This window comes from Periplaneta americana, chromosome 15 (genome assembly GCF_040183065.1).
Source record: "Periplaneta americana isolate PAMFEO1 chromosome 15, P.americana_PAMFEO1_priV1, whole genome shotgun sequence".
Lineage (NCBI taxonomy): Eukaryota > Metazoa > Arthropoda > Insecta > Blattodea > Blattidae > Periplaneta > Periplaneta americana.
The window spans coordinates 71232757-71376935 of NC_091131.1; the positions used below are offsets into that span (position 1 = coordinate 71232757).

At 34.3% G+C, this 144179-nt stretch overlaps 3 protein-coding genes and 1 long non-coding RNA gene across 5 annotated transcripts in view; 1 reads left to right on the forward strand and 3 right to left on the reverse strand.

The window, feature by feature from the left end:
- Nucleotides 1-15072, forward strand: part of LOC138715119 (UDP-glycosyltransferase UGT5-like) — a 167918-nt gene extending 152846 nt beyond the window's left edge. For both annotated transcript variants that reach the window (XM_069847649.1, XM_069847648.1), the window contains exons 5-7: nt 3133-3355; nt 9946-10165; nt 14721-15072. In XM_069847649.1, coding sequence (XP_069703750.1) covers nt 3133-3355; nt 9946-10165; nt 14721-15027 — 750 coding nt within the window. In that variant the 3' untranslated portion in view covers nt 15028-15072. The remainder of the gene's footprint in view (nt 1-3132; nt 3356-9945; nt 10166-14720) is intronic.
- Nucleotides 15073-22895: 7823 nt separating this feature from the next.
- Nucleotides 22896-45114, reverse strand: LOC138715721 (venom protease-like). The gene is made up of 8 exons (XM_069848777.1): nt 45035-45114; nt 43627-43681; nt 38406-38571; nt 36263-36456; nt 33297-33502; nt 30158-30215; nt 28948-29070; nt 22896-22930 (listed from the first exon to the last, which is right to left on the reverse strand). The coding sequence occupies exons 1-8, from the start codon at nt 45110-45112 to the stop codon at nt 22896-22898; spliced, it is 915 nt and encodes a 304-aa protein (XP_069704878.1). The 5' UTR covers nt 45113-45114.
- An 18087-nt stretch (nt 45115-63201) lies between these two features.
- On the reverse strand, nt 63202-100461 carry LOC138715643 (chymotrypsin-1-like). Its single transcript, XM_069848718.1, has 8 exons — nt 100383-100461; nt 96784-96861; nt 92413-92434; nt 87418-87568; nt 83463-83662; nt 77955-78166; nt 70121-70181; nt 63202-63901 (listed from the first exon to the last, which is right to left on the reverse strand). Exons 2-8 carry the CDS (start codon nt 96850-96852, stop codon nt 63744-63746), a joined length of 873 nt encoding a protein of 290 aa, XP_069704819.1. The 5' UTR covers nt 96853-96861; nt 100383-100461; the 3' UTR covers nt 63202-63743.
- Nucleotides 100462-107559: 7098 nt separating this feature from the next.
- Nucleotides 107560-115157, reverse strand: LOC138715644 (uncharacterized). The gene is made up of 3 exons (XR_011336525.1): nt 114958-115157; nt 114173-114227; nt 107560-108261 (listed from the first exon to the last, which is right to left on the reverse strand). It is a non-coding gene; the product is annotated as an uncharacterized lncRNA (long non-coding RNA).
- Nucleotides 115158-144179: the final 29022 nt, after the last annotated feature.

Consider the following 144179-nt stretch of genomic DNA (forward strand, 5'->3'; position numbering starts at 1 on the left):
ATCTTGTTTTGTGTGAAATTCGGTGAAAATGCCATACAACGTATGGAAAGTTTCAGAAAGCTTTTGGAAATGAAGTGATGTCAAGAGCACAAGATTTCCGATGGTATAAAATGCTGATTTATCTCAACACTGCCGCAGCCTCCATATTCACCATATTCCACAGCCTTGCTCCATGCGAATTTTCCTATTTCCAAAAGGGAAATTAATTGTGAAAGGAGAGATAGCAACGTTGGAAAAAATGTGTGCAGTCTCAAGGGAACTCTTTGAAGGCGATCACATTGTAGTTAGTTACAAATATAAGTAAAAGTGTTTTGTTTTAACCAGTCTCATTACTTTATTATCCGACCTCGTATGTACACTTATAATGCATAAAATATTATCTAACGCCCATAAAAAGAGAATATAATCTTTCGGATTGCCGAAAGATAAGAAATAATAGGCCTAAATAATGTGATAAAATCTACTGTAAGGGATAGGGAACGACGGCAGGTCTATGTGAGGGCGGCAATGAATCTCCGGGTTCTTTAAAAGCCATAAGAAAAAATGTACTGTAAAAATGTTACGTTTGACTTGAATTGTATCAATGGACAACATTTTAAGAATGAAAACTAGAGACTTAAAAAGTCTTCAAAACGTAACCTAAAAGTATAAAAATATACAATTTAAAACAAGTTAAAATTAAGTGTGAGTTCGTTTCCTAAGTATATCCGCGTTCAGAAATATATTTTTAATTACAGTGAAACCTCTCATTTACTGACATCGAAGGGACGTAAAAATCTGTCCGCATCTGGTAGACCTGTGTTCTTTATTGGGAGGGAGGCTCCCCAGTCTAACAGTACATTTATAACATATATTATATATCCCTTCACGCTTTAAATGAAATTTTATGACTTTGTTTGTCCACATTGTTTATTCACATTGTCACTCAATTGTACCTACAGAGATTTCACATTTCTGATAATCCTACTTCTCTGTGGTGTAATAATCATGATGAAGATCTGGAACACATTCTTATATACTGTCCATCCATAAACCACAAAAGAAGTAAATTAAAATCATCAGTACCAGTTGCAGAAGAAACAGCCCTGCAGTATATATCTTAGCAACAGGCATCTATAATGAACACCGATCAAAATGACCCTCATTTCTCATGAAAAACAACAAATGAATAGACTACAGTGGACTATAGTGGACATTATGTTGTCAGCAAACAGCTGGATACATTAAGAAGATTGATTGTTTATCCACTCGCTTCCAGCTAACAAGGGGTAGCCGGCTGGGCTAGCGATAGCCTACGAGACCCTTATTGTCTTCTTTCATGTTAAGGAATTTCACCCGCTTCAAGCTAACGGTATTATCTTCTTTCATGTTAAGGAATTTCACCCGCTTCCAGTTAACGGTATTATCTTCTTTCATGTTAAGGGATTTCTGTACAGCCCTTAAATTCCATTTTCGTTAACACAGTGGGTCTTGAAATTCAAGTTCTGTCCGAAGTCAGGAGGTAAAGCAAGCTTTAGGACTGTCAAACAGCTGTTCTTGTCCGTGTCCGTAAATGAGAGTTCATTTTATCATTATTTCTATATTATTTCAGTTGGGACATAAAAATCTGTCCGTATAAGCTTATGTGGAGGGTTCGTATCTTGGGGGTGCCCGTATTATTAAGAATTCCAGCGAATGCACTGTGAAGTTTCACTCAATACTCCATAAAGCATCTTAATATTTGCAACACATTATTGAGAACCTCGAATCCTCTTGTCGTTTCTACAAGGAACATAGCAGCAGAAAAGAAAGTCTGTTCAAGGAAGTTAAAGATTCCACCTGAAGATCTGGATATGTCCATAAACTACGACAAAATCTTAGGAAACAAGAGTACGACAAATGGTGTGCTCTTCCACATAAAGGAAAAGGTGTTATTTTATTTCAAGAATATACTCCCGGAAATAAATGGATTTTTTCTAAGGAGGGTCTGTCTTCCTCTGAATGGCGGGACGCAATTAAGATGAATGCTAACGTAGCACCAGTGAGAAGTCTTCATGGGAGATCCTTGGACGGATATTGCAACGAGATTGAAACCTTAGCACACGTCCTAGGATCCTGTCAGCATGGAGAACTCCTGAGAAATTCACGCCATCATAACATCCGAAAACAAATAGCACAAGCCCTTAGAAAAAGATCCTTCGAGGTCCATGAAGAGGTGCACTGCGTTGCGTCTGAAGGCGGCGGAATTAGAAGAGCGGACATCGCGGCTCTAGACAAGACTAATAATAAAGGTTTTATACTGGACGCAACTGTTAGATTTGAAATGAGCCAGACCCAACCATCTGAGGTCAACAAAGAGAAACAACAAATTTATGAGCCTACTATTCCGTATTTTCGAGAAAAATATCATATGGAAGGCACCGGGAAGTACATGGTTTAATGATCGGAGCGAAGGGCACCATCCCACGATCAACTGTAAACACTATCAAAACATTTGGAATCCATGACATCATTCCAAAAATAATTACTTCTAGCATTAAAGGGTCTGTGGCGATTCTAAAAATCATTTACACGGAATACCATAATCCCCCCCCCCCTTTTCTATCCGTTAGTGTGTGATTGTTACAATATATGTACAAATTTATTACTTCTTAAATTTAAGCTCCTAGTTCACATTTCAATTTGACTCATCTATTTTACTGTAATCGTTATTATTCTTATATGTGTGTTATTCTGTGTTTTTGGCAACCCAGGATGCCTGGGCAGACTATTTCTTGGAAATAAATTATATACTCACCATGCGTCTGTAATAAATTTAGAACTTTGAAGAATAGGCCTATTGTAAAAAAAAATACACTTCGCTAAGGACGGCAAATAGATGACGGATGTTGTATACAAATGGTTGAGCATTAGAAAAAAAACGCCTTCTGTAAAAATGTAGGTAAATTATGTGACTGTATAAACGCACATGGATATTTCTCCCAGTATAAAACTTCTTGCGTTTGTATCGATAGGTAAGGCATTACCAGCCTGTTGGATATTTTTGTTACAAACTACATATAAATGAAAGCACGAATAGGTTTCATTTTGTCACGACTTGCATAATGTAAAATGTCACTTCATGGTGATAAACTAAAGACTTGTATTTTTTAGGATCTGAAGAAATTTCTGGATGGTGCTACGGAAGGTGCAATTTACTTCAGCTTGGGGACTAACGTCAGAAGCGAGACCATGTCACCGGGAAAAAAGATAATATTCTTGTCTGCATTTTCTCTTTTGTCACAACGAGTTCTCTGGAAATGGGAAACCGATGATATGCCAGGATTGTCAGATAACGTGAAATTAGCAAAATGGCTTCCCCAACAAGATGTTTTGGGTAAGAATAAGTTAACATAATGATGATTTACGGGTCATTGTTAGATTTAGGCCAATTATCATTCACAGTTGTATATGTTGTATTATTTTTTCTTTTGCTTCTGCTGTACTTAAAACTGAGCCGAGAAAATATAAGTATTTCTCTTTGAGAAAAAAACGATGAGCCAATCCGCGTGCTTAGACTCGAACCCAATAAAGGTACCGTCACACGTCGCTACTTTTGCAGCGCTGCAGTACAAAAAACTGCGCAACTCTCGTGCTGCGACGTGTGAACAACGGTGCAACCCGAAAAGTAGCGGCCCGCTACTTTTTCATGCTGCGCGCAGCTTAGAAGTAACGACGTGTGAACAGGGTTCTCAGGGTTGCAGCCGCAGCATTTTTGATATCGGTTTTGTTGAAACTTTTGCTGCGGTTGCGACCAGTGTTGCCACCCAAATGTGCCAATTGTTTATTGCTTGGATATATTTTAATGTTAGATGTGATGAAAATAAATTATTTGTAACAGTTATTAAATGCACAACACAGTCTGAGCATATTTGCTGACGATATAATTCATTTTTTTAATTTTCCGTAGCGTAGTTTCAAACAGGAGGGTTGCCAACATTGATTACGTGAATATGCTGTTGGTTATCACTTAAGTATATAGGCATTTTTAAAAGCTTTATAGTAAAAAATAATGCCAATTACTGAATACTAGTTAGGACAGAAAAGCAAATAATAGATAAGTAAGCTTTCGCATGAGTTTCTTAATAATGCGAACATAACCACAAAATGTATATTGAGAAGTCAACACGGAGATGGAAACCTGCAGCATGACTGCGGCTGCAAAAGTAGCGCCTTGTGTGTGAACAGACTCGCAACCTCCAGTTGCAACTTTTGCTACACTCGGGTTGCGCAGCACGAAAAGTAGCGTGCAGCGCGCTACTTTTGGCTTATGTGTGAACACGATACGAAACTTTTGCAGCTGCAGTACAAAAGTTGCGCAGCAAAAGTTGCGACGTGTGACCGTACCTTAAAGCCTTGGTTTTTCTGAACCGACGCATGCGACGTGCGATGTGCGAGGCCCGCCTCGCACAAATCTGGACTACATGAGAGATAGTGAGTGGTTTCTATGGCTGCGAGGTGCGCAATCTGCGGAGGTTCGAAGAGAGGCCTCGCTGCGTCGTCTCGGACCGAATCGCGCAGCCGGATTTGTGCGACGCGTGAACTGCGAGGCTTCAGCAAATGGCTTTGGATCTAGAGGGAAGAAACAATGGTGGGTGGTAAAGAAAAGTTGTAAATTCACATTTTTTCACTCCTTAAATTTAAAGGAATTCACAACTTTTCGATGATTGGTTCTATCTCCCTATTCAGGTGAGAAAAGGAGGTGAGAAGGGTAGCCTACATGTCGGAGTCGTTACAAACACCTGTTCTACTTGACTAACCAACAATATATTGCAAAGAGCGGAATATAAAATACGTAAGAAATGAAAAACATTGTAAGATGGGTTCACAAGAACGGATATATGAAGAAAATACTAACGTATCTAGAAAAAAATTGAAATTAGATAGCCTAGGTAGAGTGGAAAAAGACAGTCTGCTGATCGCAAATACTGTGCATGTAGCAGTAAAACCGTATTCATTCACTGACAGTGTTCTTCCCAACGGCAGATCTTTCACTGCAAATCTAGCATTATTCAATCTTCCATATTTTCTGCCTTCCTCTTAGTCTCCACATAGGTTTCAAATATCTTATGTTGTGTATCATCTGGTAATTACTTCTGCTCCGAACTTCTTTTCCCGTTCACAATTTCTTCCAGTGCATCTTTCAGTAGGTAGCTTCTTCTCAGCCTGACCCAACCAATCTGTTATCTGTTTACAGCAGGGATGTTAAATCGCCTGTATTACGTGCTCATACTACAAGCAATACAAATCCAACAAGATTCACTTTTCAGCTAGATAAAATGCAATCATCGCTCTTAAGGAAATGTTGTGCGGGTTCTTGAGAAGACGCAGTGCAGGCGCTTGACATCCCTCGTTTACAGCTTTTTAAATGAGTCCAGTACTCATTATTATTTTCAGGTGTGGATTCTAATTTAGTGGCTTTCTCTTGAAAACATGCTTCAAATTTTTTTTCTTTCTCTTCGTTCTTCTGTTTATCTATATCCAATTTCGTCACAAGAAAAATATTGGAGTTAGATATATATAGCGTTGACAAATAGTCTAATGAAGATATCACTGCCTTCTCCACTAATAATGCAGGATAATTTTGGCTTATTTTTTCAAAAGTAGCAAGACGGTAAAATCCATTGGACATAACAAGCGCTCAGCAACTGATTCACGCGAACTCGCAGGATGAGAAACCACACGCTTCTCAGCGTCATTGCGAAAATGGTACGCAGCCGGGGTTGGTTTTTCTGAACCGACGCATGCGAGGTGCGAGATGCGAGGCCCGCCTCGCACAAATCCGGAATACAGTAGAGATAGTGAGTGGTTTCTATAGCTGCGAGATGCGCGGTCTGCGCAGCGTCGCAGAGAGGTCTCGCTGCGTCGCCTCGGACAGATTCGTCCGGCCGAATTTGTGCGAGGCTTCAGCAAATAGCTTTGCATCTAGAGGGAAGAAACAATGGTGGGTTGTATAGGGGAGATGTAGATTGGATTATTTTTACATTGCTTAATAGTAAATGAATTCACAACGTTTCGGAGAATGGTTTTATCTTCGTCATAGGTGAAAAAAGGAGAGTGAGAAGTTGAAGGTCAATATGAGAGTTCACATAAACAGATAAATGAAGAAAATAATGAATTATATAGGAAAATAAAATTATTATAATTTAGAAATGTTGAATAGAGAAAACCTCCATTCACGTCCACGTCGTGGTCGGTTACACTGAACAACAAATTTTTATTTTTTGTCTTGCTCCGAAACAAAAATAGATGAATATTACTAATATGTGTACCCTAAATCTGAATTTAAAATCGAAATTGCCCCATCACGTACTATTTTCCGCGGAAAATTAATTAAATTTTGTATGAAAAACTTCTTGTTTTTAATTTTTCACTGCTTCTGGTAAAATTACAACACACTTGGGATTCAAAACGCCTCACAATACTTGAAAAATGTGTACTGGATACAAACATGATGTTATATAGTTTAAAACAGAACAACAATAAAATTTTTTAATGCATATAATGAGAAAAAATTCTGAATTTGAACTTACATTAAACGAATTTTCTGGATTACATCTGTTTATAACTACATCCGATACTGTCTTTTACAACGAACCAACAATAGTTTCCAAGCATCCTGGATGATGATCTTCCTTTATATCGTCTTTCCATTTCAAATATTTCTTGATGAACTCTTCTCCCCTTCTCGTCGCTTACCGCTCCAAGGTTAGGAGAAAAGAAATTCAAATGAGAAAAAGTGTATTTTGAGAGACATATTACACCCCATTTTCTCATATGCACCTGACATGGTTTCCACAACAAGTTGTATGTAGTTGTCTGCCATAGAATTTGCAAGGAAATTTCAGCATACGTCTTTGATAGCGCATCATGCCATTTTTTCTGTAATGGAAAGTTTTTCCTCAAACAAAGAACCAGCCATAACTTTGTGAATTTGTGGACGATGAAAATGCCCTCTTTTAATTTGCTTTCACTCAAACTGGTAAACTTTTCTTTTAAATACTGAAAACCACATCCTTGTTTATTCATTGCGTATACCTCACGTTGAACTGTTCTGAAATTTAAAGAATAGAAGGGACCAATATCTGTTTATTTATTAGGAGTACAAAATAAAATGCCAACAACCATAAGAAATCGGAAATAAGTTATAAACTCATAAAAAGCATTAGCTTTAGTTTTGGTTTACAACCTCCAACCCGCGCCAGATGTTTTCTAGGACAACGCTTATCGAAAACTGAAATCATAGTATGTCTTAAAACCCTTATGTGATACGAAGGAAAGAGATGCATTTTAAGATTCAGCGCACACAAAACCATAAGGAACACATTGTTTTAAGTCGGAGCAAAATTTTTATTGTTCAGTGTTATAGCAAACGGGAGAGAATGAGAGCGTGGGTCCGTTCCTTACAAACCGGAATACTCTGGCTATGGGGTCATAACTAGATAGAAAAGCAGGCAGGTTTAAAGGTCTTAATGTAACAGTCCCACCACGAAACTCACTCATTAAGGGACTAATGCCCCAGTCTGAGGATTTTTTCAAATACTCGAAATTTTCAGGCAAAAAGTCGGAAGCGGTGGAGAGACCAGCTTTTAATCAGCGTTCAGTCTGAAGCGGAACAGACGAGAAGGCCTAATCCAAGATAATTAATGATGAGGTTAGTGATGATGATAACGACGACAATGATGATTATGATGATGATGAAGTAGGGAGATAGTGTCTACTGGATGCAAATAACCGTGAATCTAGTAGTAGAATAGCACAGGGAAGCATAAATCTGTAAAAAATGTGTAAAAAAACCGGCAATCATACCTCAGGAAGATTTAAACTCGGTCGAAGTTTTCAGATGTCCCCATCAAGCAACCGAGTTCAAACCTCCCTGACGTGTGCTTAGCTATCATACAGCAATATTAAAGCTAAATAGAAAATATTACGACGCCCTTTCACTTGATTCGTTTCGCAGCCGGAAGATATAGGTTAGTTTATTTTACGGTTCTTTATCAATATCTTAGGTTATTTAGCGTCTGAATGAAGGTGATAATGCCGGTGAAATCAGTCCGGGGTCCAGTACCGACAGTTACCCAGCATTTGCTCATATTTGGTTGAGGGAAAACCCCGGAAAAATCTTAACCAGGTAACTTGCCCCGACCGGGAATCGAATCTGGGCCACCTGGTTTCGCTGCCAGACGCGCTAACCTTTACTCCACAGGTGTGGACCACAGATCATAGAGAACTAAAGTAAGTACATGGGTTGATTGGAGCATGATAACTAGTTAGCAGGCAAATATGCCACTTCAATCCGTGGAAAAGAGTGGTCAGAAAGTTGGTTATGTATATAGTAAGTGGCTGGATTATCTACAGAGAAATACATGGACGAGACTCCCTGGACCTACAGTACTTAGAATCCGATGATACTTGGCTGTTCAATATCTCAAGATTTTCGAACTGCAAGAGAATGGGGCGCCCTATTTCATCATCTCGAGGAATGAAATTTGACATGAGATTTGATAATAGAGGTCATTTCATGGCAAATCGACCCTCTCAGAAACACTGCCGGATGGAATGGTGTAAATGCAGACCAGTAACATTTCGCAAGAAGTGTGATGTAACTCTGTGTCAAAGATGCTTTGAGCCTTACCACACTCGGTAAAGACAGATATTACTAAAATAAGTGTTTCATTATTGCTGCAGCATTGTATTGTTGCATTAAATACTAAAACCGTCATAAATAAATTTATTTATATAGGTGTAAATATTTCTGGTTATAAAACATTAAATATACAAAAAATATATTTACTTTATTGCATGAATACGCAGATATCGTAAGTGCCCAGCGGTCTATTTATAGACAGGGTGCTATTCAACTACTTGGTGCACGGCAGAAGAAACAAAACATATTCTTGACATCTTATGGATTAAATTTATGAAATAGATACATTCTTTTAGTTTTTTAAATAAAAATAATTTGGGCTTTAATGGGTTAATTAAATACAAAATTCTATAGAAGAGGTCCCTTGAGACTCCAAAATAACTTTTGAATTTTGTTTCACTATCAATTAGATGGCGGTTTACAAGAATATTGTAAGCACCCTCGCTTTTCCTATTCTTGAAGATATCACTGTCTTCACCAAAAAGAATGCAGGATCATTTCCTCTTCATCATTATCTTCATCTTTCACTCAGCATTAGCAAACAGATGACGAGATCCACCATGCGCTCAGCGACTGATTCACGCGATCTCGCAGCCTGAGAAACCACAGGCCACGCAGCGTCATTGCGAAGATGTTTCGCAGCGGCGGCCTCGCATCTCGCACGTCGCATGCGTCGGTTCAGAGAAACCAAGGCTTTAGGGAACTCAGTAAATCTCGAACCTAGCTACATAACATGAAGCCCGCTACCTTGCAGCAATGTAAGGTAACAGTAAAGAACATGCCAAACTCTGGCGTAAAGAAATTAAACTACATGGTAACGTAAGAGAGACAAATAAGAAAGAGCAAATAATTTAAGAAAAAGGAAAAGGGGAAAATCAAGTAAAGGAGGTAGGACAATGGATCAAGCATGGTAGCGTAAGTCTACGCCAAAATCATCACCATAATCATCATCATCATTCATGGGACAAACGCTAAGTCCCGTGGACTGGAGGTAAATATTCCCCCACGTCGGGAATTGAACCACGGACTGTATGGTTGGGGTGCACGCTCGCTATCTACTAAGTCAGAGTGACGATCATATGTAGCCTATAACTTTTACATAAGTTTTATATTTCGATTTTCAGAATGGGACAATAGTACTAGAAGTGAATACAATAAGTAATTAGCTGTTTTATGCATGTGTCAAATGTATATATATAGGCCTAAAGATAGGGCCCTATATGATAGTGATGACTGACAGTTGGCATTCGTATTATAATATTTTCGTTTTGTATTTACAGCCCATCCTAACATGAAGCTGTTCATAACACAGGGCGGGCTGCAGAGTTTTCACGAGGCCACGCATTATGCTGTCCCCATGATTGGAATACCTTTCATATGTGATCAGCAGCATAACGTTCGTAAAATGGTGGATGCTGGCGTTGGACTCAAAGTGGATTACTCTACAATCACAAATGACAGTCTCGTACAAGCTATAAACAAAATTCTTCATGATCCCAGGTCAGTCATATTCTTTAGATTATTATTGTTTTACTTTGTTAGGCCGGTTTATGAATAACTAACACTTATGAGAAAATAAAGGACCGAGGATCTATAGTGGGTAGGTCTGACTGTCTCTTAACATAGAATTATCATTCCTTATTTATTTACTAACTAGCTGTACCCGTGCGCTCCGCTGCACTTGTTAGAAATAAATATAAAGTAATTACATAATTAAAATAGGACATCTGGTCCAGGGAACATTCGTTTTGATAGAAGGATAAATCGTTTAATATGTCACTTAATTTAAAATGTATTTAAATAATTAAAATTCGATCATTTTGGTCCAGAGACCACTCATTTAGTGCAATGATAATTCCTTTAACATATTTCTTAATTGTTATTACATGCAAATAATTAAAATATGATCATTTGGTTCAGAGAACATCCGTTTTTGGTGCAATTTGGTCCCATCAAAATTTTGCTTGGAATGAAACGTATCGGAAATCATTTTTAAAGAAACTTTTGTTATATAATATTTTTCATGAAAATTAATAATAAGGGAGATATTTCGATTTTTTTAATTCAAGCCCCCCTTATAACCCCCCTTTTAAATAAAGTATTTTGAATGCCATATAGCCTAAAATCTAAGTTACAACGAACTTAATTTATATTTCAATTTTCATATAAATCGGTTCAGCCATTATCGCGTGAAAAGGTAACAAACATACAGACAGACAGACAGACAGACATACAAAACAAAAATTAAAAAAAAAAGGGATTTTCGGTTTCAGGATGGTTAATTACACATGTTAACACTAATAATTTTTGGAAAATCGAAAATTACCAGAAAAATTTTGGCTACAGGTTTATTATTAGTATAGATAACAAGAACACAAGAAAAGAAGCAATGAATGTATACATAAAGTAATGTTAACAAATAAATCTGTGAATAAACAGTAACTATATATATATATATATATATATATATATATATATATATATATATATAAATCCCCAATATTAACTCTTGCTAGAAATCCCAAGTAATACATAGCAAACAGAGTCCTTTAGAGATTTGCACTAAAAACGGTTCACCCAATGACATCCCAAACTGGAACAAACCAGAAGAAAACCCATCCTTAAGATAACTACACACACAAGCTGTCGCCCAAAGCGCAAAATTCCCGCCATAATCACGTCTGATCTAACATTATTTGAAATACATATGTTAACAATCAATGTACAGTATATAGTACATATTACTTTAATTTTCTACACAGTTTGTATTTCATTGCTTGATTAAGAATTCACTGTATTTTACAGTTTAATTCATAACTAACTTATGGATACACGTACGTTTTATCTAGCTGAATTTGTTGTAATCTTCGCAACTTCTAACTTTATTCATAATACTTTTTGCTGGTTGAGTGAAAGAGAAGGTCTTAGGACCTTAATTTTGTTAGCTAAAATAAATAAATAAATAAATAAATAAATAAATAAATAAATAAATAAATAAATAAATAAATAAATAAATAAATAAATAAATAAGTAAGTAAGTAAGTAAGTAAGTAAGTAAGTAAGTAAGTAAATGAATAAGTAAGTAAGTAAATGAATAAGTAAGTAAGTAAATGAATAAGTAAGTAAGTAAATGAATAAGTAAGTAAGTAAATGAATAAGTAAGTAAATAAATGAATAAGTAAATAAATGAATAAGTAAATAAATGAATAAGTAAATAAATGAATAAGTAAATAAATGAATAAGTAAATAAATAAATAAGTAAATAATAATAATTACATAATGCAAAACTGCATGCATTTTATTCTTCATATGAAATAATTAGGAACATTAAATCCAGACGTTTGAGATGGGTAGGGCATGTAGCACGTATGGGCGAATCCAGAAATGCATATAAAGTGTTAGTTGGGAGGCCGGAGGGAATAAGACCTTTGGGGAGGCCGAGACGTAGATGGAAGGATAATATTAAAATGAATTTGAGAGAGATAGGATATTATGGTACAGACTGGATTAATCTTGCTCAGGATAGGAACCGATGGTGGGCTTATGTGAAGGAGGCAATGAACCTCCGAGTTCCTTAAAAGCCGTAAGTAATAATAATAATAATAATAATAATAATAATAATAATAATAATAATAATAATAATCATTATTATTATTATTATTATTATTATTATTACTATTATGAAAGGGGAATTGTGAGAATGTTAGTGAAATGAAGAGGGGAAAAAGCTGGAAAACCTCGAGGAAAACCTTCGCAACCTTGGCTTTGCCCACCACAAATACAACTCCGCCATCACTGGTATTTGAACTGGAAACCGCAGTTGTTATAAACTAGCGGAATCCAACCGAAATACCAAGGTGGCTTTGTATGGGTATAAAAATAGGTGAGACGGCCTGAGTAGCGTAGTCGGTATAGCGCTGGCCTTCTGTGCTCGAGGTTGCGGGTTCAATCCCGGCTCAGGTCGATGACATTTAAGTGTGCTTAAGGGGAGAGGATGGTATTTTTTGGTGAAAAATGTGTAAATTTTCAAAAAAAATTCTTTAAAATACTCTGTGATATGTGTGGAATGCATAGCATAACATTTTGTGGGTATTTGTGCCCTTATCGGATGTTGAGACGTCATTTTTAAACTTCCTGCGCTATGGATTTTTAAATCATACGCCCGCTTTTATCGGTTTCCAGTAACTTCATTTTTTTGCTACATTGCCAGACAAAAATGGATATAATTTATGAAATATTAAAGATACATGCATGAAATTTAGAACACACATTCTTTAGACTATTAGGAAACTTTTCTCTGTAACAGAATTTTGTTAATTGATTTCATTTTAAAAATACATCCGTTTGTTTGCAAGAAAGGAAATCAGAAAATTGTTATTAAATTTTAATTGTTTATTTTACAAACGTAGGGGCTAATATCAAAATTCTGTTACAGACAGTTTGTAGAACATGCGTTTGCAAATACATTGCAAAAAACTGTTTGAATCTATCATTTAAAACGGCTTAGATATATCGGTTTTAATACAATCCTGCATCGGATATATTTTTTTCAAATTTGGGCCCCCAAATATTTTTTTTCGAAATATTTTTACTTGGTTGAGTTGACACACCTAAGAGCTCTCTACATACAAAAATTGAATATTTTACAGCAAATAGGAAAAAAGTTAAAAAAAATACATCCTCTCACCTTAAATGCTACAGTCTCATGTCACTAGATTTAGTGGCATGTAAAAGGACTCCTACGGGACAAAATTCCGGCACACCGGCGATGTTGATATAACCTCGGCAGTTGCGAGCGTCGTTAAATAAACCATAATTTAAAGTTTTAGAACTAGGTGATTATTTGAACTTCTGTGAAACCTGAAGGATACTTATCATTCCACAGCCCCAAGTCACTTGTACAAAAGAATTTTGAAAACAGTACAAAACAAAAACCGAAAACCATATCAATAAATAAACCATGGAGACAAATACTCACTAGCAGCCTAAATCATATATATCCCACATAGATTATAGGCTTTGAAATTAACAACTTTTGTCAGGTTTACTACGCTGCCATCTAGTTGTTACATAAGGAGTCACGTCATAATTCCCATTTGAATAGCATTAGCGAGACTGTACTGCCATCTCGTGTTCGTTTACGGCGGACAGATGGCGATCCTGGCGGTTGTTCTCTTCAAAGTGCTGCCGCTTTTAACATAGCGATGACCTATCTGTTACATATATGATCTAGGCTAGCAGCAAGAAAGTATACAGTAGCAATGTTTAGACTCAACGCACCATGATTGTTTAGCAGACCATCTGCACAAAATTAACATCAAGGACCCACCATCGTGCACTAGTTGTATAAATCCAACCTCCTCAATGAACATAGACCATCTACTAGAACAGGACTGGGCAGCAAGAGCGGATTCTACTCTCTCACGGGGAGCCATATGATTTCTCTTCATTCCCTTTCTTCCCCGCCGAACACCGCGCAGCGTTGATACAGTGACTGATGAATATTAAGCGTTCCCGTTTAGAGCCTGGTTCCGCTCCCGATGCCCAGTCCTGTACTAGAATGTAGTGTAGTAGAATGACACAAGACGATAAATTCCAGTTTACCAGTAATCTACTGGGATATAAGAAAAAAATAACTTCTTATGAACACCATTGGAATAAAAAAAAACTATAAAATAGTTTGAAATACTCTATCATTTATTGACTTAACTGCGGTATAGCCTATGTTTGGTAGGATTCAATTCTTGAAACTGTGCTTCCAATTTGAAGTTCTTTTCATATAAACCTCCGACCGCGAGCGTTTAATCATACGGGTCATTTCTTTAATTGGTATTTCTGTTTTATGTATATGATTTTTTTAAATGTGTGTAATAAAATAAAACAAAAAATATATCTGCTTAATTTCTTCTCTTACATTGTATTCTGTCCTGATGCTTGTCAGTTCTTTTGCATGTTATTATAGGATCCGATAATGGGAGGTTATTCCTGAAAAATTTGTTGCTCTTGTATGAAGATCTTCAAGATTAGTTACATAAGATAAACGATTATATATTAGTTTCAGAGAAAATATGAAGACATTTTCTGCAATATCAAAGGATGTACCCAATAAGCCATTAGACAGAGCAATATGGTGGACAGAATATGTTATTCGACACAATGGAGCAAAGCACCTTCGGTCATCTTCATTGGATTTGGCATGGTACCAATATTTTCTGCTAGATGTCTTAGCAGTGTTATTAATAATTGTACTCTCAATTTTTTATTTACTTTACAAAATGTTTCGCTTAATGAGATACTTGTTTTTGTATTTTAATGTAACTTCCACATATAAGAAATCTGTAGATATTAAGAAATATAAATAACCGAAATTATTTTATTTTTCTGTAAGAATAATTGATACCAATGGGTCCCTTTGTTATAACGTAATAAACATTATATTTATTTATAAACATATTAACATGTGTTTTAATATATTTTGCTGTGATTGAACGGAACTTTGTCCTGCAAGAACATCTGCAATCTGAAATACGCATCGTAGGACCGCGAAGATATCTGGCCACCAGACTGATAACTTAATAGGCCTAAAGTATGGAACATCTGGTATGTAAATTTCTCCTGAAGTTATATCAGTGATGTCAAAGCAAGCGCATTTTTCTGACCTTGACGTCGTGCGCGAGCAGCAAGCGCTAAGTATGGAAAGAGGAAGGGTTGTGTATGTGAATAAGCAGCCTGTTTGATTAAGAAAACAGTGGTGCACAAACTTGAAACGGAACATGAAATTTTATGTCGTTATTTTTATATGGCTCCTTTCTGTTTAATATTATCTATATTGTCTGTAAAACAAAAGTACTAACATTGATTTCTTAATATTGCACTTGTGTTTTAAATCTTTATAACATAATAGAGAGTTAAGAAGGAATATTCACTTAAATTCCATAGTAGTATAATATTATACTGTATTAAGTGGATGAAACATATCATTCATAGAGAAAGTGATATTCCAAAGAATGAGATTGAGTATGACATGATAAGTTGGAATTTATATTGATGGTATCTTTAGCCTTACAAAAGTAATCAATAAACTAATGAAAACAATATTACAGTACAAAGCAAAGTTACCTAGGTACTGTATCTGTTTTAAGTGTAACTAATATTACATAACAAAAGTCTTATCGCATTATACTTTTAAGGTGATATTTGTGAGCAACTTCCTATCATCAGAACATTAAATTATTTTCTCGAAATCTGCTGAAGCTATAGAGCTGACATTTTTACAACACATGGGCACGTATCTTTTGCTTATGATATAGCAGTAGTTGCTTTGTTAATTCATTTCCTTACAAACAATTTCCATGCGAATATTTTCAAAATTTTCAATACACTATCTTCAGTAATACGTATATACGGTATATTAGATTTACGAAAACATCCTGTAAGGATACTAAATAAATAGGCCTATACCTGAAAATTTCACTTTTTTATACGAAAAGTTGAGAAAATATTTCTTTTGAATAAAAAAATCAAACTTGTGAAAAATGAGCATTAAAATTAAAACTTACATTCTTATAATGCACTTATACTTCTCAGGCAAATCTAAAAATTAAAATGGATACAGTTTTAATAAGTTCTCTTCCCTTTATCTATTGAATCAGTGCTGGCCATCCTTGAATATAGCTCGACCAAGCGGCATACCACCTCTTTCGTCTGTCTCTTTCCTTTCCGCTGTAAAGCGCTCAGGCTCTCATGGGCTCTAAAGCGCGCGCTTGCTCCTGTGGGCATCAATTGACATGCCTGATGTAGAGTATACAGCATGCGCTTCCTTGCAAGTATATGAAAAGGTATCAAACACTGTCCCTATTTCTGTTATTTCATTCATGGTTTCCTATTTTCGCACGAATAATAATTTAAGGCAGTGGTCGGTATTTTATAACTTCAGCCGTTCTATAGCGATCGCAGCAAACCTACCTAGCCCATTCACTTCGTAAGCTAAACCTGTCTGTGCAGAGGAACTAGATGGTCGGGGTTGATAATTCGCGTTCTGAAAGTACTAAATATACTACATTTTCCGACCGTTGATTTAAGTGCATAAGCCTATAGTTTTTCTGGATTTAAAGTATGATTACATCAATACATCAATTGAAACTATTCATTTCTTTTTACATAATATTTACTGGACCAAGGAGTGTGCAGCCATTTGTTCTGAGTAGTATATAACACTGTACAAAAATGTAAATTAATATTATTTTTTGTCACTAGGTTTGGTTGTTAGTTGGGGGGCCGGAGGGAAAAAGACCTTTGGGAAGGCCGAGAAGTAGATGAGAGGAAAATATTAAAATGGATTTGAGGGAGGTGGAATATGATGATAGAGAATGGATTAATCTTGTACAGGATAGGGACCGATGGCGGGCTTATGTAAAGTCGGCAATGAACCTTCGGGTTCCTTAAAAGCCGTAAGTAAGGTTTGGTTGTAATTTCTAATTTAGATTTGAGTTCCGATGTATAGGTAGTGTGCATGAGGAATATATTGTATATAATAATTTTCCCGACATTGCTGCTACAGTATTTTAGCCAGGTAATCTATATACTCGCTTCTCATGTTTGTGTCGGTGTATCCAGGCTACTGTAATAATGTGAGCCCAGATTTTAATGTTTTTGAATTTCATTTTTGCTATATTGAACATAGCTGAAACTTCATGCAAATCTAGCTTTCAGGTAAAGCTCCTTGTTAAGCAGACTTGAATAATTTCAAGAAAAAAATTATTCCGGGGGCCGGGTATCGATCCCGAAACCTCTGGCTGAACGCATCAGCGCTCTACCGACTGAGCTACCCAGAAACTTTACCCGACACCGTCTCAATTTTTCCCCATGCATAACAAATTTCACGTGTCTATGGACCTAATTCCGAAGTTCTATTTCGCGTAGAAATGCATATTTAGGGCGTTGGAACATAAAACCATGTATTTTTACAAAAATATATAACATGAAAATATTTCGGAGTTTATTTGTAATATTAAATCGCACTTTAAAATGAAAATGTACGGTATTTAAATTATAATTTATTTTTAAAAATTGATTCTCTCTTGCTGTACTTTTCGTCTAAAAGGCTCTTCAAATTAATTTCCAATTTCGCCTTCCTCATTGATTCTATAAACACTCTGGGAAGAGCGCATTCACTCTCGCTGACGCGGGTCGAGAGATGAAAACCCTTATCACCAAAATAGTTGGTCTGCCTGGTAGAAAGGTAGATAAACTGAAACAAAAAGTCACAACCACAGTCTAGGCTAGTATATACAGTCGCGAAGCTCAATATGTATTAAATTTGCATCCATAGATAGTTGCTAACCACTAGGATCGCTACTATCGCCTCATTACAGACAATACGAAATAGTGCCGGCACAGTCTATTGTTCCTAGTACCCTCAACTCAAGCTTTGCGACTGTATATACTAGACTGTGCCACAACTCTGTTTAATGGAAATACTATATCTGAAATTGCCAGTGCTATGGTTGGTGAAGACTGTACGTTACTTCGTGAAAATCTGAATGCGAAATATTTTACTTCATTCAAGTATGCGAAACTTACAACTTGTGATGTGGAATGAACATTTTCGCGCTATGAGACTTTATTTCGTGATAATAATCAATCATACACTACAGAAAACTAGAGAATCGTCTTTGTAACGCATTGAAACGCTCAGATATAAAGCTAACGTAATATGCAAACTGACATTGTTGAATTATTTTCCTCATAATTATTAATGTTTTAGCACATATTTTCGGATTTATAGCGCATAAATGCATAAACATTTTCAACATTTTTGGGACATAAAATCCCTTGCCTTAGTCATAATATCTAAATGTTGTAACTATGATTTCCATATGAGGGATAATAATATAATGTTATTTAGGTATCAATTATTTTTCCGTTCATATGTGTATAATTCCATAGTTAACGAACCAAATTGGTAAATATAATGAGTCTGCTATTTCTTCTTTGTTCGCTACCACACCAGTTAATAAGAAATATTGCATACAGTTTAGTATTCATTCATATTCGATCTCAGATGTTGTAAGTTTCTTGGTGGGGGTAAGCGGAGACAGGCTGCTGGCTGCTGACTGATAGGGTGGAGAGAGACAAGCATACCGTAGCGCCCTTCTCTGGAGTCCTTGGACGAGTGCATGCTGTACTGGTACCGGATGTAAATACTTTGCCATACTAACTAGGGGTTGCGAAATGTCTTTATATATTCAGTGTAGTAAAATAGTGACCATAAGAGAGTGCAAGGAGGCTGTTCTGGAAAAGATAGAAGAAGGTAAGCTACAAAGTGATGTCAAAATGGTATCATTAAGTAGTGATTGGACCAAATGTTATTTAGCCATGACGGAAGACGTGAATACTCATCATGTACTATATGTTCTACCCTGTTGTAATTTACTTGTACCCCATCTGATTTAAAGCAGCACAAATCCAAAGTGCAGGTCTATCGAACATCCAAAAATTGGTAGTTTTGGAGGTTAAGAGTAATATGATATTCCGGCTATGAATATGTGGAAACTATTTTTATAACAGATGAAAACCCCTATAACATGTACACCTATAAGCTTGGAAAATAATTTTATTTTGGAAGTTTCATTTATTTAATTTTGGTATTGCTTAAATTCAATTTTCAGAGAAATATTTCAGTTAATAAAAGCTATTAAACATTGAAAACGTAATACATAGTGTGGGTATCGTATTTTTTATAGTTAGAATGTGTGATGTTCCTAAAATGATAAATTTACTGCAAGACTGATGTAAAATGGCATCATATTATGCTTACAGATTGCGATATTTATTATATGAAATAGTTAAGTATTATGTAAACGAGGACCTAAAATTTAAGTCTGTTGTAAAAGATAATTGGATGAATATAGCAGCAGGGACGATGTTTATATACACTTGTTTATTGTAGAGTTAAAAAGATAATTTCGAAGTTAGCAAGTAAGGAAGTTTGAATGTTTAAAATAAATGCGATAGGGTGGAAACTTGCACTAAAGCCTGAAGTGGGCTAAGTATAAATTAAACCAACATAAATTGAATAGTTATATGATAGAAAATTCGTTATTAAATTGTATATTTAGTGTGTATAATCACTATTTGTACGTATGTCAGTCTTAATAATTAAGTTTGTGTACTTTTGAATGATTAATTAATAAATACGAAATACTATTTTGCTATTATATATATATATATATATATATATATATATATATATATATATTCAATAGCTGCATTAAATAGTTCTCGGGATATTTTGATTGCTCCGGCATCACTCGAATCCAATGACTGAATGACATTCTTTACTGAATGGAAATTGTCACAATAATAATATTGCATGCGTTCAACCACGTTCACCATTGTAATAATTGGAGATGGAGGAATAGCTATTCCGGCACACTTTTTTGATTTCATAAATACGAAACTGTGCCTTAACAAATACCCTTCTTAACATTAACTATTAGTTTGCTAACGTCAGAAAATTGCGCTCTCACCTCTTCTCCAAGCCTTTGACAAATATGTGCAAGACATATTACGTCTATGAATAGAATTATCTTATGCGAAGTTTTACCGTTAGATGGCAGCGGCGTTCCATGCGGCACAACATGCTGTAGGCCTATATTATGTCATATGCTACAGTTGATTACGTTCTCCCGTTTGTTGGTTTTCTGTGCGTGTCAAAATTATATCTATATTATTTTGTATAATCTAGTATAATTTAATTTCATTCAGCATTTTCTTTCCTCATAATTTAATTTAATTGTCCACACCTGTGGAGTAATGGTCAGCGCGTCTGGCCGCGAAACCAGGTGGCCCGGGTTCGAATCCCGATCGGGGCAAGTTACCTGGTTGAGGTTTTTTCGGGGTTTTCCCTCAACCCAATACGAGCAAATGCTGGGTAACTTTCGGTGCTGGACCTCGGACTCATTTCACCGGCATTATCACCTTCATTTCACTCAGACGCTAAATAATCTAGATGTTGATACAGCGTCGTAAAATAACCCAATAAAATAAAAAATAAAATTTAATTTACAATAAATAATAGCGTAAATTTGTCTTAATACTGAGGGTTCACCTTAAGAGATGGATGGGGGAATCTGCAGTATGCACAATATGTTGTAGATACGAGTAAATTGAATGTTTATGAACATAAACGAGAACTTTGAGAATGAGGTGCAAGAATAAAAAGAATAAATCATTAGTATGATAAGTACCGTACACGAAATATGTTTTATATCGGGCTTGAATTCCTTGTATTTTTTTATAGTTCCAGAAAGATCAAATGCAATTTTCAATAGGATGATAAAATATGATCGAAGTAGTATCACGATTATTCGTGGGTTTTTGTAGGCTAAGGACATGCAGTTTTGAATATGTAGGATAGCTTTGAAAATTTGAAATTAAATCATGATTTTTAATAGTTTACATTAAAGGCATTATTCACGAAAAGGATTTTTGGAGTGAAGATCCCCTTACTTTCTTATTTTATAATATAGACTACATTATTTATAGACCTATATATTTTTCAATACAGATCGTCCTGGATAATAATCATCCCAGTTATTCGAGATTTTACTCTAGGCCTAGTATCGTCCCATTGCAAACGCAGGTGTAACCTTCGGAGACTTCTACAAGTACTGAATATAATCTAAGCTAATATAGCTTGCTGTGAGGTTCCATATGTTTTTATTACAATTTTTCTTTGCCCTCTTCCAAATTTAAACTGTAGCCAGCAATTCCTTACTTGAAGTAGTTCTTTTTGTTTAATAGCTAGCACTTTTAGGCGCAATTTAATTAGTTATATTTTTAAGGTTGAAAGAATATATTTGGAATCTTTCGAGACCTGATTGGAAGCGAAAAGCTTTCCCTGGTTTTTACATATAGGAACACAACAACAATGTTCATTTTTAGTTGTTTTTAAGAGTATTTAATAGACTAATACGCTACGCAAATCCTTAATGTTTATATACTGAAAAACAAATGCACACGCAAAGCGCATCCCTCAAAGTACACGCGCGCTAACTGTTGGTGCTAGTTCAGGATATCTCTATTCGGATAATGCTGCTGAAGGAACTGTTCACGTATGTCTCCTAGGTATTCCACGGGGGTTCTATTGTGTAAGGAGGCGTTGGATGGATACATGAATGGAGTAGGTTTCCATATAAATTACGCATTCACACAGACATTGCATTGTGTTGGGAGGAGTCGGCGAAAAAAAGAATACTTCTCTTTCAGACTAGTTATATTTTATTCATTACAAAAACGATCTTTCCGAAGATCTCTCACTTATTTACATAAGTTTCATGCAACCAAAGAAACATTTATCAACCTACCCACATCCATGCGTACAACCATGCAGAAGCAATATCTGAAAGAAAAAATGACAGGCGATTTAAGAAAATTCCAATGATTACATAAATGTCTAGTATAGTTGAATTAAAGCAATAAAATGCTAGATGCAACATTGTATTGTTGATATTCGTGTACTGTATTGTCTAAATACATAACCTACGAGTATATACCCAATATTTCCATGATTACTGTATGGAAAACCTCGAGACACATTAAATAGACAATGAAGGGAGGCGGGCCGCATGGAAAACCATGAGACACCAAGTTCATCTTACACTTCTGTTTCCATGATACCAGGAATGGCGTCAGATTAATTGTTTCATGTCAAAACGTAACGCTTTTTTCATTTCTATCTAGAGCTTAGACGTTTTACTTCAAAAGAAACTAAATATAAAATGTAATTGATAAAAATAAGTAATATCCATTGATTAAATAATATTTAGTATCATCATGAACGTTCTGATAGACCAGCGTGATGTGGTGATAACAAGGAGAATTTTGAATGTATAAAATAAGTGTACATAAAGATAAATTGTTGCGGAAATATGTCAAAAGCAAAAGAATTTCATCTCAGAATTTAAGTTGTTTTATAAACTATGTGACATCAGAAGACATTCGCTAATTTACATGAAAATACTGTTGTGAAAATATATATTACAAAGCATGGCATTTATTATTGTTAAGATTAAAATCAGAACTTTTGCAATAAACATTTTGTGCATTTTACATAAGTAATATCCCAGATATTTAATATCAAGTTTTTTTATCATTTCTCCCACTTCCAATAATTAGGCATGCAATTAGTATTACCTCTAAATTACTTGCAAACCAGACACATTTGTTAGTGATATCCATCCATGTACCAGTGTTGGTTGCCTGAAAATAAAAAAAAAATTAGGCACCTCACTTAAACATGTACATTTGATGTCTGTTATGTCAACATCAACTCAAGTGAAAGGGAGTTTTTTTCTGCTGCGTTTAATACAACCATTGCAATTTTTTTTTTTTTTTTTTTTGTAATTTGAATGGATGTCTTTCAGCTCATTACATAACAGTAAGTGTTCATTTATTATTTTCATGTACTCACTAATACCACAGTCTAGTATATACAGTCACGAAGCTTGAGTTTATGAGGGTTCTAGGAACAATAGACTGTGCAGGTACTATTTCGCATTGTCTGTGATGAGACGATAATAGCGATCCTAGTGGTTAGCAACTACAGTATCTATGGATGCATATTTACTACGTATTGAGCTTCGTGACTGTATATACTAGACTGTGCTAATACTATCAGACAAGAACAAAGAAAGTCTGCAGAAAATTTTCCAGTACACTATCATCTTAGATATTTTAGTGAAACTCGAAGTACACAAGACAAAGTGTATAGAAGGTATCATGTTTGAACCTAGGAAATTCTAGATATATTAACATTTCGTGTGGAACAGTATAAAATAAAGCTTTGAATTGTATTTTTATTCTTAGTGTAATAACAATTATTGATAATCAGTGTACGCAACTTATGACCCGATCCCTCTGTCTAGGGTAATGTGGTCTGCTATACCTGTAGTGGTAGCGGGGAGTGGAACGCTTGCTGCGTTGGATTCTGAGGGGTGGGTAGGGGAGCAAAGAATATGAAATGAATTTTACTTTTAATAAGAAGTACTTGCAATATTAATACATATAATATACTACATATAATATGTGACCCGTTGCGCGAAAAGGGATCTAAAGTCGCGAAAGGAAATTTTACAGGAGAACAAAATAACGAATTTGGGGTCTAAAAACTGTATTTATATGTTTTGACATCTTGCGCTACCTGTAGGCTTTTTTACGTACTAAACTAGGACGCAGTTTTAAACATTGCTTCTTAAATACCTAAATCTTTCTTGTAGTTGCTAAGAAAACAAGTGAAAAATTTAATTGCATTTTTCTCGAAAAGTACATAATGTAATATCAACATTCAATACGTAATATACTTTAAAAACTATAGCACCTAGAAGCATGATTTTTTTTAAATGATCGGTATTTCATTCTCTTTTTGAAACCACAAAAAAAAAAAAAAAAAATGAAAAATCCGACTTTATGTCCCATTTCCTGCAACTAGGCACAATTATACAGTAGTATGTACAAAATACGGTACTCATAATTATTATTGTAATGTATTGTATTAAACCAAACTTGTTTCTATGGATGGCATTTCCAAAATTAAAATTTACTGAAAACGAAACGAGAGGAAGAAATATATATATATATATATATATATATAATTTTATTTTATTTTAATTTACCGAAGTACATATGATATTTTCATGCAGATATTCTGCGTCATCATACGATGAAAGAGTAATGGAACGGAGAAAAATTCTCTCCGGCGCCGGGATTTGAACCCGGGTTTTCAGCTCTACGTGCTGATGCTTTATCCACTAAGCCACACGGATACAACCCCGGCACTGGATAGAATCGGCTCCAACTCTTGGGTTCCCTCTAGTGGCCGCCCTCTGCACTACGTCATAGATGTCTATGAACGTAGGACCGAAGTCCACACATGTGCTGAGGTGCACTCGTTATGAGTGACTAGTTGGCCGGGATCCGACGGAATAAGCGCCGTCTTAAATCACGAAGTGATTTACGCATATCATATATACAGCATTATTTTATTTTATTTTAATGTACCGAAGTACATATGATATGCGTAAATCACTTCGTGATTTAAGACGGCGCTTATTCCGTCGGATCCCGGCCAACTAGTCACTCACAACGAGTGCACCTCAGCACATGTGTGGACTTCGGTCCTACGTTCATAGACATCTATGACGTAGTGCAGAGGGCGGCCACTAGAGGGAACCCAAGAGTTGGAACTTAATCTGAGACGATTCTATCCAGCGCCGGGGTTGTATCCGGTGTGGCTTAGTGGATAAAGCATCAGCACGTAGAGCTGAAAACCCGGGTTCAAATCCCGGCGCCGGAGAGAATTTTTCTCCGTTCCATTACTCTTTCATCGTGAGAGGAAGAAAATTACAATGAAACAAAAGTACTGCTGATTTAGGCCTTCCTGGATTACAATGTCGTGACAGTTGCGTTGCAATGCACAAAGATATTCATACGAATATTCTGAAAACGAAAATTCTTACTGTGATGGTCACTTAAGAGAAGCTTATATTGAGAAAAGTTTCTCTCTACATCAGAGGAGGTAGTAGGTGCAAAACAATAATAATTTATGCGAGTGTCTTTGTAATAATGCTGGGACAGTTTTGTATTTTCACATAGCATATCTCTGATCTCGCAAAATGCAGAATATCCACCATTCTTATCCATATTATCTTATTACCATATCTTGCTTAAAACAAGACTTTCGGGCCATTTCTGGTTCACACGTTTTGTGACGGATGTATGTGGTGCTCGATTGTATTGTTGTACCAACTAATTTCAGAGCTTCAGGCATTTCTAGATCTATCGTTTCTAGAAGGTTGATGTAAAATACCTTTTCTTTTTAGTTTTACAGGTAAAGAAACATTACAAATAGAGAATGAACAATTCAGAAGTGTCATTTCTTTAATTGGCTAGTGTTCTGAAGCAAAAAAATGTGTTGTTAATTGCTTTGTACGGATTATATTTTTCAATTTTTAACTGAAAATAGCATCATTCTTACGCAACTATCATAAAAATTGTAAAAATCATACGACTTTAGGAACTTGATTCCTTACAGTTCAATTACTGTATGCATCCTAATGTACAGTCTTAAATAATTTACAAGAGTAGCATGATTTGTAACAATTGCTGTGATAAATTCGTAATAAAATGTAATTTTGTAGTTAAAAATCGAGAAAGAAATTCTGTACGAAGCAACTATGGAATTCACGACACATTTTCAGCCTTGGATCAAATTGGTGAGTTTCAGAAAATGTAAGAAGTTTGCGTTTAGAAGAAAAAACTCAAATTACACAAAAATATAGTAAAATAATGATCAATAGGTTTTAATAATTTAATAAAGTTATTGGTCTTGTAAATAAAAAATACGGAATACCTTTTAAAACTTCAGATAGGCCTATAAGATATTTACATCTCAAGTCCGTGCATTCATACCATTTTGGAAGTGAGATAAGAGACACAAGAACAGTGTACAAGAAAGACATAATATCACACATTCAAATGAATTTCAATGAACAAGCTGTTGTTTTCATTCACCGAGCAAATAGGAAAATAAAATCCTAGTCATACAATGTATTTTTTGGACCGCTTCATAAACAAAGTTACTTACAGACCGATTATTTAGTCCTGACAGCTCAGCGACGGAAGGATGGGAAGTAATAGGAGTAGTGGGAAGAGCTCCGGAGTAGAGATAAGGGCAAGCGGTCGGTAAGGGAATGCAGTACAGCTTAATTGTACTAGAAACACACCGCTCTACCGTACGCATGACATCCGATCACTTCGATGACAAGCGAGTGACTAACCCAAACACCCTTTTGCGTAACTAAATGGACTCGCCTGACCCAGGCGTACATCTCCGGCGACTGTCAGGACTAAATAATCGTACTGTACAGAAACGAGACATATCTACTTGTCTACGTTAAATGAGGATTGTACGGCTAAATAGGCCTACAGAAAAAAAAATCTGTCTTAAAATATCATCGCCTGACATAAATAGGGGAAATTGAATACTTTCAGCATGTGTATAAAAAAGTTACTCATATGAGACTAACATATAGAACTAAAGAAAAGGAAATCCGCCAAAATACAGTGCTCTCATTTTACGAGGAAACGCTATTCAACCGTATTCTTCATTTTCCAATCGATTACTTAATAATCGAGCAACAGTCACACGCACATTCCGATACAATTCTCTGAAGCAACTAAATGCTGGGATGTTTTGTAGAACTAGCTTCCCTCGCTGCGGTCGGGAGAGCAGGAAGTCTGCCGGCGACGGAGTGATGCGAAGTTTCCTCGTAAAATTAGAGCACTGTATAATCTGCAGATAAATGGATAAATATAAAAGAATTATCCGAAGACATTAAACATTTTTAACTGAAAGGGTGTATAATTGCTAATTACAGGACAGCGTTTTCAGTAGTAAAGAATCTTGCCTCTTCAAGGGCTATAAAAATAAAAATTCCATCACTAGAAGACAATAGAGAATAGCGGAAAAGCTGCAACAGGGATGAAGTGGAGTGTTTTAATGAACGATCTTCATAAAATAAAAATATTCTGAGCTTATTAAAAACAATCTATAACAAAGAAATACTGCTACATCAAAAGCTAACGACATTTTTATCACTAGGCTCCAAGCAACTACACATTTTCGAAAACTTAATGATGAGTCAGTAAGATATCACTTAGTGATCTAGAAGTGACATATGAATCAATAAATACATCATTTGCGTGCATTTCACTGTGTCATAATATATTATTTTCTACAACAGTGTTATCACTTCGATAGATAAAAAGTCACAGAATTCCACTACAGAAATTTCAATAAATTTGATTTTTTGTTACAATATAGCATTAGGTTTGAATTGGTTCTCCCTAATTAACATTAATGTGCATTTAATTTCTGAAATTTTGTGTAAAATTCTGTCTTAATACATCCTCATTTTGTGAAGGAATCAAACTTTTTTGGGTCCAATTTGGACTTTGATGGTAATGGAAATTATGATTTCAAGTTGTCTTTTATCATATTAAATAGGGTAAAGGTTGGTAATATTGTGATACTAATAATGTTATGATAGTACTTTTTGAGAATTTTTTACAATTTTACTGAGCGAGAGAAGGACCGGTTTTGTGCAGAAACTTGTCCACGAACATTCCCTTAAGGGGTTAGTTACAGCTTACAGCGGTAAAATTTTGGAAATATTCAACATTTTTTTCCTCCATTACTGTATCTCGTACAATAATGAAAATTAGTATGTGTAAAATACTGTCCTTCTGCTATATGAAAAAAAAAAATTTTTACGATTTAAAAAAAGAATATGTACTTTTTTTTTCAAAATTCATTTCACTGTGCAGTGATGAAGGGTTTCCCACATAACTCAAAAGTTATCCAACACTCTGTGATTAAATTTTTTGTGTTTATTTATGCATATCGTATCTACAATATGTTGCAAGATCACTTCTCTATCTCTGATAGATTGTCTGATAAAAAATAAATTCATTTAAAAAATGGTCGAATATCAGTATTTTCTTCTAACACAAAATAAAAAAAGTATTGTTTATTAAGGAATGTGGTTGAAATAGCATGATGTTGTAAGCACGAGTTTCAGCAATAAAATAAAAGAGAGAGAACATGAAAAAATTAACAAGTTTATGAGTTATGAGGGAAACGCTTCATCACTGCACAGTAAACTGCCACCATTTTTAATTTTGAAATATATATATATATATATATATATATATATATATATATATATATATATATATAATTTTTTTAATCGTAAAAATATTTTTTTTCATATAGCAGAAGGACAGTGTTTTACACATACCAATTTTCATTGTTGTACAAGATACAGTAATGGAGGAAAAAAATGTTGAATATTTCCAAAAATTTTACTGCTGTAAGTTGTACCTAACCCCTTAGTAAGTTGACGCAAAAAACCGATCTTCCTCTGGCTCATTAAAAATGTAAAAAAATCTCAAAAAGAACTATCATAATATTATTAGCATCACAATATTACCAATCTTTACCCTACTTTTTTATTATAAATTCTATCTATGCCAATAGAAAACCGTTTAGTTTATACTTACGATAATAGTTATCGCTCTGTATCTTAAATATAATAGCCTATTAATTAATTCAATTTAATCAATAAAAACTTCTTTGATTTACATAGCATATTCTGCTGACATTTATTGAAACTACAGGGAATAGCAAAATGAATATTACTCGATTGAAATGTACTCACTTGGTTGTGAACAGAGACAAGAGTTGTCTACATTATTTCTTATCCAGTCCAAGTAATGAGAAACCTTCGTGTATACACCAGGAGTATTTGGTCTTGCACATCCTCTTCCAAATGATACTATACCTATAAGAATAAAGATACATAATAATTAGAACTTGCTGCCTTCTGGAAATCAAACATAAAGAACGAGTTTATCTTCTATAAGCTTACTTATTGCTTAGCGATAACGTTACGGATTAGCTTAAAGTAATTTTTAATTGTGATGCTTAAGCTTACTATTTCCTATTTATTCTTTGTCGGTATAAATTTCATGATGTTCTAATTGTATAATGACATAATTTTTAAGCAATACATAGGCTATATTTAGTTGTTTCTATTCGTACAGCAAAAGAAAATTGCAAAGTCTCCATAATAATGTTAAAAAGATAATATTTCTGTAATTTTAAAATCTAAACTTGATTAGTATCTTTGTAGCGTTGTTTTAATATTTTTAAGTTTTAATTTTTGTTTAATGCTTCTCTTTCATGAAATTATTGTCATGGATGCAACAATAGATATATTGTGAATGATTGGGTAGCCGAACGGCCACACCGTGAACTTAACCCGTGGTATTATATGGATGATGATGATGATGATGATGATGATGATGATGATGTGAGTTAATCATGGCGAAATGAGTCCGTGATCTAACGTCGAAAATTACCCAGCAATTCTGTTTCAACCCCGGAAAAAACCCCAACCAGGTAATTTGTCCCAACCAGGTAATTTGTCCCAACCAGGATTTGAATCCGGGCCCGCTCATTTCATAGCTAGACGTGTTGACCATTAATTCAAGCGGTGGACTAGAGGCTACATTACTTTATATTTTTAATTACTTATTTAATTAATTTTTATCTAAATATTAACCCACATAGAAACTACATTACTTTATATTTTATATTTTTAAAATTAATTACTTAATTAATTTTCACTTAAATTAATACACATAGGATTTACTTTACTTTATATTTTCAATATTCTTTAAAACGTCAATTCATTTACATGGGTTTACTTTATCCTTGTATTTGCTTATTTCACAGGTACTATAAGCCAAATTTACTGTTTTCCAACCTCAAATATGCACATGATCTCATGTGCTCTTAACCATCGATATTTTCGTAATATTATGTTAATATCTTATTCATAACTATTTCATCTACGATGTACTCACCTATGACTATCAGAATGCCTTTGTTATTATATACATGAAAAGGTCCACCGCTGTCTCCCTGTAAGCAGAAAGTATAGTAGTCATATTTCACAACGACAAAAATATTTGTGAATGAACCAAGGAAATGATTAAACATAATTTATTAAAAATATTGAGGTAAAAATGAAATATTATCCATTATTAATATTTTTTTATTCCAAATGGCGTTTCAAATTCTTTGTGTAAATTTTTTAATTATTTATTTCATAGAATAAAAGTTAATTATAAGTTTTAACAATATAATACACTCAAAATATACAGACATTTCTTTCCTGTAGGCTATTATGTTCTACAAATTATTTATATTACACTCATAAAATACACCAACTCTATTTTCATCCTCACCACCACCACTCCACTACTCCCATCATCATCCATCATCATCATCATCATCATCATCATCATCCATGTTTTAGATTTTTTGCACGTTTCGTTCTCATTGAGAATTGTGAGCCAGCTCTAGGCACTGATCATATCGTCAGAATGTTGCACAGTATCTAGTCACTAAGGACATACCAAATTCCTGTAGGAGGGCCGTAAAATCATAACATTTTCTGCGAGTGTCTTGAATAGCGGTTACTAGGAAAATAGTTTGAATATTTGTAGGTTACCAAAAGTGCTAAAAAAATATTGCATTTATAATCTAAAAATCCTCAAAATCCCCTGAAGACATAACAGAAATAGTATTGCGAGCTTATGAACAGGTAGTACAGTATAACAAATTCCGGTAAGTAGATGTGTAAACTTTTGAGAATGCATTTCTTTAGTTTAATAGATTAAATAAAGCTTATTCTATGACTAAAGTGAATTAGAATGGTAATTCCTTTTAATTGGTATTCAGTGAGGCACAGATTGTTTGTTTTGTCTGTTCTATGTAAATTTCTTGCAATGTACAACAAATACATTCTGAAAATTAAAAACACGTCTTGAATTGTCCATTAACAGAATTTTGAATATCAAAAGGTCCTTTACTTAAACTGATAGTAGGAGAATACTTGCAATAAACCATTTCATCAGATTATAAAATGAATTTAATTTAATTATTTTTTTGAGGTCATAAATTTAAAATTGGACACATTGTTGCACACCCTTTCAAGTACTGATAAGAATTAAAATATTCATAGTGAAGTCGTAGAAAATAAACAATTATGATAGCAAGAAAACTTGGTGAATATATAGAATTGTTGAAATGTTAGAGATCTATGTGAAAGGACCTACTAAATGAGTTTTTAAACTATCAACAGAGATAAATAATACTTAAAATAGATAAATAGTAATTTATACCATAATGAAGTAAAATTAGATTTTATCGGCGAGTGAAAAGTTTAGCGCCCGAGGCGAACCGGAGGGTGATAATTTCCACGATCGCATAAAATATGTTTACTCTTGCTGGCTATGAAATATTTTATCCATTAGTGGTATCTAAATTTAATTTTAAATTGTAGGCCTTTTCTTTGTAAAGTGGTGTTTGTGAAGGAGTTACTAAAAATGTATGGATTTTATTGTTGCTAATGTCATGGAGAGAATGACTTAAAAACTTTAATCGCCTGTTGTGAATGAAGTCATTGTTTAAATTGCTAAGGACGGTGAAATAAAGACCAGTTTAATTAGCAGTCATGGATAAAGTTTTACAAATTAAAACTTTTAAAAACTTCATTTTGATAAAATAGATAAAAAAAAAAGGTAATGTATTTTTATACGCACGTACGGCCGTTTCAGAGTCCTTCGTCAATTAAAAAGTTAAAATACTGTAAAAACTGCACTGTGTTAAAATTTATTAAAAATATTTTTGATATGCCATTATCAATTAAAAAATTGAAATACTTTTAAAAATGGACTGTGTTAAAATAGTTAAAAAAGGTAACTATATTTTGAATTGCACGTATTACCGTTTCAGAGTACTTTACTCCATCGTCAGTTAAAAAATTAAAATACTTTTAAAAATACACTGTGTTAAAATAGTTTAAAAAAGTAACTATATTTTGATATGCACGTATTACCGTTTCAGAGTACTTTACTCCATAATCAGTTAAAAAATTAAAATACTTTTAAAAATACACTGTGTTAAAATAGTTAAAAAAGGTAACTATATTTTGATATGCACGTATTACCGTTTCAGAGTACTGTACTCCATCGTCAGTTAAAAAATTAAAATACTTTTAAACATACACTGTGTTAAAATAGTTAAAAAAAAGTAACTATATTTTGATATGCACGTATTACCGTTTCAGAGTACTTTACTCCGTCGTCAGTTAAAAAGTTAAAATACTTTTAAAAATACACTGTGTTAAAATAGTTAAAAAAGGTAACTATATTTTGATATGCACGTATCATCATTTCAGAGTACTTTACTCCATCGTCAGTTAAAAAATTAAAATACTTTTAAAAATACACTGTGTTAAAATAGTTAAAATAGTTAACTATATTTTGATATGCACGTATTACCGTTTCAGAGTACTTTACTCCATCGTCAGTTAAAAAATTAAAATACTTTAGAAACTATACTGTGTTAAAATACCTAAAGAGGTAGTATACCTTGATATGCACGTATTTTTACTCCATCGTCATACAATCTTATTTCAAAGCATGCTCTCATGTTACTGTGAGGATGACAACAGTTTTTCTGTGGAGTGGATTTCCGATCGGTATTATTGGTTATAGACACTGTCCTATTTGTCATTTTCCCAGAAAACTCTAATTCTGAGAAAATACACCGAGGGAGATTATCATATGTGGCTGTAGAATAAATAACACACAGGGTTGAAGGTGTTCAATGACAGTCCTTTTAAGATACGAATCCGTAAGGTAGTATGAATGGAAAAATCCTTCACCATCATATTCAAATGCGCTTAGATTCTCCAGAAGTAATTGATATTTCACATGATAATTTATGATTCCATTATCTTTGACATAAACATCTTCACATTATAGTTCTTAGATCTAACGAATACTTAGGCTACTTTTGCATAATGTTTGTCATGTTTTGGTTTAAAAGGATTTTAATACTTTAATTATTAATAAATCACTTCAAATAATGGATGCTCGGCGACGCTGATATCGAAATGTGGACGCGTCCTTCATGTAAGTTGTAGGTACTCACTTGACACGCATCTTTTCCGCCCTCTGGATACCCAGCACACAGCATATTGTCCGAAACCTCTGATGCAGAGTAACTACTTGAGATGCACTCCGAATTCTGTATGACGGGGACGTCTACCCTCAACACTGTATCGGACTTAGGTGCCGCTTCTCCCATATTGCCCCAGCCGGCAACAATACCGAGTAGCCCAGCGTAATCGCCATCAACTGAAAGAGCACAATTTACTGCCAAATATTTAATATTATTGTAGAATGTCTAATGAATTAACAATGTCATATAATCTGGCATTTTTCATATATTGTAAAATTATATTCATTTGTTAAATCTCCAAAATTTACAAGTAACACCACTTCACCTAAACTGTGTTAGTGTTGCGTTAAAAGAACTAAACATAATACAGTAGAACTTCGATAATCCGAACCTCAATAATCCGAACTTACGATAATCCGAATGCACGTACAGTACCGAAAAATGAGAGAATACTGGAAAAGAAGATCCAATGGAGCTCCCTCCTCTACCCGTAGTGGTGTGCAAATCGGGTAAAAGAAGTTAAGCGGAAAAGAAAGATAATTTCTACCACCGTTTTATATTTATAATACTGTACATGTCTCTGGCTGATATGTAATCTATTATCAGAGCCACCGGAGTGGCTCAGTCGGTTAAGGCGCTTGCCTGCCGGTTTGAAGTTACGTTCGGGCGCGGGTTCGATCCCCGCTTGGGCTGATTAGCTGCTTGGGTTTTTTCCGAGGTTTTCCCCAACCGTAATGTGAATGCAAGGTATTCTATGGCGAATCCTCGGCCTCATCTCGCCAAATATCATCTCACTATCACCAATCTCATCGACGCTAAATAACCTAGTAGTTGATACGGCGTCGTTAAATAATCAACTAAAATAAAATAAAATCTATTATCAGGGAATAGGTCCTACATCTCATTTGACGATGTGTCTCAGAGGAAAAAACAATATTCTTTGTATGCATCTGACGTCTGATTAGTGCAATATGTAGCTAATCGGCGATGTATGCAATGGAGAGGAAAAGGAACGGCTACCCTACCCCGTTATCTCCTGGCCTAGTTGCCTCATAAGTGGTACCTTGTTGGTATCACTTGTGAGATTCAGATCTGTCTTCAGACAGTTGGCTAAAAACAACAATAGTGCACAACAGGCATCACGAAACGTCACAAATTAATGACGGAATATAAATAGGCTACTACCCGTCACAGTCGCTACACAAAGTGAAGACGGGTTGGAGGAGCATCGGTCGCAGTAAGCTAGACAGTAGAGGCCGTTTATGGTCTTCACTATCTTCCGTGTTCATAACAAAGAAATAACAAGAGAAAGAAGAAATGAATATTCTTTTAGGATTATATTATTTTCATCTGAATTCTTTTATTTTGTGATTGCATTATTTCCATTCAGTTAGATCTCAAAATTAGGGGTTGCCTCATAAACAGCCACTGCCAATAATTGTGCACGAAGGCTGACATCTGTTCAGCGTGTACTTCTTTTTGATTTTAATATATTTAATTTTGAAAAAAAAAATGTTCACAAATATACGTACAATCGCAGCGATTGTGGCAGCAAATGATCTAAGACGTGGATATTTATAGGAGTCAATATTTTAAAATACATCTAAACCAGGCCTGCACAAACAGCGCACAACGAGCGCGAGCGCTCCTTCGGAGCGGGAGAGCGGTGTTTGCCGCTCGCCGAAACGGAGAGGAAGATACGTCAGAATATAGGTAGAGGAAAGGGAAACGACCACTCAGCTATCTAGTGGAGTGCAGTGTGTAGGCCTATTCTCAGTAACTGTTTCACGTTGCTTACCTACTGCTACAGTACAGTATGGAGGAATCTAAAAGACGGAACATAACATTTAACATTTAACGATTTACAGCTCGAACTTATTGATCTTCAATGTAACCTAAGGGCTAAAGATCGTTTGAATAATAGTACTAGCCTGGTTGAGTTTTACAAGACTAAACATTAGCAATAATATCCACGACCAAACAGGCTGGCTGTGAAAATGATTGCTATGTTTGGCTCAACATTTATATTTGTGAGCAACTGTTTTCTATAATCAACTTTAATAAAGGTAGACATCGAACATCTGTAACTGATGTTTCATTATGATCAGTAGGCTACTGTTCCTTTCAGCTGCCAACAGCATAAAACCTGGTTTTGATGTACTGATAAATAAAAATATAACAAAATGATATTGTACATTTAAGTAGCTATAGAATTTCTATTACTTCTGTAAAATAAATATTTCTTTATTAATTAATAATAGTCCAAGATAGTTTTGCAAACACTGAACGGGAATTCATTTCATAAGCACTCGTAATAGTACTTTCTTTTGTGTTTATTTTGTACGAGATCACCCCTTCTTCCAGTCCACCCTTATACAGAGCGCAGCTAATATCTGCATTCCGCTTATGAGCTGTGAGCCGGCTCGGAGAGCGCAAACCTTGTGCAGGCCTGATCTAAACCAACACAACCCTTATACTTGCTTTTCACAAAGGTGTCATTTTGGAGATCAGCAACCTCACATTGTAAGTCTGACCGTACCTTCAGAATGGGTGTGTCAAAAGTATTTGCAACTAGAGAGAAATCATTTTTCATTTGTTTAACATCACAAAGCCTTCTATTTCTAAATTCTGAAAGTAATGTTTCTATAATGTTGCAATATTTATCTATTCTTGAATCAGAAATGTTTGAAAGTAACTTCAGACAAAAAGAAAAAAAACTCATTTTCTTTTAATTGCACTTTCGAAACATTTATCATCATGGAAAAAGATTTCACCGCTTCAACTATGATCTGATCACGTCTTTCAAGTCGGCAGTTTAGTTTCTTCAGCTGTTCAGAAATATTTGTTATGAACGCCAAATCACTATTCAAAGAGTACTGGATAACAGAATGAGCTATGATCTAGGGTGCCAGAAAAAAATGAGGTATATCACTGACCGTTCACCGGAAGACACGCCGGCCTGATATTGTCCGTGAACTGCACTGTTTTTTCCAGCACCAGAATCCCTATATCGTGCTCATAGAGCTTGAAACCTTGGTGCTGCACTCCACGAACCACGTGGTGCAGCTCTCCCTCCATCTCGCGGAAGCTGTGCACGCCCAGTACCACTTCCAGAGCTCTCACGTTCCTCCTATTGCAACAGGAATCAATATTAGTCTGGCGGTATAAATAGAAAATCAGTGATTTAACGGAATGAAAATTCATTTGGAGGGATTGACTGTTGTAATTCCCTACCCCATCACAACAGGAAACCAGAAGACAGCGCGAGACCTTCACTAGGCTTCGGACAATGGAGAATATCACTTCGAAACTACAGGGTTGTTTCCGATCTCTGATAACTAATTTGAATGACGTCATGTGTGTCAGGAGTCACACGACAGCTGAACTGTGGCGCGAGGTGACAAACCAGTAGTGAGTGATCTCATAGTCAGAGTGCACGGCGACTCACAGCAAAAATTCCCAAGAAAATCGAGCCTTTTTGTTACATCACGTTTTGTGCAGGAAATAACATTATTCAATAAAGAGTGATCATAATTTTTTACGGTCATAATTTATCAACAGTAATCTTACTAGAGGTTTTGATTTATCTAGAGAAAATCAAAACTCTAGTGGGATTTAATTGCCTATTACACGATTAGAAGGAAGTATATGAAGATTAGAAGTAACGAAGTACTCCAATACAATAACATATTAATTGACTTACGAAAATACAACTGTCTTCAAATGTATTATTGTACCATCTCTAAATTACAAATATTTCGCTAGATGGCAGTAGTGTGTTATGTTTAGCTGTTTTCTTGTTATCAATTGTGCCAACTATGGAATCTTCATTGAACTCTGTGGACGGTTACTAGTCAAGAAAGCTTTTTGTTGATACAGTTTCATTTTTATTAAAAAGTTGCATTCCACTTCAATTATCCAGATCCCAGTAATCAACGTCACTTGGCAGATGATTTTCAATAAATCTTAGTATTAAACAATCTCTGGTTCATAATATCATATAGCAGAAGCTATAACATAACCTATTATAAACAAGTGTTAGGAAAGTTTTAATTAGGGATGATGAAATAAACAAGAAAAGTTTTAATTAAGGACGATGAAATATAAAATAAACATGAATAATTTTAAAAGGAACAATTATTGAAAGTAGAATTTTTAAATTTGAATGTTTTAGTGGTTGGTGGTTCAATTGATGTTATATTGGACGTGTGCGTAAAATAAGTGTTGATGGACATGGTTTATTCCTCAACTTATTCAGGATTTCCGAATGGTGCTCTTCATTTATTTTTTAAATAGGGTTTCAGGGAAGATGCATAGCTATGACCAGTGATCTTTATTAATTCTTGTTCTTGAATGCCAATGCGAGTCATATTTGAAAGTGCTGTGTATCGACTGGTGTGGTTTGTAATTTTCTGTTTTTTTTTTTTTTTTTTTTTTTTTTACATCCAGACCAATGCAGTTGGAAATGTTGGCAAACAAAGAAACAAATGCTAGGGTAGTGATAAAAATAAACAAATGCTAGGGACGCGATAAAATTAAACAAATGCTAAGGATGCGATAAAATTGTACGATAAACAGCCATGATTGGTTGAAAGACGTCCTTAGGTACCGTTTTATTGGTCAAAAGTAGTATGACGTAGTAAAAGTGTAATTGCTACTCTAAAATGTAGCTTTACGATATTTTGTAGCTTAATGCGCAATGAACACGTGATACTAGTCTCAAGGTCGTCCCTCGCAGTTGCCGTCTCTGAGAGGTGTGCAAATTGAGACATGTTACCCCTCTGGAGCATTTCAATAGCGTGGACGGTTTTCGTATAAATTTAATTTAAAAACCACTAATTTCAAGCCACTAAACAATTCAACCAGATTGCAACGTTGAAGCCAAAGAGGGAGGCGGGAAGCAGTTCACGTAGGCTTAATTAGTTGATCTCTTTTATCACTTTACGTCCTATTTATCCCCAGTATACACTACATAAGAACAAGATACGGATATCTGAACTGGAGAATATGACGTTATAAATAAAGATAAGAGATTGTGAAATATTAAATGGCAAATAGTGATATGCTTCTTGAACTTACACATTAAGACAGTGGGCAGCTGTCAGTACGTGGCGTTGTGTGATGAGAGATCCGGCGCAGAAAAGCCTCCCGTTCAAAAATATAGCAGCCAGCCACGGGAACTCGTGAGGTTTACTGACCGCACCTCCGACTATTCTCGCCAGTTTTAACTTCTTTGGTCCACACACTGAAAAAATTATAATATAAAATTATTAAGAGAAAATTAATGTAAATATAATGCAGTCTCATAAAAAAACTAAATCTATAAAATTAACTAATTTCCTTAGCTTTTGGGATGATAACGTGCGTAACCAGGTTTTTTCTTGGGAGTGAGTTCGTTAAATGAAAACGATGAAAATAACTTTATCAATTAATTACTTAGTAAAAAAATGTAGAAATTCTATTTAGAAGATCCGTACCGACCTAAAACCGAGAAGTACAAAAATATCATTATTTGTATTTTCTTATCTTTTTTAAAATTGATGAACTACTAATTCGCATTAATTTTTGCGCTATTAAGAAGAGGAAATAACACTAAAGGATATGCTACTGGAGCTAAATGATAGCTGTGAGCAGTAAGGGATGAAGGTAAATGCAAATAAGACGAAGAGCATGCCCATAGGAAGAAAAATACAGAAGACAAACTTGCGAATTCTAAATGAGGTAGTAGAGTAAGTGGATAGCTTCAAATACTTAGGGTGTACTATAAGCAGTAACATAAGCTGCTGCCAAGAAGTCAAAAGGAGGATAGCAATGGCCAAGGAAGCTTTTAATAGAAAAAGGAGCATATTCTGCGGATCTCTGGAAAAAAACTAAGGAAGAGACTAGTGAAGTGCTTTGTAGGAGCGTGGCATTTTATGGGGCAGAAACATGGACATTACGACGAAGTGAAGAGAAACGAATAGAAACATTTGAAATGTGGATATGGAGAAGAATGGAACATGTGAAATAGACAGACAGAATAATAAATGAAGATGTGTTGGCTGAAGAAAGAATGATACTGAAACTGATCAGGAAGAGGAAAAGGAATTGGTTAGGTCACTGGCTGAAAAGAAACTGCCTAATGAAGGATGCATTGGAAGGATGGTGAACGGGAGAAGAGTTCGGGGTAGAAGAATATATCAGATAATAGACGACATTAAGATACATGGATCATATGAGGAAACAAAGAGGAAGGCAGAAAACAGGAAAAGATTGGAAAAAGCTGGGTTTGCAGTGAAAGACCTGCCATTGAGCAGAACGCCGAATGAATGAATGAATGTTCATGAACACCATTCCTTTACTGTTTTTTTTTTTTTTTTTTTTTAATTTTGAAAATATTCAAAATCATGACCAAATCATTTTCCGAGATGGGGGTTGAACTTTCAACCTTCCTGGTTACACTCATAAAGATCAGTTTTTTTTTTAAATTTCAAGTTTAAGAGGTATTCATTTTCAGTCCTGTAAACCAGCGGTGACCAAAACTCGAGCTGCAGTGATTACATGCGACAGACAGCCTATGAAGTAAGGAGACGGAGGAAAGGTACTTGGCATGAAAACTACAACCAGTGGTGGTTCCTGTACTAACATCTTGATCAATCCCGCGGATAAAAATCTCAAGCTTTGCTGTATCAGTAATGTCACTTCTGTCATCAACAGCCAGTGAATAATACACGATTTTTCTTGCTTTTTTTTAACCGTCCTCTTGAATATAATCAGGAATTTTCTAAATTCTTCTCTCGATATTTGATCGAGAAATTCATGGTTTTTCAAAATTAAAAACTTCTTATGGACAACCTTATTTAAGCTATTTTAATCATTATTCTTTTGAGAAATTCTGTTCTATTATAAGGTTTTAGAGCACGAGATATTTCAAACCCATTGGGTAGCTGACTTCCTTAAATTTATTCATGCCATCTTTCTCTTCCTAGCTATGATTTAAGACATGTCAATTCCTGCCGTTTAACAGTTCGTTGGCACATATATTGAATTAGTTTTTCTACAATATTATTGTTAAATGAATAATTAATAATTAATCTAAAGATTAAACAAATATTTAAATAAATGAATAAATAAATACATAAATAAATAAAAGAATAAATAAATAGATATGTATATAAATAGATAAATAAATAAATAAAAAGTAAATAAAAAATAAGTAAATAAGTGAATAAATAAATAAGTAAGTAAATAAATAAGTAAATAAATAAATAAGGAAATAGGTAAGTAAAATAAGTAAATAAGTAAATAAATAAATAAATATAGCCAACTACATTCCATTAGAGCAAAGGCCTTCTCCATCAAGCAGGGTGAGCTCTGCTTATACTCGCCTGGGGAGCTATTCCTGACGAGTGTATTGTACTGGTTAAAAGTTATTACCCTTATGCTTAACGATTGTTCATTTGCTGTCTCTAGAAGATTAAAATTGAGATAAAACCTAATAATTTTATCCTTGTCGGGAGAAGATCTAAAAATATTAATATTCATGCACGTACAGAAGAATTATAGAAGCACATACTTAGTGGTCAGTAATAATAATAATAATACAATATTCAGCGTGGCAATTAACGTTTCTATATACTACTAATTGAACCGTTGAGCAAAGTAAACATATTACATTTTGTCCGACAGAACAACAAAAAAGTTCTTCTCATTCTTTACGAAACCACTTCTTACTGCTTGAAGAGACAGTTTGTAGAGCGATATGATACCGCCACTGATTGCCTTCAGTACATGAATGAAACACACAGCAATGTACAGGAAACTCCTCGTACCCTTTTGAATGTCTGTGATTACACGAAAATTAGAATAAAATAATTGAGTATGAATTATAGCAAACGGTGTCAATAAACGACATACTTTCTCATTATATATATGTAATTATTTTAATTGCTATTTACAACGCATAATAACAGTCATTTAATAGTACTCGCTTTCATTTTTGCATATACTGTTTGTTCTCTCTACAGAGAATCTTCCTTTAAGTCAACAGTTTCGAGGATTGTGTGATTCCACTTGTTTGTGCTTCGTCTTATTTTTTAAGGTAAAACAAAATAACGATTTGAATGTTTAGAGCAGACCTGGGCGCGATGGAAAGTTAAAGGGACGGAGAAACCCCCGCTCATGTCCTTTTTGCTTACACCGCCTGTTATAAACAAACACGCAGTAAGTCTCTGTGCATCAGTGGTGGACTTTAGGCGACTAGCGACAGCCGAAAGTTCGTAAAAACCATATGCCCACCTCATACAACCCATCTGTGACTTTCATGCCTGCTCGACCGCACCAAAACATTACTGGCTCATCCGAGGAAGGTAGAGTGAGAAGTTAAGGGGTGGTCTGCAGTGACTCAATCGAGTTAATAACGCCCAGGCCTAGTTTAGTGCGTCATGGTCAAAACATATATTTTCAATATGAATTTTCAAATCAAGAAAATATTAGAAAGATATAAAAGTATGTATTTTAAAATCCAATTATTAAATAACTCCAAAAATGAAATAAGTACCTAAGTTCTAAATATATGAACACGATCCTCATCTAACGAAAAATACATATTTTTTTATTTCCTAGTAGTTTATATAATTGAAGAAATAAACCTTCCCACGAGACTTAATTAACCTTTTTACTGATTTAAAACAATGGCTGCAATAAAAAGAGTGATAAAGCATTTTTTCAGAAATTTCCTAATTGGAAAGGATAATAAACAAACTGGAAATGCCTGTGCATTTTATTGCCCTAGGAATTGAATTCAGAATACATTTTTATCATTTTGAAATTAATTTTGTTTAACGTCGTGAATATATTTATTATGTTCTTTCTACCGGATACTGATTTCTCTGTTCAATATGTTAGGGCAAAGAAAATGCATTCAGGATGTAGGACGGCAAAGCTGTCGCTTTGGTGTTGCTGGTAGTAGGAGATAAAAACTTATTTTGATATTTACGAGAGGCAAAATCAGGCACGAGATCAATGCTAAATCTGTGACAAAGACCCTGAACATTTTACGCACCCACTTATCCTAATGTTAATATTATACTTGATAGCTTAAGGTAAAAAAATAATAATAATAATAATAATCATCATCATCGATTCTCGTCTCCTCGATTATGGGGGTCGAGTATGAGATATCAGCCTCCAGTTTTCTCGACCATTCCATATATTTTTGTCCATTACTTCCATCCATAACTTTTCACATTCTGTTTCATCTCGAAGTGAGAATCCAAGAATACGTAAATAATAATTTGTAATAAATGTAAATAATAAATGTAAATAATATGGAAAATAGTAAGCGGTAGTGATAGACAAGTGTAAGCTCGTATCTTCTTAATCTGGCTTCGCATAGCCCAAGTTCCCATCTCAAAAAGTTGTATAAAGTAATGTTGCTCAAAATTTTTGATGATGAAGTGCCCCCCCCCCTTTTCTCACATTACTTTAACGTGGTGAACTGACCAAATGTGTAGAGTAGAATACAGAACATACGTAGTAATGTGAAGTTTGGTATCAATTTAAAAAGAAAACAATTCAATTATGAGTTTGTTTAACACAAAATAGTCAAACGTTTAAATATCCATAGAACAAAATGTAGAGACTAATATTATTGATTTATTTATCAGTCTGTCTGTCTGTCTGTCTGTCTGTCTGTCTGTTTGTCTGTCTGTCTGTCTGTCTATTTATTCACTACACGTTGCCATTGACAAAGAGTACGACAATACAATAAATATAGAGTAAATGCCTTGAGGCTTAGTGAAACATATTTTTGTTGTTATAGTGAAAAATAACAAATTGAAATAGATTGAAACATACAATTATATATGAAGTAACGTCAAAAAGATGTGAATTAAAGTAATGATCTATATGTACGATGCCTGAAAATAGCTATTGATCCATTGAGTATTACAATTGTTAGATCTCTTAAAATATCTTTATGCAGGCCAAAAGATTTACAGAAGTCGACTAGGAGTCGGGGTATGGTCCCATGGGCTCCTATCAGATGGAATCCAGATGGTATTTGTCCTTATAATATTGATTGAAGGTTCATATATATTCCTTTTCTCCTCGTGTACTTCTTCTGGCTGATGTTCGTGCAATTATAATTAATCTCAGAACTTCACGAATAATAATAATAATAATAATAATAATAATAATAATAATAATGATAACAACAATAATAATAACAATAATAATAATAATAATAATAATAATAATAATAAATTATATCGCAGAAATTATTATGAATATTGATTTGTATAGAATGCATTTGTCTTACCACAGTTGCACTGTTTATTATAGTCATTGAATTCATCGCGGTACGGCAGTTTCACCTGAAAATGTAGTTACGTTTCAATTATTAAGTTGTAGATGTGAATATGTATTGCAGACGGCATAAGTTCTCATTTATGTCTTGTTTGATTAGTACATTAAAGGAAATTCATGAATTTCAGTTGAGAGAGACACAGATATTTGAAAATAATAATTTATGTCTTCTAATTTGGAATTACTGATTGTCCTACCAAAATATTTTGTATTTTACACAATGCAAACTATTTTTATAAGAAATAATGTACAGGGTTAACAAAAAGGATTTTAAAGTAAAGTTCAAAATGTCTAAACTATTAATTATGAATTATAAAATACTTTCCTTGTAAAAGAAGTACAGAAATAAAGCAAAAAATTAGCCCTATACTAGTCCTCTGAGAAGACAGTATGGCATCCAAAGAATGTGACTGAACAGTTCATAAAATGGTCCTATGATTTTAAAATGACTATTAATGCAATTTTATAAACAAATTTGCAGGGTTCACTCTTTAATTAAAACCGAGTAGTTTTAATTGAAGTGAATACTTTTGACAATTCATAAAAGTTTTGTATCCTCTATCTTTCTTCAGAATAAATACACTGTGTTTCAAAATAATGGAAACGCTGTCACATGATTATTAAATAAGTATTAATGAGAAGTACATCATTTGACACATAGTCTCAAAGTTTCAAGTTCTAAGTTTCGGAAAACATACTAAATATTATTTCTGTTGCCAATGTCAAGCCTCACAGCATCGTTTTACGTTCTATAGCTTGAGGAAATAAATTCAGTATATGAATTATATAAGCTTACAGACAAAGGCTGTATAATAGATATTTCTATATTATCCATCTACCAATTCGTTGGATTGAACGTGTTATTACCGCTGATATGGTCTATCGCCCTTGGCCTCTCAGGTATCCAGACTTGAAACCATGTGACTCCTTTCTTTGGGTAGGCTATATGTGAATGATGCAGTTTATGTGCTACATCTACCGCAAGACTTTAAAGAAGTGAGAAATCGAATATTTTCTGAGATTACATCCATAAACGGAAATATGTTAAAAAGAGTGTGGCAAGAATTTGACTGTCGTGTTGATGTACGCCTTATAACATGGGGTTCTCACATTGACTATCTATAACATGACAATAAAAACTTTGAAAGTTTCATAAATAGATTCTGTGCAGAAAATTATTGTATCATTAATACTTAATAATAATCAAAGTATTAGGATAATTTTGAAACACAGTGTGTAAATACAGAGTAAACATTGCTTAATCTGATGAGAATAGCTATAAATGTGTTGATTCGATAAACTTAAGCTGAGATGAAATATTAACTCTTAAATACACTTAGAGTTCAATCAGAAATTCTTACCGCTTTGATTAGAAGAGGAGGTGTCTTCAGTGTTGCCAACATCAGCATGAAGATCCCAAACAATATCTGCTGGTACATAGCTGTATTTCTGCCAAAGGATGTTACAAAATGTTGTATGATTACGATTTTTAATTGAATGTTATTCCCAAGTCGAAGCCAATGTTATCTTCCAATCACAAAATGTGCGTGTTCTTATTGATTCTCCAACAGTAGCTTAATATATTCATTAAAATTTATTGCCGTACATAGTAATACTTGTAGCAAATTTTACTGAATCTATTTATTACGAAAAAGAAGTTCCCTTCGGAACAAGAGACTAATACTGAAATTTATTTATAGAATGGCTTTTGTTTTATTAAGTCGAGGTTGAAGACAGTTCCAGTGGCTACGAGATATCTTCTTGCGAAATATTCGAAATGACTTGTAATGATAATTCCTTCCACTTTTTTCATAAATTAAAATTACAAAAATTTCCTGCAATATGCTTCACACATTCTCATATAATTTAAAAAAAAAACAATAGCTTGCACTACACTACGCACGAATAAGTAATTCCTTTGGTGTTCTCAAGCAATTAGAGAGAACATAATAGTTTGCACTACAACACGCACGAATGAGTAATCCCTTCAGTGTTCTCAAACAATTAGAAAAAATACGAGCTTGGACTACACTGCGCAAGAATGGGTAATTCCTTCAGTGTTCTGAAACATTAAAAAATATAATAGCTTGCACTGTATTACTCAAGAATGAGCAATCCTTCAGTGTTCTCAAACTATTACAAAAAATAATAACTTGCACTACACTAAGCAGGAATGGGCAATTCTTTCAGTGTTCTCAAAAAATTAGAAAAAAAACACAATAGCTTGGACTACATTACACAAGGATGAGCAATTCCTTCAGTGGTCTGAAACAATTAAAAAAAATAATCGTTACTCACGAATGAATAACCGTTTTAGTAATAACAGATTGAGATAAACTGCACGCATGCAACCCCCGACAGTCTGAGTTCACAATTTGTAAAATACTGAGAGTAAAAATTGCGAAATATTTATGACGAAAAATTAAATCTCCAGGAAATAAACGTACAAACAGCACTAAGGAATTTGAAGTCGGTGAATTTGATTGCCTATTGCATCGTAAAATATGCCTCATTAAAAAGGCAATGTTGCCAGTCGTTATGATATCATTATTATATAATGGAAAAAATGATGTGTACTGATAAACCGAAGGAGCAATTAGTGTTACTGCTGATAGTCATATTATCAGTCGAGATGGCAATGCTAATGAATAATCGGAGTGCAGTGTTACAACACAGACTTGGATCTGGACGATATGTAACATTGCCTTCAGACAAACCTGCATGAACGATACGCCCAGTGGAACGGACGTAAGTAGGCCTATTGTGCTAAGTAAGAACATTTTCTACTAATTGTATTACTCTGTCATTATAGGGATGGATTGCTTTGTAGTGTTAACATAGTTACTTTATTTCACTTCCTCTCATTTCTTATCTCTTTTGCAAGTAGTGGATGCCACCTGACGACAGTGCTCTGCTTCCCCTCTTCAGAGTGAAAGTTAATACCGGTCAAGTGTCCGTGAAATATATGTCATTTGTTGAATATATTCCCAAAAACTAAATTCGTGTTTTCACAGATACACATATTTTCCTGAATAGGTTATAAATAAACTTGTCGACTCTATTGTTGAGGGTCTCTTTTATAGGTTTTCCATCTCAAAAATTAAATTATTTACATTATCGTATTAGTAGAGAACCGAAAATTTTCCATCGACAATACCTAACCAAATATAATTTCCAAATATGCTTTGAATATAGTTACTTAAAAGTCAGGAAATATTATTTTATTTTCACATAAACTTCTATTTAAATTGTTTGACTTTTGTTTCTATGACAAATGAAATAAATAAATAAATAGCAATTTAAACTGTTCTTGTGGGTAAGTTACTGTATATGTATGTCATAAATGGTCAAAATCAACACTTTTTTTTAATTTTCTCATTTAATAGTACCTACTTTGTTCAAGAATCCTCCCTCAAAATCTGACTGCCGAATTTGGCCTATAGGCCCAAGTGTCTCAAAAACTTAAATACTCAGTACTGCGTGTTGCCATGCTCCCTTGAAGAGGAATCTTTGCCCTCATTTTACTGTAACTTATACTTATCAATAACTTATGTTCCTTTTTTCCGAGGAACCATTTGAGTTAAGTGCGTGAAACTTTTCATGCTCATTTTTGTTGATTAGATAATAATCTATTTCACAGCTATCTCTTATTTTTACATTACAGAGAAAACTGATTTACGACTCAATATTAGAATCGAAATTCAAATTTTATTTAGAAAAAGTGAGGAATAAAGCAAATTCCCTACATGATATTTTATATTTGTGTTCTATTAAGCAGAAAATTTTCAGACTGCCACGTTAAGCAGTTTCGATAAAAAAAAAGATACGTAAGTATAGTAATGAATAGGGCCAGAAAGTTCATGCCCTAAAAACCTACTAAATATGCATGCAAGTATGCCTTTAAAAACCTTAAAATATGCCAATAAATATGCACTAATACAATTCTACATTTCTTGATATCAGTAACAAATAAATAAATAAATTAATAATAATAATAATAATAATAATAATAATAATAATAATAATAAGCAATAAGCAATAAATGTAATAACATCATATAGATTAAACTTACATTTATTGTTGAGAGCGGTGAGATCCGCTAGGTATGCCGCGAAACTTTCAATATTTTCCTGGTAAAAATAGTTGTAATAATTTCACTCAATACCAGTTTTCAAAAATAGAATATGATGTTTTTATTTAAAAAATCCAAACTGTGGGTTTTATGCAACAAAAATCAGCTTTAATGAGCTTAAATGCGAAAATATGCCACAATAATATAAATATCATGAAATATTATGCATTTATGAAAAAAAAAGAAACAAAATATGTAAATATATGCAATATAAAATTTGGTTTGATAAGTTTAAATGTTGATGATTCGTGAAGGTAATTAATCACAGCCAATAAAAAAAAAATATATATAAATGCATGAACTTCCTGGAGCTAGTAATGAATTATATTTGTTAAATAAAAAAAAATTGATGCTCAAAATATATCTCAAAATATCACAAATAATTTTCATGTAATTACAAATTCCATGTGCAAAATTTCATAGTGTTCTAATCGCAGTACGTTAGGAGATATTAATGATTTTCGTTTTGACCAAAATATAACCTTAAGTAAACTAATGTGTTTTTTTTTTTTTTTTGTGTTTTGTAAATGCATACCAGAAAATAATGGTTTTGCCTATACAAATTCGAATTGAACTTATACAGTGTTACTACGTATAAATATAACGTAGATTGTTCACGTCATTGAAAAGGTTCAGAACTATTGAATGGATTGAGATATGGACTCCGCAATTTGTCATCATAGTGGACGCTTGTAAAATAATTTGAAGAAAATATTCTATTATTCGGTTGAGAAGCTCTTATCATCCAGTCTGCTGTCTAAAAATCTGAAAGTTAGAATTTATAAAACAGTTATATTACCGGTTCCTCTATATGGTTGTGAAACTTGGACTCTCACTCTAAGACAGGAACATAGGTTAAGGGTGTTTGAGAATAAGGTGCTTAGGAAAATATTTGGGGCTAAGCGGGATGAAGTTACAGGAGAATGGAGAAAGTTACACAACACAGAACTGCACGCATTGTATTCTTCACCTGACATAATTAGGAACTTAAAATCCAGACGTTTGAGATGGGCAGGGCATGTAGCACGTATGGGCGAATCCAGAAATGCATATAGAGTGTTAGTTGGGAGACCGGAGGGAAAAAGACCTTTAGGGAGGCCGAGACGTAGATGGGAGAATAATATTAAAATGGATTTGAGGGAGGTGGGGTATGATGATAGAGACTGGAGTAATCTTGCACAGGATAGGGACCGCTGGCGGGCTTATATGAGGGCGGCAATGAACCTTCGGGTTCCTTAAAAGCCATTTGTAAGTAAGTAAGTAAATTCTACAAGATTTACTTCTGATTGCTGTTTATTCACTAGGAGCGAAGATAGAGGAGAAAAACTGTTTGAAATTGATTTATACCTGAATGAACCTCACTTTTTTATGAACAAAACTATGGTATTATTTTTGTATAAACTTATTTCTTAACGAAGTTAAAGTACTTACAAAATCTTTATTGACTTTTAAATAAACCCATATATTATTAGCTATAAGAATTGGTGGATATTTTCCAATTTTCTAGTATTAAAATTAGAACTTACTTGTGTTAGCTTTAGTCTTTCATGAAGCCAGAAATTTCAACCAGTATTGCCAATTACAATAGACGCTGTGGAGGCTGCTTGTGTACTGCAATGTTCGACTAATTAAGATTTTATATGCAATATAATCGTAATAAAGGATTCGACCTTCAGTATGACGAACCTTATCGCAAATTTTGTTTCCAGTCTTTCTCGAGCGATTTTACCTAAATTTATCGTTTGAACAGTTCTCCGAAAACATTATGAAGAGTTGATATTGGTTTACTTTAAAGAAAAGAAGCCTTATTATAGCAAAATTCTGAAATCGTGTTTACTTCAGCACTACATTTGCATTGTATGTGTTGTTTGTTTAGGATTTCTCTGAATATTGGAAATTATATAATATAATGATGCAATTGAAAACTTTTGTAGTCATTTATTCATTCAACGTGAATATATGTTGAATAAACCCAGTTACAATGTTCACGCATACGATAATATTAATTATTTAATACAAAAATTTTACAAATATATAAAAGTGTGAGAATGAGATAGTGCAAAGCCACACTTTTAACACATATAGTTTTTGTGCGAGTTCATTTACCACATGGAGAAGCTACAAGTGAAAATTATAATAGGGTAAAGGTTGGAAATATTGTAATACGAGTAATATTGTGGTACCGGTAGTTCTTTTTGAGAATTTATTACAATTTTACTGAGCGACAGAAGGACCGGTTTTGTGTAGCAACTTGTTCACACGAACATTCACTTAATACGTTGACGCAAAAAACCGATCTTCCTCTCGCTCATTAAAATTGTAATACTTACTTACTTACTGGCTTTTAAGGAACCCGGAGGTTCATTGCCGCTCTCACATAAGCCCGCCCATTGGTCCCTATCCTGAGCAAGATTAATCCAGTCTCTATCATCATATCCCATCTCACTCAAATCCATTTTAACATTATCTTCCCATCTACGTCTCGGCCTCTCCAAAGGTCTTTTTCCCTCCGGCCTCCCAACTAACATTCTATATGCATTTCTGGATTCGCCCATACGTGCTACATGCCCTGCCCTCTCAAACGTTTGGATTTAATGTTCCTAATTATGTCAGGTAAAGAATACAATGCGTGCAGTTCTTTGTTGTGTAACTTTCTCCATTCTCCTGTAACTTCATCCCTCTTAGCCCCAAATATTTTCCTAAACACCTTATTCTCAAACACCCTTAACCTATGTTCCTCTCTCAAAGTGAGAGTCCAAGTTCCACAACCATAAAGAACAACCGGTAATATAACTATTTCATAAATTATAACTTTCATATTTTTTGACAGCAGACTGGATGATAAAAGCTTCTCAACCGAATAATAACAGGCATTTCCCATATTTATTCTGTGTTTAATTTCCTCCCGAGTATCATTTATATTTCTTACTGTTGCTCCAAGGTATTTGAACTTCTCCACCTCTTCAAAAGATAAATGTACAATTTTTATTTTACATTTAGTACAATATTCTCGTTACGAGACATAATCATATACTTTGTCTTTTCGGGATTTACTTCCAAAGCTATCTCTTTACTTGCTTCCAGTAAAATTCCCGTGTTTCCTTAATCGTTCATTAAAATTGTAATACATTTTCAAAACGAACTATCACAATAATTCTCATATCACAATACTACCAACCTTTGCCCTATATGCATAATAAATAACAGAAGTAAAAAAAGGTAAAGGTGAAGGTATCCCCGTAACATGCCATGAAGGCACTTGGGGGGGCATGGAGGTAGAGCCCCATGCTTTCCATGACCTCGGCACTAGAATGAGGTGGTGTGGTCGGCACCACGCTCTGACCGCCTTTTACCCCCTGGAAAGACCCGGTACTCAATTTTATAGGAGGCTGAGTGGACCTCGGGGCCGTTCTGAAAGTTTGGCAACGAGAAAAAGTCCTGTCACCACCTGGGATCGAAACACACAAAAAAGTACAAAATCGCATGTAACAGCTTGGACTGTGAAGTTTAATACGCTCTCCTGTAAAATTTTTCATTTGTGGTTTAGGATTATACGAGTATAAAACTCACCCTTTATATATTTACAAATTTATGTTAATATATATTCATAAATATAGGCCTAAATATACAGTGACTTACTATACATCAAATAATGAACAATACATGGAGACAAAGACAAATACAGTGCGCGATTTATACAACTTACCAACATTTTAATCGGTCGTAACGTTCGAGTTTAGTGGGGAGATCCGACCGCTCTCTCGCACGGAAGAAAAACAAATCGGCGGTGAATGGCTGTGATTTAGGCCTATAGTCCAGTACAAATAATGCGCTGGTAAGATGTAATAAGAAAACGTTACGTTAATCTTAATCTTTTTCAAAGCATACGTATGTTGAAAATGATGTCCACCTTTCTGGATGCTGGAACCACACCGGAGAAACGTGCAGATATTCAGTACAAGAATGCGACATGTCACAAAAATCAGTTTTAAGGGGGACGGATAAAAATAACATCATGTTACTGAATTGCCTATAACTTTCACTTTTTAGACATAGGACTTTGACATTTGAAATATTAGTTTAAAACAGGATTTTCTTTACCTTCAAATTCTGTTCAGAATTTTGCGAATAATAGTTTTTATTTTTCAAATTTTTAATTTAAAGAAAAATAAAAAAATTGATGTACCTTTTTCTAAAAATTTGCTAAATCAACAAACCTAAAACTTTGCATGTGTGTTACCAATATCTAAAGTAACATTTCCCAGCAACCAAATATTTTATTTAGGCTTTACATTATTTTTAAAGAAATATTAATTATGAAATACTTTGTTTTTTAATTTTTTTCTATGTTTTGTAATGTATGGAACTTACAAATATTAACAAATCAAAATTTTGTTGTAGGGAATTATAGATAATATAATTTTAAGCTTGTGTGCAAAATTTCATATCTTTACTCCTAATGATTGTAGAGATAAAGGTACATAAGCGTTGAAAAATACAAGTAACGGAAAACGACGTTTAAAGTTTTAGTACTAAGTTATTTATGTACTATTTCATCTGATGCGTGTTCAGTTCAAAGTGTGTCATGACTCGCTGTATGACGTCATGTGGCTAGTCGATGAGCCTAGAGAATTCAATCTTCCTACACTTCCGCAGAGGCGTATTACCTTTGTGCCAGAGAAGTTGCCTAGCAAGTACGGCGTTCATTCTGAAGAGTACTTACCGATACGTACGGTAACGCCTGTAGTGGCAGGAATGTAAACTGTTTGGAAACATGTACTGGGGTGAGTTTTTTTACTGTCGAGATATGGAGAGAGTTATAAGACGATTACTTACATACAGTATTTGTTGACATTAACTTCGACGGTCAACATGGACACGGAGCATTTGATTTGTGTTGTGGAATGTTGCCGTACGCAACCGATGATAACAAATACCCTGCGTACGACTTGCCCGCCCAAAACAGAAAGTGGTTATGGTAGCATACAGACCATACAGACCGCCATCTGTTGCTACGACGTTCAAGTTATACCGTACACGTTCTCAAGTTCAGATTCAACGCCTTTATTAATAGGCAACTTCTTTGACATAAAAGTTGAAACTCGCTTCAAATCGCTGACTCACAACAGTGACGTCATAACAGACTTTGAAATTAACACCCAGTAGTGCACTCAATGTTCTCAATATTCATAAGGAAGTAGTAAGCCACGGCCTTCCTAGATAGTTTGCCTGTCTAAATTCCAAGAAAATTTCTATAACACAGAATCTCCAAAAAGACTACTAAAAGGGGGAGTGGTATATTGCTCGCGCTGTGGTATTTAAATTTTAAATACCACTTAGGTCCTTCAGACAAGCAAAATATTTCAATATTAAATACAGAAAAGTATGTACTATTTATTAAAGCGATAAACAAAATTTCCATTTTTGCCACAATTTCGCGTTTACCCTTAAGAAGACTGAAAATGCTGTACTTTTATCCTTATACTGTGACAGCGTTTAATCGATTACAGCAAGAGAATTCAGCCGCACGCGTGAATTTTAGTGACTGGATGTTGCAATCTGTTCATGACGATACTGTTGATCCATCTGAATTAATAATCACGGACGAAGTTTGTTTCCATCTAAGCGGTTGTGCTCACTCTCAGAATACAAGGCTATCTAGCGCGCTCTCGCTTATTCCACTAGTGAGGAGAAAGTTCAGACTCACTCTGCTTGCAACCTCATATTTAAGAGACACCAATAAGGTATCACGCATGAGGGAACTAAGCCAGGAGATATTGGGGTAGAATAGCCAGGTCCTTTTCCCCTCCATTGTATACAACGCTGGCTAGTAATATAATTCACTAATCAGACTTCAAATGCATACAAACAAATTGTTTTTTCTCTGACACATATCGGCAAGTGAGATGTAGCCTACTGTGTGAAAATAGATGTACATATCAGCCGGAATCTCAGAATTATTATTATTATTATTATTATTATTATTATTATTATTATTATTATTATTATTCTCGATGCGGCCTGTTCTGGACAGCATTATTTTAACTGATCTGCTTTAATCCTTTTCCAGAATTCTGGCATTCCGTGCTCTATGTATTTCTTTTCTTTCTTTAGTCCACATGTTGACTGTTTTCAATTTAGATTTTTCCTGGAAGCTCCGAAATGCTCTGAGTTTTTTCTTAAGGGATTCACGTTCTTGAATGTCTTCCTAAGTAATACACACTTCTTGTATATCTTGTTTCACCACTATGATCCAAGGTCGTTTAGTTTTCTTAAGCAAAGATCCTGTTAGTTAACGCTTCCGTAATCATATATGATCATCAAAGCTCGGAACTTGGGGACTTGTGTCTTTGCACATGGCTAAGCGACCGGACTTCAATGTCAACAAACTCTCGCTTCCAGCACGGCGGTACTGCCAGGTCTGCTAGAAAAGTGGTTTCTGGCTGAACAACATATTGATAGCATTATGATAGGTTGAAACACCTAATTTTATAGCAGATATTATATATAATAAAAATAAACATGAGCAGTATGTCAAATTTACTGTTCTGCTCTGTACATTTTCATTGCAGTGTAATGACTACTTACATTCGAAGATTTTCAAGCTCATAACTTCTTCGCCTGTTAGTTAAACGTGATTTGAAACGAAAAAAAAAAAACTTATTTTCGCGTCACATGAAGTGACGAGAACAAACTTAAAATGCTTAATGTTTTCACTGTTACTGTTTTCTGTTAGATTTTCAGCAGTTGCTAGCTGATCTCGTATCTGAGAAAAGTAGCTAAGTATATCCAATTTTTTTCTAGAAAATAGTTTTCAATTTGTGTGTCACTACTATGACTTGATCCATGACTAAGGACAAATCTTCCACCAATTTAAGGTACTGCTATGTCTTTCAATGAATGCCCGTTTCCAGCCTCTAGTTTGTGTGTGGCACAACTTACAAAATATAAATTCTCCATTCGAAGAAAATAATGTATCTCCTTCGAATTTCTCCACGAAATTCTGCACCTAAAATTTAAGAAATATATTTTCAAACTTATAGCCTATAATACTCATTTGAATAACACGTATTTTCTAATTTCTCAAACAGACCGTTTACCTGTAATTCTCTGAATGTCATTGGCTTCGACATGACACAGTTTCGTCATCCGTCTTGTCGTTCGACGTGACAACTTTCTACGTATATACGACTGTCCCTGAGCACTTGCAGTGTGAGCTTTCTGTACGTTATACCTGTAACTTAGGCCTACCCATGCGCACGATACATAAGTCCCCAAGTTCCGAGCTTTGATGATCATATGACCATTGAAAGTAATACTCCTTTTTCTGATTGTGTCAGTTATCGTTTCTACGTGTGTGTACAGTTCATCCTATTCTTCTTCTTCTTCTTCTTCTTCTTCTTATTATTATTATTATTATTATTATTATTATTATTGGTAGGCTTTTCAATTTCTGGGGATCATCGTTGCTTAACTTGCTACTTATTCCGAATATTAGATAGTCATGAATAGCAAGACCTGATAGCTACGCTACCGCTTCGATCTCTGCAAAGAATTATTAATATTATTAATTTAAAATAATTGAAATTGCAGTCAGCCTGAATCGTGAACAGCAAATTTTTAAATGCAAGCTGCTGCGAGAGAAACGCTAGGAAAATTACTGGAACATACAGAAAGCCAAGCATGGGACGAACTGGTTTTCAACCTGTTCTTTCATTGGTCCGTATTGTGAGTCCTGCATAGACACCTACAAACAACTATGTCGTATTATGTAAATGGAGAAAGACAAGAAATATTCATTGGGATGATTTATACATTTCGAATGATCTACTGTGGTAGTCTTCTAATTCTTAATTCTGTAAGGGTGGGGGTTGGTCGATGTCAGAGCGCCAGTACCGTGTTGTCTGTGCCATAGGGATGTTTAATAGGAGTTACATTGAAGTTTTTAGCGTGCAGGAAGTATGATTTTTTTTTTACTTATACGTATTAATTGTTAGTGTAGTGTAAGTGGCGTTAGAAGAGGGCTTACTGCCAGGAAATGGAAGGAGGGTAAGTCTAAGAAATGGGTCATTAGTGACTAGTATAATGTTATGACGTCATGAATTATCTAGTATCCTAGTGTCTTGGTATGAAACATTTGACATGTAACTATGTTGTAACTCTGACGTATAGATAGACAACCATTATTATTATTATTATTATTATTATTATTATTATTATTATTATTATTATTATTATTATTATTATTATTGAAAGTTAGTGTTTTTGGATAATATTACTACAAAGAATCTGCAGAAATAATTCACTATGCACTGATCTAAGATGTAAATCAATATACCGATCCTAACCAAAGATATTACGTACTAAATTGTTGGTATTAAACCAAATGTATATGAATATGTAGGCCTACAGTAAAATGTCGGGCCAGTCTTCGATATATATCCCCTCACCACACACGGGACTGACGTCTGATTTTCTTTTCGTTGTGGGTTAGATATGTTAAATGAGGGAATAGGCCAAGGTATGTGACAAGATTAATAGGTTAGTTGAGGGGATATTTAAGTGACGTGAGGCCGAGAAATGTGAAAAGCGAGATATTTTGATTTATTTAGTTCAAGCCCCATTATAAATCCCCTTTTAAAGAAAGTATTTTGAATACCATACAGTCTAAAATGTAAATGAGACCTAACTTATTTTACATGCCAGTTTTCATAGAAATCAGTTCAATCATTATCGAGTGAAAAGGTAACACAGACAAACAGACAGACAGACAGACAGAAATGTCAAAAATGCCATTTTCGAGCTCAGGATAGTGCATTATAGTGTACATGTTAATAGCAATTATTTTTGTAAAAGAGTCATTCCACGTCAAATCGCACAAAATTATACAAATTTTGACCTTCATATTTCTGATTGTGTTTATATTTTTTTAACCAACTCTATGGGTCTATTAAACCAACAAGTATATTTTTATTTCCTCCTAAGTCCACATGTTTTTAAAATACTGCATGTTAAAATTCGTTAAAAAAGTCGCACAATGCAACATTTAAACCGTCATGTTTCCGAGGAAATTGACGTTAAATTTAAAAAAAAAATGCATTTAGAAGCTTAAAGTACTGTCTTTTGTTAAATATTTACTAACTAATTTTAATATAATTATTACAAATTTTTTTTGTAATTCAATTATTAAAAGTTAGATATCAATGTGAAATAGCCGTATTAAAAATCCAAAAAAAATGCCTACTAGGTGCACTGAAGTAGGTATTCTTAATAACTCCAGAAAAAATCAGAATGGGATCTCCAATAGTTTAATGGAAATTTAATTACTTACGACACAATGTGTAGCGGTCGGTGCAGCAGCAGTGGACGGGAAGCGTTGAAGCGCGCTTGGAGGTTTATCGGCGCTGGATGATCGACTGAACGTTGCAACATTACACCCAGTACGTATCAAGTCACTCGAGGAAACACTGCTAATTTACTTATTAGGATATCTTCAAATATTTGTACATTATGCTTTTTAAACGTTTGTTTTCATTCACACTACACTTTAAATTTTCATTCGCCTACCTTCTTTCTTGAAAGAAAATTGTTTTACTGAATCTTCAGTTTTTGACAACGGAATGAAAAAATGTAATTTTAATGTACCAGTTGTTGGTTTTAGATTGTGGTATCTGGCCTGCAAATTTTCAATGTGGTTTTTGTGCTTATTCAATGGACAAAATATAAATGCCACTTTAGAAATGTTTTTTGTGACCAATCAAACAGTTCTTTTTTTGTTGATGTTGTTATAGGATCTTGTATAGGCTGCTCTCGTGGCAAGTCTTTTAACAGTTCCTCCAATGCCACCACATGGACCTTTACCACGCGACGTTGCAAAGAAGTGTCATTCAGCACTAATTACATAATCGTCTTCATGTAATTAATTATTTTCAAATTTATTTTTGTTTTATATCGTTAACTTGATCCATCGGAAAAGTAAATGATTTTTTTCATATAGTTGAACTCTTGCTTTAAGAAATTGATTGCTTCGGATTGAAAAAAAAAGTAAAAGGAATCGGTGTCATGTTTCATGCTTTATGAGATGACAACAATATTTGTGTGACGAATTTCTGTATCTCCTTTGAAATATAGGTACTACGAAAGGATGTATTGTGTCTTGGCATTTGTTCCAATGCACACCTTGTACTGAATCTTGTATTACAAATGAATAATTTTCAGAAAAGTCCACAATAACTATGTAATTTTCAGGTTGTATGTCATTTTCTTTGCATTCCGTCAAAAATAAAATGTGGCTGACTTTTGAAGGAATGACGATGCATCTTCTACATGAAAAACTTTACTTGCTAGGGAGCCTTTTACTCTTGGAAACTTTTCACGGGAGTATCGTTTTCGTTGTAGTTTTATTTTTCTTGATAGGGGATTCTATTGACATCAAACTCTTGTTTAATTCCTCAGTATTGGTGATTTCTAGCGCTGTATCCATAGAACTTCTAGAAGAAGAGCTGGGTTAATCACTCTCTCTGTCCGCATTTTCATTTGATTCATGTTTACTAATATCACAAGAACTACCGGCTTCACATATAATTTCACCTGACATATCCGGAAGTTGATAGATTTTTTACGGAATGAATCACATATTCGCACATTCAAAGACTCCTTTAAATTGAGCTTTATTAATAAATCGTGACTTATGCGTCTTAGTGTTCTTTTCTTTTTAAAAGCGTGATTAGGAAGGTCATATGGATTTAACACTTGTTATATATTACGCGATCTTTACCGTTACTCATGTTGTATAGAAGTCACGTCACTCCGTGAAATTCAAACCCTGACTGATTATTTTTCACTTCTACATTTTGTCTGCTACCATCTGTTTACTGCCATAAAGTTTACTGAAGTACCCAGCCTTGCTATCGTTAAACACTTGGCTATATTACAATATAAACATATAGCATTGTGAAGGGCTCCCCCTCTTAGCTGTGCTGACAATAATAAAATAACTTTAGATATTTACTGTTCCTTACAGTATTAATTATTTGATGAATGAATGCATTTCTTTTGTAGGGTGGTGAGATCAGTATCCAACGGGGGATTTCGTAAAACTTTTCGCGAGCAGCCTTCTAGCCTAGCCTATGGCTGCAAGTAGATCATTAACTGGGAATCGCGAGCGCGTGCATGCCTCCGGAAAATAAATTGTTACAAATGTATGTGTGCAGATCCCAAATTTCTAAATGCAGTAGTTTACAGATAATACATCAGGGAACAAGTCTATATTTTTTTCAGATTTTTAACTTGGCTATTTAATATAGTAATTTTGTTTTGAAAAAGAAATGATTAAAAAAATAGGCCAAATTTTAAATTTATTTATGATAGGCCTAAAGTAATAAAAAGTGTTGTATTTAGTCTTCAAAATGCGCCAAACCGAAAATCTCAATTATTTATAGACTCAGAGTTCCAAATGAGTTTATGTAACAGTGCGCGCATAATTTGCGTAATTTCAGATAGTCATAACTACACAAATAATTAATAATTGTGAAAATAAAACAATACGGGTATCCTTATTTGATGTCTGGAATTCATGAAAAAGAATTCGACCATTTCCGAGAAGGTCGTGTTTTATTGCTGTGCGATTTGACGTGGAATGACTCAAAAGTGAAAATTACCATAAACGTTTAGGTTACAATTTTATTATTACATTACAGATTTGTGCCGAGTGTACATTTGTGAAGTTATTCCATCTCTCAGTAAGAAAAACAACGCAAATCAGATATATCTGGTGCATTGCGAGATCGTAGATGTCTTTCTTGAAAAATTGTATACTTGTACAGAAATACATTTCCATGTCTTATATATTTCATTTTATGATTACTGGCATTGCAAAGACAAAGTATAGGATAATGTAAAAGTTGATTTCAAAAATAGATATTGATGTATAATGTTTATATTCGACCTTCACTAGTAGAAAAAATGAAATTAGTTTGCTTACATCATATCCGATACAATAACGATGTGAACGAACGAGTGAGTATATCCCTAATATAGGCTACATATAATATTACGTAACATACAGTACCTACCTGGAAGAATTTATTGTAATCAATAGCGGATTGTGATAATGCTTATATTAAAAAAAAATGTTATTCCATATTATGTTTTGATATGGATGCAAACAGACGCAACACAATACATGCGTAATTATGCAGGGACATCATTTTATTTTACTAACATTTCTAATATTAACCTGGCTATACCTTTTGATTAACGGTTGAGAACCGGAAACACCGTATGCTACCCCCTTCCATGACTGGAGTTCGTTGATACTGGCGTGAAACACAAACAAATCACTCTACTAGGTATAGGAGGGAAGAAAAGTAGTTCATCCATTTACGTAAAATAGGAAATATCGCGATTTTGAGTTTGCTAATTTTCATTAGGTTTTTGTTTAATCAAAATACAGTATAATATTAACAATGAGTGTTTTTACTCACGAACTGCGCTGTTCATGTGAACGTATTCATTGTGCAGTGTATATTATACTGTCTACAGCACATTAGCGTACAATATAGAGAATGAAGTTAAATTGAAAAATAATCATAATATGGATATTCAAACACATTTTTTTTAAATAGTGGCCGTTCATTTCGATACAGGCTTCAGTTCTAATGTGCATATTATCGCACTATAGACTATTGTACTTAATTCCAATTACCAGTTTTGATATTCGTACTAGTAACTCATGTTGAAATAATTCTGTACCTACTCTATAAAAAAAAAGTACCTTACGTACTGTAACTTCAATCTTCACTTCTGCCCGATACGAAAAGATAAAATTACTCAGACATGTTATCTACCGTCCCTCCAAGTGGTTTTGTCGCAGAGTCGTAGAAAGAGGGGAAATCACGTGACAGTTAATTACTTAACGAGGCCCTTTTATTGAAGTTATTTTAAACAGTTGTATAATATTACTTAGACGTCCAATTCCTAACAGAAATTAATGTTTTCTGAAAAGAGCTAAGTCACCCCACCCACTAGCCTTTGCAGAGGGGCGAGTAGAAGCGGGTGGGAGGAACCGGAATGCGACATAGGCATACGGACAACAGTACCTGTGCGAAAATATGATTCAATATTGAAAGTTCTTTCGTCACTGGAAAACGCGAACATATTTATGGAACTTACTACACTTACTAACTCAGTATTATTTAGTATGACCGTAAGGCGACTTTGACTTCATTGGAAGTTTACTAGTAGTAGAGGGGATGGGAGTGAAGTACATTAAAAAACTCAGGTACAATAAAAATTGAAGTAAAATTAAAATGATGTCCCTGTACAAGCTTGGCATTACTCACAGATGGATGCAATATTAATAACATTTACGGAAATTCTCATTGCTTGTATATAGTATCTTGTTAAATTGTTAATTTCTATGGCTATAATGCATTACTACTCATATTATTGGAGGACTGACTTATCCATAGCTTACTTAGTTTCTTTCCGCTCATTAGATACACTTGAATCTCATAGCAAATTGTATTTCTTGTGAATGTTCGATCCCGCTACGCAGAATACACGGGAGAAAAAGAAAGTACTTAAACTAATTGAAAATAAACTCAAAATTGTAGCATACCAATCTAAAGCTATAATCACTGCCAAAGCTATAAATTCACCCACCCTTTCCCAGTATCTTCGTTTCTTTGGTTCGAATTCTCATGGAGTAAGAAATTCGTTCATGAAATTTCGGTCAGTACATGGAACCGGTACCCATCCAGCATTATGACGCACTTGGTAGCTACAATAGGTAGCGAAATTCGGTTACGAAAGTCAGATATAACGACTATCTACTATCTACTAAAGAACAATTTAAAGACATGAGTTTCTTTGTTAAAGAAAAATTGCACTATTTTAAAGACATTTTATTTTCTTCTGTAGAAAATACACCCAATGTAACATTGACAAGTATCAGCCTTTTTATTTCACTATGTTGAAATGATGGTGAATTACGTTTTCGTTTTACATAGTTTTTCATTTCATATATTGTTGCAGTGAATAACAAACCAGATTTTGAAATTTTCAAAGGAGTATGATTGCCTGTTGCTACAAAACGGAGCCTTATATCTATATAGAGAAACTTCGTTCCATTTTTGCAGAAACAATGGGGGCGTATTTTAAATATTTTACATAAGCATTATTTATCTCAAAATCTGCATCATTATTACAAATTTTCTTATTTGAAATTTCGTCCTCGGCATCTTGCTATTATTCGTCTTTACAAGACGTCGAATATTGCTTGCTACGAATAGCAGTATTCGGTTGTAATGTTACCGATCAACTAAAGTTCACTGCTCAACGAAACACACTGAAATCCCCCACCTCAACGCAATTACGTACTGGTGCCTAAAGTCAGAGGCGCATGAAGCCCAATGTAACGGCATACAATTCTTAGCCTTACTTATTAAGCACAGTCTAGTATATACAGTCACGAAGCTCAATACGTGGTAAATATGCATCCATAGATAGTTGCTAACCACTAGGATCGCTACTATCGCCTCATCACATACAATGCGAAATAGTACCTGCACAGTCTATTATTCCTATAGTATCCTCACAACTCAAGCTTCGTGACTGTATATACTAGACTGTGTTATTAGTATGACAACTTTGAGACATTTGTAGAGAAAAGTGAATCATAACAATGTTTTTGCCGTACGTGTACAGCATATATTATAAAAATTACCGGTTTCCATGTAGGTGTGCCAAAAATATATTGGCATTGATTTTTATTTAATACAGCAAATATGTATGTTAAAATCCCGTTAATAGCATGTCGATTCTAAAATATTAAAGGCAGATCTAGACCTGAATATTACAAGATATGTAAATAAAGTGCAAGATTTAGGCTTACAATGACATCAGATTAGAAGCAGGACCGAAGGTTTCAACAATAAAGTCTTGCGCCAATTTAGCAAATATAATCGTCGTCAGTTATCATCAGAGATCGGCGCAATGTGAAGAACATTTTGCTAAAATAAGAAATTTACTTTGCCAAGATATAAAAATATGAAATACTCAATTTGGGGAAGGTTTACACTATAATTTACAAAATAAGCTTTGAGGTTAAGAGTTTCATTTATATATTTAATATGATAGTAAATAAAATACAATAAATCTGCACAATTAAATAGTTTCTCAGCATCATTAAATTCTTAACTGAATGCAAGAACTAGATAACTAAAGTATATTATTATTATAATGTACCGAAGTACATATGATATTTCCATGCAGATATTCTGCGTCATCATACGATACGGATCCCGGCCAACTAGTCACTCATTACGAGTGCACCTCAGCACATGTGTGGACTTCGCTCCTAGGTTCATAGATATCTATGACGTAGTGCAGAGGGCGGCCACTAGAGGGAACCCAAGAGTTGGAACTTAAAACTGAGACGATTCTTCCGACGCCGGGATGGAATCCGGTGTGGCTTAGTGGATAAAGCGTCAGCACGTAGAGCTGAAAACCGGGGTTCAAATCCCGGCGCCGGAGAGAATTTTTCTCCGTTCCATTACTCTTTCATCGTAGATAACTAAAGGTTGTACACTGAAGAAAAAAAAAATGTTAGACCTATAAAGGGTGGATTCAACACTGGTTACAATACAACACAAATAACTTTTCTATTTTTTTTCTGGCAAAAACAATTAGACTCCTTTGAGTTAATATTGTTTTATACGATTTGGTAGTTTAATATTTGCTGATATTTCACTGCTCCAACCTTCGAGAAATGGCAGTAACGATTAAACCATCAGTGAATGAAGAGTAGGTTGTGTGCCACTTGTTCAGTTTTTATAAATACGCTAGTTAGTTAATAATCTCATAACAGTAGAATCTACCATCTGTTCTTATGATGTTTTGAATTTATATACCGGTAACATTATTCTTGCTTCGTATCAATATTCGTCATAATCGTCGTCTTCTTCTTCTTTCTCATCTTCTTCTTCCTCATAAGACATACTCTTCGTTTTCGCCAACCAGTCAAAATGATCACATACACTGGTGTAAATGGTAGGATAAGTTTGACTGCAGTCTAACCCATAAGAAGTGATACCTGGTAATATGAAAACAAAAATAGTTACTGTCAGTGTGCTTTCTTGATGGCGATTGTCCTTCATCATCATCATCATCATCATCATCATCATCATCATCATCATCATCATCATCATCATCAGGCAGCGCATTTTCATTCCCAAACAAGTTAGGGATGTTATCGGTTAGTACTTCCTGGAGGTTCAGTGTTTCGAAATGCTTACGTCGCGTCGGGACGCTATGAAATGTATAGTTCTGTAAATAATAATAATAATAATAATAATAATAATAATAATAATAATAATAATAATCAAAGAGAGCAGATGGGGTACGTTATCAGTGGACACAAGTTTACTATACCGAGAGCTTTGACTATGTCGCGAGGTGGGGGAAGGGGTCTTACCTACAAGGTACAGTCATTGTACGCGCAGAGCTCTCTGATGTTATATGTGCTGTCTTAGATAGTTTTCAATACCTGTGCATTTCCTGGCGTATTTGAATTTCGTATCTTCTTCATATTCTTCTCTATTGGTCCTTCTACACTATTTCCTTTATTTACTTTTTTCTTATCGCAGTCCTTCTAATTAGTTCTACTGTGTTTACCGTAAGTGCAAAGCATTTATTTGCCTTTACATTACAACATAGTTTACTATATGCGGAAAAAAAATAAACCTCGGCATGTACAATTGCAGCGATTTGTTGAGGAGTTCGGATCGAAGCACTTTTCCACGGATGCTGAAAACCTTACATGCAAGGTATGTAGAGTCGATCTACTGAGGAATAAGAGATATCATGTACAAAAACACTACAACTCTAAAAGACACAAGGAATTTTTTTAAGTTGTTGAATTTGAAGAAAGTCGAAGCTATTTCAACGAGTTCAAATATGGAATGTGATTTTTACCAAGACTTGGGCCACATGTTAGTTAGGGCAAATATTCCATTTAAAAACTGAAACACCCATGTGTCTGATCATTTTTGCAAAAATATACAGGTAGAACACATTCTACTCTGCGTACGGGTTATTTAGCAAAATGTTATGAAGATGTCTTACGTGAAATTAGAGAAACCTTAAAAGATGAAAAATTGTGGGTATCTATAGACGAAACGACAAATATTGCAAACAGATTCATTGTTAATGTTATTGTTGGGGCACTTCAAACTGAATGTGTGGGCAAATTTTTCTATTGACATCCGAAGAGGTAGAGAAAGTAAATCATGTTATCATTGCAGCTCTGTTTGAAAACTCAATGCGTATATTGTGGTCTGACGAAATGAAAGCAGAAAAGCTCTATTTGAAAACTCGATGCGATTATTGTGGTCTGACGAAATGAAAGCAGAAAAGCTGTGTTTGAAAAATCAATGCGATGATTGTGGTCTGACGACTTGAAAGCACTGTAACAAATGCAGTCACGAAGAAGAGCAATGTAGTACAAAGTAAAATACTATGTTTTCTATGTTGTTTTATTTATATACAATATATTGTTCTTATGTAGTTACATTAATATCATGTAACACAAAACTATGTATGTTGTAATTAAATGTACAATATAAACAATAGGTTATTTAATATTATAAAGTGAAATTACTGAATAGTAAAGATAATTTGCTGCAGGAACTGTACTCCAGTCGTCGTTATTGTAGCGACACGATGACATTCCCCCCTCCCTTCCTTGCTCCCTAATACATTACGATATAGTCCATGTAGCAGTTAACTCAACGGTTTACGTACACCAAATGCTCTCTCTGATAATAATAATGAAGCATGACAAGTGTAAGTGGAATTGCTACTAAATTGAAATGGTTTGCCCAGCTACTTTTTAACCACATAAACGCACTAACACTTCGAAACTTGCGCTCTACAAAATATCAGTGTTACATATGACAAAAAATATAATTAAATAGATAATAATACTCAACTAATATATAGAATAGGCCTATATACTGTAAAACATAATAGTAAATATGATACACATTAGGTGTATATACTCTATATACATACAATGAAATTAATTAATTTAACAAAATCAGTTCCATTACGGTGAACAAAAACATGTTCAAAGATTATGAAATTAATATATTTTACCATAATTGACAGTAAAAATTTGTTTAGGCTAATAAAATGTTCTTCCTACGTCACATGACGTTACAGCAGTGATCGCCAAAAGCTGTGTCGCGACACATGCCCCTGTCTCCACTCAAGCGTAACCATTGCATCATACCCCCACTCTCTGTTTACAGCCATCACTTCGATATAAGTAAAGACATTTATCAGCAGCGGACTTACACATGTAATGTTACAAGTGTGTAGGATAACATTATGTTTCGATGTCTTTTCGAAAACAGATAGTAAGTAAAAACTTAATTTTAAGGAGCATGGAAGGAAAAGTATTCATTTTGTGCAGATGACAAGAATATGAGATACTTAATTTGTCGTAAAATGTTAATTGAAGTATAAAAGAACAACGTACGTTGTCATTATTTTTCTTGTTATGAAGACGACCACGCTCTTACCTGTAACTTGAATAATAAACGAACAATAAAAAGTAACGGCTTCTATGTCTTAATCGGGGTAAAATACTTCGACGTTTTTTTCGACGTATATAATGTAATTTGAAAATTTCATTAATAAATAAACAATAAAAAGTATTGGCTTCTATGTTTTAATCGGTGTAAAATACTTACACGTTTTTTTCTACGTATGAGTCTAATTTGAATGTTTCATTAATAAATAAACAATAAAAAATATCGGCTTCTATGTCTTAATCGGAGTAAAATACTTCAACGTTTTTTTAAGTATGTAGTGTAATTTACAACTTCGTGACCAGCCTGGTACTTTTTCTAATTTCAAATATCTGCTGATGTAAAGTACACATTCTTTCTATGGTAAATAAGAAAATAAATTTATTTTATTCTATTAATAATAAGTTACAAAAATAATTAATAGGAGGATGAAAGATTAACATTGGAAAAAGTGTGTATAGTTAATAAGTAGAAGAATATTATATTGCTTTCGTTTTTTGGTCACAGTCCGTCTCTGCACTGTTATTCACTGCATTACCTGAGGAGATACCGACTCCACCCCTCTCCCTGCGATAGTGGTGTGCGGTTTGCATTTCTATTACGTCACAATTTCGTGGTGTTTGGCAACCACTGCGTTACAGGGACATACATGTAATATATACAAATAATAATTCAATTATCAAAACTTATCCCGTTACAGTGAACGAAAACGCATTCTGAGGTTAAGAAATGCAAATATCTTACGAACGTCTTTGTTTAAATTGAAAAAATGTTCTTTCTATTCACATGACATTACAGGGACATATATTTATAATACATTACATCATTGTTCTTTAATGACCTCATTTCATCAATCTTATTGGAAGTTACAGTACCTTTGATGTCACTCATTTAAGAATAGCCAGAGTTTTTATGGAGTACATTTTAAGTGTTTGTTTCACACTGTCAGGAGTGTTCAGAGACGAGCCCACTTACAAAACTATTTAAAACAAAATGCAGATAAAAATGAAATACAATATAATATAGTTTTATAAATTAATAGTACATTATGCAACAAGCCTATAATGATAGTAATTAAGAAGCGAGTATGGATGTTTATGAAACGAGCGCAAGCGAGTTTCATAATTTTCATACGACCTTCTTAATTACCATTATAGGCGAGTTTCATACGACTTTTTATGCTCGACCATATTTCTAACTTGAAATTATTCAGATGTATACATTTTCTTTGTATCTGACAAGATCGGAAGTGCCTTGTTCTAGGTCGTGAATTGTGAGATGTGCGCAGACGCAAAAGTATTGATTTTTTCCGAGGAACAATAATGTCATTGACCTTGTGTAATCCCGTTAAACTTGGTATAACCTTGATTATTGAATTCGACATTGAAAAACGAGATGACAAATTGAATTTATTTGAATATTATTTACAATTAACGCTAATTATATTATAGTAACAGAACATAACCTTCTGCGACAGTATTGGATTTCCAGCCTCCGTGACTTTTCGCTAATTTTTTTTCGTTTGCATATCCGAGAATAATCGATACTTGCGGTTTTATAACGGTACAAAGGTGACTTGTTATTGGCTGAACACATGTAAGCTGAGTTGTCATTGGCTGAAAACACCTGTACTTTAATGAGTAGGTGTACTTTAATGACATGCATTAAGGGACTGCTACCAGGTGTATAATTACTACATTTCGGCATGGTCGAGCATAAAGTAATTTAAAATAATTTTAACAAAAAAGTCTGAATGAAAATGAAACTTATTCAGTACTGTTCTCCAACCAGGAGATTAATCTTGACAGAAATGTGCTTACTATTGCGTCATCTATTGGAGCGAAGTAGATAGATAATATTATCGTTATAACGTCAGTTTAAAAATCATGCGCTCTCCTGCATATGTTATTTCCTGTATGGAGGGATTAAAAGACTAGGAGATTAACAGTGATCTAATTTTGTAACTAGGATAGTATAAATATGTGTATCAGTGTTATTGTTTGTGCTGTGAGAGCTAGCCAATACAGATACGAGTACCCACGTGTGTGACCTTATGACATCAACATTCATTCACAGCATTACCCCGCTGCGTCTCATTCCCCAGAGACTTTCTCGTGGTTGGAGAAAAGTAGTAGAATCAGATCACAATGTGGTCGTAAGTTGGTGTTTTACATATACAAGACTACATAAATTCTTGTAACAAAGACAGCAGAGCAGGTTTAGCGTGGCTAAGATTGGGGGCATGGAAGGGTAATAAAATTGTCAACGAAGAAGGGGAGCGTCTTTGTCCGCTTTGCAAAGAAAAGGATTCCTATAAGCATATTTTATTACTGTGTGTCGAATTGGAACTTGTACGGCGAAAATATTTACCCCCCTCGATGCTAAGTCAGAGTAGGAGTTCGCTTGCATGTCTTGACCTCATGGGGAATAGAGAATGGGAATAAAAGACTGGATTGTTTCTCTTGAAGGCGAGAAAGATTAGAGCTGCAGCTGTCGAAGTCTGCGATGCGAACTGAGGAAGGGATAATAGTATCCACCCAACTGTACACTTTTAGTTCTTTTAGGTTAGGATATATTATATAATATGTTTTATTGTGCCATTTCCATTTTAATATGTGTATTCTTGTAGAGAGTAGTTAAATGTAATCCTAGGTGGGGGGGGAAACCTACAAAGGAGGATTTGTTTCAGGTACGAAGCACGTACGGTCAGAAAACCCGTGCATTGGATTAGACAAAATTATGATAATATAAAATTTGTATGTGTAATATTAGTCAATAAATCCATCTATCTACTATCTACATATACAACATTGACGATGGGGTGCCTGTATTGTAATGATTCATAGTACCTGCTTATGCAATCACCTGACGTAATAGATGTACAAGAAGAAACTACCCGATCCACTGTACGTTTGGGAACACAAACGCGCTGCCTAATCATCATCATCATCATCATCATCATCATCATCATCATCATCATCATCAAAATCATGATCATGATCATCATCATCATCCCTCCACCACCATCTGTGCCTCCGCCTCCACCTCTTCATCCAACATTATATTCTTTGAAACATTATTTTTAGCCAGTTAATCACACTTTCAGTTAAGAACATACGAGGGTTGAATGAATGGGAGAGAAATTGGGAGGGGAAACATAAAAAGGTACACGAAAACACGTCATTGCAAGGGAGTTCGGGGCTGAGAAAAACAAAATAAGTGATCTCCAAGCCTGTTGACCACTTGTCTCGCTCAGAGTTTCGCTTCTCTACTGAAGGTGCTCCAGAAAATATTGAATAAGAAAATGCCGAAAATGTATGTAACGTAATAACTACCACATAAACGGGGAAGGGAAGGGAAGGGGTGGGGATGGGAGGGGAGGGGAGGGGAGAGAAGCATGACTGCAGAATCGGAAGAAGAAACGCTGGAAGTTAAGTCTGTGCATTGAAAGGTACTTCTCTTCTCGCAGTGCGAATGGAGTCGAGTAAACTCGCTCATGTAACGGGGATGATGATCGAAAGCTAACCCAAGGCCGTCGAAAGAAACGCCGGAAGTTACAGTCTGTATGAGGTTACCTTTGCTTACCCTTAAACTGCATGTGTTACTCAATTCGACGCCTGATCTCAACAACGGATAGATAAAAAAAAAAAAAAGTTATGGAAACACCACAGCTTGAGCCATATCATTATAATAATCGTATTCATCCATCTAGTGCTTACCAACAAACTCGTGTTTCCCTGTAGTTCTGTTTGGAAATATCAATGGTCCACCGCCATTCCTCTGTGGAAAAATAATTAATACATTTAAAAAAAAACCGTTCATACTGTCCTAATCTAAAATTCTCAATTACTATTGCTACGTACATTTGAATGTTAGAAGGGTAGTTAACGCGTGTTTGAAAATAAATAACGGTAGCTAATTAAAAATGAATAAAAATATATTTTTGATTGCTGAACTAGTTGAGGATTCTAGGAGCAAGGAAGAAGCGACGAATAACGTTTCAGTGTATAATCACTAAAGGTAGGAATTATACCACAACATGAGGATAGTAGGTTAGTTGAGGCATTGACATGGGAAAGGTCGTAACTGCCAAAAATTCGAATTTTTAGGTTTTTCATTGAGAAGGTAGTAAATGGCCATGCCAATGGCACAGAGAAGGTAGCATGTCCGTATGTAATGAAACGAAGTTGGAAACGTAGTCATTAGATGCTGTAAGTTGTATGTGCACAGCTATTGGCGCGGAGAAGGTAGTAACTCCTTTTATAACATCAGAGTTTGTCTAGACAAATATGGGCTGATAACTGTGCAGGGCAGAATAAGAATCGCGATGATTCTAATGGTCCTGATTTACATTACTGCCAAGAAACATTTTGATTCAGTGGGCTTGAAATTCCTGCTTTCAGAACATTCCTACATGACATGTGATAGGGAATTTGGCATCATAGAGAAAAGAAAAAAAAAGATGCAAGACCATGGTTCCAGAAGAGGTAAGGCCTAATAATGTAATAATGGTGAAGGATGAGGATTTCTTCGACTTTTCTGCAAAATGTGACAAGTTTTTGAATACAAATCCTATCAAAATCAGCACCCTCAACTGGATTAGACTCTCAAGAGATGATTTTCCTCTAATAAAAACAAGACAGTCATTTAATGACCTTGAAATGTGGACAGGGCACAGGATTTTTAAGAAAGGACAGTCATTAACGTCAATCACTAACTTGCAGTGCTTGGAACTCCTTGAAAGAAGACCAGTCGTCCCTGATGCCAAAAAGAGAGACTTGTTATCTATGTTAGACTTCCTCGATGGAAAGTATCATGCATTTTACCGAAAAATTTGTGCATAATGTATAAATAACGTTAATTCTCAGTTTGGCTAAGGAGTGATTTCAATGTTGTATTTCCATAAAATAGGATTTCACAGATAAATCTGTGCCAGACTCTTCAAATTTCATATGTAACACAAACATGAGTGTATACCTTTCATTTAAAGCAGTTTCTGTAATAATGTAAGTGAGAAAGTGTTCATAAATTTGTTTTTTGCTTCCCCTGAAAAATTTTGTTTTTGGCAGTTACTACCTTTCCCATGTCAACGCCTCAGTTGTGCTTAGATTAGCGTTACGTCATGAATGACGTCAAGCCTGAGATATGGCCAGGCTACAACTGAAACGTGTTTTGTATCGCAGCAATTGAATGGGGATATGTTTCTCGGGCATACAACGAACACTGTATGCGTACTTAACCTTGTAGTCTCTGTGAATAAATTCCTATCTTTAATATTCACTAAAGCTGTGACATAGGCACTAAAAAAAATACAAAAATAGGTAGGGAAAAAGGCAGTAAAAATGCTTGAAAAGGCATTTACTGTATACAGGGTGTTAAAAAAGTATCCACTATTTTAGGAAGCGCTAGTATGCATCAAAACAAGAAAATAATGTCTAATAAGCATGGGTCCTACAACACATACTTTCTGAGATCTGAACACTTGTTCATAGGAGGTGCTCAATGTAACGTACATTTATGGCAATGCATTCCTCTGCCCTTCGGCGTAAGGAATCACGAACTTTTTGAAATTTGTTTCAATGTGCTAATAAGAAAGTCCTGATAACGATCCCCAGTTAAACTCAGTGGTAGCACGTATGACCCTATTATTCTATCACCAAGAACGCCTGCCCATAAGTTGACTGAGAATCGGTTCTTTATGCCTTGTTTCTTCAACTGCATGGGGATTTTCATCAGCCCACACATGCTGATTACAAAAATTCACAACACCATCTCTGCTGAACCCCGCTCATATCCGCAACCAGACTTTTGTTTTCAGTATTCTTTGCGACGTATCATTATTCCATGCCAGGGGTTTCAACTACAGTATGATTATCTGGTAGCCTGCTGTATTGTAGGGCAGAGAAGTGCATTGCCATGAATTATATATATATATATATATATATATATATATATATATATATATATATATATTCTAAATTCTCCATTGCAAACGATGTTCTTCTGTCACTAAGACTGTTCTGAAATGCAAAGCAAAAGATCTTCTCAGCCTCACAAGTCGTGAATGGAGCATATGCAAAATTAACCAACCCGACGTAGTACTTCGACGTAGTTCGAGTTTCTAATATAGCCCAACTTTCATTATTGTATTCCATCCAGGACCCTGTCTTACATAGCAGCAGCTCCAGTCTTTCCTAATGTGTTTCCAGAGTGTGGACTGGACAGAGACTTGCATATTATTGTTTATTTCGTAAGAAATTCCGTTAATATTTCATTTTCCAGATTATTGAAAGGAATTTTTCTGAAATCATTGCAGCGCACAATTTTGAACAGAATTTTTTTCTGGATACCATCGTCTGATGGAATTTGGAAAAAGAAGGCTATTTTGATTTTTTTGTCTGGCAGCATTGTTTTTATGCCTTGTTGTATTTGTATATTCTTGCAGCAAACGATATTTTTTTTTTCACACTTAACCTGAATAGGAGAATAATTTACGAAACTTGAACTAATATTCGAAGTAATGCAATTAGATATCAAAATCTTACAACAACAAAACATAAAAACCTCGCAACCTATTATCTCTTGCCTACACCTGTGGAGTAACGGTTACCACGTCTGGGCGCGAAACCAGGTGGCCCGGGTTCGATTCCCGGTAGGGGAAAATTACCTGGTTGAGGTTTTTTCCGGGGTTTTCCCTCAACCCAATATGAGCAAATGCTGGATAAATTTAAAAGTCATGTTGGATATCAGATAAGTGTTGTGAAGTTATGTCGAATAAATCATTATTTTATTGTTTCAGTCAGTCACTTATCAATTATCAATGGCAGAAAAGATTCTGTTACATCAAAGGTACAATTGTTAAAAATCACGAATATTTTCGACTTTCATAGAAGTCATCTTCAGGTGATATTTTGGCAAAACAATATTTGAAGACTAGGTGAATACTTAAATACAGTGAAACACTTATAACTAATCTGACCATGTGTGTTTTAGGGGAGAGTCGAGTAGTATCGGACATCGGGTAATATCAGACAGTGAGTTTCTTTCATCTACCACACGATGATAGTACCTGATTGACATGGTTACGTTTCTGTGATGTCGCATAGAGAAACGTAATCATGTCATTCAGGTACTACCATATGGTGGTAGATGAAAGAAACGCACTGTCCGATACTACCCGATGTCCGATACTACCCGACTCTCCCCTACATAAATTAGTGGAATAACATACATGGTTTTAAAGTAACATACAGAGTAAAGAATTTTCCATTAATCATGATTGTGATATAATATGTTAAGGCACATGCAGTGTGTTTAAATTATCGGATTAAAATCATTTAAAACGTTTTTAAGATTGTTGGCCTTGGAAGGCTATATGAAGTGAGTTGTGTAGAGGTCTCAGTCTATTCGCCGTGGTGAGAGGCGTTTTGTAAAAATGATGTACATTGCCGCAATGTAACGCCGTCATGAGAAGGCCTCATCGTCGGGAATTCTCAATGTACATCATTTACAAAACGCCTCTCACCACGGCGAATAGACTGAGACCTCTTCACAACTCACCTCATATAGCCTTCCAAGGCCAACAATCTTAAAAACTTTTTAAATGATTTTAATCCAATAATTTAAGCACACTGCATGTGCCTTAACATATTATATCACAATCATGATTAATGGAAAATTCTCTACTCTGTATGTTACTTTAAAACCATGTATGTTATTCCACTAATTTATGTAAAGCACACATGGTCAGATTAGTTATAAGTGTTTCACTGTATTTAAATATTCACCTAGTCTTCAAATATTGTTTTGCCAAAATATCACCTGAAGATGACTTCTATGAAAGTCGAAAATATTCGTGATTTTTAACAATTGTACCTTTGATCTAACAGAATATTTTCTGCCATTGAGTGACTGACTGAAACAATAAAATAATGATTTATTCGATATAAATGCTGGATAACTTTCGGTGCTAGACCCCAGACTCATTTCAACGGCATTATCACCTTCATCTCATTCGGACGACAAACAACCAAACATGTTGATAAAGCGTCGTAAAATAACCTACTAAAATAAAAATGAAAATAGGCCTACTATCTCATTACAACATTGGAAGAACAAATTAGGATCATTTGAAGCAACACGCTCCTACACAATGCTCGTTTTGGCATTGTTTCGGCTTGAGCTATTCTCGTCGTTGTGGTTTAATGTAGAATCTGTATACCTTATTTTATTTCATGGAGTGCAGTTTCATAGAAAAGACTTTGCCGACAGACCTTCTACTGCCCACTGCTAATTGGTAGTCATAAATAAATGCCTTCCTCACTGTAACGGAAATCTTGTCTTCTCCTGCTAGTAACCAATCACAACCCTCGTTCAGAAGAATTGACAGGCCCCCGTCAAATCCACGTGGAGGCAGAGTTGTCGCATCTTTTCCGAATTCCAAGAATCCCGTCAGTTTCACTGCATAATTTCGAGGGTCATCAGGATTGTGGCAACTGTGCAATGTCGGGACGAGGGGACAGGATGGAATTGTCAGAGTTGTTTGTGTAGGAAGTCATGAATCTGTAAGTGGGTGTTCAAAGGAGCCACCGAACTGCACTCCTTGAAATAAAATAAGGTATACCAATTTCACCATTGCCTCTTCAAATGACATAACACTCTCAATAAAAATGAAAATATGAAATGAAACAGAACTATAATGAACTGTTATTTGAATAATGTCTGCAAGAGAACAGTGATGCCATATTTTAGAAACTTAACTACTGACTATGACGCAATCAGTGTTAAAACAGCATGATTTTCGTTCCCATAGAAACGAGCTAAACATTCATCACATTATTCACCCACAGTACTCCTTCCATCATATCCCTTTTTTTTTTAGTTCCTTGTGTGAATCAAGGGAAGGACCGATTTTAAACTATGAAAAGTTAAAAGATGAAATAGACATTTGTAGGCTTAAATTCCAGAAATAAGCACTTATACTAAAATAGGCAATTTGAGGCATTATGAAACTTCCATATCTTATTCCTAAGACTCTATAATTAAAGAGCTTTTAATTTTGAATGAAGGAACAAAATATGCAAAAAGGGCAAAGTCACAACTCTAATGATCACTTATTAATAAAATTATAATTAGTACCGGATTAAGGAATTTTAAAATAGTTACTAGTTATTAAAATCATCGGTATCAATTAATTCCCGCACGCTTACTGGTTTAATAGAGTTTGCGGCACGATTAAAGAACTGGCTACTGGAAGGCTTATCTGAGAAAAGTGGGAATCCTTTCGTCACACTGAAAGAAATGTTAGAAACTAAAGTAAAAGATCAATAGTAAAGATTCGAAGAACTTCTTAAAAAAAATTGACAAATTGTCTTGAAATTGGCGTTAGTGGGTACAGGATTCTATCAAATTATTAACATAATGCCTGAATTACAGTATAGTAACTGTATTGTGAATTGTATCAAGGAAGATGAAAATATATACCGTAGGATTCTAGTTTCCATTTCTAGTTCATTACTAATTCTTGAAATTAAAAAAAGTCTCTATTGTAACCTTAGTGACAGCAGACAATGCTGAAGATTTTTTGTTTACAAAAATATAAAGGTTGTAAATTGTTTGAATTCATTACAATGCGATTATTACTCTTCATGACGGTATTATGAATTTTATTACGGCCGAAATGATTAGAGCTTTTATTTACTATTTTTTTAAGTAACTGAACACCATTGTGAACTTGAGTTGTGCAGAAGAGGAAGAATAGGTTAGATTTTATTTTTTCATTGCCATCCACTTAGATTTCGTGACCAATTTAGAAGTAATTTAAAATCACATTAAATTTCCTGCTTCGAACAAGCCTGATCTGTGAATTCAGTTTGGTATTAGAAAACATTTATTTTCCATGAACTCACATCTCAGCTCATTATGACGTCACACTGCATCACATGGCATATAGGACAGTATGTGGTTAATTAACGTCCAAAATACCACTGTGCCATTCCATACTAGTCGTACGTGCATGTTCCAAAATACCACTGTGCGCCTGTGTATGGTACTGTTATTTGGAACGTAGTATTTTCAAGGAGTTGGAACTGTTACGAGAAAATAACATTTTCCATCTCTAGTGGTCATACGCCACCGTACGGACAGATTCGATCATTCTTGCCTACGCAGAAAGGTACCACTCCACTCACTATCGCTTAGGTTTCTCGGGATTGGTGCTCCACAATACCCTCATAATAAGCCGAGGGACTGACTATCTGGGACCGGTCTGCATAGGAACGCTTTATACAGGGACATCATTTTATTTTTACTTCAATTTTTATTGTACCTGAGATTTTGAATGTACTTCACTCCTACCCCTTCTACTAATGAAGTTCAACCGTCCTCAACACAGATCCAAGACCGCATAAACATAGTAAACTTACGGTCATAGTAAACAGTACGTTCCAAAAATATATTCGCGTTTTCCAGTGACGAAAGAGCTTTCAATATTAAATCATTTTCGCACAGGTACTGTCGTCCATTTGCCTACGTCGTATCCCGGTTTCCCCCACCAGCTTTTATTCGCCAACTAGTGGCTGGGCTGTCTTAGCTCTTTTCTGAGAACATGAATTTCAGTTAGGAATTGGACCTCTACGTAATATTATAAAACTGTTTAAAATAACTTAAATAAAAGTGTCTCGTTAAGTAATTAACTGTCACGTGATTTCCTCCCTTTCTACGATCCTAACACATAACCACTTGGACGGACAGTCGATAGCATGTCTGAGTAATTTTATCTTTTCGGACCGGGCAGAAGTGAAGATTGAATTTACAGTTCGTAAGGTTCTCTTTTATAGAGTAGGTACAGAATTATTTCAACATGAGTTACTAGTACGAAGATCAAAACTGGTAATTGGAATTAGGTACAATAGTCTATAGTGCTATAATATGCACATTAGAACTGAAGCCTGTATCGAAATGAACGGCCACTATTTTAAAAAATGTGTTTGAATATCCACATTATGATTATTTTTCAATTTAACTTCATTCCCTATATTGTACGCTAATGTGCTGTAAACAGTATAATATACATTGCATAATGAATACGTTCACATGGACAGCGCAGTTCGTGAGTAAAAACACTCATTGTTAATACTATACTGTATTTTGATTAAACAAAAACCTAATGAAAATTATCAAACTCAAAAGCGCAATATTTCCTAGTTTACGTAAATGGATGAACTACTTTTCTTCCCTCCTATAGGCCTACCTAGTAAAGTGATTTGTTTGTATATTACGTCAGTATCATCGAACTCCAGTCGTGGAAGAGAGTAGCAAACGGCGTTGATCCAGAGGTATAGGCAAGTTAATATTAAAAATGTTAGTAAAAATAAAATGATGTCCCTGTATATACCCGACCCAGGGCGATGGATTTTAAAACACAAACTAGAAAAAAAAATGTATTGCGCAACCTATATTCCTTATTTCACTCTGCTGTCACTAAAGATGAGTCATTAAGAAATTACCCTATTTATTTAACGCTCTTTTTACAAAATTTGGTACCTTACTTACCTTACAAGATTTGTCCGACTTCACGGTGTTCCATGCGCATATATGTTCAGGTGTTATCTTAACATGCTTTTTATTCTTATAAGTATTCCTGCATTGTTCTGGTTTGACATAACAAACATTTTCCTTCTGAAAAGTGACTGGATATGAATCTCTTTTTAGTTTTCTCCAGCCGATGGCAGTTAATTCGTCATCTTTTTCAAATATGTCGTTACCTGTTGATATTATATAATTAGAACAGCAGTTTCAGTATTTACTATATTATGCCTCATATTTCTTTCTGACGTAACTCTGAAAATCTGTCATATGTGGTGGTGGTGATGGTGGTGGTGGTGGTGGTAATTTATTTAACCTAGTAGAGATAAGGCCGTCAGGCCTTCTCTGCCCCTTTATCAGGAGATTCCAACTATAATATGAACAATAAAATTACAATTAGTAATAAATTTACAATTACAATTACAAATAAAATTATAGCATTAAATTTACAATTACAATTACAATAAAATTCAAAGTACGAAAAGATTACCTGACTAATGAAAGCTAGATAATTTATCATAGAAAAACAAAGAATATTTTATATTTACTGTATTACAAATTAAACCTGGAATAACAAAATTGTATAGTGATGAAATTATTAGATATTGAAATATTTTGTGATAGATTAAGGAAACTATTTACAAGAAATCAATTACTGACCAAGTGCCTAGTAAGTTTGCTTTTGAATTCAATTTTATTTCGAGAGTCCCTGATGCTAGCAGGTAGCGAATTCTAGAGTTTTGACAGGGCTATTGTGAAAGAGGATGAGTATGAAGAGGTGCGATGGGATGGTATTTTTAGTATTGTTTCATGACGAGAGCGTGTGTTCAGATTATGGTGGGAAGAAAGGTAAGTGAAGCGAGACGACAGGTACGAAGAAATAGAAGAGTTCAAGATTTCGAAGAGAAAGAGAAGTGAATGTGAATTTCTTTTCTTACCTAGTTTAAGCCAACCTATTGCTTCCAGGGATGGGGTGATATGATCATAATTACGAACATTGCTTACGAAACGTACACACAAATTATGAGCACGTTGAAGTTTCGTTTTGTTGTCGCTGGAAAGGTCAGTCAGTAAAATGTCAGCATAGTCAAAATAGGGAAATACAAGTGTCTGCACAAGGGACATTTTTAAGCAAGAGGGGAGATGAACATTTATCCTTTTTAGCACATGGATTATAGAATATACTTTTCTGCAGGTTTCTGTGATTTGCATGTCCCAGTTGAGATTATTATCCATGTGAATGCCAAGATTTTTTACTGAAGAACTGAAAGGGATATGCACTGTACTTACTTTAACGGAGGAAATGTCAAGGTGTTTTACAGCGTCGGTTTGCCGTTTCTGTCCTAATAGGCTATAATTGCTTGTATGGTACTCACTTTCGAGTTGGTGCTGGAAAATAATATAATCCCAAAGCTGTCTACATATTAGGTAACCGTTTATCATAATACCACAGTCTAGTATATACAGTCACGAAGATCAGTACGTAGTAAATATGCATCCATATATAGTTGCTAACCACTAGGATCGCTAATATCGCCTCATTACAGATAATATGAAATAGTACCGGCACAGTCTATTGTTCCTAGCACCCTCACAACTCAAGCTTCGTGACTGTATATACTAGACTGTGATAATACTGTATAACATGCCCGTCAAACTCGTGCTCCCAAGGCGCGAACGAATATGGAGGGGGTGATTGTGATTACTAGTCTCCTGACTGCTTCATGTCCCTTGAATTGACTCAACGTAAGGTAGGGTCTGGCACGTGAAAGTAAACAGAGCTGTTGTACGACTAACAGTGGCAGCTGGTACTGTGCATATACTTTGAACCCCTATTTTGGTATATACTTATTAAGTAATAACTTTATCATCATCCTTGTTTTTCTCAGTAGGTCTATTGGTCCGTAGAATGTATACAGGATGATTCACGAGGAGTTACCGCCACTTACGGAGCATATTCCCGAAGACATTTTGAGCAAAAAGTCATATAAACATGGGTTCTATTGTCAATATTTTCAGAGTTACACTAATTTGAAGTTGTTAAAAATACTTTTTTTTCTTCAGTTTTAAGAGTAGAAGAATATTACAATTAGAGAATGAACTATTTAGAAGTATAATTTCTTTAATTGGCTAGTATTCTGAAGCTAAAAGTGTGTATGAAGATATACGGATCATATGTAAAGACTAAGAGGAAGGCAGAAAAATAGAAAAGACTGGAGTATGCTGGATTTGCAGTGAAAGACATACCCTTGGGCAGAACACTATGAATGAATGAATAAATAAATACAGCAGTGCAAATTGTGGATTGTGAATCTCATGTAACAGTGAAAATTGTGGATTTTAAATCTTATATAAAAGTGAAAATGTTGGTTTATAAATCTCATACAGCAGTGAAAATTGTGGATTGTGAATCTCATAGAACAGTGAAAATAGTGTATTTTGAATGTTATACAACAGTGAAGGTTGTGGATTGTGAATCTCATACAACAGTGAAAATTGTGGATTTTGAATTTCATACAACAGTGAAAATTGTGGATTCTGAATTTCATACAACAGTGAAAATTGTGGATTGTGAATCTCATACTGTACAACAGTGAAAATTGTTTATTTTGAATCTTATACAACAGTTAAAATGATGTATTTTGAATCCCATACAACAGTCAAAATTGTGGATTGTGAATCTCATACATCACTGAAGATTATGGATTGTGAATCTCTTGCAATAGTGAAAATTGTGGATTGCGAATCTCATACAACAGTGAAGATTATGGATTGTGAATGTCATGCAATAGTGAAAATTGTGGATTGCGAATCTCGTACAACAGTGAAGATTATGGATTGTGAATCTCATGCAATAGTGAAAATTGTGGATTGCGAATCTCATACAACAGTGAAGATTATGGATTGTTAATTTCATGCAATAGTGAAAATTGTGGATTGCGAATCTCATACAACAGTGAAGATTATGGATTGTGAATCTCATGCAATAGTGAAGATTATGGATTGTGAATCTCATGCAATAGTGAAAATTGTGGATTGTGAATCTCATACAACAATGAAGATTATGGATTGTGAATCTCATGTAATAGTGAAAATTGTGGATTGTGAATCTCATACAACAGTGAAGATTATGGATTGTGAATCTCATGCAATAGTGAAAATTGTGGATTGCGAATCTCATACAACAGTGAAGATTATGGATTGTGAATCTCATGCAATAGTGGAAATTGTGGATTGTGAATCTGACAGTAAAAATTATGGATTGTGGCATTTCGAAAACACTACTCTTGGGCTGTGGCTGGAGAAATCATAGTGAAATGGCAATTTTTTTCAAGGTGATGTGGTGGTGGCAGATTTTTCAAGGTTGTGATGGTGGTGGCAGCAGTAGAAGTAGTGGTAGTGATAGTGATAGTGATAGTGATAGTGGTTCTGGTTGTGATAGGAGCTATTTAATAACGCTTTGAGCTGTAACTTTGAATACTGTGCAGCCAATAATTTCGCTGTTGAATCAAGTCCACTCCGTTAACACCCAAGAGAGTGTTCCTTCACGTCATACAGTTTCCTACAACTTCTTTTTAGACGACATAACAGTTCGAAAGTTTCATATCCTAGTAAATTTGTTAAACAAATTGCTATTTCGGATCTCTTGTTTGGAATATGGTATTTCAGGTGAACCGGGACAGATGAAACTACAGGATCCTCCATGCACGACACTTCCTTTACACCGAAAGCACAGCTAGGGGAAATGTTTATAAACAACTTAAAAATGAATATAGGTGCATCTTACCTGTGTTACAAGAGATGTTCGAAGTGTCCTTCTGCTTCAATATAATTTTGACATCTCTGAAGATCGTTCCGAAATAATGGACTATTATCTTCTTCTTGCGAAATATTAGAAGTGAACTGTTGGGATATTTTCTTTCACTTTTTGCATAACTACAAGAAATTTCTACAATATGCCATAGAACATTGTCAAAACAATTAAAAAAGAATTAATTGATTAACTAGTGGACTTACTCGTGTTAATTATGTAAGATTTGTGCGGCTTACAGCTGTTTCAGTGCTTCACGCACCATCCTCAGAGCCTACTAGATCACGGCGTCATCTCGAACTTCTCTGCCTGTTATGTGGGTGTGTTTGATTGTTGAAAGGTGTTGAAGAGTGGAGTCAAATAGTGTGTGTGTGTGTGTGTACTGAAATTGATCTGTGTGTTGAGAATTTGATCGGGGTGTGTTTTAGTGTGTTTGTATATTTCGTATTGTTCTAGTGTGTTGAGTTTTTGATTCTTGGGTTGTATGTGTAGGATTTCCATGTCCGCATTTATGTTATTGTATGTATGGTTAGCATTAGTTATGTGATCGGCGTATGTAGATGTATTGTGTCCTCTGGTTATTGCTTTAATATGTTCTTTGTAGCGTGCTTGGAATGATCTGCCTGTCTGTCCCATGTAGAACTTATCGCAACTATTACATGTGAGTTTGTATACACCTGTGTGGTCGTATTTATTTGTTTGTGTTTTTTGTGTGTTGAGATGTCTTTGTAGCGTGTTTTCTGTTCTGTATGTTATGTTGTATTTCTGCTTTCTGAATGAAGATGCGATCTTATGTGTACTTTTGTTTTCATATGTTAGTGTAATGTATTTCTTGTGTTCATGTGTTCGTGTTGTTTTGCGTGTTTTTGTGTTTGTTAAGTTTTTGTTTTGTCTTTCTTATGATGTTGTCTATTATGTTTGGATTGTATCCGTTTTCTTGTGATGTGTATTTAATTGTGTTCACTTCTTCATTGTAATGTTGTTGGCTCATGGGTATGTTGAGTAATCTGGGTGCCATTGTTCTGAATGCAGCATGTTAGTTTTGTATGGGGTGGTTAGATGTGTTGTGTATGTGTGTGGTGGTGGTGGTTGGTTTTCTGTATATTTTGTAGGTGTGTTTGTTGTCGATTTTTGTTATGGTGATGTCTAGGAAATTTATGGAGTTGTTGTTTTCAAGTTCTAGTGTGTATTGAAGTTTTGGGTGTAATTTGGTTATGTATTGGTGTAGTTTGTGTATTTGTCTTTTGTTTCCTTTGCATAGTATGAGTAAGTATGTCGTCTACGTATCTGTGCCAGTATATTATGTTGTCTGCATATTTGTTGTGTTCATTGTTGAGTATGTATGTTTGTTCTATTCAAAATGAATTAAAAAAGACTTTAGCTTTCGCTATGCTACGCACGAATGAATAATCAGTCCATTGTTCTCAAATATTTAGAGAGATACAATAGTTTGCACAATATTACGTAAGATAGAGTAATTCTGAGGACTGAGGTGAACTGCACGCATGCAACGCCCGACAAACGCCCTTTAACTTCGGCGCGTACGACAGGCACACTGTGGGAGACAACCTGTCTGTACGTCCCGTGGCGACATATACGGAGGACTCTGTCTAAGGACGATGCGAAAGGACTGCAGTGTTATTAGTTCTCATTAGAATACTTACAGTCTTGTGAGATGCGTGCCTTCTTGACGATATCGTTGAAGGTTATTGGCAACTCTAATCTCACTAATCCGATATCATTGCTTGTCTCTCCAGATTCGAATTTTTCGTGTGGATACATGCTTTTCACTTGTATTATCTGGTCCGAATCACCAAGTTTTTTCATTCCCAAATGTGCATCTAGTCCATCTGTGTTTTCAAATCTGTAATGGCAAGAAAAATTGAATTTTGAAATGTGTAAAATACAGATAACCTTCGGATTTCCATTCAAAATGGGGAGACCATTTTCTTATAACGCAGTACTTTGGTGAAACCTGTATACGACATTGTAGAGATTGAAGAGCAAATTTATAAACTTCTAGATTACAGTTATGTTTTGAAAGTCAGTTTTTAAAGCATTATTCATCGGACTACAGGAATGATTCTCTCTCTGGTGGATAGGTGATTTGTTGAACATGTTATCGATCTCAGATCCGTGGGTGTGCATTATAGTGGGCTTTGTGGATGGTCAACGAGAAAAAAAGTGTATTTATGGCAAGGTAAGGAGTTTTAATCTGAGGAAGTGTGCTCTGTTGAATATGAATTTCTTTCGCACACAGTCGATTCCTTTTGCCGGGAAGTGTACATCCTACTGACAAATACATCACTTACAGTATTACAAATTCACTTTCATTCGGTTGTCTTAGCTTGACCAATGCACGTCAATTTAAACAAAGTAATAGCCTACCGATAATAATTTCTTTAACAGAGTTTTTTTCTTTGAACACTGTCTGACTTAAGAAACAGAAAGAAGATAAAATTGATGTTTTGATTCTTCCTGAAATTAAATGTAAAACTAGATGTAGGGAGGATCGAAAAGTAATGCACAACAATTTTTTGTGACAACGCATTTAATAGATAAGCAAAACGAAATAATACAGGAAAAAAGCTACAGATTTTACCTATTTTGCAACACAGGAACCAAGTCTCTAGACACATTTCCCCCCCATCGTGACACCAGATTCAGTAACTTCGTTCATAAAACTCAGTTTTCTGGGCGTATAACCACCTGCGCACGAATGATTTCACTTTTTCATCCGAACCAAAGCATTGGCCTCGTAGGAATTTTTTCATTGGTCCGAAGAGATGAAACAGACAGTGCGAGGTCTGGACTGTAGGGTGCGTGACTGCTGCCTCAATGCCTCTGACATTGGGTAGTGTTGCAGCGGTCACTGGTCGCTCGGAACGTGCTTCACCTGGAAATGTTGGTGCGATACAGATGATCAGCACCATACACCTCCATTTCACTCGGACTTTTTTTTTTTTTTTTTGCTCAGAAAAGACGGACTACACCTCGCTGCTCTTCACAAGTAGACGATGCTAGCACACGTTCCATCTTTACTCAGTAGTTATCGCTCGTTCCGTCAGGGTGACACCTAATCGAGCCATTGCTGTCTGTAGCGCAAGATTCTAACTAATTATCTGACAACTTTGAACGTCCTAACCAAAATAGTACACTGTAAAGAAATTGTTGTGCATTACTTTCCGATCCTCTCTAGTGTGATAAAATATTAACATTTTGTTATTACAAATATCGACCCCCTACCACCCCATAAAGCAGTCAGTACATTTAGGTTCTATATACAGGGTGTAAACGATAAAAACTGCCAAAAATATTGGTGGTAGAGCATAAATAACTGAATATAAAAGTCAAATATTATTTTTCTGTAACTATCATGGTTTTCCCAGAAAAAAAATGTGTTTTGTGAGTCTAATATTTTTGGAAAAGAGAATATATTTAGACCATGTCGTCAGAGATTGGCAGGATAACTTACTTTTTGAGGAGGAGACACATTTGTTGAACTTACTTTTCGCAGATGATCAAGCAATACTAGCCTACAACGAAGATGTTCTTCAAATAGCAATATATATATATATATATATATATATATATATATATATATATATATAAATCTAAAACAATGAAGAAATATAATCTAAATATATCAAAAGAGAAATTTAAAATAATGGTATTCTGTGGGAAGAAACCAGTAAGAACTAAAATAATATTGAATGACTCCGCTGTAGACCAAGATTTAAATTTTAAATATCTAGGCTGTAATATGAGCAACCTCAAACAGTTAGACACTGAAACAAAAATAGCATAATTTCAGGGACTATGTGGAACTTTAAAAAGAACCCTTCTTCATAAAACAAAAAAGGAGACATTACTAAAATTTTATAAAATAATGGCAGTCCCAATGATGCTATATTGATCCGAATGCTGGATCTTAACAAAGAAACTAAAAGAAAGAATACAGGTTGCCGAAATGAAATTCTTACGTTCAGTTACAGATAAAAAAACTCACAGACAAAATCCCTAATGAAGATACACTGTCAGAACTTATTTTCAGTTTGAATGAAAGAATTTTAAAGAAACAAGAAGAATATTTAAATCATGTTTTAAGGATGATAAATCTAGGTTGCCTCATGTCCTTTTCCATTACAAACCTAGAAGAGGAAAAAGGAGTAGAGGACGCCCATAAAAACGATGGAGCAACCAATTCAATAACTAGTTTGGAACCGGAACGGGCCAATTGGACCCAAGCCATGAAGTTGATGGTGATGATGATGAGAATATACAGTCATTGTTTAGGATACTTTGTCCGGTAAGTACGCTGAAGCAGTCGTTTGTTACTTTGTTGTGTATTGGTATGTGTTGAGTGCAAGGTCATTTGGCAATAACATTTACGTTCAGTCGCAATGTAAACAAATAAAACTACTATCAATCTTAAAAACATGTATTTTACAGATTAACAGTAAAATTAAAGATATAATTAAATTTGACTAGATATGTCGTTCAGTAGACCAATATGTAGTAGTAGCAGTAGCAGCTGCAGCAGCAGCAGTTTTATTTTGCCTGGCAGAGTTAAGGCCATGAGGCCTTCTCTTCCACTCAACCAGGTTTCAATAATGTACATGAAATACAAAATTAGATAACAAAACAACACAAAAGAAAATACCTTAGAAATTACATAATAGTACATTATGCAACGAGCCTATAATGATAGTAATTAAGACGCGAGTATGTTTATTTATGAAACGATCGCAAGCGAGTTTCATAATTTTCATACGAGCGTCTTAATTACCATTATAGGCAAGTTTCATACGACTTTTTATGCTCGATCATATTTCTAACTTGAAATTATTCAGAAGTATTCATTTTATTCGCATCTGACTGAAGATCGGAAGTGACCTTGTTCATAGCTCGTAAATTGTGAGATGTGCGCAGACGTGAAAGTATTGATTTTTTCCGAGGAACAATAATGTCATTGACCTTGATATAATTTAGAGAATAACAAGAACTAATTTTGACATAACTTGGAAATTGATTTGGAATTGAAAAACGAGATGACAAATTGAATTTATTTGAATATTATTTACAATTAACGCTAATTATTATAGTAACAGAACATAATCTTCTGCGACAGTATTGAATTTCCAGCCTCCGTGACGTTTCCCTCGTTGTCTTTCGATTGCATATCCGACAATAATCGAAAACCTTAACTTTAATGAATAGGTGTACTTTAATGACATGCATTAAAGGACTGCTACCAGGTGTATAATTACTACATTTCGGCATGGTCGAGCATAAAATATAGTAGAAAATTACAAATATTCAAGATCAGTTACATAACATAAAATTACAAATAGTCAAGATAGGTTACATAATATATAAAATAAAGTAGAAAATTACACATAATCAAAATCAGTTACATAACATAAGGGGAATATACATACACACACACACACACAAACACACACACACACACACACACAAACACACAATTTATAAGACCTAAAATGCTCGAGATAAATTCGACGATTAATTCACTTGAGATGTACTGTTTATATAATTTTGGCAGTTTGTATCGTTTACACCCTGTATATTTTAAATCACGCTATGAACAGTACTTACCGATGCAAGCAGAATGCTGAAGTTACAATGTGCTTATCATCGATGATGGCACCACCGCACAAGTCGTCGTCTTTTGTCAATAAGGCCAGGTAGGGATATTCTTTGAGTCTTATTTCTTTGTCATATGGAGCTCTATTGCGACTTCTGCAATCTTATGAACATTTAAACATACACAAATTTAACATATCTACTTGATTATATCGAAACAAATTACCTTAGAGAGTCATTCATCCTATCAAAATCAAAACTATAATTTGTGGGGGGAAAAAAAAAAAAAAAAAAAAAAAAAAAAAAAAAAAAAAAAAAAAAAAAAAAAACAGCTCTGGGAATAACAGGAGAAATGGAAGTGACGCAGAAACCCGCGTCCATGTCCTTTACGCTTACAGCGACTTATGAACAAACGCAAAGTAAGGCTCTGTGCATCAGTGGTGGATTTTAGGCAAGAAGCGGGAGCCGAAAGTTCGTAAAAGCCTGATATAATCCGTCCCTGACCTTGCTGTCCGTTCGTACCGCATAAATTAATTCTTTAAATTGAAATGACCAACATAAAAATGTGACCTTGTGGTACAGTGGCTTTTAGTAGGATATTTGTTTATGTACATATGTATGTTAACACACGTAATTATATGAAAAATTACGTACACTATTATTCCAGTGTCTTTTTTTCTTATCTTGTTTCAAGAACAATAAATTCTGCATTTATTACACTTGTCTTTAATACTTCTACTTACAATTATTGATAAAGTACACCTAATTTAGCTAACGATGAAGATTAATAAAATTGCTGAAAGATTTTGTTTGAAATTTACATGAAAATATTAACAATAATAGCCTATTAATAATTTCAATAATAATAATAATAATAATAATAATAATAATAATAATAATAATAATAACAGTAATAATTAGTATTAAATTATTTAATAATGTCCAGAAAAGTGAAGTACAATACATTTGTGCGAGATCGTGCGTATTTGCTTGGTTTCCGCACAAAACCAATCCGCGGTAAGCCTAAAATTCCACATTCAGTATTCCCAACCTAACACACACAACAATTTCCCTCTTCTTGCTGCTTAAGTGACATATTGATTTTACTGCTTTAGGCTTTTAACATATTATTTTTAGAGACGTTCAATATAGTAATAATTACACTAGTCTACAACATTTTTTGTGCCGACAAACAGAATGCTGATTATTACCAAGTCTGATGCGCTGATACGAATATGTAATCAGATTTTTCCCATCACGTCAGGTTTCTGAGCACTGCAACAATGTTATATTTTATGAATAGCCATAAATGCAGTGCGGGCGGGAAGTAACTAGATATTATTAATTGGCTATAGAATTTTTAATATCGATGGAACCATAATGAAAATTGTGTTTATATATAAGTCATTAAATAGAATTTGAACTTTTGTTCGTCCGTAGTATAGATGATGGCCGTGAGGGGCAGTTCGCGCAACAATAGCAAAGATGGTCGATCACCTATGTGTTCGCGAGAGAGCGCAGATTGCTGCTCGCTATGAAGTGTGGATTTCCGTTGTTTTCGTTCGAGATGCCCCACGCAACTTCCTCCAGAAGACTGTGGATTCCATTACCGGCCGCTTGAGGAAATTGGTGGAAGTCACAGATGCCTACGTTTAATTTTGATATATGCATACGTATTCCCATTTAACAAGGTACACATGAAATAAATTTCAGTAATTTAATGTTGTAAATATAGAATTTATACACATTTTTCAATACCTAGTATATATGTAGCAGCGCTTCTTTGGTTTCTATCCATTATGCCAAGTCCCTCTTCACTTGACACATCTGAATCATGGTTTGTTGATACTTGAAAGATAAGATAGACTTATAGGGTACCTGGTAATGAAAACAGAGACAGTCTGTACTTTGTTTAGTTCGAGTGTAGAGGTTTTGTTAGTAGTGTGAGCTGTTCTGTGTGAAATGAAATGAAGAAGCAAAGGCTTAGTTTTAAAAACTTTCCGAACCAATGGTATGGTGTGAGCAAAAAAAAACAACTAAGATGATTGTTATTTCTGCTTAATAATGTTACTGGATTTTCTTAAAAAAATAAGAGACTCATTCAGTATCCTAATCTCCCGTCAGCTATAAGACCAATACCTCACGGAGAAAATTTACCTGTTCCCATTCCACATTCTACATGGCAAGAAGAATCGGAATCTGATATAACGTCATGTGATGATGTGCAGCCCTCTACACCAAGGGATGACGTCTACATCCCAGATGAAGAGAGAGAAGAAAAGCCACATTTAATAACATAGGTGGAATTCAATGATTGGTATACGTGATTTGTACTTAACTAAACAGCTGACTGAGCTTCTAGGATCTCGTCTTCAGGAATGGAAGGTGCTGAATAAAGATGCTAATGTTTCAGTATTTAGAAACATAAATAAGGATCTATTAACATTTTTCATAGTTACAGGTTCTGGAGTTTGTGCATACAGCGATGTAAATGGACTGATTAAAACTAGGTATTACACATAATGCTGAAGAGAGGCGCTTATTTATAGATGCTTCTAAAATTAGTCTGAAAGCCACTTTGTTACATAATTGCAATAAACTTTCCTCCATATCTGTACCATACAGCGCAGCAATGAAAGAAACATACAAAAACATGTGTCGTATTCTTGAAGCCATTAAAATATGAAAACCATTTATGGCATATTTGCGGGATCTTAAAGTCTTCTACATGGAATGAAGAGTGGATTCACTAAATATCCTTTTTTCCTGTGCCTTTGGGACACCCGAGATACTCAACATCACTATAGAGTCAAGGAATGGCCAAGAAGAGAAGATTTCTCTCCTGGGAAACATAATGTAAAATTTAAACCTTTAGTGGACCCACAAAAAATATATCTCCATCCTTTACACATTAAATTAGGGCTCATGAAGAACTCTATGAAAGGTATGGACACAACAGGCGAAGGTTTGAAATATCTAAAAAGAATATTCCCTAGTTTGAGTGATACAAAATTAAAAGAAGGAATATTCATTGGACCTCAGATTAAAAAAGTGATGGGTGACCATTTTTTTTTTAGAAAAAATTAACTCCAAACGAACGTGCAGCGTGGGAGTCATTTAAAAGTGTTGTGAATGGGTCCCTCGGCAACAAAAAGGAAGAAAATCATGACGAACTACTTCAGAATCTTTTTCAAAATTATAAGAATTTTGGATACAGGATGTCTGTCAAATTCACTTCCTACATTCTCATTTAGATTTCTTTCCTAAAAACTTGGGTGCAGTGCGTGACAAACAAAGGGAACACTTTCATCAAGACATTTTACAGATGGAACAGCGTTATAAAGGGAGATGGGATCCATCTATGATGAGTGATTACTGCTGGTTCATATAAAGAGAGAATACTACAACATACACAAAAAAGTGTTTTAAAGCGATGCCTGCCTTCCACTACGTAAATGTAAATAGCCATTTACATCATTATAACATGAAGTATACTTTATTTTTAGTACTAACACCACTATAATAGTGGAAGACTATGTTTGTGCATTCTGCATTAGACATTAAAAATGTGGAACTGCTTAGTTAGTATCGAACTTTTCAGAAGTGTAATAAGGGTAATAACTGAAAATCTGAGGGTGCTGCTGAAAAATGGGTTCCGTTTTTGGATTCAGCATGGCAAATATGTGGATAGTAACAATGTTTCATTTCGGCACATTTTTCAAAGTTAAAATTTGTAGACTAGTGTTATAAATTGTAAACTTACCACTGCAATTTCACCTAAATTGCACTGCTAATTATTGTTTTTAAACATTTGCAAAAATTAAGTAAACTCTACAACTCCACTAAAGTTACTGCATTCGTGATGCATGTAACATTAAGGAAGCCGTTTGTTTTAAGTTCGCACTTATAGACTCGGGGGAAAAAAAGACAGACGTATATCACGGCCTGCTGGAGTATAGTAAACACAGAAAACATTTTAAAGCAAAAATGTTGAAGATAGATATTTTTGTTTTGCAAATTTGCCGTCATTGAACAGAAACCAAGATGGAGATTTCATTGCAACTAATTAGAAATTCCTCTTTCAGGTATGTAATAAACGATCTTCGCACAAAATAATGTACGATACACGAGCAGTATGTTTTCTTTCAATTCTCGGAAATTAAAAAAGCTCAACTATGTTTTGCTTTTTCAAACTTTTCCTCGAACATGAAAACTTCAACATACCGCTCTTGTAACGCATATTACTATTGTGCAATGCTAGCAATAAACCACGCTTGTTATGACGCTATAAATCATGCATAATTCGCCTAATTCTGGAACTGCTGCCAGAAATGGTTACCTAGCAACTAGTATTCCAAGATATTATCACAGCCTTCACAATACAATTTTATACAACGTACCTGTAAGAAAAAGCTTAAAAACAACAACAAAATAATATTGTCTTAGGAACGGTTACTTAGCATTCGTGCAATATATTACGTCATAACCAGTACTCGTATCTCTACTATGTCATAACATTATATTTTGTAAATTTATAATAGATTTTTAAAAAATATTTCAATGCTAAAATAGCATAAAACGTTGTATGTAACACATATAATATAATCTTCATTATAAACACTCGTGAAAATTACCAAGATCATACACTAGTTACATTAATCACTATTTTGTGGAAACTCGACAAAAAATTAAATCTACTTAAAATTTCAGTTGCTTTACTATTGAAATGAATATTTTAAAATAAAGTATGAAATGTTAAACACGCAAATGGTGCTAACAAGGACAATATAAATGAATTGATGATTGCAGAAAGGGCCTGAGTCATATCTTTGTGCATAGAAAAGACCCCCGTATACGGAGGTGTGAGGGTGAAAATACATCATGGGATTGAATTACTGCTTGAGTGCAGAAAGATCCGGAGTCCATGACATGATTACGTAGAAAGTACAGGTTTGAAAGAGGAGTATTTTTTGGCTTTTATGGCAATAAGAATTACACACCACTCACCTGCTGGAGCGCCAGTAACATTCTGAAAAAAAAAATACGAAAAATTTATATTTTTTTCTGTTCGAATTACCTCTCAACTATGATTAAATCATAGAAGTTATAAGTGAGGATGATGGAAAAGTTCATCACTGAAACTGACTTACATATATACAGAGTGAACTGTAAGTAATGTCATTAATTTCAGGGGGTTATTCTTTGAGATATTTAAAAAAAAGTTAATACAATTTTGCTCCTTTTTGTTTTCTTTTCGAGATAAAAATTCTTTTACTTGAAACATTTCATAGCGTGTTCTGGGAAAGTCATTGATTGAATTCCCAATATGCTTAGTCAATTTAAGACCTAAGTGTGTTATGATATTAAATTAAAAAAAAATAGTTTTACCCTTTAAATTTGCAGAAATTTGATTTTCGTTCTGGAAAGGAATTTTACAATATTACATTTGTTCGGATTTAATTTCTGCACATTTGAATACTTACTTACTTACTGACTGGCTTTTAACCCTTCAGTGGTAACGTTGGGTCTACCAGATCCAGACTAAATTTATTTTAAATGTAACGTAATTTGGCAACAATGGATTTTCCTCACCTCCCCTCTACCTTTCAAATTAACGTTCCTCTTTAAATTTAAGCTGCTACAAACATTCTACAGTTGACCATTGTTGAGTGAGGAAGCAATTTACGAGGTCTGGGTCTGACAGACCCAACGTTACCAGTAGCGTTACTATTTCGAGGTAAGTTGAATTGCAAATAATCGTGTCTTTGTAGTATGTCGTCTTACTTTTTCAACAATTAAATTGTTTTAAATTATATTCTTAAAAATCTGTTATATTTCTATTGTTTAATTTTCTTATAATGTACACTTTTCTTATAGTGTACAAAATGGATGAAAGTTATGAAGCTCGTGTTGCACGAATACAAAAAATGTTACAACAAGAATTAAATAATGAAACGTGTGAGCCAGAAGATGATGATGATTATGATGATGAAGTTGCAGATCCTATCTTTTATATAGAAAGTGACCACAATACAGATGCCGATGAAGAATTTAGTGAAAATAACAGTGATGAATTAAGTGAGAATGTCAGTGAGGAAGACAATTGCCAATATTTCATTGGGAAAGATGGTGAAACAAAATGGAGAAAAGAATTGGGAAATATGAATATTCGTGCTCGACGTAGTAACATTGTTACTACACGTTTACCGACAGTGAGACAAGGAGCAAAGAATGCGCATTCTATACTAGACACATGGTCTCTATTTATAGATGAGGAAATGATCGATATAATTGTGAATAATACAAATAAGTACATACTAAAACTCACTGCAAATTATTATTCTGAGCAACGATTCACTCATCCCACCAACAGAAGTGAGATAATGTCCCTAATTGATTTGCTGTATATGGCTGGTTTGTTGCATGCAGGAAGACTGAATGTCGAGGAACTGTGGGAACGAGATGGAACAGGTGTAGAAATGTTCTGGGCCACAATGTCCTTGCAGAGATTTCGTTTCTTGTGCCGATGCTTGCTATTTGATGATTTGGAAACACGTCAGGAGAGAAAATCCATCGATAAACTAGCTCCTATCCGCGATTTTTTTTTTTTTTTAATTTTTTGTAGAGTAGTGCAAGAAAAACTTTTCAATTGGAATTTTTGCAACTTTGGGTGAGACTCTTGTGTCTTTCCGTGGAAGATATCAATTTCGCATGTATATGCCATAGAAACCCGCCAAGTATGGGATAAAAATTTTCAGTATTGTTGACGCAAAATTATTTTATTCTGCAAATATAGAGGCATACGTGGGCCAACAACCAGAAGTACCATTTGTGATAGACAACAAACCAGAAGCTGTGGTGAAAAGATTGTACCAAGCGATTTATCAGTCTTCTCGTAATGTGACCACAGATAATTAGTTCACAACTCACAATTGTGGGATCAATCCGCAAGAACAAAAGAGAGTTGTCCAGTGTCTTTGTGAATGCAAAATGCAAGGAAGAATACAGTAGTATGTTCGGTTTTCAAGAGGACTGCACCATTGTGTCTTACGTACCAAAGAAGAATCGGTGTGTAGTGTTGATATCCAGCATGCACCATGACAACAAACTAGATGAAACCACAGGGAACAAAAGAAAGCCAGATATTGTCTCGTTCTATAATGAGACTAAAGGCGGAGTCGATACTGTCGACCAAATGTGTGCTGAGTATGATGTAGCACGAAATACCAGACGTTGGCCCATGGTGTTATTTTACCATATCCTGAATGTTGCTGCAATAAATGGCTACGTCATTCATAAAGTGAATACTGCAACCGTAACACCAAGACGAAAATATCTTAAAGAATTGGCAAAAAGTTTAGTAGAAAGCCAGGTGAAGAACAGGGCTCAGAATAAATACAATCCAATGGACCTAAGAAAATCAGCAGCCAGACTGTGTGGAACAACCCTGCAAGAACATGCTCCTGAACCCCCTCAGAATGGAAGAAGAGGACGTTGCTATCGATGTAAAGACTACAAAACGAAATATTTCTGCCGAAAATGTAATAAATGACTCTGTTTGAGTCATGCATGTATGTTATGTGACAGCTGCTCAGGAAACGACGATTAACATTTTCGTTTTGAATTGTGGATAGGCTGTGTTACGAGACTAGTTTTTATAGTAAAATATATTTGTCACTTATTAATTTAAAACAAATTTATTAACTATTATAAGATGTTTGACTGTTTTGATTAACATTTTGTATAACAAAATTAAAGCCTATAATTGCAGTTCTGTTTGAATTTTACGTTGTTATTTGTATTTGAGTTCTGTATTAATATTTCAAATATAATATAAAAAATAGTTATATAATTCAAGTTAATAAACTTCATAGTTATAAAAAAATGTGTATGGGTCTCTCAGACCCAACGTTACCACTGACGTACGTTTTCTTAACGTTACCATCGTAGGTTTAAGGAACCCGGAGGTTCATTGCCGCCCTCACATAAGCCCGCCATTAGTCCCTATCCTGAGCAAGATTAATCCAGTCTCTACCATCATATCCCACCTCCCTCAAATCCATTTTAATGTTATCTTCCCACCTTCGTCTCGGCCTCCCCAAAGGTCTTTTTCCCTCCGGCCTCCCAACTAACACTCTATATGCATTTCTGGATTCGCCCATACGTGCTACATGTCCTGCCCATCTCAAACGTCTGGATTTTATGTTCCTAATTATGTCAGGTGAAGAATACAATGCGTGCAGCTCTGCGTTGTGTAACTTTCTCCATTCTCCTGTAACTTCATCCCTCTTAGCCCCAAATATTTTCCTGAAAACCTTATTCTCAAACACCCTTAATCTCTGTTCCTCTCTCAAAGTGAGAGTCCAAGTTTCACAATCATACAGAACAACCGGTAATATAACTGTTTTATAAATTCTAACTTTCAAATTTTTTGACAGAAGACTAGATGACAAAAGCTTCTCAACCGAATAATAACAGACATTTCCCATATTTATTCTGCGTTTAATTTCCTCCCGAGTGTCCTTTATATTTGTTACTGTTGCTCCAAGATATATGAATTTTTCCATCTCTTCGAAAGATAAATCTCCAACTTTTATAGTTCCATTTCGTACAATATTCTCGTCACGAGACATAATCATATACTTAGTCTTTTCGGGATTTACATCCAACCCTATCGCTTTACTTGCTTCAGCTAGAATTTCCGCGTTTTCCCTAATCGTTTGTGGATTTTCTCCTAGCATATTCACGTCATCCGCATAGACAAAAAGCTAACAAAACTAAAATTATTCCAATTATTTGTTATCGTAATATATTGCTCTTTTAGACTGACTGAGCATATTGGGAATTAAATCAATGGATTTCCCAAAACACACTGTGAAATGTTTCGAATAAAAGAATTTTTATCTCGAAAAGGAAGTAAAAACGAGCAAAATTGTACTAAACTTGTTTGTTTAAATATCGCAAAGAACAACTCCTTAAATTAATTACTTTACTTAGGGTTCGCCCTGTCTATATAATTAAATTAATTGTTATCTGAAAGTATCTACAAATCATTATGTAGATTTCGAAACTTAATAATTCATGAATGAAATGTGTGTTTTACTGTGTAAGGGGTTTTTGTGATATATATTTATTTACTCTTTAATTTTTATGCTATAATAATAATAATAATAATAATAATAATAATAATAATACGTAAAATTTTATATAATTCTGTGAACTAATCTGTACAATAATAAATATTTATACAAATTTCTTTAAGAATAATGAACAAAGTTACCCAAAGACACAGACATAATTGCGCTTCTCTGGAATCTAATCATCTCCATCACAAAGTTATGGATAAAAAAACGTGAAAACAATGTTTTCGTTACTCACCGTTAAGATGAAGAGCAGTATTGTTCCAATCAACATGACATTCAATTCGTAGACAACGCTCCGCAGCATTGTAATCACCTGTGTTACATGAATATGCCAAGTTAATGTGTAAGTACTAGCTTTGTTTAAAATACTCTTTCTAGTTTTTGCGAAGATGTTTAATTCAGCTTATTCTATTTTATAGTGTTTATAGTACGATGTGAGCAATACGAGGCGTTGATATTCACAAACATAATTTTGTAGAATGTTAAACAGTTTTCTTAGTAATTTTGGATAGTATTTAATTTATTTAACTTCATATTTCCAAATTTTATGTCCTATTTTGGTATTTTTAAAGCATAAGTGCATGCATATTTCCCTAGTTTTTAGGTAATAGAAATCAGAGTTCTAGCCATCACTAGCAACATATGACTCCATCGATCTCCTTTTTTAAACTCCTACAATTAGTACTTCTGGGAAACATTAAAAGATAAATTGTAGAGGATAAATCCACAGCCCTTAGACGAATTAAAGAATAACACCCGACAAGAGATTAATTCAATTTCTTAAAGAGAAGTTGTAAAAGTGGTGTGTAATTTTCTTAGTAGACGTTAGAAATATATATGGAAAATGAAGGTACATAGTGCACGCATTTTCTTACGTGATATGGATGAGTACATAACGTCTTAAGTTAAAATTAGTAAGATTTTGTGCAGCGAGTTTAACCGCGAAATCTTGTTAACAGTCAGCCGGGAGGATACGCACCGCATCCCGTAAACTCCATGTCGTGTTCACGTTTCATAGATAACCACTCACTCAGCATTAATATGCTGTTTTTCAGACGATGTCACGGCAGAGAAAAATAAGAAGCCCAGATCCGAACTCTCTGCTGAATTACATTGTAGCATTAATAGTTTAATTACCGAAGCTTTAAATTGCAGATATTAGACATGGGTAGCAAATAGCACGTAAATTTTGCTCGGAACCTTCTATCACAGATAGATTTCTTTCTTTCATGTGCCTAACATGAACGTTACGGAACTCACAGCATTATTGCCCTCTCAAAAAAAGCCGTGCTATGAAGACTTAATCGTCCTTTAATATTAATCGCCTTCGGTCAGAACCTGTGCTCCAATGGCTAGCGTGGCAGCCATTGAAATCATCGAGGATGGCTATTTAAGCTGTAATGATTTCTGTCTTGTATGTGGTGCAAGTGGTCAACTGTATCTTGCCTCTTACCTGACGGGAGTCGTGAAACTTTCCTCTTGGTGAGTGATAACTTCTTTTATATATCATGTAGTATTTTATATACATTTCTAAAGTAAACATTCTAGACTTGTTCCTGATGTAAAAATAGGTACAACAATTATTGTTAGAAAACTGTGTATACATTTGAGTGATTTGAGTGTACACTATATAAATTTATGTATTAGTTTCGAACAACAAGACTGATGGTAGAGCGCGGATGAAGTAGTCCGATTCCGTGGATTCAAGATGCAGGGATGGAAACGTTACTTAACGAAAGTCATGAGTACATGCAGTGGATAAAGAAACGTAACAGTGTCATTTAAAATCAAATATAGTTTGCTGGTGGTACAATCCCTAATAGTAGTTGGTAATAACAACAAATGTAGGGCCAAAGTCTGGTTCATATTTCATAAAGAAGAATATTTTGGTCACTTGCCAACAGTCGTAACATATTCGGAAAAGCTGTGAGTTAGAAATGTCAAAGGTTCTAATACAGAGTATTAGGGGTATAAGAGCCGTCCTTTTCACAGTCGTCGGGGACGGTCTACAGAATCAAAAAATGTCCATACAACATAAGGTCAAAGCTTAATAGCTTTCCCAGAAAAAATACTTCTTTTCTTATTTTATGTGCGTTATATTGCTTATATCGTCAGTAAAATTACGAAAACAATTACATCAGTAGGTATATCCAGCAAAGAGTTAATATTGGTGTAAATAATTATTTGTGTGTTATATTACGTTTTCGTTAAATTAAATAAAAATTCTTGCTTAAATTTGTTAATATTCTAGCGTGAGAGACGTGGCAACGTGTTCAGCAGGCAGTACTCTGCACAGACGTAAGTACAAGTGAGCTGAGTTCAAACTTCCTGTCCATAGGTATACTGTCGAGCGGATGACAGTTCAGTACAGAGTATTCTATAAAATGTCATTTACAGTTTAGGAGTATCATATGTTATTAATTTATGAAGAAAGTCGTCGTAATTCAAGTGAGACAAGAAAGATGTACCTTCAACGTTTTCCTCAAAGAAGCTTGCCTAATCGGCGAACTTTTGTAGCAGTTTCTCAACGATTTTTAGAAACTAGGAGTCTCTTACTCAGTTTCGAAAGTCACACAACAGAAATTTATTTAAAAATGATACTGCTTTGCGGAAGCAGGAGAGATTAAAATTTTGCATTAGAAAAAAGTTCGTGTGATTTTGTGAAGAAAACAATTATTGTTTATTTTTTAGACATAAAATAAAAATGGAGCTATATTATTACATAAAATGTAAATTTACCATAATGTTCTATTAATGAGATTGAAAGTTCGTATTTGTTGCTCTTTTCATGTAAACAGTATTATCATGGTCCACTCCTGCATTTAGAGCATCAGTACCGGTATGTCTGTATCCTCCTGACTGTACTGTGTACTTATGAACCCACTCCTCCCTATCCAGCAACGTTGCCAAACGCCTAATATTGTAAACTTTAATAATTATTTAAATATTGCAATTAGAAAAAAATTGTAAGGACATTTTTCTCCTTATGGCATAAATAATCACCAGTTAAAATAATAGTACTTATACTCCTTACACTCTGTATAGTTGGAAGATAGGTATCAACTGTATACGCCATGAAGGCACTTCAAATTCATGGATATAGCGCTCCGCTTCGATCGGCTTTTACCCCCGGAAAATACCCAGTACTCATCTAAAAACATTAACCATGCAAAATCTGAAGCAGTTACTGAGAAGGTGAAAAAGAAGATAAAGTGTCTTCTAAACAAAAATAGTTGTTTCTGAACTATGTTTTATGTGTGAGATGTGTTAGTGAAACAAGGAAAGTAACAAAATCATCAGTGACATTTCATGTTATTCTTAATGCATCTATCACTTGTTGCGACGAGTTTCTTTGTTGATTAAGTGACAAATTAACTTCACTTTCGGCTATTTTCATATGCACAGCCAGCGCAATGGATAGTTTGAGAATGTAAACAGTTACGCAAGGTCACATGTTCTTTACCTCTCACCAGTGTGGTTGGCCCATAGAGGGAGGAAACAGGTTACGGCATGTTTACATTCTGTAACTTTCCATTGCTCTGGCTGTACATCATTGTTCACTGTAACGCTAGTTTGGCATAGTTATACTACTCGCTGGATATCTTGACCGATATTATTATATTATTATCTATTTGTAATTATGATGAAATTAGTAATTTACTTATTTTCAAGTATTTTTGTTAAAATTTTAAAAGGAACTAGGCAAAGTTAATATTGATATTAGATTGGAAGTGGGTCATACCTTCTGCGCATTCATTACACTTAAATATAAATTCTAAGAATAAAACATCAATTACTGCAGGCCTACGTACTATTTAATTGTAGAATACGTACTTGATGGTAAGCTATTAAGAAATAAAAACGAAACTGATCTTCTTCACTAAAATCTGCAGTTCCTTTGGATATGATTGTACGAACGATACAGAAAAAGAGTCCAAAATTTACGTCTGGTATTACTCCCTCCATATCGACATGAATGAGCAATACTATATGCACAGTTAACTTCAGATAATGGTGTACAATATCCGCTCTTAAGATTAATAAATAAGAGCGAAACGTGTTGTGAAATCGTAGTAAAAATATGCACAAAAGTTTTATTACTTTCCATTATAATTCATGTTCGGTATGTTTGTGATGTTCTCTGTAATAAACGGTGGAGTATTTACTAGCAGAATAATGGTGAACCTGCCAGTTGTGTTTCACGGCCGATTATACAGTATGATCCACAATAGTCTATATCAAAATTAAAGAACATGAAATTTAATTGAAAAATTATCAATCAGTAACGTAGATACATTTTGTAAAAACTGTCCATTATTCCTTACACTTGTTTCATAACACTCCTGAAGATTACTGTACTGTGTTGTCAGACGTATGTAAATAGAGCTGGCAGGCTGAGCAATAGAAACACGTCCAATGTCGAGCAGAATTCGTCAGAATGAAATCTCCGGAAGGACTGCTGTTCCTGAATCGATCACTCTTATGTCAAAGATTATATCTCTGCTTTTATATGAAATTCATGTTAGGTGGCTGTAATATGTTTCCTATGTGGAACAGTGTTTTAACTACATTCTTGTTCAAAACAGGTAGCCTAATAAAAATAAGTTAAAAGTGGTGTAGATAATTTTTAGCACATGTTAATACTGAAAAACCGAGCTTCTTGCTCTTTTTCTTCCCTTTACGGATTAGATCTTGGCCTTTTTAATGGGTTTATCGTCTCTTCCTTGGACTTCTTACATCTTCGTCACTCTAGGTTGACAAAAGGAATTATTCATTTTGACACACATTTTCAAGAGTCGGACGCCTTTGATTTAAATCGTGTATTCGGAAACGACGAAGAATCTGTATGCTGTATAAAAATGCACCCATTCATAGATCATTCGCTGAACTGATATTCTCTTCAGATTTAATTCTTCGGCTATCCGTCGCTGGATTTCCTTAGGAGAACGCAACATTTCTTTAAACACCAGATCCATAACGTGCATTATCCGTAGCTGTTTACCTGCTCCCACTTCTTCATTTGCGTTGACACAAAACTGAACCAGTTCGCCTGAATTTACTCACAGGAATTAACTTATATTTTATATCTTCATGATGGATCTTTATGAAATTTCTCTTGATGAAGCTCGAATTCTGCTTTCACACTAATCCTACCACCTTGAACAACTGCGTATGGACGAAAATAATGCTCATTGAGAAATTTTCTTCCTATAATAATGAGCACCATTTTGTGTCTTTCACAGACCTCTTCAGCATATTGAAGTAACAATTAACAATGACGCTAATAATAATTTTTTCTCATTCAGCTGGAAAAGTAACGTAGTCAAATTTCGGTATAGAGTGAGTCCCGATTATCCGGACTATACGGACCTAGGGCAATCCGGAGAGGCAAAAATCCGGATAATACGGAGGATGAGAGTGCTATGTGGTTTTGATCCCGTAACCTTAAAGCAGGCATCGGCAAAATTGTAATCGTAATCACTAACAATAGTGTCGTCGCAAGGACAGCGCAGTAAACTGTCTTTGCTTCACCCCTCATCCAACTCCCCTACGATGTCAGTACATAAGCATCTATCAGTGGCGGGTTACCTGCTTATATTTAGATTGCTTCCTTCTCAGAACCTACGTCTGTTCGGAAATGTGTTTTTAAGGAAGAATGGGAGAACGAGTATTTGTTGTGCACATGGTGACAATATAGATGCCTCGTGTGTTCTGAATTCTAATAGGCTAGGCCTGCAGAACCCGTAAGGAGGGGAAATATAACGTCAGCCTTACTCCACTTTTAATGGGGATGATTGACTTCCGCGTAGAGTTGTTTACATTCTCTGCCCGTCCAAAGATCCATCAGTGGCGGCATGTTATTTTCAAAAAGGATTGTAATAAATTCATTGTATTTATCTCGTTTCAGGGTTTAAAATTATGCTAGATTTCCTGTCGGTAGTTTCTTTGAGATTTCTTTGCACCTAACCTGCTTTAGATTTTCGAAAACTTTCCTCCTATCATCACCTACGGAAACATAAATTTATAGCATTTAAGTAATGAACCTTGGAAGTCACTATTTATTTCAATTCAAAATGAACACAACGAGTGATGTTCTTAATTTAACAGTATATAAATAAATAATCGATATACAGTTCATATTAATGAACTTACCCGAAAGTTTGTGCATTTCATAATTCTTAATATGGGCTTTGTTGAAATGTGGTTTTAATATTCAAATGACGAGTAGAAATAAATTGGATGGGACACAGTAAACAAGCAATTCTTTCGTCTTCAACAACAAAATAATCATATTCCCATTTCCTTTGGAAGTAGTATTTCTTTACGGATTTAGATTTTGCCATGTTCCAGTTCTCTTTAAACTGCAGTACGTGTATTGTTTATTTATTAATTTACTTATTTACTTATTTTTTATTTATTTATATATTTATTTATTTGGCTGAAGTGCGTTACAATGTTGAATGATAATATTGACATCCGGTCATATAGCTATCACTTACCAACGTACAATTTATTTATCGTCCTATTACTAGTAAAACCAGTTAAGATCAGTAATGGAAGTTTTGTAAAAACAGGAATTAAAACTTTATTAACGCACGAAAAATCATAATAAGTTATTCAAAGAAAGTAATTGGTTTGTTGCCTGCATGCAACATTTCGGAATTATTCCATTTTAATAGAATACAGATCACGGAAAGACAAGTCGGGGACTGTACTTATTTTACACAAAAAGTGGACTTAATCGGCTTTACTAGTAATAGAACGATATATATATATATAGGTAGACCTTCTTACATTATATCCACACATACATTTTAAAATTTATTTTACTTGTTTTTTAACTTATTTATTTCCCTCATTTATTTTTTTCTTACTTTGTAAAGGTTTGTTCCTAAGGGTTTTATTATCTGTTCATTTGTAATTTTTGATAGCGTATTGTATACCTGCCGTCGCGAGAATGAATGTTGATGCAGTCGAGCGTAAATATAACGCATGACCGCACTGGTAGAAAAGGTGAGAGGGGTAAGGAGGGGTAGTAAGACAGTCGCTCTGAGGAGCTACAGTTCTGCAGGTCTGTAATAGGCACTCATGAATCAAGCATCGAGCGACATTATGACCATGTTATAATGATTATCACCAAATCATAGATAAACATGAACATATCTAATCTAAGTGTAGATAATAAGTAGAAAATAAGGATAAAAATAACTTTACTTTCGTAGGGTTGGACGGAGCGAAGAAATTACAACATTTAAAAAACGAAATTCAAATAATAGTTCTGGTACTAAAGTATGACGAAACAAGATATGAGTGAAAGAAAACTCCATGCCAGTTATGTTATTGGTTTGGAAATAGTAAAATCAATGAAGTGGAATAATGGAGGAGAGTTCATTAAAACATATATGAATAAAGTTTCTAACATTATTTGTCCCGAATAATCTGAAGTTTTTAATGGTATTAAATCCACACTGACAATACAAAGGAGGATAATGAACGGTGAAATACCAGCTGAACGAGGAATGAAATCAAATATGCATCAATTTGTGGTCTATTCTCTCGCTATAGGTGAAAAAACAGGTATTGATAGAGTAAGAACTGGTAATTTTCATCCGCGGAATTAAGGAAGATCTCTCCATATAAAAATATTTGCTCGATGTCATTCCACTTAAAGGAAATACAACCGGAGAAGAGTTATTCCAAGCATAAAGAAAAGAAGAGAAGAAAGGAATCTAAATACGAGTATAAAGCAACTTGTATCTATGGTAACAGACGGGGCTAGAAATATGACTGAACATAACATATTAGACTGGCTTTGATTTATTTAAAGTACACTCTATAGAAAAATATCGACATATAGTCCGTCCTATCTTAGGTTAGGTCTCTGCCGCTACCATACATAGCTGCTATGTTTGGCTCTACATAGTATATTACCGAACAATTGCATTCTGAACGAAAACTTGTAAAATCCAAACAAATATCGTAACTAACAGACGAAAATTTACGAATTGTATTAAGAGTGACAAGTTGTGACGTATTTACATATGTTGTTGTGGCACAGTAAAAATTACGTGAAATAAATTATAATTACCCAACAAATTTAATTTATACAGATTTTAAAGTATTAACTATTGAAGAAATTTATAAATATAGTTTACTAACTTACTACTACAGAGATCAAATATAACATAAATCTAATCGATATGAATATCGTACTCGAAGACTTGTCTACTTTCCCATTAATTGATCCTAAATGTCATACAGGTGCAGCTCTTAAACGTGCTGCTAGTTTCGGCCCAAGATTTATAATAAAATTACAAACCATTTTCCAAATTTGAAATATTTTAAAATTGAAGCTTTTAAAAAAGAAATTTATAAAATTATTCATGATATATAATATTAACAAATGTGTGTATTTTTTACCTTTTATTTCTGTCGACTGTATTCATGTTTTTATTGAACATCACTGGCTTCTGATTGTCAATTTATATTAAATATGTTTCTTTTTTTCTCTTCTTTTTTTGCCCTTGTGTGTTATTTATTGGTTTGAATTAAGTTACTTACTGTATTTAGTGAACTGTGCTTGTAAATTATATGTTATAATATTGGCTAAGACCACACCGTATACGAGCCTGGCTCTTACGATAGTGGCTAGAAACATTTTTGTTTTATAATTTTTATTTGTACTCGCTAGCTAGTTAAATAAATAAATAAATTAATTAATTAAATAAACTTGTCCATCTATAAATCATTATTGTGTAGTCTACATCAGATGCTCGAGGGATCCGAACGGAGTGCTCTATACTTCTCAATTGATATTAAGTCATATGTATTGCGGATTGCGTTCAGTGATGTCATCGTGAGTACAGATTTGCCGATGGCTGCCTTAAAGGGACAAAGGCCGGACCCAGTACCGGTAATGTAGAAAAATGTTACTCACATGTAGTACATAATAAACGAATTTTATTCATAATACAATAAAGTATGTAATTGACCGTAAAATACTTCGTTATTGTTCACTACCGTATTTACATACACTACTGTAATAATAATAAAAAAAGCGATCCGGATAACACGGAAGGCCGGATAATCGAAGTCCTGATAATCGTTGCTCTGTTGTATTTTATTTTGGGCCATATTGTAGGTCTATATTTTGACAAAAATATGAGTGGAGAGTAATTATGAATACATCGTATTCGGCTAATTTATACATTAATAGGGAAATGCAAGACTATTCTTAATGTCCCTCCAGCAGTTAAATGTTATATGGCGGATTTATCATTCCGAGAACTCTGGTTTCATTTCTGACATTGAATGCAATGATATTTTGTGGCAGATAAGCTCAGAGGATGTGTAATGAAACCATTTTGGTAATGGTAGCATATGATTTAATGAATTTTACATAGTATAAATAAAAAAATAATAATGAATAATATAGATAAGCGAAATAAAGTAATTGAGATTAATTATCTTCTATAATACGACGATTGCTGATAGTTTTCCGGTAACTTAATTGAGCTTAACGAATGTTTGTTGTCATGATAATTATTTCGAGACCGGAAGTCGAGAAATAATGATCTAATGACCAAAGCTCGGAACTTGGGGACTTGTCTTTGCACGTGGCTAAGCGATCAGACTTCAATGTCAACAAACTCCCTCTTCCAGCACGGAGGTACTGTTGGGTCTGCTATAAAAGTGGTTTCTGGCTAGAACAACATATTGATAGTGAATTATGCAAGGTTGAAACACGTAATTATATGGCCTGTATATAATAGAAATAAACGTGAGAAATATATCAAATTTACTGTTCTTCTCTGTACATTTTATTACGGTGTATCACTACGTACATCCGAAGATTTTCGAACCCATAACTTCTTCGCTGATTTGAAACGAGAAAAACTTATTTCCACGTCACATGAATTGACGGGAGCAAACTTAAAATAGGCCTACTGAATGTTTTCACTGTCACTGTTTTCTGTCCGTTTATCAGCAGTTGCTAGCTGATCTCGTATCTGAGGAAGATTAGTATATCCTAAATTTTTCTAAAAATAGTTTTCAATTTGTGTGTCACTTTCAGGGTAGTTTCCTCTGCTACTTGGTCCATGACTATGGACACATTTTTCACCAATATAAGGGACTGGAATGTCTTTCAATGAATGCCCGATACAAGCAAATGCTGGGTAACTTTCGGTGCTGGACCCCGGACTCATTTCACCGGCATTATCACCTTCATATCATTCAGACGCTAAATAACCTAGATGTTGATACAGCGTCGTAAAATAACCCAATAAAATAAAATAAAAATAAAAATGAATGCTCGTTTCCAGCATCTAATTTGTGTGTGGCACAACTTACAAAATATAAACTCTTCATTCGAAGAAAATAATGTATCTCCTCCGAATTCCTCCACGAAATTCTGTACCGGTATCTAAAATTAAAAAAAAAAAAATGTATTTTCAAACTTCTATAATACCCATTCGAATAACACGTATTTTCTAATTCCTCAAACAAGCCGTTTACTTGTAATTCTCTGAATGTCTTGGCTTCGACATGACACAGTTTCTTCGTCCGTCTTCCTGTCATTCGATGTGACCACGTATTAGTACATACGACTGTCCCTGAGCACTTGCAGCGTGAGCTTTGTGTACGTTGTACCTCCAACCTTACTCATACACAAGATACACAAGTACCCAAGTTCCGAGCTTTGCTAATGACAGAAAACATGAGTTCAAAAAGTGAAATTAAATTACCTGTGGATAACTATTATCACGAATTGTATTCGGCAAGATGAACCCAATGCGAACAACTGTAATTCTGAACAACTGAACATTCGAGGTTATAATAATAAGATCCTGAAAAACAGCCGAATCGAAGCAGAGATGATAAGAATAAAAGGCTCCTTGGAATAAGAACAACTGAACATTTGAGGTTATAACAACACTTTATTTTTGAATACTTCAATTCAACCTAATCTATAATTTACGACATGTTTAATTTTATTTGTAAACATCTTTACTTGTAGTAATTGTGCAATTATTATAATTAATTATTGTTGCAGGTTGAGACAGACAGTCTCACGTAATTGCTTGATTGCTGATATATTGAAACAGAGACGATACAAATGAAACAAATGGTAGAGTTTCATGCTCGTTACTTTTCATTACCTCTATTTTCTATTAAGAGCGACAGGAGAATAGATTAACATTCCTTCACATGCTTGTTACAGTGAATACAGATTCTATAATAATAATATACAATAATACAGTGCGATCGAAAAGTCTCTCCGCAGTGCTTGTGTAGCTGAGAATCCACTAGGCAGAGAATTCAAGTGTATTTGGTAGAGAATTCAAGTGGCAGCATTGGCCGCTAAGCATATGAAGGACTAAGGGTGTGAGGTTGTCAAACCGGAATGAATGGAGGAGTGCCAACTTTCTACAGGATTGTATTCTAGGGTTACTAGAACTAATAGAGCTGCGGAGGGATTTTTCGATCGCACTGTATTTTGAACAATTACGTTACTTTTCGTTGATACTGCACTTATATGTTTATGTAATTGAATTTCCTACTACTTTGACTCTCTTTTCCATCGCTTTCTTCTTCTTTATTTCGTCATTAGATTGCTGAATAGTTCTCGCCAGCCAGTCGTAGTAATAACATGTTTTCGTGTATATTGAAGGATAATTACTCTTGCAGTCTATTCCATATGAAGAGATTCCTGGAAGAATAAAATCAGACTATGAAATATGAGTTTACTATTAAGTAATCAATACAGTTACTTTCTTTTCAAATTAGAATATCTAAGGGGTGAATTATGATCTCGGTACCAAATTCTGAAGGATGATAGGTCTCGCATAGAGAACCATTTATTATTCACATTGTGCAGTTATTATTTACACTTATTACCAGAAACCGGAAGTTTAGGCATTATGAATCATTAAAATAGGCAGGCAAAAACTCAATATAAACAGCTAAAATACGCAATAAAAGGCAATTACAAAAACCTTGCATAGACCCACAACCTTGCACTTTCCACAGAGGGATTTCGGCAGCAAGAAAAGCTTTACATAAGTCGAATGCAAATTGAGATTTTCGATTCGACGTTGCAATTACTGTTGGAAGCAAAGCAATTTTCTTCCCAGTAGCCTTGGAAAGTGCATTTTTGTGTTTGGTTGTACTGATATGTTGTGATATGAAATATTTAGCTACAACAACGTCGCAATGAAAACTGAAAGAAAAATAACCGTTAAAAATAACGTTAGACCCGGACTCATTGTTGCCTTGTCAAATAAACACAAGCGATAATTAAAACGCTTACTGATATACATTTTTGCACGGCAGCACTCATTGTTGCAAAGAGAATATGAACTGACTGAAAGACAGTAATATACATTCGGTGAAGTCACTTTCATTGTAGCGGTTATAGAAATAAATTAAAATATACCTGTAAACAATTTTTAATAATAATTTAATAAATAATAGATAAATAATCAAATAAAGGCAAAAAACCATTTATTTTGTAAATTAGGCATTTATATTAAAAAAGGCAGAAGAGGACAACATAAAACTGTGAGTTTCAATCACAAAGGTATAATTCGTACAGATTTACTTTGAAAATGAAAGATTTAACACATTTAAAAATTCATTCTGCCAAAGCTCTGCTTATTACTTACAATTACATCTCTGATTCAGGTTCTGGCTAATATGTACTGTACATCTATTATCAGGCAGTAAGATGTGGGTAGTCATACGTTGAGAATATTGTTCAACAATGTAGAAGGCTTAAGAAATAAAATTGAAGGAAAAGAATTGGTTAATATATTAGGTAATAATGACTTGATATTACTAGTGGAAACGTGGCTTCCCAATAAATTTGTATTAAATATAAATGGTTACTGTTGCTGGTTGGTGGAAGGTTGTAGAAACCATAAATTTGGAAGGGAGCAAGGAGGAATAGCAGTAATTATTAAGGAGGAATGGAAAAATATTGTTACTATAATAAAATCAAAGATAAAGAATGTCGTATGGTTACAGATTGATTTGTGTAAGAACGATCTAAAAATTATGATAGGAGTGGTTTATAACCCTCCACATAATTCAAAATATCATAATAATGAGATTTTCGTTAAGTTAAGTCAGGAAATGGAATCATTTGCGGGAAATGTAGGAAACATTAAGTATATAATTTTTGGGGATTTTAACGCGCGCATAGGAGAATTAAACAGTAATTATCATAATCCACTAAAAAATATACTTGATAACATTAATATAGAAAGAAGAAGTATGGATAAACATATAAATAATGAAGGTAGGAAATTAATTAATTTCTGTAATGAAAATAATTTATATATCCTTAATGGAAATTTCGGCTGCGGTAGATCTGATAACTTCACATATATTTCTAAAAATGGAAGCAGTGTAATTGACTTAGGTCTATGTTCATATGATATACTAGAATTAATAGAAAGCTTTAAGTTAGATATGACTAGCTATAGTCACCATCTTAGTCTTATTATCAATATGCAGTTTGAAATTTTAAATGAAGTAAATATTAGCAAAATGAAAAATAATCTCTTGGAGAAGATAAATATAAATAATACTAAAAAACGACAGTATATATGGGAAAATTATAAGGAAAAAAAAAATTTTTTTATTAGGTTAAATAGCAAAATATGTGAAATATTAAGTGTGGGTTTTGAGTTTTTTTGTGATAAAAATAAGATAAAAAATGCCATGGAGATATTATATAAAATTGTAAAAAACGCGGGCATCGACATGATTCGAGACGAAACAAAGTATGTGCATGCAAAAATTAAAACATGGTTTGATGACGAATGTAAGGAGGAAAGAACTAATTTATTTAAAAAATTTAATCGTTGGAAAAAGACACAAAGAGAAGAGGACAAACAGGACTATATAGACAAAAGAAAAAATTATAAAGACTTGATAATTAACAAAAAACAAAGTTTCCTTATGAATGAATCCAAAAAATTAAATAATTGGATAAATAACAATAACATAAATGAAGTTTGGAAATATCTAAAAAGCACTAAATTAAATGCTAGCTCAAACAAAAAAATTGATAAGATTAAATGGAGGGAATATTTCTATAATATATATAATAAAGGGGATATAAATAGAGAATTAAGCTTTATAGGACCAATGAATAAATATAACAATGACTTAGATTGTGATTTTAAAATTAAAGAACTACAAGTAGTAATAAAAAAAGCAAAGAACAAAGGGGCGGGTAGCGATGAAATACCAACAATTTTCTGGAAGAAAATGATGACAAAAAACAAATATCAACTAATGATATTAAAACTATTTAATAAAATAAAAAATTCTAACTATTATCCAGCAAATTGGGCTTGTGCAAAAATAATTACAATTTATAAAGGAACAGGCGATAGGAATAACCCTGGAAACTATCGAGGTATCTCTATATTATCCAGCCTTAGTAAACTATATATAAGCCTGATTGCACAGAGACTTGCAAATTGGCTGGTTAAACATAATATTATTAACAACTTACAATTCGGATATAAAAAAGGAACATCGACTGTAGATAGCTTAATATTAGTTAATGAATTAATAAACAAATACACTAAATACAAGAGAGGGAAATTATATTGCTGCCTTGTTGACATATCAAAGGCTTTTGATTTTATAAATAGAAATAAACTGTTTTTTAAATTGGCGAAGATCGGTCTGAGTAGTAGTTTCATTAAAAATATAAAGGCGATGTATGAAAATGCTTGCATTATAATAAATGAGGTAACGGGGGCAGACAGCGAATGTGAAATTCCCATGACTAATGGAATAAATCAAGGATCAGCACTCAGCGGTTTACTGTATATATGTTACGTAAATGATTTAGCTGACGACATAGAGAATAACTGTGGGCACTGGCCTACTCTTGGGAATGTGCAAGCACCTGCATTGCAATTTGTTGACGATACACTTCTATTGTCAACAACGGTAACAGGTATGAGGAAATTATTAAACACTATGGAAAATTATTGCTTAAACTGGGACCTGAAGTTAAACAAAGATAAAACAAAACTGTTAATATGTAAACAGGGGTGTAAACGATCAATGTCTGAAAATATACTTATCAATGAATTTAACTTAAAAACGACGACGAACTTAAGATACCTCGGAATAAATATAAACTACAAAGGAGAATGGTCTTATCATATAAATAATATATATAATGTTGGTAGGGAAACTGTAAAGATTATAGACTGTACTATGTATAAATTGCCCAACATCAAGGTTAATATGCTTAATAGAATTTATTTCACTACGGTTGAAGCTAGATTATTATATGGATGTGAGATATGGGGATTAGAAGATAAAGCTATAATGAAATTAAATAGAATAAGAGCAACTTATTGTAAAAAAGTATTAAATATTAGTTCAAATTCTTCAAATAATGCTGCTAGAATAGAAATGGGAATGGATAGTATCATGAGCACAATATTAGTCAGAAGCACAAAATACTTAATTAAAAGACTCCAAAGTGAGCAAAATAAGTTGATGAAACAATATTTACTAAATCAAATTGATAATACGACAAATAAAGCAATAATGAATATTAAAAATTACATCTTTAAAATTGGGCTAGGGTGGTTATGGAATAGTTTAGCTACAAGAAATATGTCAGCAAGCCTAAATCTAATTAAATCAAGATGTAAAAATATAACTAGGCAAAATGATTTCAGTAGTAACAATGAAATGCGATCCCTAATATTTTTTAATGAATATAAAAAAATATGGGGAAGGAGTACATATATAGAAAATGTGAATATGAAGGAAAGATTTGGACTAGCTTGGTTTAGACTGGGGATTTGGAAATTAAGAAATAATAGAGGCAATATACCTCAAGGCACATGCCCATTGTGTGGAAAGAGAGAAGATGACATTCACATTGTTCTTGAGTGTCAAAATACTGAAGATATACGTAAGAAATTTATAAAAGAAAAATTCCTTCAAATAAATAAAGAAATAGCTATAAAAAAGCTCATGAACATTAATAATATAAAATTGCAAAAGCAATTAGGTTTATATCTTTTTTTGGTTAAAAAAATTAGAATGGATAGAATAAAGGAAATAGATGTGAACGAAAGTAATTAAGAAATATATAAATAAATAGTGAAACAATTGTAGTGTATGTGTATGTGTATGTGTATATATGGTTCTTTCTTTTTCTTGTTATAGATGTAAAATTATGCATGGAAGAAAGTAACAAGTGTAGATGTATGGAGAAATACGAGGAAAGTCAACATCCCTTAATAATAAACAAATACACGGAAAATAAAATACCGGAGAAGATTGCAAAATTAAAAAATAGAAGGAAGGAAGCATTAAGGGAAAGTACAGTTACTGAGCTGACTAATAAATTCAAGTTTGGAAGGTACGCTTTGTCTAGACTCACAGATAATAACATATTTGATTTAGTTAGAAATTATTTGGCTATCTTTTTTATTTCTAAATTTAATAGTTTTGAAGGTACGTCAAAAGAATATTATGAAATAAAATTAAGGAATGAAGGCTTACCTACGAGAGAGAGCTTGTATGAACTGTATAAATACTTTTGTAAGGAAAGAGGTATGGAAGAAACTAGAATTAGAGATGACTTAGATACGCTAGCTGCATATTGCAGAGTGAAGAGGGAAGTACATCTTAGGAAGGTAAACCAATACTGATGGTACCAATATTCTAGAATGAGTTGAGTCTTGCACAATAACTGAAAGCTAGTGCAAGACAAAACAAATATGTTAATAGGTAAAACGTACAAATTGTATTTAAATAATTATATATCTTTGTGTAAAATTGTTGTATGTAATGTGTCTGTGATCTATTATATATAATAAACTAATAAACTAATATTATCAGGCAGTACATCTCACTTGACGATATGTATCAGAGGAAGAACAATATTGTTTCTATACTTCTGAAGTCTGATTAGTGTAATAATATGTTACTATCAGTGATGTATGCAATGAATGGAAAGAAACTGGCCAACCTTCTCCATTACCTCCTGGGTTAGTTGCCTCATGAGTGATGTCTTATTGGTATCACTTTTGAGGTTCAAACCTGTCTTCGGACAGTTGACTAAACAATAACTTACCGGTACGTTTATTTACCGCATAGGAAAATGAAGAATGGGAAAGCAATAAGAAATGATGGAATCGCCATTGAATTAGTGAAATGGTTGGATGAAGACAAGAAGGAAATTCTATCTCTATGCAACGAAATATATGAGTAAGGTGAATGACCTGAAGATTTCACGATGACAGTGTTGCTGCCAATACTGGAGAAAAATAATGCCAAGAAATGCGATGAGTTTAAGAATATCGGCCTGTTATCGCACTCGGCAAAGATTCTCCTACGAATACTGAATCGACATTTATATTCTAAAATGAAAGGGGAGTTTGAAGAAGAGAATTCGGCTTGAAGAAGGGGGAAGGTTCGCAGCAGTCCAGTTGCATCTCTCGTACCTACATGCCCTGGGAGTCGCTCAGTTTATGAATGTCTGTTATTGGTGGAAAGTTTTTAGAAGAGTCAGGATGAAACATATCAAGTAGCCAAACATTTGAAAGTAGTTCGTTTCAATAACTTACCGATAACGTTGTTATGTGGTGTGTTTTCGTTTATTAGTGGTCCACCGCCGTCACCCTGTAAGAGAGATATAAACATTTTGAACGTGAATACAAGTAGTAGAGACGGTAATATAATTTATAGCAGGGGCGGTTATTCAGGTGAAGTAGGTGAAGTGTCACTTCACCTATTTACGTGTAAAAAAGCTATTTTATCTCGTATTAATAATAAATCCTAGTTATTACCGGTACCGTATTTATAAAATAAAAATAAAGTTTTCTTTTCAGTCGTTATGAATAGTGTTTAGTTGTATAAATAGTTCCTGGCCCAATGGTAGGGCTGCTACTTGAAAATGAAATGATACCCTAGGCCTCTTAGACTGGTCGGATTCTAGGAAAACAAGAGTTCAGTCACCTCGCCATTGAGTAGAACATTGTTTTCCATCTGGGATGAACAATCTTATTTCGCGATGTAGCAAATACCCAAAAAATCGAGGCGAGCACAATTTGAGAATATTCATGGAATTCAGACCAAAACACAGTGGTTAGTTGAGTAGGTACAAGGAATTATTTTGCAGACATATTTCCAGAAATGTCAGATGCGCTGGAAGAGAACTTCTTTGAAAAAGACAAAAGTAAATACGTCAAGAAATAAATCGTTTACTTTTATTCAGTTACACCCGAAACGTTTCTACTGAACCACGTATTAATGCTTATCTGTTCGCTTAGTATCGGTTCTACGGGTCAGCTTTGATGTTCTTTCATATAAACTAATTCCAATGAATGTGCATGAGAAGAATACTACTTACTCTGCAAGAGCTCGTCATGTTTTTGACATTGGATACACATATGTGTTGTTCAGTAACAGTGAGGTGTTTGTCTTTGTAGATTTCTTTACATTCCTCATCGGAAATATGGCAGACAGGTCCTTTTTGCAGAGCTTTCGGATAACTCATATTATGCAGTCTACCCCAACCAGTAATAAATAGTTCTTCTTCTTCATAGTCTTTGATACCTGTACAAAATATTAATTAGAAAGGAATGAGTATGAAGTTCTTTGGTGCGAGTCAATTAGGCATATTGCACAGGAGGTACAGTAGCGGCAAAAAAAATACCCGACCGACCCTTGTAGCTGATTTCAGACCCTTGTTCACTCCAGAGCACGATAGACTGGTAACTAAGACTTTCGTGGTTCGAATCCTGCCTGGGAAGGACACTTTTTTTTGTTCCTTATTCAAGTTTATTCCAAATACTTTTCGATTGCAGCGATATTTTACTACTTAATTAACTTATTATTCCCAGAACATGAATTTTACCAGCAATCGAAAAGTATTGGGAATAAATTTCATGCACATTAACAAACTTACATGGGCTATAATAAAATATTAACTAAACATGATACATAATTAAATTATTTACAATTCGTATCCTAATTTTACTTTATGATTTAAATTTTTTTACCTTTAAGAAAAAAAAATTATAGAATACTAAACATTCTAGAGGCTTATCTAATAAATCTACATGGAAACCCAGGGTAATTTAAATAAGTATATATGTGGTGAGCCTATTCACAAATTATGAGAATGAAAAAAAGAAAATTGTTACGCAAGGGATTTTTTGAGCTACTCGCCTCCCAAAAATGTAAACTTACCCATAACTTGTGAATCACGAGAGCTACAAGAAGAACTTTTTGTGAGTTCTTTAGTTATATTAGTATAGACCTATGGTAGAAATTTTAAACTCTAGCTTTTATAGTTTAGAATTTCGTAATTTCACTCATTGATTAATGTAGACTTTTTAAAGATAGTGTAATTAATAACACAATCGCCACAGGTTTATAAACCTTTTTTTACCAAAAATCACCAGATTTCCACCCATCCTCTTCCTTTAAGTTACTATGTCTTCAAAACATATTACAATTAGAAAATCTTTCAAAAACAAAATAAGAAATGTACAGATGAAATTTTATGTCATTGGCTGCCCTTATTCCAAAGTACGGTTCGGAAACAGGCTCGGCCACAGTATCAGGAATAAAAATAATAATTTATGTATCAAAAATAACAAATGAAAACTGTTACACCTGCGTCATTGTGCATGCAGAAAACAAGTACAGACGTTAGGAGAATAGTGGAAAACTTCTATGATACAAACCAAAAATATAAATAAAAAGTAACAATAATAATAATAATAATAATAATAATAATAATAATAATAATAATAATAATAATTTATTTTAGCTGGCAGAGTTAAGGCCGTAAGACCTTCTCTTCCACTCAACCAGCAAAAAAGAGTATATACATATGCATGAACTTACAAAGAATTCAACAATTTGATTTAGATGATAGTTACATGTATACAAGAGTTATTTATGAATTAAACAACAAAATGCTATGAACTATTAATTAAACACTGAAATAAACTGTGTAGCAGAATTAAACTAAAATACATAGAATGTTAATATATTTCAAATAATATTAGATAATAGAAAGAGATTATTATGAGACAATTTTGAAAATACAGTACAATCAGGATGATGTCTAAAAGAAAGAAGTAACAATGTAGTCAGTGATAGTTTAAATCAGTATGATTGGAGTGAAATGCTAATAAGGTTATCTTTTAAGCTGTTCTTAAAAGTGTTTATTTTCTTGCAGCCCCTAATACTTTGTGACAAGGAATTCCATTGACGCGAGTGGATACTGTAAAAGATTATGAATAACAAGATGTTCTATGAAAAGGTATACTTAGCGTGCCTCAGATAAGTGATCTGGTATTTACGTCGTGGTTAGAGTATAGATAAGAGAAACGAGACGAAAGGTAATTTGATGTTAAGGTTTGCAGAATTCGAAAGAGTAAAGACAAAGGGTGTAAAGTTCTGCGTTCTTTGAGTCGAAACCACGAAAGACTTGCGAAGGACGGTGATATGTGGTCATATCGTCGGATGTAGCATCTTTACTTTATCTTTACTTATCTTTATCTTTACTAGCTGAACGATACTTCACCACCAAGACTGATTTAAGAAAGAAGCTAGGTGTAGATCTAGAAAATATGTGAGCCAACATGAGTTTATTATAGTGATGAGACATATCTAGGAGCTTGGTATTCTGATTGAAGAAGATTTGATATATTTAGTACATGGAATACGTACATTCTTCAACGATGCAAGACATTTTAACTTTGTCGTTAAAAGTTATTGGATGTGCCAATCTCACCCAGCCAATGTCATAATTTATTGGGTTTCCCTTTTCAAATTTCTCGTGTACACGCATTCCTGCAACTTCTATTACTTGATCTGCTTTAGGATTCATATGCATTCCCAAGTAAGCGAGCACTTTTCTAGCTCTTTTAAATCTGAAATAAAAATAACCACATGTTTTCATCCTTTTGAATAATTTAAATAAGATAATGCTAGAGAACGGTGTTAGTATATTATCTTCTTTACCGATCCAAATTTTAAATATTCACATGTTGTCCAAATGACGCCGAAAATCAAACTGTCTCTTTTTTGTGGTACTGCATTCTTGAAAGGTGTTGAAACATTTCTTGCAACTCTGCGGTACTGCATTAAGGCACGTCGTTGGATACACTGCTTTTTATTTTGCAACGAAATCTATTGCTGTATATTTTGGTAATCATCAACTAAGCTAATAAAGTACAAAATCTCGAAACAAATATTCTGAATGACCATTTTTTCCCTATAGGAAAGAATCCCGAATACAATATTCTGAATATATTTTCCCGAATGTTAATAATCGCGAATGTTGAATGCTAAATTTTAATAATTGATATATTCCATATAGCTTCTGTAGTGAGTATTTATTACTTTCTCTTTCCAAAGATTAGGCCTACATTTTTCTGTAGGGAAAAACATTAAGAACGCCTGACTGAATTGTATAATTGATTTATAAGCAAATAGCATGGATTTATATTTTTCATACTTAATTTATTGTGATAAGCATAGTACATGCAATAGAAAATGTCAGAGAATACTTTCATAAAAACGTATTATACTACATTAAAAACTCATAATTTTACACGATTTATGACTTTCAATGTCTGAAACTCATCAATTGAATATAAACGATTTAAAACTAACCATTTCTGAATTCTTTACTTAAAAGCAACAATATTTGATCATCTTGAGTTACTAGACAATTCATTGCATAATTTTGGCCCAGGATATAAGCGACTATTTTGAGTCTTACTCAACTTGAAATATGAATGATAGACTTTATTCCTAAGTCTTGTCTGATAACTGTGTTGGTCACTCCTTGGACCAAAATGATCTCTAAGAGTGCTATTCATAGACATTTCGCAGCACGCGCTACGAGCGTACTAAGCTAGCCCCGGCTATCCACTGGTTACTAGTACAGAATTCAAATCATATCCTATCGCTAACACTGGTTTATGAATACGAAAAACGCTGATCATCCACCGGAAACCCGCGCTAAAAATGTCTATGAATACGGCCCTATGGAATTAGACCTATGCATTAAAATTAAGTCATCCAAAATATACAAGTTATACACTGTTAAAATTTAACTAAACCTATAAACAATGGTCTACAAATGGTTGGTTTAATGTGATTTTTTAAAATTCGAATTAGGCTTATATTTTTCTGTAATAATAAAATTTCCCTCACTCACTTACTTCCATCCCACACAGTAATGCTAAATCTAACAATGGATTAAAAATAGCAAAATATGCTCTTTTCATGTGGTGAAATGGAATATAGGCCTATATGTTTTCTTTTTTAATTTCTGATTAAATAGATGATTTTTAAATAACTATGATTTCTGGATTTTGACGAAGAAGATTAAAAGGTATCCTTTCCTAGTTAGATTAGGTATTTGATAAAAGAAGATATACATATTACTTTATATCGTCGTTGTTCATGCAATAACTCCTATGTGACATATTTATCGATTTTCAGATTTTTGCTCTATTAAATAACTTAAATAATGATACAGCAAATAACAAAATCTCCTATATGTAATTATATTTCTTTCTTTCGAAAATGTAAGAATTCATAATCTCCTATGTACCACTGCCATAGAATGAATAAATGTGTTTTTTTCTTCCTACTGAAAAATGTTATATTTTGAACATAGGAGTTATTGCAGGAACAACGATGATATACTTGAAATACTCTAAATTTGTTATAATATTCAATCACAAAGTTTTTTCCTAAAAATGTGTACAAAAAATGGGTTGCGTCTTATACACCGGTGCGTCTAATACGCCGGCAAATATGATATATCATTACAATTTTAAGAAAGAATAATTATAGTTACAGATCGAGTGTGAATATTTTAGTTTTCGTCCTGGTACATACCTACATACGCAATAACCTGCAGTCAGGATGTGGAACTTGTCAATAATTGATCCTCCACACATGAACCTGCCTTTCCTCAACAAAACCATGAATGGATACTCGTGCGGTTGTGCTTCGTACCCATAAGTTATCCTGCCCGCCTTTCTTCTCGAACATTCTAAGAAATGTAAAAATGTATAATTAGAATTTGCAACATACTTCCACAGCCTAGTATATACAGTCACGAAGGTCAATACGTAGTAAATATGCATCTATATATAGTTGCTGACCACTATGATCGCTAATATCGCCTCATTACAGACAATGCGAAATAGTACCGGCACAGTCTTTTGTTGCTAGCACCCTAACAACTCAAGCTTCGTGAATGTATTTACTAGACTATGATACTACTGTACATATATTTTCATTTTATTTCATAAAAGTCTTAATTAAAAAATACCTTGATCCTTTTACATAATGCGTAATAGAAAACAATTAAAATAACCTTTGTTTGAGATCAATGTTCGTAAATTACCCCTTTTAGTGAACTTGCTCTTCAAAATGAAGGAAAAAAGTTATAATTCCTATTTCTGCGATATACAAGAACACACATATCTTTCTAAATAAATATCAGTTGCGGGAAGACACTTTAAAATTCATATAAACGACTTCTTTGATGACTACACCCCTATTTACATGCGCTAAAAGTTAATTTTTTGGTATAATTTATAAACTTATAGGCCACATCTCCTACTTTTCTTTTAGACGTCATTCGTTTTGCAAATCTAGTCTTTCAGGTGAAGCTCCCTGTAAAGCAGATTTGAATAATTTGAAGGGAAAAATTGTTCCGGGGCCGGGTATCCATCCCGGGACCTCTGGTTGAACGTACCAGCGCTCTACCACTGAGCTACCCGGGAACTCCACCCGGCACCGTCTCAACTTTTCCCTTTATATCCACACAACTCGCGTGGGCTGACGAAACGCCAGAGACCTACAACGAGTGCACACAATCTCTGTATGACTTGGAATTGTGGTTTTCTGTTAACGTACACAGTAACGTATATATTATGCAAATCTAGTCTTTCAGGTGAACCTCCCTGTAAAGCAGATTTGAATAATTTGAAGGGAAAAATTGTTCCGGGGCCGGGTATCGATCCCGGGACCTCTGGTTGAACGTACCAGCGCTCTATTTAATATTTCGCTTTGATACCCTTAAAAATATGAACGCTATTTACAGCGCGGGTTATAATAATAACTAAACATTATTTATTGCCAGATTAATATAGATATGAGTACATAATAGTTATATAGAAAAGTATACATCTAATAAATTTAAAAAGATACTTCTAGCACAAACCTGGAAGAGCGAATTCGTGTTCAGGAGGATTCAGCAATATAAGAGGTTCATTATGGTAACAAGAAGGTAAGTGTCTGAAAGTAAGAACGATATAAAAATTTCTCAGAGGTAATTAATTTTGTCTTAAATGTTGCCTCACCTTACAAATGAAATTTGGTTCAGCCAAAATGACACAATTCCAGAATAGTCATACTCGATACCATTCTGCACGCACTGAAAGCCAACCGCGTTTCGAATACAGAGTGTTTCAAAAATACGGGGCATAATTTCAGGTATGTATTTCCCACATGTAGACAATCAAAATAGTTCATTATAACATGTGTCCGGAAATGCTTCATTTCCGAGTTATGGCCTTCACAACATTGAAATTCACCGGAACGTTTTTCTTTCCGCAGGTCGTTGTCATTACAGAAGATGTTCAAAATGTCCACCTCCTGCTTGAGTACAGACCTCATATCGATGTCTCCTTGACCTGCGAACACGATCCCAAACTCCAGGAGTATTGCGCATGTCCTCAGAACATGCCACAATTCGATTCCGAAGGGATTCCAAATGAGGCACCGGAGACGAATAAACCAATGATTTGAAATGGCCCCACAAGTAGAAATCGAGAGGGTTCAGATCAGGTGAGCGTGAAGGCCAAGCAATTAGGCCACCTCTACCTATCCATCGATCAGGAAACCTTCGATCCAAGTACCGACGAACCGTACGACTGAAGTGTGCAGGAGCGCCATCATGCAAGAAGTGAATGTGTTGACGATTGATCAGTGGAGTGTCTTCTAAAACATGAGGTATGGTGTTTTCCAGGAAGTTTGTGTACGCCTGCCCGGGTAAGTCTGTTTACAATTACATGGGGTCCAACTAATCGATCACCAATGATACCGGCCCGCATGTTGAGGGAGAACCGCACCTGGTGATGAGATGGAACAGTTGCACGTGGGTTTTCATACGCCCATACATGCTGATTGTGAAAATTTGTTATGCCATCTCGTGTGAACTGTGCTTCATCTGTAAATAATACTAAGGCAGGAAAGTTCGAATTTACACCACACTGCTGCAAGAACCACTGACAGAACCTAACTCGTACACGTTGCAAATGATAAGGATACAATTGATACTCTTTCAACAGTCTCCAGACAGTCGTATGAGGAACATTGACTTGCAACGCTACCCTTCGTGTGCTGATAGAAGGAGTCATGTTCACAGCCTCCAGAATCTCCTCCTGTACTTCTGAAGTTGTAGATCTTGGTCGTCCCCTTCCCAAACCAGGAGAGTTAAATTTTCCATACTCGCACAGACGGTAATGGAGACGTACAAATGTCTTCCGATCTGGACATTGTCGCTGTGGGTACCTCTCCTGGTACAAACGACGAGCCAGCGCACCATTGCCGTCCGCCTTACCGTACATGAAGTGTATCTCTGCCAGCTCTTGATTTGAATACATGTCGCACAGTCTAACGCCTACACAACACTGAATGTAACCTTCGCTTCGGAATGAACTGTCAGAGTGCCCTCTTAATGTCTCCATTGACGGCAACGACCTGCGGAAAGAAAAATGTTCCGGTGAATTTCAATATTGTGAAGGCCATAACTCGGAAATAAAGCATTTCCGGACACATGTTGTAATGAACTATTTTGATTGTCTACATGTGGGAAATACATACCTGAAATTATGCTCCGTATTTTTAAACACCCTGTAGAGCAGTGCGGTTGATTTGACTAAGAAATTTAAATAATTTTATTATGTGTACGATTACCCACCTCCGTATCCACCGGCTTCATTCTGAAACAATATAAAATACAATTATTAAACTGCGAGTGTGCACTCTATAACAGTAAATTGTACATATATAACAAAGGTTATTGAACCATATTTTAACATTGTATATGCAATATTCAACATGTTCTCCTTATTATTTCAAGATACTTTTCAAAGTATTCCAGTAAATTCTTTTCACTCTCATTTATCATTATATTTTGTAAGCTATACAACACATTGCCCAATGTATTTACAATGTAATTCTGAATCAATCTGTCCGTAATATTTAATCCAGCTATTAATCTAGCGGAGACACACGCACTTGTGTGAAATGTGGTTATGGAGAAGATTGGAGCGTGTGAAGTTGGACAGACAATATAAGAGATGAAGATGTGCTAGAAATAATGGGTGAAGAAAGAATAATGTTGAAAATAATCAGGAAGAGCAAAAGAAATTGGCTGAGTAACTGGCCTACTAAAGGATGCACTGGAAGGAATGGTGAAAGTGAGAAAAATTCGGGGAAGAGGAAGGATATCAGATGATAGTCAACATTAGTACACATGGATCTATGCGGAGACGAAAAGGATGGCGAAAAAGCGGAAAGACTGGAGAATGATGGGTTTGCAGTGAAGGACCTGGTCTTTAACAGAAAACTATGGATAAATGAAATGTGTATATTTAATGTAATGTATAATTATAGACTACAGTTTCGTAACATTTGAGACCTACTTCATTGGTGAACAGGAGAGACTAAAACATTGTAAAATGTTGATACAAACATTTGTCTCATTTGATCTTGGTTTCATCTATTCCAAGTTATAGTCATGTTTGTACAGTAGTTGCAAAAAAACCGGACCGACCCTTGTAGCTGATTTCAGAGCCTTGTTCACTCCAGAGCTACGATAGACTGGTAACTAAGACTTTCGTTGTTCGAATCCTGTCTGGGAAGGAAACTTTTTTTTGTTCCTTATTCAAACTTATTCGCAATACGTTTCGATTGCAGCGATATTTTACTACTTAATTAAGTTATTATTCCCAGAACATGAACTTTACCAGCTTATTTTCTAATGGATTTCGAAATGGGCTACGTCAGCAGTCGAAACTACAACAATTTCAATAGATTACTCGCTATCTTGTGAATGCGGGCGTGGCATGCGCAGTGGCTCATTTCGGGGACATTATTCCGTCGGTCCGGTTTTTTTTTGACACTACTGTACATCAGTAAAGTGAAACTGCTTAGCGTTGCAGGAATTGCTCAAAATGGCCACTTCCAGCCCGAATGCAAGTCTGCAATCTTCTTGTCGTAGGTTTCTGCATTATTTCAAAATTATCAGATGTTTGTCGGATAAATTAACAGCCGTCTTTGTTACGCTGACAAAGTATTTCACAGTTGGGAATGAGTTGAGAATAAGCAATTGTTTTCTAGTGGTCTCACAAATAAAATTCCAATGGATTTAGGTCTGGAGAACGCGCAGGTCAACTATAGCATATCTAGTAAACAGGCTAAGAAAAAGAGCGTATGTACAATTCAGTTGAACTTTTTTCAACGTTTTTGTCTCCCGTCCACAGATGAAGTGGTTCTCACATGTTACGAAACATCTTGCATGTAATGGGGGGGGGGGTTCACTACGACTCATCACTGTGACTTAGTAGTTCTATTATATTCATATTATTCCCATTATATCGGTAAGTTTTATATTTAGATTTTTAACCCCTTTAGCATAGTCGCAAAATATGTTTCAGTGAAACGTACGGCAGCGTCTGTCTGACGATTTTTCAATTCACTGTGGGCTAAGGCAAGGAGATGAACTATCACCGTTACTTAACTACAAAGCATTAGAGCGATGAAATTTCGAAAGACCTAGTAAAAGATGGGTAGATAGGCCTAAGTTCTAAAATTCAATAGAAGCATTCATGATTTCGAAACGGGCCTTGAGGCCTAATTCTTGTTGATGATGATGATGATGATGATGATGGTTATTATTATTATTATTATTATTATTATTATTATTATTATTATTATTATTATTATGACAATGACTACGACCCTGTCCATATGAAGAGAGTATTATCTATATGCGTCTATAGAAAGAAATTAACGTATCTGAGAAATATAGATAACGCAAAGAAAGAGGTAAAATAAAATGTAAACCCTGAATTACAAGTCAAAATGGATAAGTTGCCTTTGAAGTAAGAGGAGAAGATGAAGCCAAAATAGATATGTCTCTATCTTTAAGATGAATATTATTTGATTGACTTGAAGTAATGACATTTCTATTTGCAAAAATTACGATTAAAATTAAATATTGTATTATACCTAACCATGCATCAGTAATGAATTAAAAGAAAATGCAGTTGAAATAGCTGACAATTCGAGATGGAATTGATGTCATGTTGTTTGGAATATTTTTTAAATGTGCAAAGTATGTATCCAAGTAGAGTCGCCTTGTTATATTCTGCCGATAAATTGAAGTACAGTTATTATTTTGTTTGCCTACAAACCGGTCAGTTTTTTTAGGCGATGGCCCACTGCTATAACGCATAGAGACAGTGGTGAAGTCGGAAAGACGTCTCGACATTAATAGACACAATATTTTCGAAATGAAATTTTAGATTAAAATTATTTGGGTGTTTTTAGATGCCATACATTTTCCAATTTATTTTCATAGCATATTAAGTGTTAAATATTGAGCATAAACTTGCATGAGTTATTTATAGGAAAGGATATAAATTATGTACTCTTAGGTCAGACATATAGGGTATTGAATATTTTCATTTTATTACCATAACAGGTATGATCTTTTAATAATGGCAACATTTTCTTTACATTTTATTTTCCCTTTACTCTACGACCTAAAATATTTCAAAAGAGAACAAATTTGAAAGATTTTTTGAAAATGTTTCCAATAGTCATAACTAGACTTCGTGGAATTGCCACGAAAATCGCAAGGTTTACTGCGCACGCGGTATAGACTGTATGAGAAAGGGGCGTGCAAAGGATTGAGTATGCCTCTGATGTAAACACTGAACGGTATACTGCGGTTACAATAAAACCTGTATCCTGCATTCAAGAAATATAATGAATGATCATTGAAGTAGGAAATGTCTAAATATGTAAATACGCAATTATTTTATAGTGAGATATATTAACTCTTAAAATTTAATGTAAGATACTCGCATCATTCTTGAATATGTGCATTGCAGTGAAGAGTTACGTACATTTTGAGCGACTGCAAAGTAATCTCCTCCGATGGTCACTTAAACAGTTTTTATATTGGGAAATGTACGTTCAACATCACACGATGTAATACGTGCATATTTGAAGAACGGAAAGTCACTACTTTTTAGTACACCAACTTCAGACGTCTTGTCGTGACCTGATAGTACATCATTTATAATACGAAGTTGTGAATAGGCAGAATTTTTAGCAATAATGTTTCTCAACTTACATTTCACTTTTTCTGAAATTAGTGAATTGTTACTTTGGATAACGGTTTGTGATACTTTATCCACTATATTAAGGGCTTCTGAGAGTTGTAGTTTATACGATTCTAACAGGGTGATGCTTTTGGACACGATTTTAAAATTAGAGTCAGTGAACACAATATCTTCCAATATTCAGAAGGCAATGATTTTGCAGCTGCAACAGCGGAACTGTCTGTGCTATCCAATGCATCAATTACCTCCATTATTTTAGTATAATGTTCTGCATAATTCTTGTCTGCACTGAACAAATGTTAAGCTTTGACTATTCCAACCGCAGTAATGCAAAAACAAGTGCTTACATAGATATAGACTACATTAGCTGTAGCTGCTCTATCTATTTGGACCGGTCACAACTCTTAACATGAACTGCTTATACTACGAGACCGGGCGGTCGCTCACCTCCTCTGTACTACCATACATCGCAACCTGATAGCATGCTGCGTGTGGCAATTCAACGAAGTCTAGTCATAACTAACTAGCAAACATTCTCATGGGGGCAGACAAAAAAGTTTTTTTTTTTCTTCCACCATATTAATAATGTCAGAACAAGTGCTTATACAAATTTTGGCTACTCGTGAGCAATTACGATGGCCGTAAAATTAGTTTCCCTGGGGCGTTTACAGAAAGAAAACACGATTTCATAGAATGATTTATTGGAACAGATACAGCAATTGTTGAACTATTTTTCAACATATTCCCCACCGGAATTGAGACATTTGTCATAACATGGTATCAACTTTTGTATCCCTGTGTCGTAGAAGTCTGCCACCTGGGATCAGAACCGGTGTGTGACAGCCGTCTGCATCACTCTATCGATCCCATGGTATGACGAATGTCTCAATTCCAGTGGGGAATATGTTGAAAAATAGCTCAACGTATCTGTTCCAATAAATTTTTCCAATGAAATTGTTTTCTTTCTGTAAACGGCCCCGGGCGAACTTATTTTTACAGTCGTCGTAATTGCGCTCGAGTGGCCAAAATTTGTACAAGCACTTGTTTCACATTATTAACATGGTGCAAGAAAAAATATATCTGCCGCATGAGAATGTTTACTTGTGTGTAAATGAAGACTTGAAGTAAATTAAGATCTAAGAGCCATTTTGAAAATTCGAGGAAAACTAGTTATAGGCTAATATATGTTGAAGCTATAAGCATACACGTCCTGCCATCCATGAATAGTTAATAAAACAATAAAGGAACGCGTCTGGATTTTGATTCTTATTTATGTTATAGTTCTACGCACATAAATTGTTATTCGAGCAAAAACACAATAATCATGAAAATGGCACTTAGACTCTTAAGGTGCTATTCACAGACATTTCGCAGCACGCGCTACGAGCGTACTAAGCTAGCCCCGGCTATCCACTGGTTACTTGTACAGAATTCAAATCATATCCTATCGCTAACACTGGTTTATTAATACGAAAAACATTGATAATCCACCGGAAACCCGCGCTAAAAATGTCTATGAATACGGCCCCTATTTACTTCAAGTCTCCATATATAATTTTCATAGAAACCTTAATTTCTTAAAGTGCGAGAGAATGCGTAGAAACTTACTAATAAGAATATTGTTACAATCAGCTTTAGTATCAGATATATCAGCATTTTGAAGCTCCTAACCAGAATCCAACACGGTATGAACTAGTAATTAATATTAATGGGTACAACGAAAATTCATTGGAAAATAACAGACCACTCTTGACTTGTTAACTCACTGCTAACCGCCTTCCATTGAAGGCTGTCTACAATAGCTTGCCCATTACAGAAATTTAATATCGCTTTACTAGAGTACTAAAAGCTATATGAGTCACAAGCAGTTATGAAATATTGTTCCTGGCACATTGGGTTAAGAGAAATATTGGGAAGTTAAATTTATAGAAGAAACATGTTTTTAAGAGCATATAAAATATTCTCCAAGGATTATAGGAGGATAGATATGAATTTAATTGTCATTATGTCTGGCATTTCAACATGGATCATTTTTAAAGATGTCTACGATATTCTTGAGACTTCAAGCGTTGTTATTATGTTATAAAATTAACTTACGTATTCTTCTACTAAGTTCAATAATCTGAGGGGAGAGATCAGGCAATGAAAACAACCTTAAGTTAAGATGAACTTACATTTTTGGTTGTATAAACGGTAATCCAAAATATTTTGTCTTGATCTAAGATCAAAATCTAATTTGCAATTTTTCCCAGTTCAAGATGGTTGAACTTAGTTTTGCAGGAACTAAATACAGTAATTCTTCATGAAAATAAAGAAAAGTAAAAATAACATTGTTCCTGCGAGTAAAATTGTGAGTGAAGTTTAATTATTATAGGCCTGTCAGAGAAAGATCTGTATTAATATTTCACTTATCATTTTACGCTCAATGCTATAATGAGTACTATAATAGATTGTGGTATATATTGGGTTGTAGGTTATGTTATTTTCGGATCTCTTGTTCCTTTGTGTTTTCGTAACACAACTTTAGACTTCCCTAACCTTTTGAATTATAGTCCGTAGTAATTTTTCTACCTCTCCAATTGTTTTGTGATAAAATCTGTTTCTTTGTTTTCTGTAACTGTTTTATATTGGAAAAGAATTTAAATCTACGTCTCTCTCTGTCTGTCTTCATTTTCAAAACTTGCTGCACGTATTTTATTCCTCTATTGTTCTTCCATATTTATTTTTCGGTTACTAGTGGTATCAAGAAGAAAAATGATCATCGAATAATGTATTGCAACCCTCACGCTATGAACACGATTTTTCTTCATGTTTCGCTCTGTTATCTTACCTGTTTCTGTCATTTCAGTTCAGCACTAAACTATGCTCACATAATCTAAAATCAGTGTCATACAACATAAACAGAGGTAAAGGTCAGTTCAGCACTAAACTATGCTCACATAATCTAAAATCAGTGTCATACAACATAAACAGAGGTAAAGGTCCTTGATCTTCGATAAAAAGTGAACTCCAGTTAGCTAAGCTAAAGCAACCGGGTGTTAGTGGAATAGCATATGACTGGAATGAGACTAATTGCCATTTGGATTAAAATTCATATAGATACTGAGTCTTATGACCATAGGAGGAAGTCCATACCAAAACAGTAGATTTCACTTGAGTACAGACAGGAGTATAGATGTCACCCGCGCCTCGCCCTGCTCTCGTCGCTACAGACGATACTACGCAGTTAACATAAACAACACATAGTATTATTCTGTGGAACTGTGTACAGTCGTAAATAGTTTGAAGAATATTATTAATTTATTTTAATAATTTGGATTTTGGACAAAATGAGCTATTCTATTTTTATTGTAGGCCTATTATTTACGTAGTAGTAATATTATGCATAATTCTAAAAAGTAAACTCACCTGTTATTAAATAATTATGCAAACAGGAGTTTGTAGCACGTTTATTTTATCTCGGATTATTCTTCGTTAAATGTTGATTGAAAGACAAGTTTATTTACCAGCCGTCAATACTTGTTTGTTTTACTGGTCTATTGACGTCTCGTGCTGCTGTGCTACTATGCATTCGGTTGCGTTACAGTTCAAGTTCATTCAACACAGAATTACGATACGAACTTCCTAGCTATCATTACAATAGAAATTAAAATTTTTCTTGAAAACGGTTATTATGGGTTTAATATTATGTGCCACATACGACATACACTATTAGATTGTTGTTCACCTGATGATAGTAAGAAATACTGTATCATATTTCTGATTTGCTCCACTAACTTCTTGTGACGTAGAACGAATATTTACAGAGTACAAATATTATTTTTTTTCTGAACATAAAAGGAGTATTTCTTTTGATAAAAGGAAAATGTTCATAGTTATGTATTATAATGAGGCTAGAATCATAATTGTATACTTTGTATGTTATTTTTATATTAGGCTATAGATAAATTATTTTATTTTGGGAGTTACGAAGTTTATAATTACAAATTATTGTTTTTTATGTTATTAGTTTTTTTTTTTCTTGTTCTAAGGCCGTGGACGATTGGAACACAAGTTTGGTTACCATCTTGCTGTACACGTTTGTCCTTTTCGTTCTTTGACATTGAGAGCTGCACTACTTCAGTAGAGACATAGTCCAAGCTCACACAACTTAGCAATTTCGATACCAACTCCTAGCTCTGATTATGACCACGCGAAAACATAGCACCAAATACCGTCCTTGTTCACTACAAATTCAACATTAACACACCGGGGATTTTAACTCAGGTTACCGACTCTCTAGCCGTTCGGATAACGGTGCGCTGAAATGGTTTTCATCAAAGTCGGTTTGTCTTCCAGAAAGTGGTGAATCTTTCATCTTAATATGGTCCTCTATCAAACAAGGAAAACATTTTCGTGCCGTAGTTTCCCTGATGGCGTTCTCTCCATCCCTTGTTATTGATTTTTTGCTAATATCCAGTGTTTGAGTATATAATAGTGCTGGAACGGCCACTGTTTTGTAGAATTTTAGAAATATATTTCGTATTTAATTTATTCTAGCAGAAAAAAATTTGTCGTGTCCTTTAGCTGAACCTAAATATTGCACAAAATTAATAATTTTAATAATATTTTTACAATGGTTTTTACCTTTACATGATATCAAGGTTACTGTCTGGTCTGGTTTTACGTCACATTTCATAATAGGACCGTATTTCTATGAAGAAATTGAAACTGGACAAACAGAAACAGTGACGATATCCGGACAGCGATATGTTCAAATGTTGCAACACTTTGCAATACCAGCGTTACAGAATCATGAAATCGAAAACATTGTTTTCATGCAAGACGGCGCTCCACCTCAGATAGACAACAATGAAAAAACACTATTGTGCAATACATTTGGTGATCGTGTAATTAGTAGGTATTTTCCGAACAGTTGGCCTTCTAGGTCACCAGACATAAATCCAGCTGAGTACTGGTTATGGGGTTATCTAAAAGAAAAGGTATTTCTTAGTAGACCTACTACACGTGAGGAGCTGAAACAGTCAGTATCGGATGTTATTGAAAACATTCCTGGGGATGTGCTTACTAATGCCGTTTATAGCATAAAAGAAATACTAATTCTTATTGAACAACACGGTGGTGGTCATATTTAAGTTTTTCGTAATTACCCGGTAATCTTCTTTTGTGTAGCCTATGCCCTTGAAACCAATTATCACAACACACCGAGATGAACTTCTCATACAGGTGTACAGTATATAAATCCCTATCACTTCTCAACTTGATAGTCCATTTTCTTTAAACCATAACTAACACCAACTTTCTTAAGAATTGAAGACGTATTTATTTGTAGCAATACAATATTACGACATATTAAAATGACGAATGGCAAATCGGAAACAAATTTCTTACAGAGGTCTTATTGCCATGGAAACAAAGGCACTTCAAACGTATGTATCGTGATGTTAGAAAGCTGTACGTTTTTTGATTGGTAATATTATAGCAATTTTAACAATTGAAACACATAGGCCTACAAGTTTTAAAGAATTGTGTGATATGATTTTTAAGAGTATGATAAAGTTAACAATAGCTCTATGGGAAAAGACAGTTCGCGATGATCCAGTAGGACCAAATATTCACAAACATTTCTTAATTTTAAGTTTCTTTTATCTGGTTTGAAGTAAGATATTCATAAGTGATAAATACAAATTTTCAGAACTTTGAATCCTTTATGACCGATCATTCTTATTCAGAGTTCTTTTGCTGACATGTAATTTTTTTTTTATTTATTTTTTGGCTATTACTCTTTTACTACGTCATACATACTTTGACAAATAAAACGGTACAGAACAACGTGTTTCAACCAATCATGGTTGCTTATCCGACAAATTGTATCACCTCCCTAGCATTTGTTTGTTTTTATCATCTCCCCAGCATTTGTTTCTTTGTTTGCCAACATTGTACTTTCAATAATAGTACCTTTTAAAATGATTCATGTTTATTTCATCTTTCTTAATTAAAGTTTTTCTTTCATTTATCTTGTTTATATTATTTAGATTATGTTATAGCTTCTACTGTACAAGATTATGGATAGTTACGTATCAGAGATTGTTTAATATATTGATAATTTAAGTGGAATGCAACTGTTATAATAAAAATGAAACTGAATCAACAAAGTCTTCTTGACTAGTAATCGTACATAGAGTTCAATGAAGATTGTATAGTTGCCACAACTGGTAACAAGAGAACAGATAATCGTAACACACTACTGCCATCTAGCGTGATATTTGTAATGATGAGATGGTACAAAAATACATTTGAAGACAGTTTAGTATTTTCGTAAGTCAATTAATATTTTATTATATTAGAGTACTTTATTTCCTCTAATCTTTATATACTTTCTTTTAAACATGTAATAGTGAATTAAATCCTACTCGAGTTTTGATTTTCTCTAGATAAATCAAAACCTCTAGTGAGATCACTGTGATAAAATTGCTGGGTATATAGTAAATAATGCTTAAATCATGTATAATACTTTTCTGAACTTCTTATGGAAAACAAAACAATACTATACTGCGAGTCTTAACTAGAGTAATGACAAGGATATTTCACAGCAGTGAAGCGTGTGAATAAGCCATATAATAAAACAATGAGCTATTTTAGATCATAACACGCGGATTGTGGATCATATTATACTTTATGGCCACATTTACTTCAATTGCAAAGAATCGAATTACTGCATTTCCAATTGTTCCGTTGTAGTTGAAAAAACACTAATATTAATCTTGAAATTTCTTACCATCATAAAGTAAAATATGTTCTTAAAATTATGTATAGCCAACTTTTACTATAAATAATGTTTCCAGTTTAAAATTATAACAATATTTTACACTTTTAAATATGAAAAATCGATTCAAATTTTGTGTAATATTTTCTTTTTATTCGTAATTATCACTGTTAACCACTTTACTTCCTTTAAAATTACCTATCATTTATTTGTCTAGATTTACACTGTTCACTGTTTCTACGTCTCCATTTCTTCCTCTGATGTCGAAGTGGTTTTTGTCTCTCAACATGCTACAGCTGTGTACCAAGATATTTGAACGCTATTTCCTTCTGAATAATTCTGCCCTCAGTTTCTTAAACGTTGAAAATTGTACGAATTTGTGTACTTGTGTAACATGTAAATTCTAGGTTCTTGTTTATGATATTATATTGCATCAATAAAAACCCAAGAGTGTAGACGACTCCTCTGATATCTGCTTTGATGATGAAACCTGTAACATGTAGTTCTGAAACGTTTAAAATGTTAAGTTTAACCCTGCATTACTCAGGTGGGGTGTGGTAAACCCCAGTGCGTATATTTCAACGAAAATCTAAGAGATGGAGCTAGTGTGTACTCTGTGCATCTGTATACTTTTCAATCACATCCAGAAGAGTTCACTTAAGAAATTGTTTAAGTGAGCTAAGAATAGTATATTTAATTGCGTTTATCTGATTTCTGAAACTTGCGGAAAAATATATCACTTATTTAAAATGGGGTTTGTGAAACCCCACCTGAGCAATGGTGAGAACATTTATAACATGAGTAACGCAGGGTTAAGGATACCTTATTTATGTTAAATTCCCATAACTAAAAAATCTTTGTGTTCAGCCGCTGATTAACTCTTAGCAAATATGATATATATTTACTTCGTCATTGTACGGAGTATAAACAGAAAATATTGTGACCTACGAAATCGATGTTCTGCATTCATAATAATAAAAATGTGGTTTGGGCATGCTCCTCTGTATCTTTCCGTTTGTGTACTGCGATTCCTCATATATTTAGGCTGATTTTTGTTCGTATTCAATATCTACGAATCAATTTTTTCGGGAATAGTGTGGGTTATTGTTACTGCATTTTGTTGCTACATACACTACAAAATTAATACCTGGAGTAAACAATGCACATCCGTTTGAGCAAACTCGTGTTTGGGAGCAATTCCTATGAATGACTATTTTGTACTGAAATACAATAAAACAAAAATTAATTAAAATTACAAAATCCAGTATAATTATTACAAAACAGAAATTACTAAGATAGAAATCAGAAAATCAAATCAAGAACAGAATACAAGTTTGAATGAATGAATACTATATTGGTAGTAAGAAAAAGAAGAAAGAAAAAAGGGACATGAATATTAAACAATTTTTTACATTTATTCTTGAATTTATTACAGCTATAATCACCTAGATCTGAATTTATTATCAGTATGGAGTGTTATAGATAGATATATTCTAGGATATAATAGTAATTTATATGGCAAGAGATTTAAGTAAGATTTTATTCATGAGTGAAAAGTAATTTTTACTCATGAATATAATCTGTTAAGTCTCGTGTTGCATACAATATTTTTCCACTACTAATATGTAAAGTAATATTTCTGTGAAAATAATGTTTAATTGAAATTAAATATTAGGTTTATTTGTTATTGTTTGATTCAAAGGAAACTGTTATCCATAATTAGTTCAACTAATTATTATGTACAGCTGTCAAAAAAAGTGGCCGCACTCGTGAACACCGAATATTTTCTATCTTCTTCATTACAATAATAGTAATTAATTCATTCATTATTTTCTGCCCAATGACAGGGTCTTTCACTGCAAACCCAGCATTCGCCAATCTTCTCTATTTTCCGCCTTCCTATTAGTCTCCGCATACGATTCATACTTATAGAGAGATAATAAAAAGTTATAGCTGCCTTCTCTAAGGGCTACCATGAAGGTATAGCCTACTGATCAATCCAAACAAGTTAATATTTTAAATTGTGTATTCTTTTGATTTTAATGCAATAGTACAATAACTGTTTTTGTTTTGTTTATGTAACTTTTAGTGGGCAGCTATCACTTTGAAGAAGTCATTCCATTTCAATTTTGAAGAATATGAATGGTTGTTTGCTATAGCTAAGATTTGCTCTCTTAAGATTTGCAGTTCGATGTTCTCGAGATGGGAACTGTGTAGACCGAAATGGTTGAAGAGATCAACTGAAAATCTTGTAATAGTTCTCTTGTACCAAAAGCAATCCAATCGTTTTCCATTTCTCGATATTACATTTGTTTGAAAAGTATTCACAACAAGGATAGTAATGATGTTTTTTCTCTTCATTTACTTCTTGTATTTGAGTGCCTCCTCTTTCAAAGCGTACCGTTGGGTCAATTATGTATCTCATTTCTCTGTCTGTCGATTACAACTATGTCGCTCTCTTAGTGGAATCTTCATTTGAAATACAATAGATCTCTTCATGCACTTCAAACTTCTTGCACTCTCTGAAGCAGTTGCCAACTGCCCTTCTTACTTTATTGCAGCGATTTATCCTAAGAAGTTCTCTCTTTTTACAGAAGCCAAGCACATCTGGTAGGGTTTCAATCTCATTGCACATTCAGCAGTGGTTTACTTGACTTCTGCTCGGGACACTTCTCACAGCCACTAAATTGGTATTCATTTTTATTGAATTTGTCCACTGTGTGTAAAAAAGACCTTTTTTGATATAAATCCAGGAGTTGTATTTAGTCCATTCAGAGAAAGGAGACACTCACTGACCTTAAAATAATAATAAAAGGTAAAGGTATCCCCGTAACTTGCCATGAAGGCGCTTGGGGGGCATGGAGGTAGACCCCATGCTTTCCATGAGCTCGGCACTAGAATGAGGTGGTGTAGACAATAATAATAATAATAATAATAATAATAATAATAATAATAATAATAATAATAATAATAATAATAATAATAAATTAGAAATGGCTTTTAGAAGACCTGAAAGTTCATTGCCATCCTCACCTAAGCCCGTCATCGGTTCCTATCCTGAGCAAAATTAATCCAGTCCCTACCATCATATCCCACTTCTCTCAAATCCATTTTAATATTATCCTCCCACCTATTTATCGGCATCCCCAAAGGTCTTTTTCCCTCCGGCCTCCCAACTAACACTATATCGTCGTTGTTCCTACAATACCTCCTATGTGCAAAATATAACATTTTTCAGTAGGAAGAAAAAAACACATTTATTCATCCTATGGCAGCCGTACATAGGAGACTGTGAATTCTTACATTTTCGAAGCAAAGAAATATAATTACATGTAGGTGATTTTATTATTTGCTGTATCACTATTTAAGTTATTTAATAGAGTAAAAATCTGAAAATCGATAAATTTGTCACATAGACGTTATTGCAGGAACAACGACGATATGCATTTCTGGATTCGCCCAAACGTGCTACATACTCACAGTACAACAAGTAATCTCCTGTTTGTGATATGTCATTCCCATCTAACCTAACCTCCTGTACTCCCACAAAGTCTATTCTACAGGGTGTTTCAAAAATACGGGGCATAATTTCAGGTATGTATTTCCCACATGTAGACAATCAAAATAGTTCATTACAACATGTGTCCGGAAATGCTTCATTTCCGAGTTATGGCCTTCACAACATTGAAATTCACCGGAACGTTTTTCTTTCTGCAGGTCGTTGTCATTACAGAAGATGTTCAAAATGTCCACTTCCTGCTTGAATACAGACCTCACATCGATGTCTCATTGACCTGCGAACACGATCCCAAACTCCAGGAGTATTGCGTATGTCCTCAGAACATGCCACAATTCGATTCCGAAAGGATTCCAAATGAGGCACCGGAGACGAATAAACCAATGATTTTAAATGGCCCCACAAGTAGAAATCGAGAGGGTTCAGATCAGGTGAGCGTGGAGGCCAAGCAATTGGGCCACCTCTACCTATCCTTCGATCCAAGTACCTACACAACACTGAATGTAACCTTCGCCTCGGAATATTTCTGTGAAAATAATGTTTAATTGAAATTAAATATTAAGTTTATTTGTTATTGTTTGATTCAAAGGAAACTGTTATCCATAATTAGTTCAACTAATTATTACGTACAGCTGTCAAAAAAAGTGGCCGCACTCGTGAACACCGAATATTTTCTATCTTCTTCATTACAATAATATTAATTAATTCATTCATTATTTTCTGCCCAATGACAGGGTCTTTCACTGCAAACCCAGCATTCGCCAATCTTTTCTAGTTTCCGCCTTCCTCTTAGTCTCCGCATACGATTCATACTTATAGAGAGATAACAAAAAGTTATAGCTGCCTTCTCTAAGGGCTACCATGAAGGTATAGCCTACTGATCAATCCAAACAAGTTAATATTTTAAATTGTGTATTCTTTTGATTTTAATGCAATAGTACAATAACTGTTTTTGTTTTGTTTATGTAACTTTTAGTGGGCAGCTATCACTTTGAAGAAGTCATTCCATTTCAATTTTGAAGAATATGAATGGTTGTTTGCTATAGCTAAGATTTGCTCTCTTAAAATTTGCAGTTCGATGTTCTCGAGATGGGAACTGTGTAGACCGAAATGGTTGAAGAGATCAACTGAATGTAACCTTCGCCTCGGAATGAACTGTCAGAGTGCCCTCTTAATGTCTCCTTTGACGGCAACGACCTGCGGAAAGAAAAACGTTCCGGTGAATTTCAATGTTGTGAAGGCCATAACTCGGAAATAAAGCATTTCCGGACACATGTTGTAATGAACTATTTTGATTGTCTACATGTGGGAAATACATACCTGAAATTATGCCCCGTATTTTTGAAACACCCTGTATATCTAGCTAGTTCTTTTGCTACTAATGTTACCTCTCATGTTCTATAAAGCCTTGTCACATTCCAAGTACCAAATTTCATAACCTTATTCCTTTGCTGTGGTCTTACCATAGAATCATCCTATTCCGAGGCTTATGTTGGGGGTTTCGTAACAAGCTGCTTTTTAAGATGATGGGTTGTTGTAATAATAATAATAATAATAATAATAATAATAATAATAATAATAATAATAATAATAATGCAGCTTTCATTATTTAACTTTTTTCATGTAGATATATTTTTTTCTTCTTTTTTTTTTCAACTAGTGTCGTTTTCTCAATTTCTGCTTAAAACTTAAACCGTGATGATGAAGAAGAAAATAGTAATTAAAAATCATGCTTTGAATCACCGCACCCCCCATACCCATTAACTGATTCATTTCAATTCATGTCAGTATGATATTTCCCTATCTTCAATTTCATTGTTACTATGTTCTATATGATGATGTGATCCCCGCTTGTGGCATCCATTCCTGTAATACGAAAGTACTTCAGTTTAATTATACTTTTATTCACATAATGAATAGTATACATCTTGTTATAAGTAGTGTAAATTACAATAACAAATTATGTTTTTCCTTCCTTGTTCTGAAGTAATGCAGTTCAAGTTGACACACAAACGATTGATCCTATATTTTTTGTGCGAAATTGAGTGGTTTCTTATTTCTTATTAACTGAGAGATAATTTTGTCTACCAAAAGGTCTTCCGCATTTCACATAGACAGTCGTCTTCGTTAACAATTTTCTTAATCCATTTATGGTAAAGATTGACTTTGGTGTAAACTGCTGGATAGTCTGAGCCCCCACAGATTCCGAATGATGCTATACCTAGAAAATAAAGTCATTTGTTTGTAAGTTTCTGCTCATGTAACTACAAAGAAAATATGTAAAAAAAATAATATATATAAATTGGGATAACTCTGTACTACAATTAGAAAGTCACTAGGGTAACGGTTTCTTAAATTAACTTGAAGTATCAGTTAATGCCATTAAAGGTTACTTAAAGAATTTCCTGTGCACTACAGTAGTGTGGTCCTGTCCGAGTACTTGCCTCCGAACACAAAGTCAACGCAAACTGGTACAATACTTAAAAAAAGATAAATAAGACTGAAAATAGTAAGTCTTTGACGATTGAGGTAGCTACATTGGTCAATTATTACAATACGCAATGTATAACATGAACGGACAGTAAATGTTAAATTGGGTTAAACAAGGTCCATCTATGCTTATCTTTGAAACAAAATACTAAAAGTTATTTGTACACATTATTTAATACGTTTTAACGTTTTCGATTCTACAGAGTCATCATCAGAAGTCATGCCGTAGAGTACATAGGAATTTGAATGTACAGTAGTGGCAGCGATATTTTACTAATTAATTAACTCATTATTCCCAGAACATGAATTTTACCAGCAATCGAAAAGTATTGGGAATAAATTTGAATAAGGAACAAAAAAAAAAAAGTTTCCTTCCACAGGCAGGATTCGAACCACGAAAGCCTTAGTTACCAGTCTATCGTGCTCTGAAGTGAACAAGGCTCTGAAATCAGCTACAAAGGTCGGTCCGGTTTTTTTGCCACTACTATACATTTATGTGATATACTGTAGTATATAGGGCCTAAACACTATTAAGGCTAAACAAGTTGCAAACTTTAGTTATAAAATACAGTTATAAAATCTTATTTGGTTAAAATTTAAAAATCAATAAATTGCTTGTGTAAGCTGTTACATTAGTGTAATGTTAAAACGAGGATGGACTACAGCTTGTTGAACAGTTTGTGATAAGGGGATCACATAATTACAGTGCAGTGTCTTGTGTGTAGAATAAACACAAAAATTGAGGATCACGGCGAAAGTTCCGGTCTCTTTGGCAGATAGACGGACAGTAATAAATGGCTTAAAGTAAAATGTAAAAGGTAGGATGTTTGTCAAAAATTGCAAAAGAATAAAAGTTGCTAGTAAAATTGGAAGAACTTTATACATATTTTGCTTACCTATTATTTCTCTTACTCTGGATTTTCCATTATAACGCATCAGTGGCCCTCCACTCTGTCCCTAAACACGTAGAAAAAAATTATTATTATTATCTAAATAAGGAGAAATCTAGACTAATTACATAAACCGTAAGCTATGAATGTAACGTAGCGTAAGAATTTTAGGTAGGCAATGGCACCAACTTATACTTAAAAAAAAATAATAATAAATTTTTCGAACTTGGCTCCATGATCAGGAAATGCAAAAGATCGAGGAAACCAATCCTGTAAGCTGACTTTTAGCATAATTACAGATCAGTTATGTGCAAATGCTGAGTTATTAGCAACAAACACAGTAAACTGGCAGTGACGCGTATAGATTTGTGACGTCACACAGTGGATCTGTTGTATTAATAATAATAATAATAATAATAATAATAATAATAATAATAATAATAATTTATTTTAGCTGGCAGAGTTAAGGCCGTAAGGCCTTCTCTTCCACTCAACCAGCAAAAAGTATACATAATTAAAGAAGTACCTAATTTCTCACGCCTTCTATTCTGTAGGTGAATTCATGACATTCAATAACACTTCGTGAAATTCATACTAAAACTTTGTATTGTACTAGTAGACTATATTGTAAATGTCGTCTGTATATATTTCATCTAGACTGTGACTATAAATTAAGACTTTATAATAGTATTAAGTTTTTTGTCTTGTTCCATATTCTAGCTGTAAGCAATGTATGAATACCATGGAATGTTAATAAATACAATACAATATAATATATATGTATGAACTTACAAAGAATTCAACAATTTGATTTAGATAAGAGTTACATATATACAAGAGTTATTTACGAATTAAATAACAAAATACTGTGAACTATTAATTAAACAATGAAATACAAACTATGTAGCAGAATTAAGCTAAAATACATAGAATGTTAATATATTTCAAATAATGTTATGTAATACAAAGAGATTTTATGAGACAATTTTGAAAATACAGCACTATCAGAATGCATGTCTAAAGGAAGGAGTAACTTTGTAGTCAGTGATAGTTTAAGTCAGTATGATTGGGGTGAAATGCTAAGAAGGTTATCTTTTAAGCTGTTTTTAAAAGTGTTTCTTGTCTTGCAGCTCCTAATACTTTGTGACAGGAAATTCCATTGTCGCGAGGTGGGTACTGTAAAAGATGTTCTATGAAAAGGTATACTTAACGCAGATAAATGATCTGGTATTTACGTCGTGGTTAGAGTATAGATAAGAGAAACGAGACGAAAGGTAATTTGGTGTTGAAGTGTGCAGAATTCGAAAGAGTAAAGGCATATTGTACGCACAGGCCGGGTGCATACTTGTTCGACCCCATCAGATACACACCTGAAGTATAGCCTACAGTACTAATTCGGTCCGGGGTTCAGAAAGGCAGTACTATCGGTCCGAACTGTGTAGGTGTAGACAAGTTATATGTATATATATCTTAAAGAGACTGTTTCAGTATATATTATGAATAGAGAGCGGAATTTTAGGCCCTAAATAGTGGCATTTTAGGCGCCTAAAATAGGCTCTTAAACTCCTTTATTTAGGCTCTATGAAATAAAACATAGGGTTTTTTTTGTTAAAGAATGTCACTAATATAAGATTCAACATTTATTTAATGCAAAATTCTAGGATTAAAAGAAACTTCCACACACTTCACATTTTATAAGGGTACACATGCGTACACAAAATGAAGACATTCTGTCTTTAAGTTAGTGTTTTTCATTCACCAATCGCATTTCCGTACCTTGCTTCACAGTAGATGATAAACATCTATTGTGGCTAATGTGTCGCTCACTGCTATACTTGCAAATGGTGAGAAAAAAGGAAGGGTTTGTTATCTGTCTTGGAATGTAAGGGAATGCTTATTTGGGTACAACCCAGCGAATTTGTGTTAAATTCCTGACAGACAGAAGAAGATATAATAATAATAATAATAATAATAATAATAATAATAATAATAATAATAATAATAATTTGTCCCCCAGAAGTTTACATGCCACTAAATCTACTGACATGACCCTGTCGCATTTAAGCACACTTAAACGCCATTGACCTGGGCCGGGATCGAACCCGCAACCTCGGACACAGAAGGCCAGCACTATACCGCCTGTGCCACTCAGGGTGACTTCAGCGTAAATACTCATATTATGTAAATTACGAATAGTTTAGTAAAACCTGAAAAAATGTGAAATATTATACACTGCCACTGAAAGTAAACGTTCGTTCGTTCTTTCTGTCTGTTGCCCCCTGCATTTAGCAGCTTACAATCAATGACGTCACAACTCTTGTCATCATGATAATCACTTTTCTGGCATTAAGTTGTGTCCTTAGCTTACAGTAATGTAGGAGCAATGATGATGTCTTCAGGACGTTTTCATTGAAAGGAGATTAGTGATTACAGCGCTTGCTGAGTAACTGTAGTCTACTTAATTTTATTTGTTATGTTATACATTATTGAACATTTTCAACTAAACTTAGAGTTAAAGATAATGTTTTAGATCTGGGGCATGAGATTTTCTTTGAGCTATCAGAAAATTCGACATGATAAAACTCTGAGTTATTGAATCAATTTTACATACAAATTATATGCGATGGAGTACATTGAGAAAAGTAATTCGTAAAAGAATTATTATTATCATTATCATTATTGTACTAATATGATAGTTACCCTACAAGTGTCTCTCGTTCCAGATCTATAACCAGCGCACATCATGTTGTACGAGAAAACAAAGTATGAATACAGATGTTCACAGTATCTGTGCGGTACGAGAAATACTCTCGATTTAGTAAGTATTTTATCTATATTTCCATCCAGAGCTCTTCTCCAACCAACAACCTCTGCCATTTCCCCAGGAATAAATTGTTCGTTTTCTGTAAACAAGGAACAGAACTATTACAAAATAGTAGTGGTATCTATACTTGCAACGATTTTCAGTTTTATGTTGCTTATTACATTCGTGTAAATGTATTCTTTATTTAATCCGAGGTGTGCAGATTTTTAAGGAAAACGAACACCTTTATAATGGACTTCCGAGGAAGAACTGTCCTCGGTGGTCTGGTAATTACCGTACTTGCTCTTTGATAGTTGTAGTCCTTGGCGTTTTGAACAATGTTGCAAGGACGTTCTCTTGTTCATTTTTAATTAAAATTCCCAATGTTATATTTCCGTATATTTAAGAACACACTTTTGAATTCGATAAATCTACTCTGTATATGGTATTTACGCCTAGAAATTCATATTCATCTATTCAGTGCATACATTTTATTTTTCCACGCTAACGGAAGTAGAGTGGAAATGGCAGTACATAGCGTAGTTGTCCATAGGCGGCCTGCACTGAGCGCTCTGGAACACGCGAGATAAACTGTAGAGAGGACAGTATTTTACAGTTTGGATTTGTGAATGCTTAACTTTTCAAAGTCGATGTTTAATGTGTGGAAAGATGAATAATGTATACACCGTACTTACGTTGTTCTAATTGACATGTTGATCTTTTAACTGCGTTCCTTCTATAATTCATTGTTTTTTAACATTATACTGAAATTAAGTATATTTTCAGTTTGAAAAAGTACAAAGAATGAGTTCAGACTTATAGTTTAATCGCGTTATTTACCAATAACATCATAAATTAGATTTTAAATAATCATATCAACTATAAAGACGGTATATTTATTCCTACGTGTAGGTCTATATGAATTAGGAATCCAACTTTATTAAATAACTCTGCATATAGGTTACTTAAATATTTAGAATGAGCTTTGTAGAATATGGTCCCGCGCTATATCCGTATGATCTGAAGCGGCACGCCTTACATTAGCACGGCGGAATGAGTGATGATTCGGGGCTTCATGATGGAAGAAATTTTCTCATGACATTTTGCCCAGTGTATGGGACCGGTGCTTACCCGCCACCATGATGAATTTGGGAAACTATGATGAGTAGTAAAATCCGGTTTCGTAAGCCAGCTATAGCCGCTAGGCAATCATTATGATAAACACACGTTACTCTCGTACTGATTGGATGATCATTTATCTCTGATGAGGCATGTAGACGTAAGTTTCAACATATATTTATTCAAATATTCAGTCTATAGCTTATTGGTCTTACTAATAAAAACTCTTATACAGATGTATTATTTTAATGTACCGAAGTACATATGATATTTCCATGCAGATATTCTGCGTCATCATACGATGAAAGAGTAATGGAACGGAGAAAAAAATTCTCTCCGGCACCGGGATTTGAACCCGCGTTTTCAGCTCTACGTGCTGATGCTTTATCCACTAAGCCACACCGGATACCCATCCCGGTGCCGGACAGAATCGTCTCAGTTTAAGTTCCAACTCTTGAGTTCCCTCTAGTGGCCGCCCTCTGCACTATGTCATAGATATCTATGAACATAGGACTGAAGTCCACACATGTGCTGAGGTGCACTCGTTATGAGTGACTAGTTGGTCGGGATCCGACGGAATA

Coding starts and splice junctions, on each gene's coding strand:
- LOC138715721 (XM_069848777.1), bottom strand. CDS start 45,112: ATGTACCAGCAGATATTGTTTGGGATCTTCATGCTGATGTTGGCAACA. Junction 43,682..45,034: donor CTCCTCTTCTAATCAAAGCG/GTAAGAATTTCT, acceptor CTACATTTTCAG/GTGAAACTGCCGTACCGCGA. Junction 36,457..38,405: donor GCTGCCCACTGTCTTAATGT/GTAAGTTCAAGA, acceptor CTGTTGCAATAG/GAGGAACGTGAGAGCTCTGG.
- LOC138715643 (XM_069848718.1), bottom strand. CDS start 96,852: ATGCTGCGGAGCGTTGTCTACGAATTGAATGTCATGTTGATTGGAACA. Junction 78,167..83,462: donor GGCACGCATCTCACAAGACT/GTAAGTATTCTA, acceptor TAATATCAACAG/GTAACGACATATTTGAAAAA. Junction 70,182..77,954: donor AGTCGGACAAATCTTGTAAG/GTAAGTAAGGTA, acceptor ATTTTTCCACAG/AGGAATGGCGGTGGACCATT.